General features: G+C 40.1%; 3 protein-coding genes across 5 annotated transcripts; 2 read left to right on the top strand and 1 right to left on the bottom strand.

The window, feature by feature from the left end:
* The first annotated feature begins 8,291 nt into the window (after positions 1 to 8,291).
* LOC122666895 lies at positions 8,292 to 9,431 on the top strand. Its single transcript, XM_043862995.1, has 2 exons — positions 8,292 to 8,593; positions 8,899 to 9,431. Exons 1-2 carry the CDS (start codon positions 8,298 to 8,300, stop codon positions 9,206 to 9,208), a joined length of 606 nt encoding a protein of 201 aa, XP_043718930.1. The 5' UTR covers positions 8,292 to 8,297; the 3' UTR covers positions 9,209 to 9,431.
* Positions 9,432 to 33,299: 23,868 nt separating this feature from the next.
* LOC122669842 (protein HASTY 1) lies at positions 33,300 to 119,259 on the top strand. Its single transcript, XM_043866712.1, has 22 exons — positions 33,300 to 33,569; positions 43,086 to 43,187; positions 44,333 to 44,476; positions 44,558 to 44,638; positions 44,803 to 44,872; positions 45,007 to 45,077; positions 45,153 to 45,316; positions 45,403 to 45,474; positions 45,592 to 45,829; positions 90,580 to 90,642; positions 90,779 to 91,069; positions 91,530 to 91,643; positions 91,798 to 91,924; positions 92,015 to 92,184; positions 92,296 to 92,397; positions 94,503 to 94,606; positions 94,745 to 95,039; positions 95,201 to 95,445; positions 96,060 to 96,563; positions 96,744 to 97,038; positions 97,220 to 97,403; positions 119,050 to 119,259. Exons 1-22 carry the CDS (start codon positions 33,462 to 33,464, stop codon positions 119,127 to 119,129), a joined length of 3,624 nt encoding a protein of 1,207 aa, XP_043722647.1. The 5' UTR covers positions 33,300 to 33,461; the 3' UTR covers positions 119,130 to 119,259.
* A 1,958-nt stretch (positions 119,260 to 121,217) lies between these two features.
* LOC122669843 (protein TRANSPORT INHIBITOR RESPONSE 1-like) lies at positions 121,218 to 124,778 on the bottom strand. Of its 3 annotated transcripts, none has more exons than XR_006334086.1 (4): positions 124,257 to 124,778; positions 122,518 to 123,010; positions 121,550 to 122,399; positions 121,218 to 121,458 (listed from the first exon to the last, which is right to left on the bottom strand). XR_006334086.1 is itself a non-coding variant. In XM_043866713.1 (3 exons), exons 1-3 carry the CDS (start codon positions 124,709 to 124,711, stop codon positions 121,602 to 121,604), a joined length of 1,746 nt encoding a protein of 581 aa, XP_043722648.1. In that variant the 5' UTR covers positions 124,712 to 124,778; the 3' UTR covers positions 121,218 to 121,601. The 3 variants fall into 3 exon arrangements, 1 of the variants encoding a protein (XP_043722648.1); XR_006334087.1 differs by having other exon boundaries at positions 121,218 to 121,447; XM_043866713.1 differs by having other exon boundaries at positions 121,218 to 122,399.
* Positions 124,779 to 136,973: the final 12,195 nt, after the last annotated feature.

Raw genomic sequence — 136,973 nt, 5'->3', positions numbered from 1 at the left:
GCAAAAAAAGGAAAGGGAAGTAGTTCTCTGTCCGGGAGTGTGGCCTACGCCAGCACTCCCATGTGTCTATCTCTCTCCTCCTCAAAACAAGGGGGGTTGAGGTGTCTTTTCATATGGAGAGGAGAGAGATAGACTCATGGAAGTGCTGGCATAGGCCACACTCCCAGACAGAGAACTTTCTCCCAAAAGGAAATAATACCAATTCATGATCCCATCAAGATAAGTTTCCTTCGTAACACACAAGATATTGCTATGTGATAAAATAATATGGTATTTTTAACTCTTCGACAGAGAATTGACAGTTTGGATAGATCACTTGTCAAATTTCAAACTCAAATTCAAATATATATTCCATTGGCAATCATCCAATTTATGTCCATAGTTCATCAACAGTCACGATACTTTAACCACTACAATGCTCTCTTTAATAATTATGGGTTTGTTAATACCGGAAAATAAATAATTATGGTTTGCAAATCTCTATATTATCATTTGGTGCACTCCTTTTGGATTGAAACTTGAATTATGAATACGGGGGCTTAAAGGTTTTACCTGTCCACAAAGTTTGGACCTCATTTGGTATACCACCTAGTAGATTTTTGAGTTGGCCAGATAAACTTATCTAGTCAACCCATTCAAATATAATTTTCCCCCACCCAAAAAAAGAAGAAAAAATATGATGCACATCTTTATTCATTTGAAATTTGATGGTTCATCTCATGGGATGCAAAAGGGCTCTCTAATTCCATCTAGAGGTTTGAGAAAGGGTGACCCTCTCCCCCCCCCCCCAAGCTTGTTTATCTTATGCTCTGAGTGCCTCATGTCCCTGATCTCAATTACAGTCTCCTAGGGAACCATTCGGGGTGGGGTTCGTAAAAGTAGTCCACAGATTACTCACTCCCTCTTTATTGATGATAGCTTGATCTCCATTTGGCCTACATCAAGCTCTCTTTTATCCCTCAAGAGTTTGTTGAGCCTCTACTGTGAGGCATCTGACCAGGCTATAAATTTGCAGAAATCTTCAGCTTCCTTTAGCCCAAACACTCCTATCAGACTTCGAATAATCTTTTCGAGGATAATTGGGGTTGACATTATTTTTGCTCTGGGGAGCTACCAGAGACTCCCATCTATTGTGGACAAGGGAAAGATGGCGACATTCTAGGATATCAAGGACAGAACCCTTGGCAAGATTGCAGGTTGGAAGAGTAAGATGTTGTCCCCCTGCTGGTAGGGAGATCCTCTTGAAAATCGTTGCTACAGCTACCCCTACCTACTTTATGTCTCATTTTAACTTGCTAGATGGGATTCTAGATGAGATCAACAAAGAGGGATACAGATTCTTATGGGGGCAGAAGAACCACGAGAGAAAAATCCACTAGGTGGCTTGGGACTGTCTCTGTTTGTCAAAGTTGGAGTGTGGGCTTGGGATTCGTGACCTTCGTACTCAGAATTTGGCTCTATTGGCAAAGTTGTCATGACAATTGATTCAAAACCAAGACTCCTTATGCGATAGGCTTTTGAGAAGCATTTGCTTCCAAGATGGGGACTTCCTCCAAGCCCAGCTTGGGCCCCGTTCCTCCTGGGCATGGCAGAGCATCTTAAAAGGTCGAGCTCTTATAGCATGAGGCTTGGTCTAGATTGTGAAAAATAGAAGGAGTGTTAGTATTTGGAGGGACCCCTAGATCCCCTCTCTCCCTGAGTCTAGGATTTTATCCACCCAATTGTCACTCTGTCCTTATATTTGAGTTGCTGAGTTGATTGCCCCTGATAAAACCTGGGAAATTGTCAAGCTAAGGTCCCTGTTTTCTCCTCTTGAAGTGTAAGAGATACTGAAGATCCCTATCAACCTTGAAGACTTATAGGATAGGATTTGTTGGGGCCCTCGCACTAAGGGACTCTTCTCTATAAAGTATATTTATTGTTTGGAAACCTCTCCCTCTTTGCCTTCCTCCTCTAGATTCAAGATTTTTGTCATTCCAAAGATTGTATAGAAAGTTATCTGGTCATCTAGCATCCCCCCCCCCAAATCCAAACATTTGTAGGGAAAGCATGTGTAAATGTTATTGGGGTCTTGGTTAACCTCCAACATAGGAACACTGTTGCTTCTGCCCTTTGCTCGGGTTGTGGGGAGGTCTTTAAGACTGTTGTGCACACTCTCCTGCAACGCCCCCAAGCTCTCCATGCATGGTTTTGCATCCTGTGTATCTCTTCGAGCATTGACTCATCCTAATTGGTCTGTTTGAATTGGCTTATCCATTGGGGCTGCCATCTATGTTTATCGAAAACGAAACAAGGGAATGCTTCTCTGCTCACGCAATCATCCTTTGGGAGATATGGAAGCGGCAAAATGCTTATGGCCTTTTAGAAGAGTGTCCCTACCTTTCAATCCTGGGTGACTTTTGTTGACAAGTGTCTAGTTGAATCGTTCTCAACCCTTACTCCCCATGGCTCCTTAATTTGCCACCCCCTCCACCCCAACCCTCTCCTAGCTCAGTCGGTTTTCACATCTTTACTGATGCCTCCCTATCCGATAAGACTAGGGCAATGGGTATGGGGCAGTTATCACCATTGATCTTGGGCGCCTGTACATGGTGGCTACTGAGCATGCCTCCCAAGCTCAACTATTATTGGGGAAGCTACAACAATCCATATTGGGTTGAAGGCGGCAGTGAATGATGGACTTCGTCGAGTTATCCTCCACTTCGACTGTCAAGTCCTGGTGAAGTGTCTATTGGACCCCTTGCTCACCCCCTTATTGAAGCCTCCACCATTATGATGGTTGTAAGGCTTCTTTCTTCACGCTTTGAATCTATCTCTTTCTCTTTTGTTGGTATAGATGACAATGTTTGTGCACACGAATTGGGCGTTGTGCTACCCTTATTTGGGTTTATGGAAATTTTCCTTCTCGGAGGACCTCCTCAATATTGTAATTTCCCTTTTGCCCTCTGGTGCCTAATATATTGCCCCGCTTGCAGGGTTTTTCGTGCAAACAAAAAGTGAAATATATGATATTTAGCTCCATTATACCTCAATATTCTGAAGGGGCTTATGGACTTCTATATTTTACGTTGAAAAATGATAAGTATATTTCAAATGAATAAGACTTGCAACATTAAAAAAAAACTACTTGATGTGTGAGTGAGAAAAGGAGGGAGGGAGGAAAGAGAGTGGGGGCTTACAAATGGCATGAATTTTCACTTGTTGGTTAGGGATGTTCTTGGTGTGCATTCTCTACATAAATTATGGGTCTATAATCCATTATGAAACCTATTTCTTCTATATTAGAATTCGTTGTAGACCCAAAGTCTATTCCAAGAATGCATACCAAATACAATTCCTTAGAAATTAACCACATCATAGAAGGCGTGTCACTTTCCTCGTTTGTTCACTTTTCATGAGGCACTAGTAGTGTCTACTCATACAAAGAATGTCAACAACTATAACTAAACCGAGGCAAATTCCACCAAGGCACCAACAAGGTATTTTCAAATAATGCTAAACCATAAATTGTCTTATGTTGCGGAAACATGCATGGAACTCACTAGTTTTACAATGTAGTCATGGTGGGTATCAATGAGGTGAGGTTGCATGGGGCATGTTTTGATGGTTTTTGGAATATCATAGGTGTGACACAATGGGGCAGGGCACAACACATGTTTAGCCCATCCTCCCTATCAGCAACACATGAACTAGTTATGATGCAATAAGAAATATAATGATTTATTATTATTATTATTTTTTGGGTGCAGTTGTCAAGGGCCAATTGGCCATCAGGGCCCCATAAGGGATCAATATGGTACCCACATGGGCTCCGCTTCTTGGAAAGCAAGTAAATGTGGACTTGGTGTTGCTAAGGAGACTTGAACCACCGATCAAGGTCCTGACGCAGTTCTCCCAAGGGAGTAGCAAACCACCAGGGCAAGCCCTGGATCAACAATGATTTATTATTCAGTTGCTACTTTTGATATCTACAACATTTGCTTACTTATTTAAGGAATTTCTTAATAGCAAATGTTTAATAAAATTGAGTAATTATTATAATAAGGGAAAGAGAATGCTACCTAGGCATGTGCGGTGTGTTGCCCATGCGCCCAGACATAGGGCAAGCAAAATTGCCACCATGCCCCCATAGAAAGGCGGAATTTCTTGGGGCACAGTCATTTCGCCACCCCTGTGTATGGGCGCAAGGGCAGCGTATCACACACGCCCAGATAGCATTCCTTCTCCCTTATAGTAGATTAACATTTTACAGAGATATCTTTATCCTAATTAACTCCAACGACTAATAATCCCTACACAATATTTTTAATATCTATCTAAAGACGTCTAGTATGATATTTGTTCGTGTTTGAAATTAGTTATTTAAATACTATTGTTGTTGAAAATTCTAACAATAATTTAATGCTTTCATGTATTTATGTTATTTTATTATACACTTATATGGTTAATATTATATATTTAACATTTGTTGTATTTTATTTGGACCATCATGCATACACTATATACATCTTGCCCTTTAAAAAAATTTGGTACAATTATTAAATAATATATTAAACAATTTAACTTTGAACTTTTTATTCAGAGTCTAAAAAGAAATATATGAAATTAAAATAATTTATTTTGATTGTAAAATTAATGGAAAATATTGGATTATGTTTCATTTACCTCTTCTTTTTTTTTTTTTTGGGGGGGGGGAGTAATACTAATTCGACATACTTTAAGACTTATTTAAGGTTTGCACTTGGCAATTATCTTTAACTCTTCATGGTTGTACAAGCTCTATGTAACTATTTTGCATCAATTATATTAGGAATAATGATAAAATAAGAAAAGAGAAGCTTTTAAGGACACTATTCACAGTGGATGCTTCTATTCTACAACTTACGACATGGTTTTGTATGATTTGGTCAATGTGATAGAAGAAAAGTATCCCCCTAAAACAAAAGAGTACTGCTACTAACGCAATTGGCTTTAGTCTAGTACAATAGTGCTCAGCGCCCATGAGGTTTCGCTTTTGTGACCTCTTATTCCTCATCTAGTCTAGGACCCCTTCCACCACCTCAACCCCCCCCCCTCCCAAAAAAAAAAAGAGTGATAGAAAATTGCAACCATCTTAGTGGTAGAATTTTAGTTTAGAATGTGAAGAAGAAGCGGTTCAAAGTAAGAAGTATGAAATTACCACAAAAAAGGAGAATATTCTCATTTTTAGGTGAGTTGAAATTTAAGTCAAGGGATGAAGTAGATAGATTCCTCACCACATGAATAAAGTCTCTTAGAAATTTGCTTATTTTTCTCTTCAATCTTTTTTTGAAAACTACATATAAAGTTGAGACTTTCTACACTAAATATAAGTTAAGGTAAAATCTTGTCGTAATCAATCTTGGTGAGAAAAAAAAAATGGTTACCTTACTTTTTTTGCCCTTTTAGTATGATAAGATTTTTTTTTTCAATGAGGGTAAATCGTGTCGTTTCACATAAATACTATACTAAATACTGCACTAAACAACTTTCAACTTGTTTTTATTAAAAACTTAAAATAACTTTCAACTTTTAAAAATCCTTTTTTTTTTCAGCATTAAATAACTTTTGAAAATTGCACAAATTTTTTTTGGGTTTTTTACAATTACCATCCTCAAATCTTTCATATTTATTATTATCCTCTTAAAAACTTTGTAACAACTGTTGCCCTCCCCTGTTGCATACTAATAACGAAATGGCCCCCATCGTTGTAGACCCGTAACGACGGGGGTTAGTCGTGAAAGTGTGCCGTTATCATGAATTTTTTAAGACCAAAATACCCTTTTTGGGATGGTAATTGTAAAAAACTCCCACCCCATCACCACCTTCCCTTCTCCTCATCCTCTTCTTCTCGTTCTTCTTCTCTTTCTTCTTTGAGTTGCAGAGGCACCAAGCTAGCGTCAACGCCATCGCCTGGGCTCCGCACAGTTCGATGCTGCTCCCTTGACCGAATCCTTCACCACTTCCAGGCTATGGAACCACAAAGCATGAACATTGACAGAGGTCTTGGGTTTAATTTAATGATGAATATATTAGCCATTTTTAGAAATTCTGTGAAAAAGACATCTTTCTTGCATTGAATTAGGGTTTAATTATCGAATATATTAGCCATTTTTAGAAGTTCTTTGAAAAAGACATCTTTTTTTAACTCTGTTGACAGCCCTAAATTTTGCAGAATTTCTTGTTAGTATTCTGATTTGGATTGATTTATAGGATTTCAACTATTCTGTAGAGTTCTTCCGATCGCCTTTCCTAGTTCAAGAATGGGAAATGCCAAACACGAATGGATCAAAGAAGGAAACACTTTGTCTCGACATAGTTGAGAGATCTTTAGATAAATACAAGAATGCAGATATCATCGTCTTCAACACGGGACACTGGTGGACTCAAGAGAAGACTTCAAAAGGGTATATCTTTAGAATCCTTTCCTTGTGTTCTTTATAGATTTGGTATTTTGAATTGAAACCTCTGTTTTTTAAACAAATTAAATAAAAAAAGGGAAATAAATACTCACAACTTGCAGAAAGGATTACTATCAAGAAGGTATCTAAGACGAATCGAATGATGTCGAGGCATTTCGAAGAGCTTTAACAACTTGGGCAAGATGGGTTGATGCCAATGTAAGTCCTAAGAAGACCCTGGTTTTCTTCAGGGGCTATTCTGCCTCACATTTAAGGTAAATTTAACACTTTGAGCAAACAATGAAATATAAATTCCATGATCCTCGCCATTAAAAATAAATTAAAAAAGGGTTTTTTTCCCCTCTCTAGTGGTGGACAGTGGAATTCAGGTGGGCAATGTGACCATGAAACTGAACCCATCAAGAACGAAACCTATTTGAAAGCGTATACGCAGAAGATGACAGTGTTAGAGTCGGTATTGAAGGGGATGAGAACGCCAGTCGCCTGGAAGTGGTGAAGGATTCGGTCAAGGGAGCAGGGTGGAACTGTGCGGAGCCCAGGCGATGGCGTTGACGCTGGTTTGGTGCCTCTGCGATTCAAAGAAGAAGGAGAAGAAGAAGGAGAAGACGGAGGATGAGGAGAAGGGACGGTGGTGATGGGGTGGGAGTTTTTTACAATTACCACCTCAAAAAGGGCATTTTTGTCCTAAAAAATCCGTAACAACGGCATATTTTCACGATTAACCCCTGCCGTTACAGGTCTGTAACGGAGGGGGCCATTTCGTTATTAATATGCACCAGGGGAGGGTAACAGTTGTTTCAAAATTTTTGGGAGGTAATAATAAATATGAAAGATTTTGGGGTGGTAATTGTAAAAAATCTTTTTTTTAAAATAAAACAGTGCAATTAAAAGAAATTTACAACTTCTTCACCATTTTTGTCATGCAAGTGCAGGATGGGCATAAATGCCCAGATGAAATGACTAGAAACCCCCTATTGATGAATCGTTGATACCCCTCCCCTCTCGTGCACGAATCCCCTACGCCTATAATACACTATTTCATGTGTCCCTCATCTACGGTTCCTCCCATCTTGCATCCCAATTCTTGATCCATCCATCTTGTTTTTGCTGTCTCCATTGCCAACAAAGCTTCCAGTCTCCTTCCGCATGTTCTTGAGCCATAGAATTTGATCATCCTGAAAAAGCTTCAACTTTGTTAGGTAAGTGAGGTTACATAGAACTCAATGTCCATGGATAGCGTTTGTTTGATTAAAGTTTCTGCCATTTGTTTTCTACATGATTTAAGATGACAAGAAAAGAAAAACACTATTTAAATTTTAGACGATGTCAGGACAATAGTTTTATTTAAACCTTTTTTTTTTTATTAATCAATTTAATTCTTAACAACTCTTGATTTGCATTTCTTATCCTAGTTTTTCTCTTTTAGTTAGAAAAATAGCAGAAAATCAATGAAACTTAACCTTTCAAGATCCTTACATCTATTGGATCAAAAACTCTAAAAAGTTATCACATATGTGAAATCTTTGATTCTTCTTTTTAATTTTATTTCTATAAGGTATCATTTCATTATGGCTGGTTCAAGTAACTCTAATCCAACTGCAATGGAAATCAACCAAACCAATCCGACTGGAAATGGAAATTGGATTCGGATTAGGCCAAACCGATCCCGTACTCTTATACCTTGCTCAGATGTGGATGTAAGCGCCTTGCCCTATCACATCGAAGTTAATATAACAAGAAAATGACCAAAAAAAGTTAATATAACAAGAAAATTACCATAGTGACCTTATTGCTTTTTGCCTTAAAAAAAATAATTGCAAAATAGGAAGAGAAGTGGATGTGTGGCACACAAACAGAATGGCTCCATTGAAGGGTGTAGTGGTGGCAGTGCCAATGCTAGTGCTCTCAGTAGCATCTGCTGCCATCTTCCTCTTCTTCCTTCTTTTTGCCCTCTCCTCATGCTACTGCCCTCCCGCCACCTCCACCACTTCGGCCAACAAGAGATCCACTACGGATCGAATATCTCCAACAACAGAAGACATCGCGTGGGTGAAAGATCAAATCCAGCAGAATAACCTACATATGCAACTCAATGTCCTCCACAAGGGCATTAACCCTCGCACTCGCGCTCAACAGCTTGAACATTTAACCCAGTAAGCTCCTCTCTCTCTCTCTCTTCGTGTTCGATTTTACTGGTTTGTTGCAAGTCGGAATCAAACGTGCAACGTCAAGTTGTAGTGTAATTTCTTCACAGTAAAAAATTACAATCGAACCGTATCTTGTGTCAAATGTAGGGTTTAATCTATTGGATATGCAAATTACAAACACTGCATTTCGAATTCTATTGTATTCTTCTTCTTCTTCTTCTTTTTTCGTGTCAAGTATCAAAATTCAATTTGTTCTCGGTTGCAGTAATTATTTATGTTTGGGTGAATTTCATATAATTTTGAATTTTCAGATTCAAGGGTATCTCGCACTACGAAGGAGATGAAGCGAACAACCACACTTCATTGCCATGCCCTGGAGAATTGCTCGTAGAGGAACACCACAGCAATTATGGGGAACCCTATGCTGGAGGACGCGACGTGTTTGAGTTTCTTGTAGAGTCAGTTCAGCTGAAGCCAGATTCCCATGTCCTCGAGATTGGATGTGGTACCCTTCGAGTTGGACTGCATTTTATCTGTTACTTGATTCCAGAGCACTTCCATTGCTTAGAAAAGGATGAGCTTTCTCTTATGGCGGCATTTAGGTATGAGCTTCCATCTTAGGGTCTCCTATACAAGTGCCCTTTGATCTTGAAAGGTGAGGATATGGATTTCAGTAAATTTGGATCAGGTTTCCAGTATGATTTGATCTATGCAAGTGTTGTTTTCCTTCACATGTCGGATAAGCTCGTTTGGGCAGGACTGGAGAAGTTGGTAGCTAGGTTGAAACCTTATGATGGTCGGATCTTTGTCTCTCACAAAATATAAAGTTCTGCTCCGGATTGGGGGGGGGGGGGGGAGAGGGGTGTACAAAAAGGCTAACAAGTACAGCGCTTGAGTATCTTAGAAAACACACCCATGATAGCTTGCTGTTCAACCACTATGAGATTTGGTTTGAGTTCAGACGATCTAAAGTTTAAGGCTGGTAACCATTCCTTGCTAGATTCAAATTCAAATGATTGTGATTCACACTGAAGGATGCTGAATGTAACTTTATGTGTTGTGTTTCCCTCAGTCCTTCCATGACATTTTTGGGCCATTGAAGCTAGAAAACTAACTATGAAGTTGCTGAATATGCCAATGGATCAGATATTTGCAAATAAGTTGGGACTCAACTATGTAGTTATGGGAATTTTGCACCTGTAACTCTACTTTTGAGTTATTATCTCACAATGAATACAATGGTGATAGATTAGCCACAACAATTATATTTTTGTATCTTTTTTGATCAATAGTTGGGAAGAGACTCCTCCCTATTCTTTGAAGCCTCTTGCCTGCACTTCATTTTTAACTTAAAAGGCAATTACATCCTTCATTGTGCACCTATTTCTTATGGGTTGTTAACAAGCTTTGGTTTTCAAAGGGGCTTGAAGGACTTTCAGGTTGGGAAAGTTTCTATCATTGGATGCTGGATGAAACAGACCATAAGGGTGAATTCTTAACCAAACCATTTTATGAAATTGTGTTACAAATATGCAAAACCCCTTTGAACCCTTTCCCTTAAAACATTGTACCATAACTTGAGAGTGAAAGAGAGAGAAGAAAAAGAAGAAAGAAAGACTCCAACGAGGATGAAAAAAGTGATGCTGTGAACCTTAGGGATGAATCATGAAGATTGAAGGATGAGGAATTGGTTAGCCACCTATTATCTACTAGAAATTTTCTAGAAGTGTGTACTAAGGGCCTCAAGCATCACTTTTGGAGTTGATTCTCTTTGCTTGCACTGTGTATTTCACATGGTTTGTGGTTGTACTTGGATTTGACTACCATTTGACCTTTGTTTTTAATCATCTAACATATTTTCTCTAAAAAGGGGCCAACCCACTACTGCAGGGTCTGGGAGGGGCAAATGTACACAGCCTTACCCCCTGCTTCGCAGGAGAGGCTGTTTTCAAGTCTTTGAACCGCAACCTATTGGTTGAAATAGCCCAACTTAACCATTATCTCGCCCATCTGACATTTTTTCTCTCTAACCACAAATCAGATTCAATGGATGAGATAGTTCAGATTACTTGGTGGGGCTCGGGGCTCTCCCTCACCCCAATGTGCACTATTTTCAATGGACCCTCTCTCTTTCTCATAAAAACCTAGATTACTTTAATCCCTAGCTTTTCTTTTCTGGTGGTAGGATTCTTGAAACCATGGTTTTTGATATTCTTGTGCACAAGATTTGTTAAAATCTTATAATCTCTAGTTGAATGGCTTTTGAGTGGTGTTAATTATTGTTATATGGTGTATGAATAAGAGGACATGGAATCTAACCTGCAATACCTATTGGTTGTAGATGTGATGATCAGTATATTCTATGCCCAACAACGATGTGTTCTTCTCAAATAGATTTTTGTGCCAGAAATTTAGTATCAGCATATATGACTTACGGATCAACTGGTCAATGCCAGTCATTCTCTTCAAAGGCATTAGTTTTTGTTAGTTCACATGCACCAAGATCCAAATTATATAGGGTTTGGATCATACCTGAATGTGTATGGAAGCGCAGCGGAAGAAAGATCAAACACCAAGCTTATGGTTACGAGCACACAAACAAATCTCTACGATCACGACAGGCAGAGATGGAATCCCAAAGAGAACACAAACATTGAAGAGAGGGAGAATTTTGGTTTCACAGATCCCTGGGTCTTAGGGTTACAGGCTTTCTATATAAAGCCAAAACCCCAAGACCCTTGCCCCTTTTGGACTCCCATTGGGAATCTATCTAAGAGGAAAGAATAGACCCAACCACTTAAGTGGCTGGTTCTTCCCATGTGCACCAAGGTCGGGTCGGGTCGGGTCCGACCTGCCCCTTGTGGGCGACTTGGACCGGGCTTGGCCCGATGTTCTATTTACATCTCCCACTTGCCCACATGGGGCGCAATAGTTTAACTATGCATCCAAGTCTCTTCAATTGTATAACTCTTCACACAGGAAATGGGGCGTGCGACCTATCAAGATGAAACAGGGTAGGAGTACTATAGCAAACTTCCATCTAACCAACATAGTACATCACTCACAAACAATCTTGAAATACCCCAAACAATCCACTTACACCAGATCTAACACTCTCGATCCCTCATGATGAGCAGTGTTAATCCTTGGTATGTAATGCACTCATGACTGCATCGATCACAAATACGACACGTCGCCCGGACAATGAGTAACATAACAAAGGTCTAACGTCCGATGGTTTTTCTTGAGCCCCTCGTGTCAATTCAAATATCCCCAACAGCTTTTCCAATCGCTTTCCGCTGGATCGCATCATCCATGTTCCTAAGGAGAACGTCAAAGTAGCATCATTGGGTGTCTTTTTTATGACATCGTCTCAGGTAATAAGGGTACTGTGGGATTAATATAATCCATTTGACTCACACAGTGACGAAGCAAGGATCCATTCGGTCACTCTCACAATCAGTCGACATGAGCACATGCAGTATGATATGCATGCTATGGCGTAACTCCCACTAGGGTGGGCATGTCACTCGCAGTAAATAAACGCCATACCAATCTTAGTCGTCGCTACTTCAAGCACCTACCCTGAGTTTCTAGCATAGTCACCCGTATGGTTTCAGCCTAGAACCTCACATCCGGCTTCTAACAGGCTACTTAGAAGTGTGGTATCTTTCAAGTTGGACCAAGTAAAGGTCTCATATTAGCTCTAACTAAGGCACTATTGATCACACATGCTCCTGAGCTCATCTCGCTCGCTATGCTCAAGCACCAAGGTGAATCACCCGTGTAAGTGATCGATTCAATGCCTGGTGACATATTTACAAACAATAAATGTATACGCACAAGATTACTCAAACAAATATATGCTCATTAATAAATGTAAGAGAAATACAGATAAATATCCATCACAAACAAAATGTTCCCAAAAAAATACATATCAAATCCGCCTGAGTCCCAAGTTCCTAACGTGAACTAGGAAAACATCTCTAGCAATAGGCTTAGTCAATGGATCAGCCAACATATTGCCAGTGGAGATATGCTGTAGAACAACTTCACCTCGCACTACCATGTCTCGAATGTAGTGATACCATATGTCAATGTGCTTGGCTCTACCATAGAATTTGGGGTCCTTCGTAAATGCAAGCGTTGTCGTGCTATCGCAGTGTATAAGCACAACGTCGTCTAAGTGAGTAGAAACACTAAGTCTCTGCAAGAACCTCCTGAGCCAAACGGCCTCTTGTACAGTTGTCGAACATGCGACGTACTCCAACTCTATCATGGATAGAGCTATGCAACTCCGTTTCTTGCTACTCCAAGTGACAGTCCCGCCTCCTAGGAAAATCGCATACGCCGAAGTGGACTTGCGCTTGTCTCTATCACTAGCCCAATTAGCATCACTATAGCCTCGTAGTCTCAAGTTTGAACCACTGAAGGTAAGCGAGAGGTCTGTAGTACCACGTCGGTATCGAAGTATTCTCTTTAATGCCTACCAATGAACTGACCCTGGGTTACTCTGGTAACTTTCACCATGCCAACGGCAAAGCAAATATCTAGACACGTGCATATCATCGCATACATCAGACTGTCTACTGCCGCTGCATAGGGTATTTTTGACATTTGGTCTCTCTCTTCATCACTCTTAGGGCATTGGTCTAGGCTCAAAATGTATGCCTTGTCCATTAGGGTGTCAATGGTTTTTGAGTTGTTCATATGGAATCACTACAGGACTTTCTTTATGTAAGCCTCTTAAGACAAACTAAGAAATCTCCTAGCGTGGTCCCTCGCAACCTTCACACCCAACACAAAGTTGGCCTCACCCATGTCCTTCATCTTAAAAGTAGAGGACAACCACTCTTTAGTGGCGACAATCATTTCAATGTCATTCTCAGCCAATAAGATGTCATCAACATATAAGGATAGGATAAGAAACCCTGCCTTGGACCATTTAACATACACACAGTGGTCCTCTTCAATCATGTCAAAACCCACGGTGGTAATGGCATGGTGAAATCTAATGTACCACTGCCTGAACGATTGGTTAAGGCCATAGATGGAACGTTTGAGACGGCATACTTTGCGCTCATGTTCCTTCTTCTCAAAGCCCACAGGCTGAGCCATAAAGATCTCCTTGTCCAGTTCTCCATTGAGAAAAATAGTTTTAACGTCCATTTGTAGAGTTCCAAATCCAACTTTACGATAATGGCTAGAATGAGGTGTATGGAGGCCATTCTCATAACAGGGGAGAACGTCTCATCATAGTCTATACCCTCCTTTTGGGTATATCCTTTCGCCACAAAACGTGTTTTATACTTGTCAATTGATCCATCTGCCTTTCGCTTGACCTTCAAGACCCACTTATTCCCGATGGCCTTGTGCCCAGGTGGAAGATCAACTAACTCCTAGACTTGATTCTTACTCATAGAACTCAACTCGTCTTCCATAGCAGCTTGCCACATTTCCTTAGCTGGAGAAGAGAGTGTCTCACTCACTGAGGCTGGCTCATCCTCGTCCCTCGGGACACAGACGAGGGCAGCGTCCCCTTCAATTTCAAAACGACGTCGGGCAACGTGTCTACTTGAGCTTTTACGTGCAGAGGGTTCTTGACCCGAGGTTATGCACTTTCATTAGGTAGCGCATCCCACTGGGCTGATGATCACTCTCACCCTCTCTGGCAATCTCTTGATGAGTGTTTAATTCCTCACCATTGCCAAGAGTTGGTGAAACGTTTTCATCAGTCTCTATGTTAAAGAGATCAAGGTCTCTGCTAGCATCACTAATGTTAGGGAAATCGGTCTCAAGAAAATGCACATCGCAGGACTCACTCTCTGTCATTCCTCCATTTTGTTGGTTCACATACACCAAGATCCAAATTATCTAGGGTTTGGATCATACTTGAATGTGTATGGAAGCGCAGTGGAAGAAGGATTAAAAGCCAAGCTTATGGTTACGAGCACACGAACGAATCTCCACGATCACGACAGACTTCTCAACAGAGAACTCCACACCACAAATCCCTAGGAAGAGATGTAATCCCAAAGACAACACAAACACTGGAGAGAGGGAGAATTTTGGTTTCATAGATCTCTGGGTCTTAGGGTTACAGGCTTTCTATATAAAGCCAAAACCTTAAGACCCCTGCCCCTTTTAGACTCCCACTGGGAATCTATCTAAGCGGGAGGAATAGACCCAGCCACTTCCCATGTGCACCAGGGTCGGGTCGGGTTGGGTCCGACCTGCCTTTTGTGGGCGGCTTGGACCAGGCCTGGCCTGTGTTCTATTTATAGTTTCATCTGAAGAAATTTCATTAACAAGGATGATTCTTTGTGTATTAGTTAAGAGATGTGAAAGCCTGTAGATTGCCATTTTCAACTTTGAAAAATTGAAAATACTTTTCTAAATCAAAATTGATGAAAAATAAGTTGTAATCTTACTTTCTTACGCAATTAGTGTGTAACACACCCTTTTTTCAATGAGTGTAAATCATGTCATTGTACATGGACACTGGCATTTCTTGAAAATGACATAATGATAAGTGATTTTTTTATTTAATTTGAAAATATTTTTTGGCTCATGATAAAGGTCTTGCTTGGTGTAAACACAGTTGGTTACACCGAGTTTGGCATCCAGTCAGGTTTTGCTCTGTCGGCTCGAAACCCCCATACAATAGTGGTATTTTGGGTAACTCATTAATGAGTTTTGTATTTATATGGGATGGTTTTTTGGCTCCTATGTGGTGATGATTTATTGTCACTACACATGATTACACCGAGATTTACCTATAAAACAAAGGGTAATTAAAAGAAGGTTTTCTTAGCAAAAAAAAAATTAAAATAAAATAAAAAAAGGATATAAATTCTTACTTCACTACTTTGGTGACAATAAGGTGTACCCTGATCAAACTACCTATTAAATTCCATTGCAATTTTAATTTCTTATTGATTCTTTTTTCTTTTGATGTGTGTATGAAATCGAGGTTCTACACTTTGTTGCATGAATTTGGTTTTTTACCACCAATTTCACATGTTTTTTCACGAGGTTTTGTAGATTCTATGTTTTTGTTTTTTTTTTGGATAAACACAAAATATATTAGTTGAAAATAAAGTCCACTACATTGTTCATTACATCCATATGAAGTCTAGATTTTCTACCCTGCACTGCAAGTTCATGTGTTGTAGGAAATGTATACACGTTATTTTTTATGGACACACCATAGAAAAAGATTTTAACATTGCTTTGATATCTAACAAAATGGAAAAAAGCTCCCAACGCCAAGATGGATTGTTGAGAGAGCCATTTCAGCAACAATTCACAGTCAGTCCAGATGTCGATATGATCGACATTTAAGCAGCATGTTTTGCGCAATCTTTGGAGCATTCCTTGAGCCTATGCTTCTTGAGCATTCTCTATAAAGCCATAATCCATATAAGTAGTAGTGAAGGAATTGTTGCCTATTAAAATAGAAGACCATCCAACTTCATTTGAATGTTCAAGATAACTCCTATCACAGATAAAGGTACATACAGTAGCTGGGTCGTGTGAGAGCTAGGATTTCAGATGGGGAGGGAGACACCACATGTGAACTAGTAGATGGGCCTTCTGCTGGATTATGTTTCAGAATCTGAAGTTGAGAAACCCAATGGTTTTTATTGAAAAGAATTTAATGTGGGTTGAGTTATCCATACTTAAGGACACATATATTTCGTTCCTGCCATAGGAAATAACAAGTAATGGCAAAGATTGCAAGAAAGAGGGCCTTAGCTAATATTGGGTGTAGAGAAAAAAAGAAGTCGGAGAAGCAATGCATGAATAAATGGAGCTTAGAGATGTTCGGTGCGAATACCTAGATGACCTACAACCCAAATTCGCTTCGATAATGGGCACGCTAGGAATAGGTGTCAATCGGTTTCTGTGTGGGTATGACAAATACCAGAAGAATAATCCAAGGATAGGAACTTAATCAGCATAGTTTTTATACTTATGCCATCACAAAGCAATTTCCATGGGAAATGTTGAAATTTAGGATGAATTTTAATTTTCCATAAAAGATGTCATAGGCCATGAGTGGAGGAGGTATGCATTATGGTAAAAAACAGAGCAGCTACTACTGTAGTCAGTTGACCAGACTTGAAGATGTGATAGATAAAGAAGTCATCATGATGAATTTGAGAGAGAGGTAGACGAAAGATCTCGTCAATCTATGATAGGGGACGGAAGGAATTTAAGAGGGGCAGGTTCCAAGACCTATGAGAGATAACATCAAAAGACTCTCAGGATTGAGGAAAAGGGTTTAATCTGGGAATTGATATATAGAGGATCCCTCAAGGTTTCTCCTAGAAATCGATTGGAAGGCCATTACCAACTTTCCAACATACCATCCTTCTAAGAAAAGGAATTATCTCAGAGATATTGCGCCAAACCCATGATCCTCGTTTAGCCTTGAAGTCAGAGTTGAGTAAGGAAGTAGAAACACAATATTTGCTTTGAAGGATCTTTACCCAAAGAGACTCTCTATCAGTCAACAACCGCCACCCTAAGCAGAGAATGAGTGAATTATTATGAATAGAGTTAAGCCGGATACCCATCCCTCCATCTAGCTTTGGTTTACAAACCTGATGCCAAGCAATGAGAGAGGGTTTTCTGTAGTTTTTGAAATCCCCTCTCCAGAAAGATGCATTGATGGATACAAGTTTAAAACTGATGACCTTGGGGATGAGGAAACCAAACATAAGATAGGTCGGGACTGAGGAGAGAATAGATTTAATGAGGAGACATCTACCTACTTGGGAGAGAAGGGGAGCTTTCTAGATAGATAATTTTTGTTGCACCTTGTGAATTAGAGAAGAAAAAATGGAACGCATAGCTAAAGAGACAAAGAGAAAGGCCCCCAAATATGTGGAGTGGGTGGACATTTCTTTTATACCAAACAAATGTCTTATTTCATATCGAAGGGTTTGGGATGTATTTTTTGCTGAAGAAATTTTCACTTTTACAAGGATTGATACAAAGACCCATGGTAAATTCGAAAATATGCAAAATAGCTTGAATGGTATGGATCTCATCCAGGTGAGCATGATAAAAAAATGAAAGTTATCATTTGCAAGAAGGAGATAAGGTTCTGCCCTTGAGACCTTAATCAAAATACCTCGAATTGACTAAAATAAATTTATGAAAACAACAATCATATTGCATATTAACCAATGTGTAACGCATCCATTACCCAAAATATGATAAAATTTTGACCTCCAAAGAATAATGTAGTTGACAGACATGATAGCAAATAAATATAAAATATACTACTTAACCACAATGTATATAAGAGCATTTGAAAACAAATTTAGTCCTTAAAGATTTAAAAAATTAATTTTCATGTCTATCATTATATTTCAAATCATTACGAGGTTAAAATGACACATTAAAGTGGTGAAATATTGTATTGTACTTGAACAAAAAAAAATATATATATTAAGTTTCAAAATTCTCATTTATTCTTTAATGTGATTATCCAAACAATCCCTTAAGAATGTTCTTTAAACAATAAAACAAATATGCTCTGTAAATAGCTTATGAACAATAACTCTTAAAAGTATTTAACAAACAAGTATCGTCTTTAAAAAATGTATAAACATAAACTATTTATATAAATAATTTACGAAAATAAATTTAATTCACACTTGAATCAGATCCAAAAAAATTTGAATCTAACTTAAAAAATCAGTTAAACTAGTGGAAGCCAAAAATCAAAGTCAACGGTTCGATCAATTAGATCAACAAATCAACGGATCGAGTTGTTGGATCACCCAACTCGTTGGTGCACGTTAGAAAATGAGTACAATACAGATTACCATACCCCCTTAAACCGTCAATTATAATTATTATAAACTTTATTTTTTTTTTTATAAAAGATTGTTATAAATTATTTAAATATGGTAGTTTGTGTTACATGTAAAATAATTTATAATACCGGTTATTACTGATTAGTTGGTTTAAAAAGACTTCTTCATATATTACATCGGATTAAAATTCGATCAAGATTATGTCCCAATCTGACTTTATATTGGCTTGTAAGCTCAGTTGAGAAGCTTCGTGTAAAATAAAAACCTTATGTTTATATGAGGTTTAGGTGTTGATCTTCAAATAGATGTACGGGTCTACAATATTCTCCTTAAAACTGAAAGAAGTAACAACTTCATTAAATTATAGGTACCATTATCCGAAGACCCGTTTGAAATCATAAATTGTTTCCTTGGATTTACATATAAGATGCTTTGTGGTTACAAAATTTGTTCTCAGGGTTTTGTATTATTGAAATTATATCTAAGCCGTTAAGGGTGTTATGTGATGATATTGTTATTGTTCGTTCTCTCAAAACATTTTTTTTATTAATTTTGATATCTAAATACAAAAATTAATCATTCCATGAACTTAGCTCTGATACCACTGAAAGAAGTACCACACACACACACACACACACACACACATATATATATATATATATAATAAGACATGGAGATCATACGAATATGTAAAAATCAATACAAAGACAGGTACAAGCATACCTAGATCCATGATCAATAAATAATGTATGCACAAACATCATCACCCCGTTATGATGGCAGTCAGTATTATTTACCTTCTTCTCCCCTCAATTTAAGGTTTATTACACCATACACTTAATGGGTCGGTGTTGACAATACATAGAGTAAGGGTAGAGACCAACCCTGCAAAAGGAAAACAAAATCTCTTTTATCATTAAAGAATATTTTGATTAGGTCCACATTGTATCAATATTTTCATAATAATTAAGATGTATAAAACAAGGTCCAATATCACAATATATGATCAATTACCACTAATGGACTTAGTAAGACCATTCCACCAATAGTCAACACTTACCAATCTAATTTTAATAAAGCAAATTATGATGACTGTACCAACCTACTAAATAGAAAACCTAATCGGTCCATATTGACACCCTCTCTCCTATTCTAACCATTTGGGTCCACATGAATGATACCATTTTTCAGCCTTCAAAACTATAGTGTGCAGATTTCTTCTTACATTCCCCTTGTATGAAACTCACCCCCTTAAAAAGAAGAATTGCCTACTGATGTACTAATGGGACTGAAGTTGGTAGTATTAGACTCTCAATATTTCAGCTCCTAATATCAATTAAAGGGAGAGGGATTATTTGCTGGCTTCAGGCACATGGGGCGGTATTTTCACCATTTAGGGGGTGGGGTGGTCATTTTGCCCATCCCTATGTGTCTTGGCGTAGCCTGTGCTCCTGAGTCCCGACACAAAGAACATTTCCCCTTTAAGATTTCTACCATCATTTGCTTGATACAATTTATGTCATCAAAAACACATAGTGAGTCGTAGGGGTTCACATGGACACTCCCTCTCCTCAAACAAAATGTGATCCCTATCCAAACAAACTGTCTCCTACCCTCTTATTGGTGCGATTTCTCACTTTGACATTATGATCCCGTTCGTTTGGCAGCAAAAAAGGGATGGAAAAGATGATGGGTGGATCCCATGTGTAGTGGAATGAATCAACAAAAAAGGGAAGGATGAAAAAATTAGAAAAAAATAGTACAATAGGTCTCATTGTGCTTGTTTCCCATGAATAGTGCAAGACTCCCATTAAATTTGGTGGGACTTTTGGGAGGGGTGGGGTAGGAGAAATAATGAGCCACGTAGGTAGACATAATTCGTAATTTAAGGATATTTGTTTATTAAAATTCAAGCCCATGTATCCAAAGAACAACCATTTTGAAAATTTTATGGAAAAAGACAACTAACTCACCCCGTTTTTCACACCTTAGTTTTTACTGGCAAACAAACAGCCAAACAGGGCCTATATGAAACCTTTTGCCTTGTATTATATAAACAATCAATACATAGTAGAATAAGTACCCATTTAGTCATCGTAATTGAGGGAAAGAAAAGAAAATACTTTCCAAACAAAGTGATGATTGTATATTGTATCATCAATTACAAATACAAATTGTTACAAAAATAAGGTTGTGTTTGGTATATAATATACGCATAAGAGTGTCAATTTGGGAACGAAGCCGAAAACCGTCTCATTAATAAATGGGACGGTTCCGGGATAGTGGGATCTAATTCTGGTACCGAATAATAAATGGGATGAGACGCTTTTGGATTAGGATTCTCAAATGGTATTACCATCGAAATACCAGTTAGGTACTGATGGGATCGTAACTATCAATACCCTTTCAAGGGGTTTATTTCATATTCTTTTGTTGAAGTTTTATACTTGGAGTTCGGTGCATTTGTGCTATACCCGCACCCTGGGAGTAGAATTAATTATTATTTCTTCCCCATGACGTGTAGTTATCACTGTCACGTATGCTGGTGAGTTGTTCTCACTGGTGGTCAAACCCAGCTACAAAATTATTGACCACAATATGAGTTTGTCTGTGGAGGAAACTATTCGGGATCATGGGGGATAAACCATGACAAGAAAATAGTAAGTGCTAGCCCTTAATTTTATTTATTTATCTTTTTTCTCGATACCCTCGAAGTGCGGGTCAAGGTTTGGATCGCCCGGGCTATTTTAGTTGAGTTGGGAATAATTTACTTATGGGCCCCACTTGCCTTGAAAAAACATGTGAAGACCAATTATACCTATATCATGTGAGCTCATCTTTTAATTAGGTTCTTTCCTAATTATAACTAGTGGGCATGCCCATTAGCTTAAGGGCCCATTGGGCTTAAGTGGCAATTTAACCTAATGGTCTATCTAACTCTATTTGACCCAAGGTTGGGTATTCCTTTCTCTTACCCAAATAAAACTAATGGGTCAATCCATTAAGCCCTCTTGACCCATTTAACTTAAAGTACCCATTTGGCTTAATGACCCATTTAACTTGGATCAACCCATTTAGCTCTTGACCCATTTGACTTAAGGGACCCAAGTCACTTTCTATAAATAAGACAAAAGGGGGGGAGAAGCATTCTTTCTCTTTACTTCTCCCATCTAACCTAAATCGTGGAGGAGAGAAAGGAGAAAGAAGAGAGAAGAAAGAAGGAAAGAAGAAAGAAGGAAGGAGAAAAGGAAGAAGAAGGGTGGAGAAGCTTAGCTAAAGGCGTGGAACCTCACTGTGTGGAGCCCTCTACATGGAATTTTTCTATATTGGGGGTAGGTAAGCCATTAAAACCCACCTCTCTTCATCTATTTTGGGTTTCGAGGTTTATGAAATGGGAGAGATTCGATTTAGGGTTTATCTTGGAACCCAAAGATCGATTGGAACTCTTAGCTTTGGTTATTGTGGAGTTATTTTACTCCATAGCTTGCTCTAAAGCTCTCAATCTCATTCCAATTGAAAGACTTAGGGTTTCTACCCTATTATGCCCTAAATTAGGTTATCTTTGTTTTTCCTCTTGAATCCTTAGGATACATGGACCTAATGAGGTCTTAGGACCCTACTGGACCTAGGAGGAAGCTTTCTTGAAGCCTCCTTACCTTTAAACCCCTTGGGAAAGGAACCCCTAGTGAGAAACCTTTCAATTTTTTATTCTGCAGGTATGTGGTTTTACATACGGTTTCAAGATATACGAGAAACCACCCTGAGACCATCTCTTAAGAAGCCCCTGTTAAAGTCGATTTTAGGTGCGATTTCATATACCCTGACAAACCACCCATAAAACCGCACCCAACAGAACCTTTCCTAAGCCCCTGTTAAGGTTGGTTTTACATGTGGTTTTAGGTTTGGACATGAAACTACCCATAAAACCACCCTACCTTTAAAATCTACACCTTAGGTAATTTGTGGGGGAACCTTTTGGGAACCCTCCCATTTGACATAATTAACCATATTCTCATTATTTCATTAGGGTAAATCTCCCATTCTTGCAAAGTGCTACTTAACCGCGGCGGCAACTCATAACTACGAGACATAACACATAAGGTGAGTGGGTTTGGTTGTTTGGGCTTGATATTATTATTGCATTGTATATTATGTCATCATTATAAATTATTAAGCATGCTTGCGCACATTGCATACTTTTATATATGATTGTTATGATGTTGATTGGAGATGCTTTACTTTGATGGGTCTCGGTGCCGGTGGGTGCAAGTGCCGGAACCCCCGATACTATATACATTTATGAAGTAATTATGTTGAATGTCATGTTGAACTGTATGCGCCGTGCCATGCTGGTAATCGGGCACTAAACCAAATGAAATGTTGATGCACTCGGATTACCTCTCAGGACGATAAGATTTGCATGTAGTAAACCTGCGGCTAGGATTTTACACCCTTATGCTACGACCCTTACCAACAGGGGTTTAGGTGTTGGGTAATTAGTACACCAGATTCTGTGGAGGTGGGAGAGGCCAGTCATGGTAGTATTGGTTATCAGGGGTCTGCCACTGAGTGGTCTTGGAGGCTTCGATCGACGTAAGTCCCAGGTGACAATTGAGATTTCATTGTGGCGATAAGTTAAGTGACCCACAGTGTCTCCCGAGTTATCACAGTAGCATATACCTCTGACTTAGTTGTGATGCTAGGTGAAAATTTTATTTAACATATGCATGCATCATTGGACTATGTGAATTGTGTGTTTGTGCATCCCCATCCCCTGACTGGCTCAGTGGAACTAACCCCCTCGTGTACACATTTTTGTAGATTATGATGCAGGTACGGAGGAGCCGAAAGCTGTGTTCGAGGAATATGGCAACAGGTGTCCTTGTGACGATTGTGCCTACGGGCCTTGAGAATTCTAGGGACTTGTTCCCCTTTTGTTTATTTTAGGGCGTAGGCCCATGTATAAACATTTACTGTTATACCCTTGTTGATAGTTATTAGATGGTAATGAAAAATGGATTAATTACAGTATTTATCATCTAGGCTTTGATCATCTTGTAACTATTTGATTTTATACGCTTCTGCAAAACTTTTGATCTTTTGGAATGTAATATTTCCTTTTTCGCACTCTGATATTATATTATTTTAATATTGATTATAACTGTGCGTTGGGACATTGTGTCAGTGATCCTGACAGATTAGTAGGATGACATGCGTCGTCCTAGTCACCCGTTGTATTATATTTTATTTCTTGTTGGGATGGGGACGTGACAGAGTGGTATCAGAGCAATGATACTCTGCACCGACCACAGTCTTGCAGACTCTTGATTTAATCTCCACAATTAGGTTCTAAACTAAAAATCTTCAAGAACATAAATGATTGTGTGCAGACCTATGGAGAAGACTGATTGTGGTGAAACAAGAACTTAGAAGATAATAGGCAACATGGCACTTAAGACTTGAACCATAGGCTGTTAAGTTACAACTTTGAAATTGCTTGGTTGAGCCTTAAGTAGGTCATAAATGGGTAACTATATGTTATAATTCATAAACAATAATGAACCAACCACAATTATCAACAATGATTTAAATAAGAGAGAATTAAGCGAATACATAGAGATACATATAAGATTAATTACAAATATCCAATTGTTCTAAATCTTATTGGGAGGCAATCATATCCTTCCCATTTCAACATTCATGATTTCATCTATTCCAACAAAGACATATGATTCCATCCTGCTTAATCAAAAGATACTAATCTGAACACCATAATTGTTCCAGATTCTCTGTTTGGGCATAACTGTGCCTTTCCCAACTCAGAATGCAAGATCCCATTTGTTCCCACTCAAAATATTTGATTCTGTTTATCTCAGATTAAATATACAAGTCTACCATTTCTAAAAGTTCCCAGTTGGTCATCTTAAGACAAGAACTAGAAGAACTGATACAGAATAACTTCAATTTGTTGAGAGAAAGCTGGGCTAGACGTTGCACCACCGCCACCACCGCCACCAAGAAAGGTGTTGATGTCATCTACCCTTCTCTCGATACCCTCTAGGCGCCGAGTCTGGTCAGAGAGTTGCTTCGTGACCTCATCGAAGTCATCCACCACTCGTAAGTTCAACCGCCTAATGGCCATCAGAATGTCAATACCTCCCGCTTGATGAAGGTATATGGGTTCCTTTCTGGTGAACGTTAGGTCTTTGCTCTCGCAATAGACACATTAATAATACCGGCTAGTTGTTCTGCTGTGAAGGCTATAGGAACCCCCTTTACATATGAAACAACCTGATAGTTTTGTGTGCCCGGGTTTCCGGTGTTCAGATTTGTATAGAAATGACGAATGAGTTTCAGGTAGTATGGTTCAGGAAGGTTGAGAATGTTGGTCCACCCCAATGCCTCGAATCTCTGCCCCACCATGTAAGCTTTGAGATCATCCAACACTACATCCCGCCCTTCCACTATATTTATAAAGCGGAAGTAGTCTCGGTAAAGCTCTTGGTCATCTATCTTTTGAAACCATAGTAGATCTAGGACAGTTGGTGCAACTTATTCAACGCGTGCACGTCGTGTTCTTGGAGCCATTGATTGTTTTAACCTGCAGCCAAAAGCCAAGATTGATAGCAAATTAGTACCTTGAAGGCTAAGGCCTAAGTAGATGATCAATGTAAGGTTGTGAAGTTCAAAACCTAGCCCTTGATTTTCCCTTTCAAAGCAAATTAAATTACAGCAGGATTCTTAGGCTAGAAAATTCTGATTTTTATCAAATTGTGATCTAAGAAGTTGGGAAAAAAGGAAAGGCATGGCCATTATATGAATGACATGATAAATAATAAAGATTCATGATCATAATATGCCTAGAAAGTAATGCTTAATGCAAAACAGTGAGTTCAAGCAAAATATGGACTTATTTGATCTTGAAACATGCTACAAACTTTAAAGAAAATTTTTAGATTTTGTGGTTGGGAGATTGAATCTTAAGAAACAAGTATATATGGTTTGTGATAACTCAGAGAATGTAAGCTAAGCCCTATCTAGTAAGACCGATTCAAATATGGCAAAAGAGAAGAGGAAAAATTCAATTAGGAGTTGGGTTTTTCTAAAATCTAACCAAAATCCTAGAGTTAGATGCCAAGATCGTGTTCAAACCCTTTACCTAGGCTGTATAGGGTATGGAAATGGTTAAGATTAGGCTGTGAGTAGCCTACTAAGCAAAAAGGAAGCAAAAACCCCAAGTTCTGAACCTGAAATTGTGTTTTGGGTCTTCTCCAAGAGAGATAAATCGATGGGAGAGAGGGAGATCTTACCTGAATGCGATTGCGTGTTATTGTCTCTCTAGGGAAATGAGACATGATAACCATCAAGGAGTGAGCACCAAAATCCATTAAGGAGTGAGGAAAGAGCAAGTACGGTCGCAGTTATTGTCTCTCTAGGGTTTTAGAGTTGTGTTTTGAAAAAGGAAAAAAATGAGCCTTTAAATTGCAGACTTTAAATTTAAAGAAAAAGGCCCCACGATTTTACATACGGTTTCAGCCCAGGTAAAAACCACCTGAAAATCCGCGCTTAGCTAAGGCTGTTTATTCTAGTTTCAGTCTTAGGCGGATTTACCTGCGGTTTCATATTTGAGAAAAACCAGGCATAAAATCGCCCAAGCCAGAAAGGGTTTTCTTGCCCTGTCTTGATGAACCAACCTATGTTAGGCTTTTATTTCCTTCATATGTTGTTTCCCTCGCCCCTTGTGACCTATCTTACCCTGATAATTTAAGCTCTATGCTTGGTAAATAAAATTATAGAAGTGAAATATCTACAGGATATGAAAATTGTGTTGCGATAAGAGCATATAAGGGAAAATGAGACATGATAACCATAGGAAGATGTTTGGAGTAAAGAGAAATGAATAAGATCAATGCACATGTAAAATCCATGTGAGATCCCTAGTGCATGGACGTGAATAATGAGATCAATGTGAACAACATGTGCTTTTGGTTACTTTACATCCCAACCAATATCAAACAAGCAAGTTATTGGATGAAAATACCCCAACAAGAGACAAGAATAATTTATCTGAGGAAAAAGGGAAAGGTTCAAAGATTTTATCAATAATTATGTATACAAGAGAATATGCTTGAAGATAAAACAATGAGATAATGTTCTATGAGATTTTATGGCATGTAAAAGAATTAGATTTGAATTTGGAGAGTTTTCCCAAAATATTGTGAATTAAGGATTTTACCACAATCAAAACCTAGACATAATCCAAGTAAAATTCGATTAGGAATGATAAATATAGCAACAATCTCAAAAATTATTGCAAAGACTTAAAAATTTATAAAAGATGTAGTAATCAAACAAGGATCCAACAACTTAGTGCCATCGATCAAATAGGGCTTGATTACACCCAAAAACCCTAGTCCCAATCGGTTTGGCATGGACTTGGTATACATGACCATGGGATTACAAGCAAAATCAAGACATGATCACAACTTGAGATGATTCATCCCAAATCTAAGAAAAGAGAAAATAGAAATGGGAAGAAAGCCATATCTTGAACAAGTGAGAGTTGAACCTTGAGGCTTAGGATTATAAAAAAAACCACCCAAGGGAAGCTTAAACGAAAGTCCCTGTAGAACTTTTTCTCCCTGCGGTTATGTCCCTTTCTATGGAGCCAAAAATGAGTTTTAAAACTCGTGGCTCTGTTTTGTTAAAATTCTACGAACAAATGAACGAACGGATCCACTTGTCGTGAATCCGCTTCGCACAAAACTTAAAATTATCATTTTAAAACTGTGTGGATCAACAAATGGATCAACACTCATGCGTCCATCCGTAGATCTGTTTGACTTCAACTCTCTCGGCCTTTGAGACTTCTGAGACCGGACAAACGAACCGATTTGCATTCCACATCCGCTCGTTAGTCTGCTCTACCTATTTTCATTGGGGAGCCACGAACGCACCCAAAGTGCTGACGTCGCTCGTGAGTCCACCCGATTTCTTTTAAGATTTTGAGCCTATTTTTGGAGACCTTTTGATCACACCTATATGTGATGATTATGTGCCTAGACCCTAGATCAGACACCCCTGTTGTGTGACCCATTTGTGGGGACCCCTTAAGTCTAGTTAATACCTTGAAATTGAAAGGGATTAGGGCTTATACCTGCCAGCCAATTAGAAATGGCAGGCATTGGTGACCGCTGTGACTCCTCTCTTACATAAAAAGAGAAGAGTTACCTTTGAGGATGAAGACCTTAGACCCTGTGAATTTAAAGACCCGAACCTTATGGATAGGAAAACCTAAACCTATGCAGGTAGAGACCCTTAATGGGGTACGTAGAATCTAAACTTGTAGGTAGGTACTAGAAAAGGAAAGTAATAGGCTGGTTTATTTGAGTAAGCCATAAAGATCACGTGTATTTGGAAGTCATTCATAACACCTCAAGCTAGTGACGACTCTATTTGAACTTTACTTGGTTTATCCAAACCTTGTTTAGACTCATAGAGAAAGTCCTACACCGTGATTTGACTTTTCAAAAAAAGGACTTAGCGAACCGTACCTGAGAACTTCTTGTTCTTGTGGATTGACCTAGATGACAGATATGTCCATAGGGATTTGAATGTAATTATTGAATCTATGCCTACATATTGGTGTGATAAATATATATAGATATCCCTTAGAACCTTAGACTTGTGTGACTAGAGTGATTCTCTGGTACTACAAGTATGACTTACCTCGACCTTGCTGTGAAACTAGTTGGTGCCCTGACCTTGGTTGATCAAACCTTAGGTGAATGAATAATGAATTTAATGACCGGATATATTAAATTATGGAGACCTGCTTGAAGAGTTGACTTGGACAAAAGCTAGTAAAGGTTGTTGGTGCTCGAAAGAGGACTGATGTGGACTCTTTCCTGTGGGATAACTGTATTATAGGTTTAAAGGTTGTGAAAGCTAAAACTGAAAGATGTAACAAGACCTTCTCCAACGACATATATGAATGGGGTAATGGATCACCAAATGCTTTCGTTCCGTATTGGGAGTGAATAATAGGAGATTCTATCAATATTCCAAATCATTCTAAAATTGGGTTAGGTAATGAGACAACCAGATGTGAAAGCCTTCAGAATGTGAACCCTATGTTGGGAAATGGACATGTTAAATCCTAGAACCCAAGAATGACCAGAGTAGTGAAGGCTAGAGTGGTATCACCTGATCTGGAAGATCTAGGCAACCTCTGTTCCTTGAGACTCAACTTAGTAGTTGGAACCCTGTTTTTCTAGGGTTATTGTGAACCACACCCCTGTGGTAATATGACCCTATAAGGAAAAGAGAATTGTGGAACCTGACTTGCTGTGCCATGTAGGCACTGCCTCATCTTGATCCGACCTTTGACTTAGTTCAAGATGTGGGTGACTTGGGATGTTGTTATCCAACAACCCTTATCACTTGAGACCCTAGCTGCCTTAAATTTCAGGGACGAAATTTCTTGTAAGGTGGGGAGGATGTTATACCCGCACCCTGGGAGTATAATTAATTATTATTTATTCCCCGTGACGTGTAGTTATCACTATCACGTATGCTGGTGAGCTATTCTCACTGGTGGTCAAACCTAGCTACAAAATTATTGACCAAAGTACGAGTTTATCTGTGGAGGAAACTATTCGGGGTCATGGGGGATAAACCATGACAAGAAAATAGTAAGTGCTAGTCCTTAATTTTATTTATTTACCCTTTCCCTCGATGCCCTCGAAGTACGGGTCAAGGTTTGGACCGCCCAGGCTATTTTAGTTGAGTTGGGAATAATTCACTTATGGGCCTCACTTACCTTGGGAAAACATATGAAGAGCAATTATACCCATATCATGTGAGCTCATCTTTTAATTAGGTTATTTCCTAATTATAACTAGTGGGCATGCCCATTAGCTTAAGAGGCCCATTGGGCTTAAGTGACAATTTAACTTAAGGGTCCATCTAACTCTATTTGACCCAAGGTTGGGTATTCCTTTCTCTTACCAAAATAAAACTAATGGGTCAACCCATTAAGCCCTCTTGACCCATTTAACTTAAAGTATCCATTTGGCTTAATGACTCATTTAACTTGGATCAACCGATTTAGCTCTTGACCCATTTGACTTAAGGGACCCAAGTCACTTTCTATAAATAAGACAAAGGGGGGGGGAGAAGCATTCTTTCTCTTTACTTCTCCCATCTAACCTAAACCGTGGAGGAGAGAAAGGAGAAAGAAGAAAGAAGAAAGAAGGAAAGAAGGAAAGAAGCAAGAAGGAAGGAGAAAAGGAGGAAGAAGGGTGGAGAAGCTTGGCTGAAGGCTTGGAACCTCACCTTGTGGAGCCCTTTACGTGGAGCTTTTCTATATTGGGGGTAGGTAAACCATTAAAACCCACCTTTCTTCATCTATTTTGGGTTTTGAGGTTTGGGAAATGGGAGAGATTCGATCTAGGGTTTATCTTGGAACCCAAAGATCGATTGGAACTCTTAGCTTTGGTTATTGTGGAGTTATTTTACTCCATAGCTTGCTTTAAAGCTCTCAATCTCATTCTAATTGAAAGACTTAGGGTTTCTAACCTATTATGCCCTAAATTAGGTTCTCTTTGCTTTTCCTCTTGAATCCTTAGGATACATGGACCTAATGAGGTCTTAGGACCCTACTGGACCTAGGAGGAAACTTTCTTGAAGCCTCCTTACCTTTAAACCCCTTGGGAAAGGAACCCCTAGTGAGAAATCTTTTAATTTTTGGTTCTGCAGGTATGTGGTTTTAATGCGGTTTCAAGACCTACGAGAAACCACCCCTGCAACCACCCTGAGACCATCTCTTAAGAAGCCCCTGTTAAAGTCGGTTTTAGGTGCGATTTCATATACCCTGAGAAATCACCCATAAAATCGCACCCAGCAGAACCTTTCCTAAGCCCCTGTTAAGGTTGGTTTTACATGTGGTTTTAGATTTGAGAATGAAACCACCCATAAAACCACCCTACCTTTAAAATCTACACCTTAGGTAATTTGTGGGATGATCTTTTGAGAACCCTCCCATTTGACATAATTAACCATATTCTTATTCTTTCATTAGGGTAAATCTCCCATTCTTGCAAAGTGCTACTTAACCGCAGCGGTAACTCATAACTACGGGACATAACACATAAGGTGAGTGGGTTTGGTTGTTTGGGCTTGATATTATTATTGCATTGTATATTATGTCATCATTATAAATTATTAAGCATGCTTGCGCATATTGCATACTTTTATATATGATTGTTATGATGTTGATTGGAGATGCTTTACTTTGATGGGTCTCGGTGCCGGTGGGTGCAAGTGCCGGAACCCCCGATACTATATACATTTATGAAGTAATTATGTTGATTGTCATGTTGAATTGTATGCGCCGTGCCATGCTGGTAACCAGGCAATAAACCAGATGAAAAATTGATGCGCTCAGATTACCTTTCGGGACGATTGGACTTGCATGTAGTATATCTGCGGCTAGGATTTTACACCTTTATGCTACGACCCTTACCAACAGGGGTTTAGGTGTTGGGTAATCAGTACACCGGATTCTCTGGAGGTGGGAGAGGCCAGTCATGGTAGTATTGGTTATCAGGGGTCTACCACTGAGTGGTCTTGGAGGCTTCGATCGGCGTAGGTCCCAGGTGACAATTGATGTTTCATTGTGGCGATAAGTTAAGTGACCCACAGTGTCTCCCGATTTGTCACAGTAGCATATATCTCTGACTTAGTTGTGATGTTAGGTGGAAAATTTATTTAACATATGCATGCATCATTGGACTATGTGAATTGTGTGTTTGTGCATCCCCATCCCCTGACTGGCTCAGTGGAGCTAACCTCCTCGTGTACACATTTTTTTAGATTATGATGCAGGTACGGAGGAGCCGAAAGCTGTGTTAGAGGAACATGACAATGGGTGTCCTTGTGACGATTGTGCCTGCGGGCCGTGAGAATTATAGGGAGTTGTTCCCCTTTTGTTTATTTTAGGGCGTAGGCCCATGTATAAATATTTACTGTTATACCCTTGTTGATAGTTATTAGATGGTAATGGAAAATGGATTAATTACAGTATTTATCATCTAGGCTTTGATCATCTTGTAACTATTTGATTTTATACGCTTTCGCAAAACTATTGATCTTTTGGAATGTAATATTCCCCTTTTCGCACTCTGATGTTATATTATTTTAATATTGGTTATGACTGTGCGTTGGGACACTGTGTCAGTGATCCTGGCAGATTAGTAGGATGACACACGTTGTCCTCGTCACCCCTTGTATTGTATTTTATTCCTTGTTGGGATGGGGGCGTGACAATTTGGGTGGCATTTTCTCTTATGGATGTTTCAGTTGATAGACCTCAATTTTATTTCTATAAAATTGTTTAGTGATAACACTTAAATTATATATGGACATATTTATTTCATCCTTTTAATTCCTAGTCATCGTTTTGAGAAGCTTATATGGGATCTTAAGGAAATTGAAGAAGTAAAATCATGAAATTTAATTCATCATGGTTTTGTATTCTAAGCTGCTTTAAAAAATAAGGAATGGCTTAGATCTCATAATAGTGAAAAAGATCCAAAATACTCACAATACTACTAATTAAACCATCTCGTTAGAATCCATTAAGTTTTTCTCTCTTTTTATACCAAGCTTAGAACCATTTAGGAATCGGTATCGACCCGTCCCGTTGCGAGAACTAGGTTAGGTCTCGCCAACTAAATGGGACGGTATTGGGATTAGTACCTTTGGTACCGGTATCGGTAGGGACCGGTCCTGAATATCAGGAACCGTCCCAATTGACACCCTTATGTACACAGCCTTAACCTCACTTTTGTGAAAAAAGATGTTTCACATACTTGAACCTATGACGATTACGTCGCAATGGAGCAACCTTACCATCGATATTAGGGGTGTCAAACGGTCGGGCTCGGTCGGGCCTAGTCGGGCCTCATGGTCCTAAAAGCCTGCATCGTGATCGCTTGTTTAAGTATTCGGGTTGGGCTAGGTCGGGCTTCGGCTATAATCAGGCTAGTGTAATCGGGCCTTAAACGGTGCAAAACCGGGCTATGGGCCTGTTTAAATCTAAACAGTGTAATCTTAATAACTATGAGTGAAAAATATCCCTAAGATACAAGAATAGAAATGAGTGGAAAAATGCATTGAGAGGAGTACCATAGAAGATGGAACTTTGTTTGAATGACTACCAAAAAATTTGAGGTAAATAAGAACCAAAATATGGATGGTCCACGAGTTTTTTTTATGTTTGGTTGATATTGATTCATGAATTGTTGGCAAATGGATTAAAACAACAGATGAGTTTTCTTCAATGGCATGGTGAAAATCAGAAATAGGCCATGGGATGAATCATGCTGGAACAAACAATGTTTACCTTTCCAAACTTAATGGTTGGGTTTATTGACCTTTGACAATGAGTGAAAAAAAGCCTAAAGGGTCGGGCTAGGTTGGGCTCGACAGGGTTGGGCCAATCGGGCGCTCGACGGGGTAGGACCCCACTCCGGGACTACCCGATTACGAAATGTGTCAGGCATAATAAACTGGCTGAGCTGGGCCGGGTTTTAGTCGGGCGGGCTCGATCGGTTCTGCCAGCCAGGCCTGGAATTGACACCCCTAATTTGAGATGCATTTTTTGTCATTTTAAAATGCATTATAGACACAAAATCTACTCATATAATATAATGCCAAAGACATGCCTAAATTTCCGTCTTTGGACTCGAGAAGAATTGAGAATACTGAGAGAAAAGAAAAAGAGAGGCGAAGGACAAAGAAAAAGGAGGGGGTTTCATGCGGCAAATGCGGCATAGAGACCATTTAAACCCTTCTATCGTGTCTTGTAGTTTGATTTTTTTGTTTCTTTCATTCGTTTCCGCTTGTGGAGAGTGGGAACTGGGAAGCGAGAACGAAAAAACTAAGAACAGTCGAATCGAAGTAGTAACTGCGGAACGAATAAAACTAAACTAATCTCTGTTTGTTCATCATCAAGCCTTGTTAAAGTCCTGCAAGAGATGGACGATAACAGCACAGCGAGCAATGTCGCTCGAGCTATAGTTGCAGCCCTAGATTGGAGGTCGTCTCCCGATGCAAGGAACGCTGCTGTTTCTTATTTAGAATCTGTGAGTTATTTACTCACTCTCCTATACCCTTTTCCTTCCATTCCTGTAGTTTTGTCTATTTGAATCATTAGGTTAATAAAAAGTTATCATTTGGCAAGTTATCATTTTGGGGAGACCATGAACTCGTTAAGCTTGACATGGAACTCATTTATGCTATATGGTCCTCCTCAGTTTTTGCCTTCGAGTATCGGAGAATCTTCTAAATTAAGAAATGTCATCGAACATTTCTTATTATTGAAGCTGTTAACAAGGACTGGAGTTTGAACTTTCAGCATTCTGCCGGTGATTATGTATTTTATAGTGACACTAACCAGGGAAGTGGAGTTTGGGACATTATCACTATGACGTTAGATCATAGCGATAACCAGTTGTCGTGATGGAATTACTAGATGTTTCGCATATAGATGCTTCCATTCTATTTTAAACTAATGATTTTAGTCTCATTTGCTTCATTTAGTACAAATATTTTGGTTTATAAAGGTGGGTCAGTGAGTATCCCAATGGAGGTATTCGCTTTTGCTGCGTTACCCCATGGTTGTTTTGGAACTTGGTATTATCTCGTGGACATGGGCTACATAGCACACTTTGTCATCTTCTTAACTGTTTTGCAGGTGTATAGCTCCTTGGATTAACTACAAGGAAACCTAATCATTACTAATCAATTAATTGACATGTTTTCCCTTCAACTTTACGTGCTAGACAGAACCACAGCAAAAATCGTTTTTGAATTACCAAAATTTGTATTCTTGAATGCACTCTCCATGAATAGGTCAGTCACCTGTCCATGCCAACCAAAGTATTCCCAATTCAGATGCTCTTGGGTGCCTTCAGAGCCATAGTTCATCACTGTTGGGTTAATTTTCATACTGGAGTTATGTATGTAAGGACTTTGATAAGGCCTTTAATGTGGAAAGGTGGCCCAACCTATTACGTCTACATTACCCACGGGGGAGGATGGGCAATTTAAGAGAGGATTGAGGTAGGAACTTGAAGAGATAGTTGAATTTGTGTTTTTACTGGCCCAATAGTCCAGTAAAGGAAAATAAGAAATAAAAGAGTAAACTAAATGAAGATTTGACAAAGATTAGGATTAGGGTTGTAGTGCAATTAATGGGGAAGGTGTGGGTTTAATATGGTAAAAATATGTGCTTAAGAGCTGATCTATTTAGCGGAGAAGGGGTTTACATGCAGGTTTAATACCACACAGTGGTAGGGGAATCCAATGCTTCACCATTTATTGAAAACTAGAAATGGTCTGACCAGCTTCCTGCTATATCATTTTTTCTGATTCTGAAAAAAGAAAAGCATAAGATATGAAGTTGTTTGTGTTAGCTGGAGCTCTTTTTTGCAAGATTATGCAATGCACATTCCATTATTTGCAGGAAGCCTAAGAGATTAGGTTTAAGGTTATTGTAATAACCTGTAATCAGCACCTACAAAGAGAAAGAAAGAGAAGAGAGAAAAACCTTAGAGCCACGATAGGACGCAGAACTAAGCCTGTTGTGATCTTAGGTCCGTAGTTTACATTATTAGGAGTCCTACTTGTTAGAGTTCATGTAATAAGGGTATTTAGGGTACTTTCATATTATATTGTATTGCATTTTCCCTTCTCCCCTTAGTCTACCTTATGTAGTATGGGGGATATTTCTGTAATTGCTCATATTATAAGCAAGTAAGTGAGTATAGGGGAGAGAAATAGATTCTCTCTCCCAAGGCATCACCGGACATTCTCTTTTCCTACCTCTTATCCTCTCCTCTCCTCTTTTCTTGCTCTCTTCCATTACTTCAAACTTGAACTTGGTATTAGAGCATGGTTTGAGAGTCGACTAGCAACTTCTCTCTCCGTTGTGCTTTTTGTTTAGGAACCCTAGAAGAGTAGAAGGCTCTAACTGAGGCTGCACGATGTAAGAAGATTTGTTCGAGTTGTTCTTTCATCATCTACAAGACATTGATTGATGGGGTCTTATAGCTGTAAAGACAAAAGATTTGCAAAGAAAAAAAGAAAAAAATTAAAACCAGAACTGGAACTACCGCCAGCCCTGTTTTCCAGATCCTTTTTTCTCTCATCAATGATCCATTGGAGGTGAGACTGGGCCCATTGGAGTCACCCAAGGGTCCTCTGATTCCTCTCTCAAATCCCTAAGGTCTCGTTAAAAGGGAGGTATTTCTAGGCCCACAACTCATTCTTCTACCAGCCTACAGTACTGCCAGCTTTGTGCCTTTGGTTGTTTTTTTCTTCTTGAATGTTGAGCTCAAGGTTATCTACTGCTATGTGTTTTAGTAAGTTCTACCATTTGGGGTTTGTGAGTTGTGATAGAATGAACCCACGCCTTGAAATGCACATTTGATGGAAGTATATTCAATTTTTTTTGTGAATTGTTGCTTGCTGAAATTGTTGCGTGAAGGGCTGTGAAGAAGTATTTGAGTAGTGGGTGAACTCCCCATCTGGTTTGGGTATCTAACCAGCTTCCTAAGAAAGTTATAACATAATGTCAAAGGTCAGTGGACCTACGGAAGACTCAGCTGCTGGTTCGAGTAGTGCCAACCCCAATTTGATTGCCTTTGAAAATCCTCACACCCAAATATCCATTGTGAAGTTGGACAACGCCTCCTGTGTTTGGGCTCACTCAGTGAAGCTATTCCTACGGAGTAGGGGGAGTACTGGTACATTACTGGTACCATTAAGGCTCCTCATGCAAGTGATCTGACATATCAGAAATGGGAGACCAAGAACTCAACTGTTATGACCTGGTTGATTTTTTCTATGAAATCTGAGATTGGTAGGAGGTCTATGCAAAAGGAGACTGCCAATGTTTCTTAGACTTTTGACTGAGTGGGTGATTCAATTGAGGTCTACCAACTCCTCCAAAAGGTTATCACAATGAAGCAGAGAAACATGACTATTTCTAAGTATTGTAACATTATTATTGGTCTCTAGGAGGAGTATGATCACTATAGGGATCTCCAGCTGTCCAATTTGGAGGACGAATCAAAGGTCTATAGAACTCTTGTGAAGGAGCATGATTTGTCTCCTTGGTTGAATGAACTTGGAATATGTACCAATCCGGGTACAAATCTTGGGCCGATCACCTCTTCCATCTTTAGATGAAGTTTGTAGCTACTTGCAAAGTGAAGAGACTGGAAGAGTAGCCCTAGAGACTGTACCATCACTTGAGAGATGTGCTTTTTCCTCTAGCTCTCATAGAGATTGGCGTGGTAGAGGAAGAGGCCAAGGGCCAAACCATGGTGATGACAGAGGTAAGCTCAGATTTGACCATTGTGGCAAATCCAGACACACTAGGGAGACTTGCTGGGTACTTCATGGGTATCCTTCTAGACTTGCATTTACTGGTATGCATGGTGGTAGGAGAGGGGAGCTAGAGCACACATTGTGATGGCTGAAACTGAACCAATGGAGTATCCATTTGGACTAAAGGCGGACCTCCTCTTCCACAACCACCATGTCAAATCCTTTGGCTTCATTCTTGCAGGCCTTTACTATAGCCTAGGTTTAAAGTATCAATAGCGCGTATCGTATTGGTCGGGTGATTTTGAGAGACGTATCGTATCATATTGGAGATACGTATTGAACGGTGCAAAAACGCATGAAAATGGTCAAGCAACATATGGAAATACACTTTTGGACACAAAAAACAATATAAACAAGCAATATAGAGTCACTCTATATCTCTATCATGCATAAACACTAGACAAGTGCTATAAATTGAAATTGTTATAAAAGATGAGGTTTCTTACAAGTAGACACGTGCCATAAATTAATGCAAAATTGAACTTCATAGATATGATGTATATGTAGTACATATATTTTCCCCATAAGCATAGGATTTGATTTTTGGAAGAACTAAAAAAAAAAAACTTAATGGAAGACATTTTCGTTTTTGGGTGAAAAATCATGAATTTGAGTTCAAATCTTTGCAAATGTTCATCATGCATGCATCTAATAGATTATTTGAACCTAAATGCATGGATTTATAGCAAAAAACAGAACTAAAAAGCAAGATTTGAAGAAAAAATTTAATTTTTTTTCAAAAAACATACCTTTCCTACGAAATCCCCTTCAATCTTCGATTTCGGCATCCAACTTCTTGGATGGTACAAATGATGGTGTTTTTTCACATATTGAGTTGTACATGAACAAGATTTAGATGGGCCATTGGAGGAAAGGTCGCAAAGTAGTCAACTCCATTAATTTGAGCGTAGCCTTTAGCAACCAAACGAGCTTTCAGCCGCTCAACTGAACCATTGGAAGATACTTGATAGTATACACCCATTGACACAGTTTCCTGGAATTTGTTAGGTACATACACAGTAGATTAAGTCAAAGCAAAGTTGCAAAGTAAAGGAGGAAGATGGGAGTCAATAACAAATTTTGAAATAAGATAAACAATATTTTATTTTTGAGTACAAGTTCGAATACCTTTACAAAGAGCGACTGACAAGTCAGCAGAGGAAGAATCCCCAGGCTCCCTAGACAAAGGTTTTAATGAAGTAGAGGGCGGTAATGGAGGATCAATAGAGACCGTTGTAGTCAACTTGGGATGGTGCTTGTATACCTTAGGAGAAGTAGTAGTAGTAGTGGAGTTGGTAAGTGGGATAAAAGCAGTAATAGGTGGAGTAAGAAGATGAGTATCCAACCTACAATTCTCAACAGAAAAGTATGGTGTAGTTTCAAAAAAGGTGACATCAGCATTGACAAATTGCTGACGTGTGATAGGATCATAACACCTACAACTCTTTTGAGTGCGAGCATACCCGAGAAATACACTTGGTAGCATGCATAAATAATCTGTCAATATCAGGGGGAAGGTTGTGAACAAAACATGTACAACGAAACACCCGTGGTGGTAAATCAAACAAAGGAGATTGGGGAAAGACCATAGAAAAAGGAGATTAGTTTTCAAGGACAGCAGATGGCATGCGATTTATCAAATGGCAAGCAATTAGAACAACACCACTCCAGTGAAATTTGGGATATGCATGTGAAACATTATTGAGCAAGCAACTTCCAACAAATGTTGGTTTTTCCGCTCAGCAACACCATTCTACTGGGGGGGTGTTATAAGTACAAATAGGTTGATGTATCATGCCTTGATTAGAACCAAATGTAGATATCTCACATTAGGTATATCCTAAAGCATTATCCGAACGAAAAATTTTAATCGATACACCAAACTGAGCCTTTATTTCTTGAAAATCTACTTGAAAATAGATAAAAATTCAGATCATCTTTTTAATAAATATAACCATGTCATTTGAGAATGATTGCCAACGAAGGTAACAATAACACCACCAACTCAGCCTTATCCGAACTAAATGGGGTTGGCTACATGGATCCTTGCCCTCCAATCAGTTTTATTCGAGGTCATACTTGATACAAGGCCTAAGCTATGCATGTCTTTCCTCACTACTTATCCTAAGGTCATTTTAGGTCTGCCCCTAAATCTATTACTTCCTTCAATCTGAATCAAATCACTCCTCTACACTGGGGCATCCAAAGGCCTTCGTTGAACATGACCATGCCACCTTAGACGACTTTATTGTAGCTTATCATGTATTGGAGCTACTCCCAAATCAGCTTTAATAGGATCAATCCTTACTTTATCCTTCCTAGTTTTGTCACTCATCCATTTCAACATCATCATCTCTGCTAAACTGAGTTTATCTATATGAAGCTTCTTAATTGCCCAACATTCCACACCATAGATTACAGCCAGTCGTATGACTGTCCTATAAGTTTTTCCTTTTAAGTTTTAAAGGAATATACGCCTATCACACAACACTTCGGACGCACCTCTCTACTTCATTCATCCTATTTTAATTCTTTATGAAACATCATCCTCTATATCACCTTCTTTATTTATGATTGAGCCCTAATACCTAAAATTCTCCCTCTCATCAATTTTTACCACCTCATTAGCCGTCCTAGTGTAACCAAAGTTACACACCACATACTTTGTCTTTGTTGTACTTATCTTAAAACCTATGATTCCAGGATTGATCTTTATAACTCCAATTTGGCATTAATCCTTGCTTTTGTCTCATCCACCAAAACATTATCATCAACAAAAAACATACACCAGGGACCCTCGTCTTGAATGTCTCTGGTTAATCATCCATGATAAGCACAAACAAATAAGGCTTTAAAGCGGATCCTTGATGTAATCCAATTGTAATTGGGAATTCACTACCTTGACCCCCTGGAGTTCTTACACTTGTCACCGCACCATCATACATATCTTTAATTATGTCCACATATTTACTTGAAACACTTCTCTTTTTTAGTACTTACCATATTAACTCTCTAGGGATCCTGTCATAAGCTTTTTCTAGGTCAATAAAGAACCATATGGAGATCCTTTTTGCAATCTCTAAATCTTTCCATAAATCTCCTAAGTATATAGCTTCTGTTGTGGATCTTATTGGCATACAACCAAATTGGTTGTCCGTAATAATAGTTTCTTGTCTCAGGTGGGCTTCAATAACCCTCTCCCATAATTTCATAGTATGAGTTATTAGTTTTATGCCTCTATAGTTACTGGAGCTATAAATATCAACTTTAATTTTGTAAATTGTAACCACGATATTTCTCCTCCATTCATCTTGCATTTTCCTTGTGCTCATAATCTTATTAAACAACTTAATTAGCCAAGATAAAACACAAATTCCTAAGTTTTCCCACACTTCTATTGGGACCTCATCTAGGCCTTGTGCCTTGCCTACTTTCATCCTCCTTAAAAGCTTCTTTTACCTCAGACACCCTAACATACAACAACAACAACAACATCAACATCAAAGCCTTTTCCCAACTAAATGGGGTCGGCTACATGGATCCCAAAAGTAACAGAAATTAATAATATAAAAAAGGGAAGGTGCACACAACAATGATACAAACTCTAGGGCATCGACCCGACTTAACAACGAACCGCATCATAACTTAGTCCCAGGCCTCGAGAAAGGAAAGTATTTACGCCATTGTCACAAACATCATAGCCCAACTAAAATGGGTCGCCCACGTGGATCTTCGCTCTCCACTCAGCTCTATTTGCAGTCATACACGGAGCGAGGCCTAAGCTAAGAAAACAGAGAACTTCCAGAGGCATCACGAGAAGGGACCATTTTTACGATGATGCTTTCCAAGCTCACACGCTTCACACCTAAGTCGAGAGATAGTTTTGCAACTGGGAATCATATGTTGGAGTTTGGAAAGGGAATGATGTCCCAACTGGTAATGCCATTGAAGAGGAGAAGATACACTAGAAGTAGCGGAAGCAACTGTAGGAGCGACATCGTCAGAGTAGTAAAGGCCATCATTCTCATGCCCTCCACTAATCGTCTTCTTTGTCCGGAGATCTTGAAAAAACACAAGAAGTGAGATAGATGGTGACTGAACAATTAAGTCAGTTGAGTAACAGAGAGAAGATTTAAAGTCAAGTTAGGAACATGAAGAACAAAGTGTAACATAGGAAGATATGATAGAGAGACACAACCAGGAGCTGACACCTGAGTAGAAGAGCCATCATCAAGTATGACTCTAGAGGGTGATTAATCATCTGAATAGAGGAAATTACATGAAACTTACTAGTCATATGAGAGGTGGCACCAAAGTTGATGACCCATGGTTGGAGGAAGAATAGGCAAAAAATGAGCCATAACTTGAGTGAGCAATAGTAACAGTAGATGTTTTATCAAAAAAAAGAAAAGAAAAGAAAGTAACAGTTGATGTAGATATCTCAATTTGCTGAGCACGCTTAAGTAACTGACTTAATTCATCTCGTAATGGAGAGTCATGCTGACTAAATCCAAATATAGAAGCAAGGTTGGCATCAAAAGATGACACCGCTATAAAACTTTGTAAGAAGTAACAGTGTTAGCAGATAGTTGCTGATCTCATTCGGGTTTACCATGTTTTGCCGAACATGTATCAACAGTCTGATTCATTTTCCCACAGTAAGTACACTGATGCATGCCTTGATCTGGTGGCTGTTCTTTGCCACGATCACCACCACGGCCTCAGCCTCCCCCTGAACTGTGACCTCTGCCAGAAAAATCAGCACCATGACCATGATCACGACCTTTGCCGTAATAAACTTCATACAATTGATAATTTGATGTAGATGATACACGCAGGGAGGAGGAGAAAACAGCAACATAGATGGAGGAATCCCCTAGTTTGTCTTCACGAGTTACCAACTAGGGCTCCATACGACTGATATGGCAGTATAGGTTGCTGGGGCCATAAAGGAGAAACCACAAGAGAACTTCAAACCAGAATTTGAGAGAGTAGGAGCTGATTAAGAGAACTCTTATACCATGTAATGGTACAAGAACTCGTAATCGGCACCTACTAGAAGAAAGGAGAAGAAGAAGAGAAGAGAAAGAAGGAGAAAAGACAGAACCCTAGAGCCACGATAGGATGCAGAACTAAGCCTAGTTTGGCCTAGGTCCTTAGCTTATTTTATTAAGAGTCCTACTAACAGTCTAATTACAATTAGAGTCAAAGGCAACTATGTAAATAACAAAATAACAATGACTAACACTGTTTTAAACAATCTCTAAGACTAAAGATTAACTCCCATGACTTAACAAGAACACTCCCTCTCCCGATACCCTTTAAGGGTTATATATTGAAAAAAGTTTGTGAATCAATGGCATACTCTTATGATGGATCATGGCTGTGATATGCGCCCTCCCATTTCTTTCAATAAGGAGCATCAAAAGCAGTAGTGTTCTGATTTTATTTTGCCGTAAAAGCATGCATCTTACTTCATAACTCTGACGCAGTGCAAATGGGGAGTATAGTTCACAGTAGTGAATTGCTTTTTATTTAGCAAGGATGAAGCAAATCCAGAAAGTTACAATGTGTAGGCTGATGAATTCCAAATTCTGCAAGAAGAATGCCTAAATCCTGTTAGCTGTGTCAAATTGGAGTAGTTTACTCACAGATACACTATTGAGAAACAAAGCATATGCTGGATGTAAACCATTTCTTAGATATCAGTGAAATACTGTCAACTGGATATAAGCCATTTCTGAGATATCAGTGATCTACTGTCAACTTTTCAATAAAATAGCAGTCCACAAGTGAAACAGTACCTTAGATGGGTTCTACAGGCTCCAATTGTTTCTTTTGATATTTCTTTTTTGTACTTTGATAAATTAGTTACTAATTCTATATTCTTTATTATCTTCTTTAAACTATATAATTATCTTAAAGTTCCCCAACAGATTTCTTTTGCTGAAGGATTCTTGAGGATGATTTTCTGACTAAGATTTATATGTTTAGTGTTTCCCCCCATATGGTGTATATCTTCTTTTTTCATCTGAAAAGACAATTTAACATGTAAGCTTATTGCATTATGAATGAATAAGTTATCATTTACTGTTTCCATTTTCAGTTATTATTTCTCTTTTCCTATAAACAATGATCAATGCGTGATTCCAACGTATTATTTGATTTGCATGTTGCTGATAATAAAATTTTCTGAGTGTTTGCAGATTAAATCGGGAGATATTGGTGTTCTGGCAAACACATCATTCCTATTGGTTAGGAGGGATTGGTCTTCTGAGATTCGGTTGCATGCATTCAAAATGTTGCAGGTTAATGTCCATTTATGATAAAGTTGCGCCTTCATATTTGCAGATATCATGTACCATAGGGTTGGGGTAGACTGCATAACTGGTCTATCAGTGAAAAAATGTACATCTAGTCCATATATCTGAAAGGGGGGGGGATTTCACTTTTTGATGGTCTGAGTAGGCATCCCCTCCAATTGATGCCAACCATCCGTTCTAGTTATCCACTTTGAGACAATGCAGTCAGAATTCAGCTGGCCTTCCAAAAAATGAAATAGGTTGAAGCCTTAGTATCATCCAATTTATCCATTTTAGGCACATCAGCTGCTATTGGTTACCAAGGTTCAAAAACTCGTCTCGACCAGCCGTCTCGAACAGGTCGAGATGGCCGAGATCTCGGTGAGTTTGTGCATTTTTTTTTTTGTTTCGGAATGATGTTTCAGTGGGCCAACTAGGCTCCGAAACTTTTAGGGAAGCTTGTTTTAGGCTTTAATAAACAAATTTAAATCTTCAAATTGAAAAAAAAAACACGAAATTTGGTTTTTTGGATTTGCACCCTTGGTTGGCAATAAATGTCGAACTCTTGATGTAATATTGCCTATTCTACACATTGTTTGAATGATATGAGACATAATTGGCAATTAAAACAAGTAAATTATGCAATAATGGATGAAGACACATAATATTGAATAATTATTTTAGAAATAGTTAAAGACCTAAAGTTTTTACTACAAACTATAGTGGACAAAATATACATGTCATAGACACCATTCTCCCAAGTACAGTGAACAATAATACATAAATCATTGACACCCCACACCCGAAGTCTCCCAAGTCCCAACAAGTGACTGCCTATTGATATGAACTATGACGTTATGGACTCGATCCAGCACATTCCCAAGAGGATGGTTGAGGAATGTTCCATTTGACCTTGCCAACCCGATCAATTTGGATAGATTGGTTCAGTCAAAGTGTTGCCAACTTAGGATAAGTTTCCGTTTCTCCTTTATTGTAGTTTGTTGGTTTGGGGGACCCTTGAACCCATATTACAACATAGTAAAATGGAATTGCATACTGGTAAGAGATTCTAAGCAAGAACTTCTTGTCAAAATTCTCTCTTAATTACCTCTGTGCTTCAGCTACATGATGTTCAAATGTATCTTTTGCAGCATTTGGTTCGCTTGAGATGGGAGGAATTGAGCTCTGCAGAAAGAAGAAACTTTGCCAATGTTGCTGTTGGTTTGATTTCTGAGATAGCAAATCCTTGTGAAGTATGGGCTTTGAAAAGTCAAACAGCTGCCCTTGTTGCTGAGGTTTTGCCTATTTTGCTTTACGTTTTGGTCAACTTTCTGCTCTTGTTTATTGTGGCATTCATTGCTCTTTCTCTGTGACAGATAGTCAGGAGAGAAGGACTAAGCCTATGGCAAGAGCTGCTACCATCACTGGTTTCCCTGTCTAGCAATGGTCCTATACAAGTATGCCTTCTCTTGATCAATTTGCTCTTCTTGTTTATTCTATTTTTTTTTGGGTATCTGACCCCATTTAGTTTGGATAAGCTTAGTTGAGTTAAATTTATTCTACTACTTTGTACCCTACAAATCTAGATGATGTATTAGTTGACCTTTTTAATTCTTTATAGGCTGAATTGGTTTCCATGATGCTGAGGTGGCTTCCTGAAGATATTACAGTTCATAATGAAGATTTAGAAGGTCTGTAAGAGGCCTCACTGACTGTACTTTAGCATTTAAAATAAGTATTTCATATGAATTTCGAACTTGAACTTACAATACCATTCTAGTGTGTTGCTTCCCTTTGCTGCCCTGCTCTGAAATGTATTTTACAGGAGAGCGACGTCGGGTATTATTACGTGGGCTTACTCAATCTTTGCCTGAAATTTTGCCTTTACTATACACTGTAAGTCATGGTTCTTGCTGCTGGAAGCAATAGGATGGTTTGGCTCTATAAGAAATCTCTAATTCATGAACACAGTTACTTGAAAGGCACTTTGGAGCTGTATTAAGTGAAGTGGGCAATCAACATTTAGACATTGCAAAACAGCATGCAGCCACAGTAACAGCTACTCTCAATGCCATTAATGCTTATGCTGAGTGGGTCCCAGTACATGATCTTGCAAAATATGGTCTTATTCATGGGTATGATTTTGCCTTTTCCAAATTTCTTAGTGAACCTTTTTTATCTGTATTTTTGTCATAATAATTTACTTTGCTTCTTAAAATAGGTGTGGGTGTTTACTTTCTTCTCCTGACTTCCGTCTCCATGCTTGTGAATTCTTCAAACTTGTTTCCCCAAGGTATCCAATGTGGAGGCTTTGAAAGTTACATCCGTATGCAACTGAAGATTCTTTGACTCTTCCAGTGGCACATGTTCTCATGGTTTTCTTTTTTCGTTCTTATTTATGAACTTGCAGAAAGAGACCTATTGATGACACGGGTTCAGAGTTTGATTCTGCAATGAATAATATCTTTCAGATCTTGATGAATGTATCACAAGATTTCTTATTCAGGTCTACCTCCAGCAATGGCGGTGTTGATGAAAGTGAATTTGAGTTTGCTGAATATATATGTGAGAGTATGGTGTCGTTGGGTTCTTCTAACTTGCAATGCATTGTCGGTGATAGCACCATATTACCTCTTTATCTTCATCAGGTAACTGACTATTTAGTTAATATTATTTAAAATCTTCACCATCTAATGCATTGTATTGATTCTGGTTTAAATTAGTACAGATATAGAAGTAAAAGAGGATTTGAGATGCTGAGGAGGCCTTAGCTCTTTGGATTTTCGCTTATAATGTTAGTGATCAGTGGAGTAGTGGACCAATCAACCTAGTGAGCTATCATCTTTTGATCCTCTTTTGCTTCTTGGGAAGAGCTTCTTCCCATCATAGTTGTCAAGGCATCGCCTAGGTGACCGCCTTGGCATCCTGGTGCCTTGACAACTAGTAGTGTCACCTTGCGTCCAGGCCCCCTCCAACGCCTTGGGTTGCCTAGACACTGTGACAACTATGCTTCCCATATTATTTAGAAACATAGTCTTTCTATCAATAACATTCTTTAGGGACCAATACAATTAGAAATTGGTGATTTTAACTGCTATAAGATCAAAAGCTTATCTACACAGTGTTGGAATCGAACTATCTAACCTGTAACTGAATTTTCTTTGCTTTGAAGTTCTTTGATATGCAAATTCCTGAAGGGCATAGAAAACCTCATGAAAGAATTTGATTCTGAAAACAAAGAGATCCTAAAGTACCCACCCATTTGCTGATGACTACAGTCTGCCTACAAGGTCGCATACCATAGTCTGTCAATTTTTGCATATAAATGTCCAAGTTACGACAGAGAACTCTGATTCTGATTTTTTCCTGGTCTGTTTCCAGACCATGCTCTAATAAAACTTAAAACATTGAGAGAACCCCCTTGAAACCAGACGTTCCTATGTGCTCTTATTCCCTCCCCCCCCCCCCCCCAAAACAAAGAAAAAAAAAACCAGTGAGGATCTGCTGTTATAGAGAAAACCGGCAACAAAATAGCCCTATTTCAGAGCCTATGGTAGCAGTGAAGAAAAGGCAAAAATAGGCTAGCAGTGAAGAAAAAGCAAAAATAGGCTATCGGTTTGATGAGAAAGGGAGGATAATAGGGAAAAAGAAGAAATATAAGAGAGATAGTAGGAGAGAGAGAGAGAGAGAAGGAAAGCCCAAATCGTTCGGTTGGTGGTGGGAAGGGAGGAGAGAGAAGACACTACAATCTCTTCAATTCAAACTGTTCAGTTTTGTAACACCCGAAAGGGTATTTTGTGTTTTTTCCTCATAGCTAGTAGAGTCGGCTATGTGGGGGTTAATTTGTCATTCTTCCCACTTCTTAAAGTTATAAATAAAGATGCTTGGTGATCACATTGATCATACAAGCCATTCTCTCAAAGCTGTTTTGTTAACATGGCATCAAAGCCAAAAATTCTTTGATCTAGGTTTTCAAAACCCCCTCCTCCCTCCCATCGTTTTTTTCATCCCTCCATCTTCCCTTCGATCTCTTCTCTCCTTGGTTCTCCTTCTTCCCTTAGGGCGGCACTAATGAGGTGATCGTAAGGTCTGGATGCTGCCCTCCATCCCACCTCTACCCTACTTGTTCTAACCACCAATTCAGAATTCAGATCGATAGTTGCTGCCTTCATCCTCTACGATTTTTGGAGTTCTATGATTTTGAAGATCAAGCCTCTCTTATCTTGACGGTTGATTTTCCCTTGTTGGAGATCCATACTAGCAGTCCTGGCCAGCACCTATCACCAAGGTTCGAAAACTCGGTCTCGACCAGGTTGAGTTTTCCGAGATCTTGGCGAAACAGTGTATTTTTTTTTGGGTTTCGGAACAATGTTTCGGTGAGCAAATGGCCATTGTTTGCTCTGAAACTTTATGGGAAACTTGTTTTAGGCTTAATAAACACATTTAAAGGTTTAAATTGCAAAACCCCCCCTCCAATTTGGTGTTTTGAATTTACACCCTTGGTTGGCTGTAAAGGCCGAACCCTTAATGTAATACTGTCTATTCTACACATTGTTTGAAAGTAAAACAAGTAAATTATGCAATAATGGATGAAGATTGAAGACACATAACTTTGAAAAGAAATAGTTAAAGACTTAAACCATAAGTCAGTAATACATAACATTAGTTCCAACTTCCAACTCCTAACTCTCAACTCCCAAGTCCCAACAATAAGTCAATAATACCAACTAGGCAACTACCAAGTACAGTGAACAATAATACATAAGTCTCCCAGTTCCCAAGTCCCAAGTCCCAACAAGTGACTACCTACTGATATGAACTATGACGTGCTGGCTCGAGTCCACTTATGGTCCTATAGAGACGATGCGCATTGTCCTCTGTCTGCATGACATATGAATGCCATGCCATGTTGTTCGAGAAGAAATGACAGTAGTCCTCCACAGCTGCACTATAAATGGTTTCATCTACATACTGAATATAACCTATCCTAGGGTATAGGTTACCGTAATATGAAGAAACAGTCATGGAGCCACTCTCATAAGATCCATACGGATGCATGTATGGCTGGTGGGTTGGGTAGGCAAAGAAATTGTCGACAAAGGCTGATCCAGTGTGTCCTTGTGACTGTGAGGAGGTGTCATAACCATAACTTGGAACGGATGAAGAAGATCCATGATCCCCAACGCCAATGGAATGCCAATATGAACTGTACTCTGAGATGGGGCTTTCTTCGGTAAAAGATAGGGCACGCCAATACCCACTTCCTCTGCTTTCCCCTATACTCATCCAGTCATCCTGCCCATAGTGCTAGACAAGCTATCAATGTCCATACAATCAGCTTGCCTCCGGTTACGATTTTTTCTCTTGTAGGTGTTGGGACGTCCTCCGTGGTTCGTATCCTGTGTAGCATGATCAAACTGGGTCTTACCCGTGAAACGAATCAGCTCCGGCTGGCGTTGCACCTCCTGAGTCTCCTCTCCTTGATCATACTGCTTTCGCATTCTTGCAAATCTATCACCGTCACCATCGTCACCACCGTCACCACCACCATCATCGTCGTCACCGTCACCGTCACCGTCACCATCACTGTCATCTTCTCCATCACCTCTATGAGTAGATGGACGGTATTGAGGCTGAGTCTACTGTCTACCTGAGGAAGTGGACCAATCAGGGTCCTCATCATCATCTACACCGGGTGTGGGCTCGAACGGTCGGGGTATCTTTGAGTGTATTCGACCATCTGTAGCCATGAACGCATCCATATTAACATCCATCTCACTGGCTATATGTGGGTCAGGCCTCCCCCCAGGCTGATCCATCACCAGCTCACCTCTATCTCTAACCCAATCCACAATGGGATCCTCATCATCTGACTCGATCTGGAAAACATCGGCGAGCTCGATCTGGGAAGTGTCATTCTCTATACCAAGGCATATGTGTTGCATGCTCAGCCTCATGTTGTAATGCACATACACCAAGTCAGATAGGCGTTGGGAACCTAATCGATTGCGCCTCTTTGAGTGGATGAGCGAAAACGTACTCCAGTTTTGCTCACAGCCGGAGGCAGAGCATGTCTGAGATAGGACCTTGATTGCTACCTTCCTCAAATTTCTTGCTGAACTCCCATACAACACCCACCATTCAGCTGCATTATAACAAGAACCCATGTTTAAATACATATGTAAATAAGAGAATATACTGGTATACTACTTATTAGTTATTACTTAATTGCTTACTACCATCACCACTATTTCGGCCAGCCTCTGCGGCTGGGGATCCAAAACTCCCCATTGCATCCCCGAAACTTTTCATGTATACCCATGTGGAAAATTGTATATGTTAGTAACCTAATCATATGAGTAATTATTTATTATATTCATAAAGAAGTACACAACTCACCTCATTGTTGCAAATAGCTTGTTGGGTTTTACTTGGTTCCAACTTCGCAACTGTAGGCAATGCTACGGTCCATGGGATCATGGTGGTTCACCTTGGTAAACTAATAAACAATATTTTTCGAGTTCCCAACTCTTGGGATCTCTAGGGTTGTCCTTAGGGAACCCCAGGGTTGCCCTAGGGCACCCCAAACTGGCTTGGGCATCCTATTTTCAATTCTTAGGGTTTTTCATAGTTGCCCATGGTGCCCTACTAGGACCCTATTAGGGTTTGGTATGGCAAACCAATGCCCAGTCCATCTGTTTGATGTCCCATAAAATAATGGGATCCATGTCATAGAGAAAACACATCTTTATTCCATCCCATGGATAGAGGGATCCATCCCATACCCGAATGTGTAGCTTAAAGAATCGGAATCAACATAAATTTGCTAACCTCATGAGTCTCAAGTGTTGCTCCTCCAATAGACAGTGGTTCTTCCTCCAACGAGCACTCCAAGTAAACAGATCTGAACCTCCAATGGTGCAACCAAGGTTCTTTAAGCCAATCCTAGATCCTCTTCAGTTCCTCAGTCATAGATCTGGGTTTCCAAAACCCTAACTCTGAAAAGTCTAGAGAGCTAGAAGAAGGGAAGAGAAGAGATCACAAGAGAGAGAGGGGGAGAGCCAAAATTTGTCCAAGGGGGGGAGCAGCCAAAAACGTGGAGAACTACCCCCCCTCTGTGTTTTTGGAGTTTATATAAACCTAGGGTTTCTGTTGATATATGGGCCAGAATACCGTGGGGGGTATTCTGGACTTTTTTCCCTTTATTTCCCTTTGTTTATTTATTTGTTTTGTATGTGGTTTAGTCCCACATTGCTTATGTACATATTTTTATTCTTTTATTACTCTTATAAATAAAGAGGTGCTTGGGGTGAATTGATTATCCATGCCTTTCCCTAATTTTAAATCTCTCAACATGGTATCAAAGCAGATTTCGAATTAGGGACCAATAACCTTCGATCTCAGTCCTCTTCTCCCTTTCTCTCGGTCTCTTTCCCCTCTCTTTCTTTCTCCCTTTCTCCCTTGTTCTCCATCCCCATATAGGGCAGCACTGATGAGGTGATCATGTGATCCAGTTGCTGCCCCCATTACCTCAGTTATGCAGATTTCGAACTAGGGACCAATAACCTTCGATCTCAGTCCTCTTCTCCCTTTCTCTCGGTCTCTTTCCCGTCTCTTTCTTTCTCTCTTTCTCCCTTGTTCTCCATTCCCATATAGGGCAGCACTGATGAGGTGATCATGCGATTCAGTTGCTGCCCCCATTACCTCAGTTATGCACCATAATTCTGCTGCTCGATAGGAATAAGCCAGAATTGCCTGCGATATTGGTTCTTCAGCCTTCTTTTGGCGATTGCTTCTACAACAGAGGAGTCACCTACTATCTTTGAAGACCACAACCTGCCGCAGGATTTTTTTATTGGTTCAGTTCTTATCCAACAGATTTGAAGACTTCCCTAAGATCGATTTCACCATTACAGGGTTTTTTTCAAAACCCTGACACCTATCGATCTTAGGGTTACTGCTGCCTATTGGACCTGATTTTCTGCAGGTTATTTTCTCCATTATACAGTGTCAATCGACTTCAGTTGCAGCCATTCATCTGCAGTTTTTGTCCCTCTCTTTTCCCTCTATCGATTTTCACAATTTAGTGTTTTTTCCAAAACCCTGACAATATCGATATAGGGCTCTTCCTGTGCTGCTGGTTCTATTTTTTGGAGAGGTGATTCAGCCTTTAATTTGAAGATTATATTGGACTTATTTGCTGCCAGTATGGGTGATTCGATCAATTCTTCAGCTACTTTAGATTAGTCACTTAATGATGGTCACAGCAAGACAGACTACCACAGCTTCCCACCAAATCCTATTAAACTTGATGGCTCGAATTATCTCCTATGGTTCAGATCTGCCTCCTTTGCCATTGCCGGCTGTGGTCTCACCAGCCATATTAATGGCACTTGTGATATGCCCACTGAACAAGGACCTGCTCAGGAAAAGTGGCTTGCCAATAATGGTATTCTCATGTCTTATCTGATAGGATCTATGACTTCAGATTTACAGCATAACTTTCTTCTTCTGGACACTGCCTCCCAGATTTGGGCTGCGTGCAAGGAAACCTATGGGCAGCTTGGCAATGATGCCCAAGTATATGAACTTCGGAAGAAGGTCCTTCACACCACTCAGGGAGACCTTTCAGTTTCGAAATACTATGCTACTCTCTGCAGTCTGTGGCAACAGTTGGACTATTTTCTGACTTCCACCCTACTACAGTGGCTGATATTGCGTCCCATAAGAAGCACATGGACATGATCAGAGTATATGATTGTTTGGCTGGCTTAAATGTGGAGTATGATCAGATCCGTGTTCAGGTGTTGGGCCATAAGCCTTTTCCCACACTTGAACAATCTTATGTGTTGGTGTCATCTGTGGAGAACCGTAGGGCTGCCATGTTGCACCCTCCTATTACTGACAGATCAGCTCTCAAGGTTGCTGCCCCTGCCACTCCTGCACCTAGTGGCACTGCTTCTCTTGGTGATTCTACTACAGGGATTGTTGTTTGTGAGCACTGTCACAAACCCTATCACACCAAAGAGAAGTGCTGGAAACTTAATGGGAAACCGGCTGACTTCGAAGCAAAAAGGGCTTCCAAGATAAAGACAAAGACAAAGACCAAGGCCCATCAGACTGAGACTGTTACTGCAGCCCCTGCTACTGACACTGGTCTATCCCAGGATGATCTACAGGCACTCCTACGTATGCTGAGGTCTGCCGCTGCCGCTACCTCTACTACATCAGCTACTGCCAGTTCTTCTGCTCCTTCAGGTTCACACTGTGCCCGGTCAGGTATTCCATTTGGAGGTCATTGTGCTTCTGTAGCTTTCCATCCTTGGATCATAGATTCTGGAGCTACAGATCATATGACCGGCTCCTCTAGTTTGTTTCACAGATATTCTCCCACTTCTGGGAAAGACAAGGTCAAGGTGGCTGATGGTTCTCTTTCTTCCATATCTTGGAAGGAAATTATCAACTGTACTTCCTCTCTTCCCTTGTCTTCTGTTTTGCACATTCCTAACTTTACTACTAATCTTCTTTCCATTAGTAGTATTACTCGTGATCTTAACTGTAAAGTCACTTTCTTTCCTTCTCATTGTGTTTCAGGATCTGGACTCTGGGAAGACGATTGGATTGGGTAAAGTGCACGGTGGGCTGTACCTGCTTGATGACGGTCGCTTCTCTTCACCAGCATTGCCTTCTCCACCACACCAGAACTCCATGGTCTCTTCTGAACTCTACCAGTGCCACTCTAGGTTAGGTCACCCCCCTTTAGGAATTTTAGCTCATTTATTTCCTAGTTTGGTCACCCTTCGTACTAATGATGACTTTTTTTGTGAGGCTTGTGTTCTGGCCAAACAGACACGTACAAATTATCCCATTTCTAATAAACGGAGTTCTTTTTGTTTTAATTTGGTGCATTCTGATGTTTGGGGCCCTAGTCGTAAACCATCTATTTCTGGCCATCGTTGGTTTGTCTCTTTCATTGATTGTCATTCTAGGCATACTTGGGTGTATCTTTTGCACACAAAAAATCAAGTTTTTTCATGTTTTCAGCATTTTCATAAAATGATCCAAACTCAGTTTCAGGGCACTCTCAAAGTCTTGAGAAGTGATAATGGAACAGAGTATACAGAATCACAATTTCAAAAATATTTGGCTGATCATTGCATTCTTCATCAAACTAGTTGTGTTGATACCCCTGCCCAGAATGGTGTGGCAGAAAGGAAAAATCGCCACTTGTTAGAGATGACCAGGGCTTTAATGTTTGCGAGGAATGGCCTATCTCAATATTGGGGGGATGCGGTTCTCACTGCAGCCTATCTCATCAATAGGCTGCCTTCTAGGGTTCTTAACTCTCGTAGCCCCTCTGATGTTTTAATGGGACATTCCTCCTTTATTGTGCCTCCCAAGGTGTTCGGTTGTATATGTTATGCTAGGGATACTAGATCTCCTGGCAAACTTGAACCTAGGGGACTTCGTTGTATTTTTTTGGGTTATTCTCCTACCCAGAAAGGTTATGAGTGTTACCATCCCCCTTCCCGATGTACCATGGTTAGTATGGATATTATTTTCCAAGAGTCCCTTTCTTGCTATTCTTCGCCACCTCTTCAGGGGGAGAGTTCTAGTGAAGATGTGCCTTTTGAGATTCCTCTACTGGAGGTTCCTCAGGCTGCTGTCCAGCCTTCTTTACCACCCATGGCTGCTGCCCAGCCTACTTTACCTCCAACCCCGGCTGTTGTCCGGCCTTCTTTACTACCCACGGCTGCTGCCCAGCCTACTTTGGACGACCAACATCCTCTGGTTGTTCCTCCCTCACCTAATGGGAATCCTTTACAGGGGGAGACCATAGAAAATAGTGTTGTTAATGTTCCTATCCAGGGGCAGCTGACCCCAGTCTAGAGAACTATTGGTGAATTTCAGAAGAGAATTGACAACTCCAACATCATCACCTATACAAGGGGCAGATCCAACAGAGGGCAGCTGCAACCCACTTTAGCATAAATACCCATCCAATTGCCAGCTCCAGACCCGGATCCTTCATCTCCTGGTAATCCCTCTTCTTCCGACCTACCTATTGCTCATCGCAAAGGTACTAGGACTTGCACTTTACATCCCATATCTCGCTTTGTTTCTTATAGCTCTCTTTCTCCTTCTTTTCGTGCTTTTGTATATTCTCTTTCTTCTGTCTCTATTCCTAAAAATTGGCAGGAAGCATACACAGATGGAAAGTGGAAGGCTGCAATGTTGGAAGAGATGAGAGCACAACACAAAAATAATACGTGGGATCTTGTGGCTCTTCCTCCAGGGAAAAAACCAGTGGGATGTAAATGGGTCTTCGTGGTTAAACAGAAGGCTGATGGTTCAGTGGATCGGTATAAGGTACGTCTGGTTGCAAAGGGGTTCGCTTAGACTTATGGAGTTGACTATCAGGAGACCTTTGCACCTGTGGCAAAACTCAACACTATCAGGGTGTTATTATCTTGTGTTGCAAATCTTGGGTGGGATCTTCAGCAGTTGGATGTAAAGAATGCTTTCCTCCATGAGGAGCTTGAGGAGGAGGTATATATGGACATTCCACCAGGCTTCTCTGATGACAGGACTAGGGGCAGGGTCTGTAAGTTGAAATGTGCTCTCTATGTGCTGAAGCAGTTACCTAGGGCCTGGTTTGGCAGATTTCATAGGGCTATGATTTCAGCAGGTTATAAGCAGAGCAATGCTGATCGCACTTTGTTCATCAGACGAGTTGGTGACAAGGTTACTCTTCTCATACTCTATGTGGATGATATCGTGGTGACTGGTAATGATGGTGCTGCTATCAGGGATTTAAAGCTTCTTCTTGGCCGTGAGTTTGAGGTCAAAGATCTAAGCCCTTTAAAATATTTTCTAGGGATAGAAGTTGCTCGCTCTTCAAAGGGCATCTTTCTTTCTCAAAGAAAATATGTCCTTGATCTATTGACTAAGACAGGACTGCTAGGTTGTCATCCTTCAGATACTCCTATGGATGCTACTACAAAACTTAAGGAGAAAGAGGGTGAACCTGTTGACAAGGGTGGTTATTAGCTGTTGGTGGGCAAACTAATTTACCTTTCGCACACAAGACCTGACATTGCAGTTGCTGTAAGTATGGTGAGCCAGTTCATGCATGATCCCTATTCCTCTCATATGGATGCAGTCCATCGTATTTTGAGGTATTTGAAGTTTGCTCCAGGAAAGGGAATCCTCTTATCTCCCAATGGTCACCTCAAGATTGAAACTTATACTGATGCCGATTGGGCTGGTTCTACTGACAGGAAGTCTATCTCCGGCTATTGTTCCTTTGTGGGTGGGAACCTTGTCATATGGCGTAGCAAAAAGCAGAATGTTGTGGCAAGGTCCAGTGCTGAAGCCGAGTTTCGTGTGATGGCCCAAGGCATTTGTGAACTTCTATGGCTCAAAGGATTATTGCAGGATATTGGTGTTGTTGTCCATCTTCCCATGATGCTTTATTGTGACAATAAAGCTGCCATTAGCATTGCTCATAACCCTGTCCAGCATGATCGCACTAAGCATGTAGAGGTTGACCGACATTTCATCAAAGAAAAGCTTGAAGCCGGCCTCATTTGTGTTTCCTTTGTGAAGACTACTGATCAACTTGCTGATGTGTTCACAAAAGGACTGAGTAGCAAGCTATTTCATCCTATCTTAGTCAAGTTGGGCATGCTGGATGCATGATATATATGCACCAACTTGAGGGGGAGTGTTGATATATGGGCCAGAATACCGTGGGGGTTATTCTGGACTTTTTCCCCTTTATTTTCCTTTCTTTATTTATTTGTTTTGTATGTGGTTTAGCCCCACATTGTTTATGTACATATTTTTATTCTTTTATTGCTCTTATAAATAAAGAGGTGCTTGGGGTGAATTGATTATCCAAGCCTTTCCCTAATTTAAATCTTTCAACAGTTTCTAAAACCCTGGATGGGAAAAATCCCTGTGAGAGTCTAGCTCTCTCTCTCTATGATGGCTTTCTTGTTTAATGTTAAAGTGCTTCTAATTGGTGAAGAAGCAGAATCTAATGGGAATAGTATAATTAATTAATTATTTTAATTTATAGATAATTACAATTAGCACTATATTCATTAATTAAATAAATAACCAATTATTTTAGCAAATTCCAAATAACTCCCTACATGATAATAAATTATCATGTACAACCCCCCACTAATCAATACCATCATTATGGAATCTAGGGCATGTACACCAGTACTGCCAAACCCCATTCCATAGTACATGTCCATATAAGAGTGTCTGTGTAACTGATCGGGTCCCGCAAAACTCGATAAAACATTTTAATTAAATAACTATATATAATCTATTATTTTATGTAAAATAGGTTTTGCAAAAACCATTTCCAAAACGGCATTGGATCCAGATTCAAATCCGGCCATTCACAGACAACCTCAATCTCGGTGTTCCCCAATCGGGCAATGGTGACCATGTTGAGTAACTCCTTCACTCACAAAGTGTTCGTGCATTCCCGGAACACCGGCTTTGACTCGCTTGAGTCTCAGTCATTGATGAACCAAAGAATGCGGTTACACTGTGCAGTGACAGGGTCCTCTCAGGTACTGGGTTACGGTGACTCATGTCTATCCCATCCTACATCTGGCAGTAACACATGAGGGAATCGACAAAGTAGATTCTTCGCCAATACACACATCAAACATGTGAGTACTCGCATTCGTACCCTGACATCACATGTCTAGGCATACCCAATGCGATGACCATATGATAAGGGTGCTCAACCCAAACCCTAGTTGTGACTGCCATTTTAAGTAATACTTACGGACACATAATGCTCAAAAAGTTTATAGCGCATGTGATAATATTAAACCAAAATGTATAACGGTTCAATACAAAATAAAACTGGACTGAACCGGACCGAACCGGGTTTGATGGACACATAAATCCAACAACAACCATTGCCTTCACTGTTTTTATAAGGTCCGTATTCATCCCAAGTCTATGGTTATATTGATACTTGGGGTTTAGGTAATATGCTGAAAATTGACATATAGAATTGTAGATATTATCAATGTATTATATATACTATGAAGGTATATAACAAAATCTAATGTGAATGGAAGACATAAAAATTAAATACTCACCAGCCTTATGTAGTGCATGCATAAGTTGAAGCTCCTATCGGTCTTTGATAATCTTTATGTACTTCGCACTGCCACGTGGCATAGTATTGTAGACTCTGTCTTTCAACATGTCTACAACAGTATATAACTGTGGCATGGTGGGCTTGAAAAGCACAATCCACCATCCTCAAGACCGAGACAACTGGGCCTAACACTTTGACCACCTTACCCAACTGGGTCCAAAACTCCTCAGATGCAATGGTTGTCTGTGCTGCCCTACCACCAGGGGAACTCGACTCCCTCCACCCAAACCATTCTTCAGATGCAAACATAGCTCTGAGTCTAGTCTTCTTTGTCTCAAAACTCTTTAGTGCAATGTAGTTTGTTGCGAATCAAATGATTCCGGGCCTGACCAAGTTCCTACCACACTTCTCCCTAAGCAGATTCAGTGAAAACCCGTGGTTGTAAACAAAGGTGCTCACTTGTCTAGCTCTCTCAACAACAGTTTGCACCAATTTCAGCTTTCCCATGTCCTTTAACATCAAATCAATGCAATGGGCTGCACAAGGGGTCCAGAAGAGCCGGTACTTTTTGTTGTTCATCATCTTCTTGCCAGCCTTCTTAAAGTTACCTCCATTGTTCGTCACAATCTGGACAACATTCTGCACTCCCACATCCTTAACAACATCCTTTAACAACTTATAGATGTATTTTGCATCTTTTACCTCCTTAGATGCATCCACAGATTTTAGGAATACTGTCCTCCCATCACTGTAAACCATAAAGTTGATGATTGACTTTCTTGTGGGCCCAGTCCATCCATCATACATGATCGTGACCCCATAGCTCTCCCACATCAGCCTCAGCTCATCTATATATGCTTTCAGCTTGTCTTTCTCTTTTGGTAAATAAACATTCATCACCTCATATGCATTGGGCCCCGTGACCCCTGGGCCAGCCCCAACAACCGCATCTAGCATCGGCTGGTAATAGGGCCTCGTGGTGATGTTTGCTGGGATGCTATGGAATAGCAACCACTTAGACACAGCTTCTCCAACCATTCCCTTCACATTACCCCATGCCCCTTAATTCTGGGCTGCTTGTAGCCTTTTCTTCTATATCCGGGATCCTACAGTAATACGGGGTCCTCCACTCATGGTGGGACCACTGGAATTGGAGGCAGAGGTGGAGCTGCCCTAGTACTCTGAGATCTCCTGAAGGGAAATAAAGGATGCCTACCACCTCCACTACCACTACTACCTGCCGTAGACGGACCAGCTCCTCCTCTATGTCTATCCTGCTCCTCACGTAAGCTGGCCATGCTCCTTGTGCCCGCCTAAAATCTCTAGCCTCCGCCTCTTTCTCCACATCATCAGGCACATATGTAGGGTCTCCACTGTCATAATCACTATCACAATCCCCCTCAACACCACCTCGGCGGGTCGCACAAACTGCCTCCTGAAATGCTGCCTTTTGCTTTTCCTTTTCTGCTCCTCCTCTTCCTTGCCCTCATGGTCTCACCTATAGCCCTAGCAACCTCAACAGGTACCTGTGTGCATGCCACCACATCTGTGGCAGTCCATGCCAAATGTTGTTTCAGTCTCGTGGCCCCACCTGAATTCATCACTTTATGACAATAGTTACATCGTGTTTTTCTTGTCACCATCAATAGGAACACCATGCTGCCATGCTGTATCTCTCCTCTCACCTCCACCTCCCTTGCCTCCTCCTCTACCTCCTCTCCTACGTATTCCTCCATCGTCTTAACTATAAGCCATTATCACACCTTCTTACTGTTGGCTGTTGCATAAAAAAAAGAAGCCATTATAAACATGAAAACATCAAACATTCAAACTATGGTACAACATTTGCGCCCTCATATGTGCTTCAATTGTTGTACCATAAAGGCATAAACATCTCTTGCTTTTCTAATTAAAACAGATTTTTTTTTCTTCTTATTTCTCCCTATTTATTCAATTAAATGTTGGGCCTAATACTCAAAAAACAAGTATGGTACAGCATTTGAAGCCTCATATGTGCTTCAATTGTTGTACCATAAAGGCATAAGCATCCCTTATTTTTCTAATTAAAACAGAATTTTTTTCTTATTTCTCCCTATTTATTCAATTAAATATTGGGCCTAATACTAAAAAAACAAGTATGGTACAGCATTTGAAGCCTCATATGTGCTTCAATTGCTGTATCATAAACTTCCCTTATTTTTCTAATCAAAACAGAAATTTTTTCTTATTTTTCCTTATTTTTTGAATATTTTATATATTTTTCATAATTTTTGAAATTAAAAAAATTATTTACTTGCTGAAAAATAAATTCGAAATTGTGAGGTCATAGATTGGCCTCTGGTGTTTAACATATATATAATTGAGCTCCATCCAACAAGTATTAACCTTATTTTTTTTTTCTGATTTTTGTTGTAGGAAAATCATTTTTTTAACCAGAAAAATTAAAATAAAAAATAGAAACAAAAAATATATTTCGGCACCTTGAGGTCGTAGATCGGCCTCCGGTGTGTAACATATATCTAATCCACACCCATACAACAACTATTACTCATATTTTTTCCAAAAAAAAGGTTTTGTGAATGGTAAATTTACCTAAAATGGAAGAATGTAGCCAAATGTGGAGGAATATGGTCCCTAGTCTCTTTGTAATGAATCCAAGTAGCAACTGGTGAGGTTTGGCCGAAAAAAATGAAGAAAGTAACTCAACCTTAGTGTTTTTCTCCTTCTCCAGCCCAAAGAGCTCTGTTTCGACTGAGACGGTTCGAAATTTCAAACTAAAGGTGGAGACAGGGTTTTTTTATAAAGCAAATTTGAGTTAAAAGCCGATATCTCATGAGATATTCAAAACTCACGAGATATCGGCGGAGATTCCGATCGAGTTTATCGAGATATGACATTTTTAACATTTCGCATTATAACTCGTCTGGGCCCACTCGAGATTACCGAGATTTACGAAATCTTGCCAAGATTTCGGCGAGATTTTGAACTATGCCTATCACCACTCTACATCAAGTTTTTGAAGCCCCCTATCCTCAATCGATTCAACTTTCAGGGTTTTATAAAGCCCTAACACCTATCGATTTTTGGGTTAGGGCTGTCCATTGTTGCTGATATTTTCAGGGTAGTTCTATCCTTCATAGGGGACCACTCGACCTTGCTCTTCAACAGTTATTTTGAGTTTTTTTTTTGAAAATTTCTGGTTCTCTTCACTTTGGCTCGATTTCTCCCATTATCAAATTTTTTCTGGTTGGCTGCATTGGTTTGATTACAAGTATATCAGGCTCAGATGTTACTTCTTCTCTGGAATTGATGGACAGACCAGGACTGACTTTCTCCCTCTTCCTGCTCCTATCAATCTCAATGGCTCCAATTACCTCATGTGGTCTCGGTCTACCTATTTGACCATTGCTGGTCGAGGCCTTACTGGCCATATGGTTGGGAGTACTATGGGTGTCCAATGATGCTATGGTGATGTCCTATTTGCTCCACTCTATGCAACCTGACCTCTCCAACAACTATTTATTACTGGATACAGCCCATCACATATGGAGTGCTGCCAAGGAGACTTACGGGCAAGTTGGGAATGATGCTCAGGTGTATGAGATTCGCAAGAAGGTTTATGACCACTCAGAAGGAGTTATCTGTTTCTAAATACTATGCTGCCCTCAAGAGTCTATGGCAACAATTGGATCATTACTCATTACTGGGACTTCCAGCCTTCTACTGCTGTGGATATTGCTTCCTATCGCAAGCATGTCGACAAAATCCGGTTGTATAACTTCTTGGCAGTTCTGAATATTGAGTATGACCCTATTCGAGTGCAGGTGCTTAGCTGATCTCCATTTCCTACATTGGAGCAGTCCTTTGCTTTGGTTCATATAGAGGAGACCCGTCGGGTTGCTATGTTGCATCCTTCTACTGTTGAGAGATCTATATGCCTTGCAAGCTGGTTCCAGCACTACTTCTATTACCATTACTGATGGTGGTAATGCAGCCTCCAAAGAGTTTGTCAAGTGTGAACACTGCAACAAACCCTATCACACTTAGGCTCAATGCTGGAAATTACATGGGAAGCCTGCTGACTTTGAGGCTAATCGTGGTCGTGGGAAGCCCAAATCCAAGGCTAATCATACTGAAACTACTGTTGCTGCTACTGCTGCCTCTTCTACAGACATTGGTCTCACTCCGAATGAACTTCTAGCTTTCCGTCGCATGCTACAGGCCTCTTCCGCTGACCTACTACGACATCTGCACCTATTGCCCATTCTGGTTCTCACTTTGCTTCAGGTATTCCAGTCAGTAATGCATCGGTTGTCTTCAGTCCCTGGATTATTGACTCTAGTGCTACTGACCACATGACTGGTTCCTCCCATATTTTTCTCCAATATTCTCCCTCTTCTGAGCAAGACACTGTTCGAGTAGCTATTGGCTTCCTTTCTCCTATATCTGGAAAGGGTTCCATTCGTTGCTCTCCTACCCTTACATTAAATTCAGATTGATTTTATACAGCATTCACGCAGAACAAATTAAGTTTGACCAGAACATAACACCTTCAATATAAATCAGATTTAAGCACTCTTGGATTTGTTTGAAAGCTTTTGGTTTTTAACAATGTTTTACCATATTAAGATTTATGAAGTTTTTAGATTTGAAAAAAACCCCAGCATTAAAAAGTTGAAAATTTCACCTACCGTCGAAAATCCAGTTTTTGTTCTTGAACTGGGGGGTTGACTTTTTATCCTTTTGGAATTTGATTTTTTAACTATTTTTATTGGATTCAAATAGAGGGGTATTTGCTTATGTATGAATAATATCTTAAGTAAATGCAATACCAATATAAAAACATGTATATCATTTACTTGAATGATATTAGGCATAAATAAGTATCTAGCCTGGTCTCTGGCATAAATGAGTGTCTGTTCTAGTTTCCAGTCAGGTTTCCTCAAGTTTCAATGGAGATAAGTGACATTTTTATAGGTATTCAGGTCGAAAGTACCGAAATATGGGGTCGATACCAACCGAAACCTGGAACTTTTTAAATTCCCACTAAGTTTGGTCTCGGTTTCTTGCGAAACTGAGATATGTCGGTGGTTTCGATCAGTTTCGACCAAGTTCTTTTTCCATGGTTCCAAGCATATGTGGCTGAAAATGGGATACTTCATCAGACCAGCTGTGTTGACACTCTTGCCCAGAATGGAGTGGCTGAAAGAAAGAATCGTCTTCTTTTGGAGGTTGCTCGGGCCATTATGTTTGCCCGGCAGGTCCCTTCTCAATACTGGGGTGATGCTGACCTTACCTTTGCCTACCTCATAAACCGCGTGCCTACCCGTGTTCTTGCTGGCTGTACTCCTATTGACATTCTCCAAGGTCCTTCTTCCTTTGTGGTGTCACAAAAAATATTTGGCTGTGTTTGTTATGCTCGCAACCATCATCCTCATGGTAAGTTTGACCCTCGTAGCATTAGATGTATTTTTTGGGCTAATCCACTACCCAAAAAGGATATAAGTGCTATCATCGTCCTACTCGGCGCACTCTGGTTACTATGGACATTGTCTTCCATGAATCCCTGGCTTATTATTCTCGGCCACCTCTTCAGGGGGAGCATGATCCACTGTTTGAAGATGTGCCTGCTATACTACCGGTTCCTATTCAGGGAGAGCCATCTCCTCCAACCCCTACTCCAACATCTAGTTTGGTTCCTGTTCAGGGGAAGCTTAGACTTGTAATTCAGATCCCTGTTGATAAAGTCTATACCTGGAAACACAATGAGCAAGTTAAGACTACCACCACTACTATACCCCTTCTCCAATCGTCACAACTTGATCTAGAGCCCGCTCCACCATCTGGTAAGGATCCTTCTCTTGAATTACCTATTGCTGTTCGTAAAGGTATTAGGTCTTGTACCCAACATCCCATCTCCAATGTTGTTTCCTATGATTCTTTATCTTCTTCCTATCGTGCGTTTGTATCTTCTCTTTCCTTTATTTCTATTCTACAAAAGTGGCAGGAGGCAATTGCAGATCCAGAGTGGAAAGCAGCCATGATGGAAGAGATGAAAGCCTTATCCAAAAATGTGACGTGGGAGCTAGTGGTTCTTCCTCCGGGTAAGAAACCAGTAGGCTGTAAATGGGTATTTGTTGTCAAGCAGAAGGTGGATGGGTCAGTCGATAGATACAAGGCCAGACTTGTGGCTTAGGGGTTTACTCAAACCTAGGGGATTGACTACTAGGAGACTTTTGCCCCAGTTGCAAAGTTGAATATTGTTCGGGTCTTATTATCATATGTTGTCAATCTGGGCTGGGATTTGCAACAATTGGATGTAAAAAAATGCCTTCCTTCATGGAGAGTTGGAAGAGGAAGTTATATGGAGATTCCTCCAGGTTTTTCTTCTGACAAGACTCATGAGAAGGTTTGCAGACTGAAGCGGGCATTATATGGGCTGAAGCAGTCCTCTCGGGCTTGGTTTGGTAGGTTTCATAAAGCCATGATCTCTGTAGGGTACAAACAAAGTAATGCTGATCACACATTGTTCATCAAGCGTCATGAAAATAAGATCACTCTTCTTATAGTCTATGTTGATGACATAGTTGTGACTGGTAATGATGCTGATGAAATTTCTCACCTAAAGCTTTTCTTGGGACGATAATTTGAAATAAAGGATTTAGGACAGCTAAGGTATTTCCTTGGGATTGAAGTTGCCCGTTCTTCCAAATGCATTTTTCTCTCTCAAAGGAAGTATGTTCTGGACCTACTCTTAGAGACTGGATTGTTAGGGTGTCATCCTTGTGATACTCCTCTGGAAGCTAATACTCGTCTGAAAGAGAAACATGGTGATCCTGTTGATAAGGGGTGTTATCAACGATTGGTGGGGAAATTGATTTATCTTGCCCACACTAGACCAGAGATTGCATTTGCAGTAAGTTTGTGTTAGAAGCCACGAAATATAATGCTTGAGTGATCATAATCGATCACACAGGCCCTGTATTTGTATTAAGCTGAATAATAAAGAATCCAAGTATAAATAGGAATCTACCTCAGTCCTAATCCTATTAGGGATTCCTAGTACAACTAGGAATACCAAACTAGGACCCGGCTGAGGGAGAAAAACATTAAAAAAAGAGAAAAATAAAAGAGGGAATAAAGAGGGAAAATCCCAATATGACTAGGAGTACTTCCCTAATCGGGTAGGGGACAGTCCTAATAGAATTAGGACTGCTTACCCCAATCGGGTAAGTGATAAGTAGCCTATTTCAACACTCCCCCTCAAGTTGGAGCAAAGATGTTGATCATGCCCAACTTGACTGGATTAAGATGAAACAATTTTTCAGATAATCCCTTGATGAAGATATCAGCAAGTTGATCAGCAGATGTCACAAAGGGAATACAAATCAGCCCATCTTCTAACTTCTCTTTGATGAAATGCCTATCCACCTCAACATGCTTGGTACGATCATGCTGTACTGGGTTGTGTGCTATGCTGATTGCAGCCTTGTTGTTACAGTACGACATCATAGGAAGACGAATAGGAACACCAAGATCTTGTAGCAAACCTTTAAGCCAGAGTAACTCACAAATACCTTGTGCCATAGCTCGAAACTCAGCTTCAGCACTAGAATGAGCAACTACATTTTGCTTTTTGCTATGCCAAGTGACAAGATTTCCACCTACAAAGGAGCAATACCCAGAGATATACTTACGATCCGCAGAACCAGCCCAATCAGCATCAGTATATGCCTCAATCCGTAGGTGACCATGTGCAGACAGAAGAATTCCTTTTCCAGGAGCTGACTTCAGATAGTGCAGAATACGAAGAACATGCATAAACTGACTCACAGTACTCACAGCGACGGTAATGTCAGGACGAGTATGTGAGAGATAAATCAGCTTCCCTACAAGCCTTTGATACCGGCTTTTATCAACAAGCTTACCCTCTTTTTCTTTGAGACGAACAGTAGGATCCATAGGAGTATCTGAAGGGTGACAGCCTAACAACCCGGTTTCAGCCAATAAGTCTAGGATATACTTTCTTTGGGAGAGAAAGATGCCCTTAGAAGATCTGGCAACCTCAATCCCGAGAAAGTATTGTAGTTTCCCTAGATCTTTAATCTCAAATTCTTGTCCAAGGAAGGTCTTCAACCGTCTGATCTCATCACCATCATTGCCAGTAACCACTATGTCATCCACGTAGACTATAAGAACAGTGAGTTTTTCACCAACCCGCTTTAGAAAGAGTGTGTGATCAGCATTACTTTGCTTATAGCCCACAGAAATCATCGCCTTGTGGAACCGGCCAAACCATGCTCGAGGTGATTGTTTCAGCCCATATAGTGCACGCTTCAATTTGCACACTTTACCTTGGTTTTTTTCATAAGAAAAACCCGGTGGAATATCCATGCACACCTCCTCATCCAATTCCCCATTCAGGAAAGCATTTTTTACATCCAGCTGTTGTAAATCCCATCCAAGGTTGATTGCAAAAGATAACAACACACGAACAGTATTCAGCTTTGCAACAGGTGCAAAGGTTTCCTGATAATCAATGCCGTATGTCTGAGTAAACCCCTTGGCCACTAGTCGTGCCTTATACCTATCCACGGTGCCATCCATCTTCTGTTTCACTACAAACACCCACTTACATCCAACTGTTCTCTTCCCAGGTGGAAGAACCACAAGCTCCCACGTGTTATTTTTCTTCAAGGCCTCCATTTCTTCCATCATTGCTGCCTTCCACTTTCCATCTGATAGAGCTTCCTGCCAATGGTTAGGAATACAAACAGAAGAAAGAAGAAACAAAAGCACGAAAGGATGGAGAAAGGGAGTCATAAGATACAACATGGGATATGGGATGTTGAGTGCAAGGCCTGACACCTTTGCGAAGAGCAATAGGTAAATCAGGAGAAGGAACATTACCAGGTGGAGAGGCAGGTTCTGGATCCAGGCTCGGCAATTGGATGGGTACTGGAGCAACAGTTGATTGAACCTGCTTATGTTTCCTTGCATAGGTTTGTACACCACTATCATCAATCCTCCTCTGAAATTCACTAATAGTTCTCTGGATAGGAGTCTGGACAGGGGTAGTTCTCTGGACAGGAGTCTGGACTAGGGTAGATTGCTCCCCCTGAATAGGGATGGTCTCCCCCTGTATAGGTACCTCTCCCCCTGACTCAGAGGGAGGACTAGGGGAGAAAGAACTAGGAGCAGGCCGATCAGGCTCATTGTAAACAGACTGAAGTGGAGGTGGAGAGTCTATAGTCGGCACATCTTCACTAACACTCTCCCCCTTAAGAGGAGGGGACACATAATAGGATACATTCTCATGAAAGACGACATCCATGCTGACGAAGGTCCTGCGGGATGGAGGGTAATAACATTTGTACCCCTTCTGAGTAGCAGAGTAACCTAAGAAAATGTAGCGGAGACTACGTGGTTCAAGTTTACCAGGGGACCGTGTATCCCTGGCATAACAGATGCATCCAAACACCCTAGGGGGGACAACAAAGGATGAAGAGCCAAGTAGGAGCTCAATGGGGGGTCGGGATTGAAGAACCCGACTAGGCAGCCTATTAATTAAATAGGCTGCAGTAAGGACAACATCCACCCAATAAAAGGAAGGCACATTGCGAGCAAACATAAGTGCTCTAGCGACCTCCAAGAGGTGGCGATTTTTCCTCTCAGCCACACCATTTTGGGCTGGAGTGTCAACACAGCTGGTCTGGTGGAGGATCTCATGGGCAGCAAGGTAATTTTGGAACTGACCGTCCATGTACTCTGTCCCATTGTCACTCCGCAAAATGCGAAGAGTGGCACTGAACTGGGTTTTAACCATCTGGTGAAAACGTTGAAAACATGAAAAGACCTCACTCTTTGTGTGCATGAGGTAGACCCAAGTAAATCTAGAAAAACAATCAATAAATGTGACATACCACCGATGACCCGAAAGTGAAACTTTTCTACTAGGACCCCACACATCAGTATGAACAACATGAAATAAGGAAGAAGACCTATTATTAAAAATGGGATAATTTGAACATGTCTGTTTGGCCAAGACATAAGGCTCACAAAAAAAATCTTCCTTATTACATTCTTTAACTAATGCAGGAAATAAAGTGGATAAGATTCCTAGAGGTGGATGACCTAGTCTAGAGTGCCATTTATGTAATTCAGAAGAAAAAGATGCCGGGTGATAAAGCCTAGAAGGTAATGCATGGGTAGGAGCAGGGTCGCCATCAAGCAGGTACAATCCGCCATGCACTTTACCCGATCCAATCGTCTTCTCCGAGTCCAGTTCCTGAAAAACACAATGAGTAGGAAAAAAAGTCACTTTGCAATTTAGAGATTTGGTAATACTGCTAATGGAAAGAAGGTTAGTGGTAAACTTGGGAATATGCAGCACAGAAGACAAAGTAAGGGAAGGGGAACATCCGATGGATCCTTTCCCTGAGATAGAGGAGAGGGACCCATTAGCGATTTTAACCTTATCTTTCCCAGAAGTAGGAAAATATGAATGGAAGAGGTTAAAAGAACCTGTCATATGATCAGTGGCACCGGAGTCTATAATCCATGGAGTGGAGACAACCGATGCACAATGACCAGCAAAGGAAATACCTGTACGGGCAAAGAAGGAACCTGTATTGGCAGCAGATGTAGTAGAGGTAGCGGAAGTGTGTAACAGACGCCGGAGAGCTTAGAGTTCTTCCTGGGAGAAACCAATATCAGTAATAGGGCCTGGAGCTACACTTTCAGTATGATTGGCTTTGTTTTTAGGCTTAGCACGACCCCGTTTGGCCTCAAAATCAGCAGGCCTCCCATGTAGTTTCCAACACTGTGCCTTAGTGTGATACGGTTTGTGGCAATGATCACACTTCACAGGCTCTTTGGCTGTAGCAGCGGTAGCAATACTCTCAGAAGAAGGAGTTGAGGTGGAGTCAGAAGCCTGGAAGGCTGATCTCTCAACTTTAGGAGCAACCATCATAGCAGCCCGTCGAGTCTCTTCACCGTGAACATATGAAAAAGTTTCCTCTAAAGAGGGGAAAGGAACCCTACCAAGGACCTGCACCCGAATAGGATCATAATCATCATTAAGGCCAGCCAAAAAATCTTACACCTGAAACTGGTCCATATAGGAGTGATAGGCAGTAATGTCGGCAGTAGTAGTAGGCTGAAATCGAGCATAATGATCCAGTTGCTGCCATAAGCATTTGAGGGGAGCATAGTACTTAGTGACAGATAACTCCTTCTGAGTAGTGTTCTGAAGGTCTTCCTGTTCTCATAAACCTGTGCACCACTTCCTGATTGGCCATAGGTTCCCTTGACAGCAGTCCATATCTGAGTAGCATTGTCAAGGAGGAGATATTGGCTAGAGAGGTCAGTGTGCATAGAATTCAAAACAAAGGACATGACCATACCTGATTATTTCCGTAATAGTTGTTTTGAGAGTCATTTAGGGTTTTTTGGTGTGAAGAAAGAAACCTTAGTTCATAGAAGAAGAAGAACTAGGGTTTTATATACTGAGTTGCTGATTCGATTTGCTACAAGTGCATCCTGTATTGAAGATCGATTCTTCCCTTTTGAGGAGATTAAAAGCCTGCATCGATTCTTTCTTTTTTTCCAGATTCAATCTGGGTTTTTTCATTGACGACACAGGATCTGTTTAGTGCAGATCTGTTTCTTATTTGCAGACTTATTTATCTGCTGGCCAGCCAATATGAAGATCGATGAATGCAAGTTTTTTGAAGATTATTCTGCCTTATTAAGAATCGATTCTTCCCTCTAGAAGTTCGACTTCTGCAGATCATCTCAAGTTGCTGATCATGGTTGTTCAGATTTAAAGTTTTTTTTCAGTTTGTGGAGATCGATTCTGGTCATCATTCTACAGATCAGATTTTTTATCTTCGATTGCAGAAATCGATGGTGCATCTCTTTATTTTTGAAGCCCTTCCTTGGCCTACAATACTGCATGTTTATAGATATTCAGTTTTTTGTTTGATTTTTGTTGCTATGGCTGTCGATTAAAAGTTCGAAGCTAGTTTTGTTTGGCTATGTGATTGGTTTTATGGCTTTTATCAAGCCTTGTTTATGTGTCGGTTGCTTGCCGCTGTTCCTTTTTGAGGACTGGTTCAAAGGTGGAAGAAGAAGGACATCCACCTGCAATTTTCTGCTGGCTGTGTTCTTTGTCTGGGGAACCTTATTGTTGTTTCTCGGCTCTGTCGAAGGTTCCCGCTGGTTTGGGATGTTGAAAATTTTCTTCTGACTGGTTCGATTGCTTCGATTGATGGAGTTGAAGGTGTCTTCTTGGAATATGCCTCAGTTTCTTTTAGATCTATCACATCAGCAACCTTCTTGCGATTTAGGTTTTCTCCCAAAAAAAAAAAAAAAAACTGACCTCTATCGATCTCATCATTGGCTCATCTTCTTGAGCTGCCTTTTGGAGGATATTTTGGACTACTAGAGAGAGTAACTCGATTATAGTTTGGGGCCATTCTGCCAGCTGGTTTGTGAGATTGGATTAAATCTCTATCTGCTATTTTTTCTGCTGATCGAACTAAGTTTTTTCTGGTTGGTCGATTCATGTTCTCCTTCACTCGATTTTTTTCTACGAGATGGTATTTGCTTTTGTGGTCTGGTGTTTGTTGAGTCCAGAGGTTGATGACAATACTTCCGCCTCTGATTCAGGCTGGAGGTTGGAGATGGTGCTGCAAGTTCTTGGTAGAAGTGCTGCTGGTTCTTGGTTTATCGATTTTCTGTTCTTGATGAGGTATTCTTGTTGAGATCATACAACATGGCGAGTTGCCGTTGCCGCTGCCGCTGGTTCCTCTTCTTCCCTGGTTTCCGCTGCCCAGCATTCCCTGGATTCTTTGTCGTAAGGTTGAAGACAACCTCCATAAATTGGTTTCTTAAAACCTTATTTTTTGAGTTCCAATAATACCCTTCTCTTCATCTCTTATTCTCTTTAATCCATTTTTTACATTCCTTTCCTAGTTTACCCTTTCTACTAGGGAATTAAATTCGTTTCCAAATCTGTCCCCTTGCTTCATTATTTTCCAATAACCTCATGAAAATTCTAGTTATTTACCAAATTGCCACTCTCCATAGCCATTGTTTTACCAATTGCATCCCTTGCTTTTTTGTTTACCAAAACCCCTTGCAAAATTCTGGTTATTTACGGAACTGCCATTACTTTTTAATACATTCCCCTATTTGACTACCCAGTTGACCTTTGAAAATTCTGGTTTATTACCAGTTTGCCCTTTGGCTTGGATTGTATTTAAAAGTGGATTTCCACCAAATTACAGCCATGCCATCCTTTTTTTTCCAACACCGTTCCCTTTCAATAATTCTAATTCCCTTCATATCCCATACCTTTGGTATTTACCCATAACATCTTTGGAAACTTCTGGTAAATTACAATTTTGCCATTCCTTCCTTTTTAATTACCCGTAGCATCTCTTGGAAAATTCTGGTATATTATGTTTTTGCCCTATCTCTTACATCATCTCTGTTATGTCCACGTGTACTACACGTGAGGGGGGGATTATGTACAATACACCTGCAGACATTGCAGAACGCAGAACGTAGAACGCAGAACTTGCAGGAACATTGGTGCAAAACATAGAAGATCAGTTTTCTCCACTATTGCCATTGGGTATCCTTCGTTATTGGGTTGAGTTTGCCGTAAGGGGGAGATTGAAGTATTGAAATATTGAAGATATTTGGTTGTTGCCTATTTGAGGACTTTCAATTGGGTTGATACAGGTTTTTTTCACTACCTGATGCAGTTTGTTTTCGCTACTTGTTGCTTTAGTTAGTTCACTTCCAGATTCTATGTCACAATGGCAATTTGAGATTCATCACTGGATAGCTATTGAAGATCGTTGAAAGCTACCTTTTTTGGAAGACATTCCAGTACCGGTTTGCTGATCATGTATGTCCAAGTTTTGAAGATCTATTTATTCAAGTTCTTGAAGGTTTATTTGGGAGCTGCATTCATATGTCAAGCTGGATTCTGCTGCACCTTAGTTTTTTCCCATTTTGTTCAAGTTGGGCATTAGTACCTTGTATGCGCCAACTTGAGGGGGAGTGTTAGCATTATTATGGAGTTCTTTTTTTCCTTTTAGTTCAAGCTGGATCTTCTTTCTTTACTTATTTGTATAATCCAACTTGAGGGGGAGTGTTGAAGTACTGTTCATGTGACACTGTTCACGTAATCACGTGAACAGTGATTTGGTTGATATGTGTATCTTCTATTTTCCTAGTCCTAGTAGGAGTCCTAGTTTCTAATTATGTCAAGTCTTAATTCTACTGTGAGTTGTTAGTCTTAGTTTCAGTTTGAGTTTAGTTCTAGTTCTTTTCCTATTGTAACTTGGAATCCTATCATGATTAGGAATTCCTAATCTGATTAGGAGTTCCCCTTTCTATTGTAATTTGAGATTTTGGAAAAATTTAGGAATAGCTTAAAAAAGTTGCAGGTCTGAATCTGATTTAGTTTGGATTCAAAAAACTGCAATCTGAAAGTATGTAGGTGTAGATCAACAAGTGCAGGAACCAATCTCCAAGAAAAATACAGAAATCCAGCTTGAAAAAGGTAGTAGCTCAATCTCCAAGGCTTGGAGGAAACCTGAGGCAGATTCTGATCACACCCAAGTTTATATAATCTTCAGTGAGGTGGCATTGAGGGCAGCAGCTAAACCTTCATTGGATCTCCTCAAAGGTGCTGCCCTGAATGAGAGAGAGAGTCCGAGAGTAGTGGAGAAGAAGGAGACCTGTAGCCGAGAGAGTTGGAGAAGAAGAAGAACCAGAAAATTTGAGGGGAGGAGCTGCTCTTCAGATCAGATCAGAGGTGGCTTTGATACCATGTTAGAAGCCACGAAATATAATGCTTGAGTGATCATAATCGATCACACAGGCCCTGTATTTATATTAAGTTGAATAATAAAGAATCCAAGTACAAATAGGAATCTACCTCAGTCCTAATCCTATTAGGGATTCCTAGTACAACTAGGAATACCAAACTGGGACTCGGCTGAGGGAGAAAAACAATAGAAAAAGAGAAAAATAAAAGAGGGAATAAAGAGGGAAAATCCTAATATGACTAGGAGTACTTCCCCAATCGGGTAGGGGACACTCTTAATAGAATTAGGACTGCTTACCCCAATCGGGTAAGTGATAAGTAGCCTATTTCAACAGTTTGGTCAGTCAGTTCTTGCATGATCCCTACTCCACTCTTATGACTGCTGTTCTTCGTATTCTCCATTACTTGAAGTCAGCCCCAGGAAAAGGGATTCTCTTGTCTCCGCATGATCATCTTCGTATTGAGGCCTACACAGATGCTGACTGAGGTGGCAATCTGGATAGGATATCTACTTTGGGTTATTGTACGTTTGTTGGAGGAAATCTTGTTACATGTCGTAGTAAAAAATAAAATGTGGTGGCAAGGTCTAGTGCTGAAGTAGAGTTCCATGCCATGGCTCAAGGAATCTGTAAGGTATTGTGGCTTTAGAGTTTACTCCAAGATCTTAGTGGTCCCGTTCATCGTCCGATGGTGTTGTACTATGACAACAAAGCAACAATTAGCATTGCCCAAAATCCAATGCAGCATGACTGTACCAAGCACGTGGAGATTGACAGACAATTCATCAAGGAGAAATTAGAAAGTGGATAGATTTGTATACTTTTGTGAAGTCAGGTGATCAGCTAGCTGATGTCTTTACTAAAGGGCTGAGTGGAAAGATGTTTCATCCTAGTTTGGTCTAGTTGGGCATCTGTGATATCTGTGCACCAACTTAAGGGTGAGTGTTGAGTTATGTAATACCCGAAAGGGTATTTTGGGTATTTTTCCCATAGCTAGTAGAGTCGGCTATGTGGGGGTTACTTTGTAATTCTGCCCACTTCTTAAAGTTATAAATAAAGATGCTTGGTGATCACATTGATCATACAAGCCATTCTTTCAAAGCTGTTTTGTTAACACAAACAAACTAATTCAAATCCATTTCAGTAATCGTGGGGCTTGTTAAGCCTTATGTATATTTATCTACAAGGAAATAAATAAAATAAGAAAAGACAAATTATGAATCTCCAACTGTAAGGGCTGTTGGGAGAATCGTTGATTGACTCATACTTCTTATGAACAAGGTATATTAAGGGAAGAAATTATTAAAAAAACTGACTTAAAATAAGTAGCACATGACTTTTGGTAGAGAGGAGTCCCGAAATTCAGGACCTCAATAACCGCAAGCTATAAAACTACCAAAAATGGGTCCCACGAGATACTAAATAATAGAATATCTTCCCACTACTATCACTATTGACATAAACTACTATTACTGGGACACTTAAAACAAAAATACTAAAAACAACTTAAAAATTATCCTATGTATCTAGCCTACATTATTACAATGCATCCAAGTTACAAAGTCCAAATCAAAGGCCCAAAATAAAAGATTAAACCACATCCAATGGTGGTGATCATGCTCCTACATTATTCTCTTCTGGTTTAAATAAAACAAGTCCTTGAGTTTTTAGGAATATGATGATCTTCAACGCACGACTAAAAACCTCTGGAGGCGCACGTTAGCTAGGGTTTTCGTGGGTCCTGTTGATGGCGATTCCTCCACCTCGGGAAGATCGCCCCCCTGATCCACATCTTGGTTCTGCTGCTGCTGGGGTCGGTCGTGCCTCCTTTACTTCGGTGGTCTCTCGCTCTCTTGCCTTGCCACCTGTTGAAGTGGATTTAAAGAAACCTTCTTCGTTTTTCGGGGATCCTGCAGTTTTTTCTCCAGGGAGGAGGTGGAGCTCTCGGAACTTTCTTTTGCTTCTTCCTTGATTGCAAAGTGCAGTTATGGAAGACCACCTCTGTTTTTTATTAAGGATTGCTTGCAGAAGTCTCTTTTCCTTCAAGGTGATGTCGTCATCTCGACTTTGGATCAGAGGCATGTGTTACTCAAGTTTGCTGTCTAGGCGTACTTTGTTAAGGTGTGGTTGAAGGAAGTTCTTCACGTCCAGGGGTCTCTTCTACGATTCATGAAATGGACATCTGATTTTGTGTCGGGTTGGGAATCACCCATTGCCTCAGTTTGGGTTTCCCTACCTGGCCTGCCAGTTAATTTCTGCCAAGGCAATTTTCTGGTTTCTATTGCTAGTGCGATTGGCAGTGTTTTGAAGATTGATGGTGCTACGTCCAATTGTATGCGCACCGTGGTGGCTCATGTCAGTATTGAAGTTGATCTTTGTTCTTCGCTTCCTTCGAAGGTTTGGATTGGTTGTGGGGTTGATGGTTTCTACCAGAAAGTTGTCTATGAACGACTTCCCTTTTATTGCGTTCTTTGCTCGAAGCTTGGGCATTCCAGAGAGAGTTGGAGAAAATCTGGTTTGAACAAAGGTCGAGGGGGTTTTTCTGCGCAAGGCGAGAAGGAGGGTGCTCTCGGGTCAGAGAAGGCCATTGCTTTGGCTGTGGGTGGGGTGGAGCCTGGCCGTAACAAGGCTGGGGTTTTTATTCCATCGGGGGAGGGGTCTTCGCATGGTGCTGCTATTGTGGCAGGGCTGGGGAGCTCATCCTCTGGACTGGTTGCGAAGACACGAGGTGGTCATTGGCGACCTTCTGCGCACATGCCGTCTGCGCTTGGAGTCCCTGCAGTTGCTGGCTTTGATGGTGCTGTTGTATCTGGCGTTCCTAGTTGTGGAGTTGTGGGTGCACTCGAGGGTTGTGCTTCGATTGGGCAGGCTGTGGAAGGGCTTGTGGTGGTTGAGGCTGTGGTGGATGAGGGTGTTGCTGTGGTCTCTTTGGTGGAGAAGGCGTTGGCTGATCCTGTGGAGATTGTGGCGGTGGCTCATGTAGTCGAGGATGAAGGTGGGGTACCTTGCGAAGGTACTGTTGTGGCCTCTCTGGTGGAGACAACATCTTTTAATTGCCAGGTGGTGAGGAACTCTCTTGTAGCCGAGGGGGTTGGTGATGTTGGGGTTTCATGTGAGGGGGAATTTTCTGCTGAGATCGGTAGTGCTTTGATGGCAGCAGGGTCGCTTTCAGTGGGTGGTTCTTCGAGCCGTATCTCGATGACAAGGTGGGGCGCCCTTGTATTCATGACGACTCGAGGACTGCGGATTTGGATCTTGTTGGGTTGCATTGTGGTGCTCTACTAGATAGTTTCAAGGCTTTTAATGCCTCTCTTGATGAGAGTCTTCGAAGAACTTTTGCACGGTTGGGTGAAGAGGGTAGGGGAGCTAGGCCAGTGGCTGTTCCCTTGCCCAAGCGGGTGTCCGTCAAATCTGCTTCCTTCATTGCTGCCCATGTTTACAAAAGAAAGAAATTGAAGCGGAAGCGCCATTCTAAGGGAGGGATCGAGAGGCGTATCACAAGGTCAATGGGGCTTGTGGATGTAAACTTTATTGGTTCCAAATGAAGTGTTTATTTTGGAATGCACGGGGAATTGGAAATAAGCCTACTTCTAGGCAGTTGAAAGCGATGATAAAGTTGCATAAACTGGACATTGTGGCGATTGCGGAGCCTAAAGCGCAACCTTCTAAGGCGGTTGTGGTTATGAGAAGGGTTGGCTTGGATGTAGTTTTTACTTTGGGGAGGTTAAGGAATTTTTGGAGGGATTCTTTGCAAGTAAAGGTGGTGGAGGAGCATTGCCAGTATGTCACTTTGGAATGCTTGGCAGCCAATGGGGTTATGTGTCATTTTTCTTTTGTCCATGGGCTTTGCTCGGTGGTTGAGAGGAAGGAGTTGTGGGGGGCCTTAATTCGATTCTCTGGGTCGTCCTCTCTTCCCTGGGCTGTAGGGGGTGACTTTAATGTTGTTTTGTCCCCATTAGAGAAGATAGGTGGCAGGCCGGCTTGCACTTTTCCTTTGGATGAGTTTGGCAACTTTGTGAACTTTGCTGGCCTTATTGATGCGGGGTATGTAGGCAATATGTTTACCTGGTCAAATAACCAGCTTGGGGCGGGGAAGGTCATGGCCAGGTTGGATTGGTTTATGGTGAATCCAGCTTGGGTCGTTGCTTTCCCCAGTTTTGAGGCATCACATTTAAATAGATCTTGCTCGGATCATGCTCCAATCTTGTTTGCTGTTTCTGACACTGGCAACAGATTTGTCTCAGCCTTTAAATTCCAGCAGATGTGGTTGTTGCATGGTAATTTCCAAGATTTTATTATAAGTCAGTGGGAGATGCCTATCGTCGGTTCGCCTCTATTTGTTTTATTTATGAAGTTGAAACGTCTACAGGGTGCGCTCCGAACGTGGAATAGAGAGGTTTTCGGCAATATTCACCAGAAGGTCAGAGATGCAGAGGATGCAGTTAGTGGGGCGGAGGCGGATTATGACCAACTTGCCAGCGCTGAGTCTTTGAGGAATCTAGTGGAGGCCAAGGATATGCTTCAAGGGGTGCGTTTGCAAGAGGAAATTTTTTGGAGGCAAAAATCCAGAGTTACAAGGCTCAAGGAGGGGGATCGGAACACAAAATTTTGTAACTCCATGGTTAAAGTTAGGCGTAAGCAAAGTGGTATCTATAGAATATGGTCTAAGGAGGGAGAGTGGATCTTTGACTAGGAAGGAGTGCAGGCTGCGGCGGTGAAGCATTTCTCGGATATTTTCACCTCCCAAGGGTGTCTGGTTGATGAGGATCTGCTGGCTCATATACCACAGGTGCTGACGGAAGAAGTCAATGTTTCTCTCTTGGTTTTCCCTTCTTTGGAGGAAGTTAAGGAGGTGGTTTTCTCTTTGTCTTGTGACAGCGCTCTGGGGGCTGATGGCTTCTCTGGATATTTTTTCACTGCTTGCTGGGAGATTGTGAAGGATGATGTTTGGGCTGCTGTTAAAGATTTCTTTGGAGGAGGCTTTCTCCTTAGGAGCTTCACCTCAGCCAATCTGGTGCTTATTCCTAAAAAGGATGACCCCGAGGTAATGTCTGACTTTTGTCCCATTAGCCTCTGTAACTTTGCCTATAAAATTATTGCCAAAATTATTGTTTCTAGGCTGGCTGGGTTGCCACCTTCCTTGATAGCAGAAGAGCAAGGTGGTTTTGTTCAGGACAGGTGTATCCATGACAATATTTCTATTGTTTAAGAGGTCACTCAGGATTTAAACAGGAAGGCTAGGGGTGGTAATGTGATCCTAAAGCTGGACATAGCAAAGGCATATGATCGCTTGGAATGGAAGTTTCTCTACTTGGTCCTTTCAAGGTTTGGCTTTGCTGATGCATGGATCAACATAATCAGGAAAACTACTGAGAATTGCTGGTTCTCTATTGTTTTGGGAGGCAACTCTTCAGGGTTCTTCAAATCAACTAGGGGCTTGAGACAAGGGGATCCCTTATCTCTTGCCCTGTTTATTTTGGCAGAAGAAGTCCTGAGCAGGGGTATTAAAAATCTTTTTGCGGAAGGCCGTGTTGCTTACTTTCAGCTTCCCAGAGGGTGTCCTGGTGTTTCACATTGTTTGTTTGCAGATGACACCATTATTTTTACCAAGGGGTTGAAGCGATCTCTGAAACAGATTTTGGGCTTCCTAAGCAGATACGAAGGCTTCTCGGGCCAATTGGTTAATAAACAAAAAAGTTGCTTTTTGTTGGGGGACAAGGTCTCTGCAGCTAGAGCTCGGATGGTGGGGTCTGTTACAGGGTTCACTAAAAAGGCACTCCCAATTTCTTATCTGGGGGCCCCTCTCCATTCTGGAAGACTAAAAATTTGTTTCTTTGATGACTTAGTTGGCAAAATAAGGAACAAGGTGGCGGGTTGGCAAGGTAAGCTTTTGTCGTTTGGTGGACTTGTTACGCTCTTGAAACATGTGCTATCATCTATCCCCATCCATTTGCTTGCTACCTTAGATCCGCCCAAGGCAGTCCTAGGACGGATATATGGAATTTTTGCTGATTTCTTGTGGGGAAGCGTAGACATTGGGTGAGTTGGCAGAAGGTTTGCAGGCTTTGAATGAGAGGGGGGGGGGGGGTTGGGAATTAGGCTTCTGGAGGATTTCGGCCTTTCCTTAAGGCTTAAAGGTTTATGGAGGGTCCTGGCTGATCATTCTCTGTGGAGTGGGTTCTTCGGAGCTAAATTCTTTAAAAACAATCATATAGTGTTGGCTGATCTGAGAAGGATGGGCTCGAAGTCTTGGAGAAACGCTCTGGTGCATAAGGACATTAACCTTGCCAAGTGAAGATGGTTGATTAGTGTTGGCAAATTTTTTTTCTGGCTGGATAATTGGGTAGGGGTTGGCGCATTGATCAACCATGTGGACAATGCACTACAGGTTGACACAGCTTTGCAAGTTAAGGATGCTCTGGAGGAGGATGGCTCGTGGAAACAGTCCGTCCTGGACTTGATTTACTCGGATGTGGTTAGGCTTAGCATCACAGGTGGCAATTTCCCCTTAGGTGAAAGGGATGATGTGCTGGTTTGGACTTCTTCTAGTGACGGTCTGTTCTCAACCAAATCAGCCTGGAATGAAGTATGGAGTAGATCAACTGAGGTTTCCTATTCTAAATGGGTCTGGAACCAGTCTTTACCCACGAAGATTGCCTTTTTTACTTGGCAGCTCCTTAATGGAAAAATTCCCACTGATGAATCTTTGATGGCTGTTGGGTTTCTCCTAGCGTCCAAGTGTAATTGTTGCAGAAATCCCAGGAGAGATACAACAGATCATTGCCTGATAGCTGGAAGCACTGCGAAGAAGGTTTGGGGTTTCTTTTCTCAAGTCTTTGATATTGGTGTAGTCCCTTCGCAAGATGCCAGGAGTCGGATCCTTCTGTGGCAAGGGATGGCGAGTGGTAAAAGTCTTTGTGCCAACATTACAGGACTGCTTCCCTCTCTGGTTGTGTGGGAGCTCTGGAAAGAAAGGAATAACAGAAGGCATGGAGAAAAAAGGCGGGCTGCAGGTTCTATTATAGAGAGCATTAAAGCTTGGGTGAAGGACATTCCGTATCCTTCCAAGCTTAGGAGCTTGGCCTCGCATAGAGAAGAGTTAATTCTTCAATGCTTGGGCCTTTCGGATTCGCCTATCTGGTTGAAACGTCCCATCCCTGTTTATTGGTGTCACCCCATTGCCACGGTTAAGCTCAATGTGGATGGTGCTTGTAAGGGCAATCCGGGCATAGGAGGGGGTGGAGGGGTTATGAGAGATAAGGAGGGTTGTGTCGTGGCTGCCTTCTCCAGCTTTTATGGTGATTGTACTAATTCGGTTGCTGAGTTGGGAGCTTTAAGAGATGGCTTGAAGCTGTGCCAAGATTTGGGACTCTCAGATTTTGTGGTCAACTCAGATTCGACTACCACTGTAAGAATGATTAATCAAAAGAGGTGTAATATTTGGGGGGGTTGGTACTGGTTCCATGAGATGATGGTTTTGTTGCGTTCAACTCGGCCTCTCTTATCCTTTGCATTTAGGGAAAGCAACAGGGCAGCAGATTGGCTTGCCAGCTTAGTTTGTGATACCAGGGCTTCTATTGTTTTCCATTCCACTATGGCAGCCAGCCACCGGGGGACCTGCAGCGTATTCTGCGGGAAGACAGTGCTGGTTTGCCTGTTCTCAGAAATTAGAGTCTTTCATTTAGTTCTTTTTTGTATGGGTTTGGGCCCAGTGGTTGTTGAGAGACATGTTTTTCGGGTTGGGGTAAGGCGGCACTTCCCCCCCTTGTACTCTTTTTCCAATTGATTTGATTTTAATAAAATTTTAAGGGCTGGCCAAGGTCCCAGGTAATTTTCGGGTTTTGAAAAAAAAAAAGCGCACACTAAAAACCATTCTCCTTGACCTAATGAAACGAACTATCAGACCACAATCCAACGGTACCAAATCAGCGACATAGAATCCGTTGTTGAAGTTTGGAACGTGGAAGCACAAATTTGACTAGTTCAATCAAAAGATCAACATTATGCTCTTCCATGGTGGTTCTTCAATGATAATTGGAGTCACTCGGTCTTTCATTGCTGGTGGTTTCTCTTCTTGCTCTTACACCCATTGCTCAACGACTGAGATTAGTTTGTCGAAGGAAGATTCCATGTGATCGGATGTGACCAAGGTTCGAGAACTCGGGTCTCGGTGGCATCTCGGCTAGGCCAGAAACCGAGTCGAGCCGAGATCTCGCGAGATCTCGGCGAGTTGGTGCAATTTTTTTTTTTGGACTCGGACCCCCAACTCGGTGGGTTGTACACATATTTTGGGTCGAAACTTGGTATCCAGCCTATTTCAGGCCATTTAAACACAATGGCATGCCCAGATTTGCCAAAAACAAGTCCAAATATGAGTTTCACTTTGGACCATAGGTTGGTGTTTACGAGTCGTACTAAAAGTCTAAAACAACATAATCTATATATAATTTAGTAAAACATAGCAAATTAGCAATCAAAACATTCTAATGTAGAGCATGGGGCTGTAGAGCATTGGACCTTAATATTATATATATTTTTTTAATTTTTATAATATATTTATTAAATCTGAAAAATAAAATAATTTTTTTAATGGGTGAAAATAAAAAATTAATCCATGGGGCTGTAGAGCATCCCAAGTAGTTTAACATATATCAAAATCATTTTCAAACAATCACTATTCATCCTATTTTTTCATTTTCTTTTTTCAAATAAATCATTTATTTTTTCAGAAATTATAATAAATAATTTATTAACTGAAAAAAAAATCCGACTCCATGAAGTGATAGATCGGGCAAAGATGTTCAACATATATTAAAACCACATGAATCTAACAAGGATTACAAAATTTTTTTTTGGAAAAAATAGATTTGGGGAAGAAATAGAAAACACCTTTGAAATCTTGCAAATAGGTGATGATGCTCCAAATTGGCACTTGAATCTTCACTTTGGCACTTCAATCTAACTCCAAACAAGGCATTCCATCCAACAATCGAAAGAAAGAAGAAGAAATTTGAAGGAGAGGTTTTTTCCCCTTGGTTTAGAGCCTAAGAACTTCTGTTCCTGCTCTCTCTTATGTTGGAAATGGTTTTTGGGTGAAAATTGGGCTAAATACAACTAACTAGCATCTTTGGGCCCAACCGAGATCTCGCCGAGATCTCTGCGAGATATTGGTTTTTTTGTACTAAAAAAACCATGATTTTCACCTTCGAGATATCACCGAGATCTCGGCGAGATCTCGGTCGAGAAATTGTAGTTTTTTGTACCGACTAGGAACTCGACTCGGTTTTGCCCAAAACCGAGAAACTCGGCGAGATCTCGGCGAGATCTCGCGAGTTCTCGAACCTTGGATGTGACAACTATTGGTTCTTAAATTCTTTGCATTGTTGCCAAGTCTCTTTGAGATTCGCTTCTTCAACCTTTCCCAAGTTCTCTTGCCCGACTTGAATTTATTAGCGGATTGCAAACAAGAGAGTGGGATACAGGGTATCTATGGTCAGGTTTGGCTTTGATACCAAGTTGATGCAGATCAATTAGAGATGGATCTGCTGTTACAGAGAAAAGTTACAATAAAATAGCTCTATTTGGAACCTGTGGGCCACAAAGAAAGGTGAAAAATAGGCTATCGGTTGGAGGAGAAAGAGAGGATAATTGGGAGAAAGAAGTATGAAATAGATTGTCGGAGAGAGAAACAGAGAGAAGGAAAGCCCAAATTGTTGGGGGAGGGAGGAGAGAGAAGAGACTATAGTCTCTTCAATTCAAACAAAACTAATTCAAATCCATTACTGAAATTGTGGGGGCTGTTAAGCCTTTCATTAATAAGAATCAAACTAACTTTATCTAAAAAGAAATAAATAAAACAAGAAAAGACAAACACGGAATCAACTGTAGGGGATATTGGGAGAATCCTTGATTGATTCAAACTTCTTAAAACCAAGATCTATTAAGGAAAGAAATAATAATAAAATAAACTGACTTAAAATAACTAGCATTCGACTTTTGGTAGAAAGAAATCCTGAAATTGAGGACCTCTATTACTGCAAGCTATAAAAACTACAAAAAAATGGGTCCCACAAGACACTAACTAATAAAATATCTTCCCACTTCTTGCCTCTTCTTCTCAGTTTGTTCACCTGAAAATTTCTTACCCCCATGGAAACAATCCTTTCCTCTTCACAACTATATATGACTCCAATTCCTCTCAAGAAAGAACCTCCCTCTGGACTGATCTCCGTCGTATTGCCTCTGATGTGGGATCCCTTCCCTGGGCCTTAAGAAGGGACTTCAATGTTATCTGTTATGGTCACGATAAAATGGGGGGTGACCATACTTTGGATTCCTCAATTGATGCCTTCAACAATTGCCTTGAAGATATTGGGGTAGACGACCTAAGATGGTCTGGTTTGAATCACTTGGCATAACAGGAGATCTGGTCTCGCCAGGATCGCCTGCAAACTTGACCGAGTCCTGGTGAATGAAGCCTGGCTTAGTGCCTTCCTCTCATCTCCTGCATCCTTTAACTCCCAAGGTATATCTGACCACAACCCTATTACTGTTTTCATTCAGCCTTGTATTTCTTTTGGTCCTAAAGCCTTTAAATTCTTTGACATGTGGTCCTCTCACCCCTTTCCACAACCTTGTCACTGAAGCTTGGGCTAAACCTGTGCCTGACCACCTCTCTTGTAACATCCCGAACCCAGACATGGTTCTAGGCACTGCTCTTGCAAGCGCCAACCCAGAAGGTCACAAATAAACATGTAAAAGTAGTAGCAAAAGTCCCAGTATCACATATAACACAGTAGAAGCATAAAGGTTAAGTTACATTTCAAGAGTTAATTTATGCAATGGTGGCAAATAGGGACATTTATGCATATACAAAATTCTGAATCAAACATTCCAAATTTTTATTTACAATTCCAAAAGTCAACTGTTCTTAACATCACAAAATATCTATTGGGCCCTAACCTTGGGTTCTCAACTCACATACACTAGAGTTGTACAAGCCTCCTCATCTGAAAAATATCTAAATATATGGGGTGAGCTTACGCCCATTGAGGTACACATGTTTATATACACACAAGCATTCAAAGATACAATAATGGATACAAAGACAAATGATACACAATAGTAATTCATTCCTTTATTAGTTAGGCCAGGACTTGGCCATTTAGTGAACTACCGTTGTGCACAATCTGTTGAGGGTAGTAGTTGACCTTGTATCATTATTCTACTTGTATTCCCAGGCACTGTAGCCCTGGGGTGGATGATACGGTGAGCATTACAGATGAGCTCTACTCCCATTTATCCAGGCACCGGAGTCCTAGGGGAGGTACCCTCATCTAATGGTGATCTTCAAGAGGAGGTTTATATGGAGCAACTTCAGGGAGAAGGGTATAATCTCGATTAGAATATTCCATTATTCTGATCGAGATTCCCCCCTTATGTGTCTCTTCTATTTTGGTTTTAGTTAGAAGTCGTTAGTCCTGGTTCTAATTTCTATTTTGTTTCTATTTTCCTATTGTAACTAGGATTCCTAACATGATTAGGAATCCCACTTTTTAGCTGTAATCTATTCATATAAATACAAGCAGTTTTATAGTGGTGCTTTCTGTTACATGGTATCAGAGCACAACCATTAGTTGGTCACTTGGTTGCATAGTTGTCACGGTGTCACGGCGATCCAAGTCGGTGGAGGGGTGTCACGTCGATATATCGACATGTCGCTCGCCATGGCGAGCATGTCGACCATGTTTTATTTTTTATTTTTCTCTATTTTTAATGTTTTAATAGATGTATACTCAAGCCATGTTTTATTTTTTCTCTATTGTTTCTCAAGTTTTAAGGATGGCAATCTTGTAATTAAGCAGAATCTAAGAAAGGGCATAAAAGGGTTTTGATTTAATGACTAAGGGTAAACTTGGAGGGATGTGTAAAGTATGGACAAAGGGGAATAAAAGAAGAGAAGGGTACTTTAGGAAAAAGGCAAAAATAAGGGTTTGTAATAACCCACGATCGGATTATGGATTTATGGTTGTCTTCAACCTTGCGACTTCAACCTGGGACGGAAAACAGCGCAGTACGAAGGAGATAACTCCTTCAACTCTTCTCGGTCCAGTCTAAACCTTTAGGCGAAGCATCGCCACATCATGTTCTATCAATTCCAGCAAGAACTCATCACAGAAATCAACTAAACAAGGAGTATTTAATTCCTGGAATCAGATCTGGCAACTTCTTAGTTGCAAAACAGAGACAGAGAGACAGGAAGAAGAAATCGAAGAGGGAAAGAAGAAATAAAGAAGAAATCGAAGAGGGAAAGAAGAAATCGAAGAGGGAAAGAGAGACAGGAAGAAGAAATCGAAGAGGGACGCCATGGCGTAGGTCGCCATGCATGCTTCTCCAGTGCCAGGACTGCCATGGCACTGCCATGGCAACGCCATGACAACTATGCTTGGTTGTTACTCTGCGATTGTGGTTTGAAAGTCTTTTCAAGTTCTTCTTAAAGGGGTGCAACACCCTATGATGCATATATATATTTTTTTTGGGGTGAATACCTATGATGCATTTTACTACAAGTTAAACCCTAGATGAAGTTTTCAATTGAAAACTAGGGTTCTACTACTTACCTGAGATGCAAGATCGATTGGAGATCATTCCTTCAAGCTGCAATTTCTTCTTGAAGACTATTTGATATACCTATTTTTGATCCAGTCAGTGGATCATTGTTGAGGACTGAAGGCCTGTTTGCAAGGTATTTCTGTTCTTATTCCTACAGAACCTTCGTCAGGGTTTTATTTCTTGAATTGATCCAATTTTCTGGTGAGAAATTTTGGGTTCTGTTTTCCCTCTCCCAGAACAACACTCGGCCATCTATCTTTGCTGATTTTTGGTTGGTAAACCCTTGGAATTGATATTCCCCACTGCCGATTGTGTTATTACTACTAATTTAGGGTTCTTAAACCCTAGTACTGCTACTGCTGTTCTTGTCATTACTGCTGCTATTTTAGGGTTCTTAAACCCTAACATTGCCACTGCCAAATAGTGCTACTGCTGGATTTAGGTTATTAAAACCTAATATTGGTGCTGCCGAGTATACTGCTGCTGTTTTTGGGTTATTTCAAACCCTAATCTGGTTCTGTCTAAGAGCCGATTGACATATTACTGTTTCTACTAGCTATGGCTGATCCTAAACCACCAACAGACAATGTCCAAGTTTAGATTACTACTATTAAACTCTCCGGAGTTTCAAACTATCTATTATGGGCTCAGGCAGTGCAAGCTTACATTCATGCCAAGGGAAAACTAAAATACATTACCGATGATCGTCTAGATCGTGATCCTAAGGATCCTGCCTTAGTCACAGGTCATGATGAGTGGATGCGTGAAAATTCAATTATCAAGATATGGTTAGGGAACAATGTGGAACCTGCTATTACATCTAATGTGATGTTTCACTCACTTGCTAAGGATGTCTGGAATGATTTGCGTGAAAGTTTCTCTCAAAAAAGGAATATCTCCCGCATGTATGATCTTTATTAGGAACTTTTTACTTTTCAACAGGGAGATAAATCCTTGAGTGAATGTTTTGCTAGTTATAAGGGCATAGTTGAAGAACTACAGATACATCAACCTCTAACTACCAATCTGGATCAGTTGAAACAACAAAGAGCTGAGTTCCATGTTGTAATTTCTAGTTGGACTGCATCCTGACTATCAGTCTGTAAAAAATTAGTTACTCACAGGGTAGAAGGTTCCTTCTCTCAATGAAGTTTTTTCTCGTATTAATCATCTGGCTGCTTCATCCAAACCTGATAAGTGATAATACACTTAAGGACAGCACAACCTTTGGTGCCAATCGTGGGTGAGGATGTGGTTGTGGCCAATCTTAAGGCCGTGGCCGTGGCAGTAGTGGACGAGGTATAGCTTCTCAAACCGTTGACAAATCTTCCCTCCAATGTTCTTATTGTGGCAAACCGAATCATACCGTGGATACCTGTTGGGCTAAGCATGGTAAACCTGAGTGGGTGAATGAACTAGCCAATACAACCATGACTGACACTACTACTGAGAAATCTACTGGTGATATTAATCAGAGTTCTAGTACTTCATTATCTGTATCTTGGGATGATTACAACCAGCTAGTCAAACGCCTTCAACACCTTGAAGCTGCATCTGCCTCCACCTCTACAACAACCTTAGCCTATACCATGGCTTATTGATTTGAGTGCTTCGTGTCACATGACTGGTAAGTCAAGTTTGTTTTCTTCAATAAATCACGTTCAAACCTCTTCCAATGTTATTCTTGCTGATGGGTCCTCTACTCAGGTAGCTATTCATGGAACTGTTTCTCCAACATCCTCCATGACATTCTCTCTAGTTCTTCATAATCCCATATTACCTTTAAGTCTTTTATCTGTTAGTCAACTTACTAAGTCTCTTAACTGTTTGGTAACTTTCAGGACCTTCAAGACAAGGATGATGATTGGTGGAGTGCTTGAGCGCGATGGGCTATATTACCTGGATGGATCAAGACCTTCTACTACTGCTACATCTACTACAATATCATGTACTATGCAATGACATCTACGTCTTGGTCACCCGTCTCTACCTAAATTTCAATTAATGGTTCCTAGTTGCAGGTCTAAATCTCGTCTTGAATGTGAAGCATGTGAACTGGGTAAACATCAGCATGCCTCCTTTCCTGCCCGTACTATACCTAGAAGTTCTTCATTGTTTTCTTTAGTACAGTTTGACATTTGGGGTCCGTGTCAAGTTCGTATTAGTTTAAGACTTTCTTATTTTGTTAGTTTCGTGGATGATTATTCTCGTTCCACTTGGGTTTATCTGTTGAAAGACCGGACTCAATTTCTTATTGTATTCAAAAATTTTATCAGGAAATAAAAACTCAGTTTGGCATATTTGAAAATTTTTTGTGTGCTGATAATGCTCTTGAGTACACTCAAAATGAGATTTCTGATTTTTCCCTCATTCATGGTTTTATTCACCAAACTAGTTGTTTGTACACTCCACAACAAAATGGAGTGGCCGAACACAAAAATAGGCACTTATTGGAAATGGCCCGGTCCATCATGCTCCACATGAATGTTCACAATTGTTTTTGGTGTGATGCCGTCCTTACAGCTTGTTACCTTATTAATCGTATGCCGTCCTCTGTTTTAAATAATAAAATTCCTTTTTCTATTCTTTATTCGGATAGTTCCTTATTTACCTCTCCATCACATGTTTTTGGTTGCGTGTATTTCGTTCACATTCTTCAACTTGCCATTAATAAACTATCTCCTCGTTCTATTAAATGTATTTTTCTTGGTTACTCTCGGACTCAGAAAGGGTAGAAATGTTTTGATCCGGTTTGTAATAAATAGTTTATTTAGTCTTGACGTCACGTTTTTTGAAAATACTCCTTTTTTTTTCTCGTTTTTCTATACCGTCCATAGTGAACAATGTAGATCTTCTAGGTCCTCCATTATCTATGACCATTCCCATCCCCTCAGCCGGTTCAAGTCTATCACCTCAACTGGTTCAGGCCTATCATCGTCGCTGACGTCGACCACCGACCTTACCATCCACCACTACTATTATACCAGCCCCTACTGTCCCAACCATTGTACCTGATCCATTACACTCTGCTCCCAGTGTTTCGGATCTGCCATCTACTACATCAGACGCTGTTCCTCTCGACACTCAATCTGATTCTGATGCTGAGGGCTCCATTGACTTACCAGTTGCTGTTCGTAAAGGTACTCGTTCTTGTACTCACAAGTCCCACAAATCCTTAATTATTTATCATATTGAGCAGTATGTTTCCATTTCTCATCTTCTGTCCCACTATTACCCACTTGCTTATGCTTTATCTACTAACTTTGTGCCCAAAACCCACCATGGTGCATTTTCTCACCCTGACTGGAAGGCTGCCATGGATACCGAGATGGATGCTTTATTATCTAGATATACTTGGACTCTGGTTTCATTACCTACTGGGAAGGATCTTGTCAAGTGTCAGTGAGTTTGTACGATCAAATACAATCCAGCTGGTTCTATTGAGCGTCTAAAGGCCCGCTTGGTTGCTAAAAGCTATACTCAAACTTATGTTGATTACTTTGAGACTTTCTCGCCTGTTGCCCGCCTGAATTCAGTTTGTATTCTTATTTATCTGGTTGTTGATTTCTACAAGCCCTTATGTCAGATGGATATAAAAAATGTTTTTCTCTATGGTGATCTTCAAGAGGAAGTTTATACGAAGCAACTTCAGGGTATGTTGCTCAGAGGGAGAATTCTACCAAGGTTTGTAAGCTTCGTAAGGCAATTTATGGGTTGAAACAATCTCCAAGAGCATGGTTTGATAAGTTCAGCTCCATTGTCACTCAGGTTGGGTTCTCACAGTGTTATTCTAATCATTTCCTTTTTGTTTGTCGTCAGAATTCAAAGGTGGTGTGATGGTAGTCTATGTGGATGATAGTGATGCTTCTGTTATTGCTCAAGTTAAATCATATCTTCATCAGCATTTTCGGAAAGACTTGGGTGTTCTCAAGTATTTTCTTAGTATTGAAGTTCTATGAATTAAGAAAGGTGTTAGTATTTTTCAAAGGAAATATGTCCTTTACCTTCTGACTGACACTGGAATGCTTGGTTCCAAACCAATAGATATTCCCATGGATCCCCATCAAAAGCTTGGGTCTATTGACAGTGAGGATTTTCAGATGTTCATCGGTATAGAAGATTGGTTGGGAAACTCATTTATCTTACTGTCGCTTGCACTGATATATCCTTTGCCGTTGATTTTATGCAACATCTAAAGAAAATTCACTGGGATGCTGCTTGCTTTGTGTTGTGATGTCTAAAAGGTGCTCCTTGTAAGGATCTTATTTATCGGCCTAATCGAATGTTAATCTGGCTGGGTTTTCTGATGTTGATTGGGTTGGTGCTGATGATGATATTCATTCTAGTACTGGTTATTGTACCTTTGTGGTGGTAATTTAGTCACTTGGAAAAGCAAGAAACAAACTACTATTGCTCGATCGAGTGTTGAGGCTGAATATCAGGCAATGGCACATACTACAGCTGAGTTGATGTGGGTAAAATCATTGCTCCAGGAGTTGGGATTTTCTATCACTAAACCTTTGAAGATGTTTTGATAACCAAGCTGCTATTTATATTGCAAGTGGTCCAGTGTTTCATGAGAGGAATAAGCACATTGAGGTTGATTGTCACTTTGTTCGGGATGCTGTTATGAAGAAGTTGATTTCTACTCCATTTGTTTCAACTACCAATCAGCTTGGTGATATGTTTACTAAGCCGCTGTTTTTACTTGCTTTTCGTAGGAGTTGTTCCAAGCTGGGTCTAGGTGATTTGTACGCTCCAGCTTGAGGGGGAGTGTTAAAGTGTATCGAGCTCATAGGGAGAAGAGTAATCTCGACTAGAATATTCAATTATTCTGATCGAGATTCCCCCTTATGTGTCTCTTTTATTTTGGTTGTAGTTAGAAGTTCTTAGTCCTAGTTCGCGTTGGTCACCTAGTCTTAGCTCTAATTTCTGTTTTGTTTCTATTTTCCTATTGTAACCAGGATTCCTACCATGATTAGGAATCCCCCCCTTTTTGGCTGTAATTTATTCATATAAATACAAACAGTTTGAGGGAGGCTGTCAAGTTTGGTCCTCGTTGACAACTCTCCTCTCTTCTCCTACTTCTTCTCTTGGTTCTGGTTTTCTAGTGGCGCTTTCTGTTACACAACCAAAACAATTTCAATTTCTTGATCAAAAATCTATTTGTTGACTATTTCATGAAATCAATCCGACATTGAAATCGAAATCATACAAAATCTGTCCTAAGTTTCATCTCAAGCTTGTACAATCTGGTGGCCAAGTTGATAGCTTGTTTACTGATTACTGTTTCAAGGGTTCTTTCAGCTCTGGTGCTTTGGTTTTGCCTTCCATGTGATTTGCATTAATGTACATGAAATGCATTTTGGTGCATTATACCCATTAGACCCTTATCTCTGAAATATATTTTATTACAATGTTATCTGTACTTCCAAGTTCAGATCCTTCATTTAGGATTTGGATGCTTGTAATTGCACCTCTGCATATTATCTTTTGTGCACCTTCGAGTTCTTCATGGCATGGATTCTTTTGTGGCTTTTGGAAACATGGATTGCATTAGGGTGCCATCCCTCACTCCTATTTCTTGTAACTTGGTCCCAAGTGAGGTTGTTATAAGTTTCTGTTGCTAACTACTTTGTGGGTATTCCATATGAATATGAAATTAGGAATTATTTTGATTTGTCCCGATCTTATTTCCTTTATTTGTCACTTTTTTTGCTCCTTTTAACCGTATAATTTCTCTTTTCCTCATGTCCTCTCGTTTTAAGTTGAACCATGTACTTCTCTTTTTTTTTTCAGATGCTGGGATATTTCCAACACTGCAAACTTGCACTTCACTTCCAATCATTGCTTTTTTGGCTGGTATGTGTAAACATCCCACTTGCATTTACTGATGAGGTGGCAAATTATAAAAAAGCTGCAGGATACCTCAGATCTTCCACTAACAGTCTATCGTTCTCTCTCTTTCTCTGTCTCTAATTTTTTGTTTCTTTGGCAGGCACTAATGAGGGACTTGTTAACCAAGCCAAAGTTTGCTGTGCAATCAACTGGGGAAATTTCTGCTGCTAATAATCCAGGCCCAGGCTCTCTACATGTTGATAAAGAAAAGAAAGGGATTTTGGTTTTCACCAATGATGATATTTGTGGCGTGATTCTGGATGTATCTTTCCAGCGTATGCTCAAGAAAGAAAAAGTTTCATCTGGAACAACTCTTTCTCTAGGAGCATTGGAGCTGTGGAATGATGAATTTGATAGCAAGGGGGACTTCAGCCAGTATCGTTCTAAACTGGTAATTTTGAAATGCTTAGTTGCTCTTTCAAATCTTTAATTTGTAGTTGTCCTAAGTCCTAACTAAATGTTGACCTGTGTTTAGGAACTTCTGTTTAGATGCACTAGGTTGTGCTAGTTCGTCAATTTGCAAAATGAGCTACTTCAGACTATGCTGCAAGTATCCTCAAGCTTTATGTGGCATTATGCGAACTTCGCATTGTTAGCGATTTTCTGATTAAAATCTAGAGATACTCTATCTAGGCCTTCTTTTTCCCTTCTTCCTTCGTAATAGACTAGTTGTTTTGCAAGTTGGTGGGAATAGATTTTTTTTCACCCTTATTAAGGCCAAGTTTGTGTGAATATAGAACTGTTCAGAGGATAATAATATTTGAATCGCTCTTACTTTACGTGCTTAAATCTATTAATGTGCTCTTTCCATCATCACTGGATGCTGACTGATACTGGTGCTCTTAATGCAGTTGGAGCTGATCCGATTTGTTGCTTCTTACAAACCCTTAATTGCTGCAGCTAGGGTTTCTGAAAGAATTGATACCATCATTAAGGGGCTATTGCATGCTTCAACACCTGCCAAGGTTTGATTATAGATACTTGATGATAGATTTGGCCATGGTGGCATCAGCTGTTAAGTTTTTGATAATTTCCTGCAAAATCCTGCCTCATGGTCGTGTTAATGTTAAAATCTTTTCTTGTCCATGTATTCATATATTATTATTGAATATTCTTTAGGACTTAGCTGTTATGGAGAGCATGCAACTGGCACTCGAGGCTAGTGCGAGTGCGATTTTTGATGGATCAACTGAATTTGGTAGTGGTAGTTCTGAAATTCAACTATCACTGTGCAGAATATTTGAAGGTTGTCCAGTGAGTTTTCCATACATTTTCTGATATTCTAGATGCTTGTATCTGAGGAATTACTGAGAAACTGTGGTTTCTTTTACTGAAGGTTTACTTCAACAACTTCTTTCATTGAAATGGACTGAACCGGCGCATGTGGTAGTACTGGGGCACTATTTACATTCATTGGGTCCCTTTCTTAAATACTTTCCGGATGCAGTTGGTGGCGTCATCAATAAACTTTTTGAACTTCTGACATCACTTCCTTCTGCTCTTAAGGTTTTTTTTTTGACTCATTTTTCTTCACTAAGATTTCCATTACATGTAAATAACTAAATATAATCTAGCTGGTATGCTTATGATCACTTAAACCACCTAATTACTTGACAGGATCCTTCAACAAATGGTGCTCGTCATGCGAGGTTGCAGATTTGCTCATCATTTATTCGGATAGCTAAAGCTGCTGACAAAGCCCTCTTGCCTCATATGAAGGTTTTGTGTTGTTCTCTGCCAATTAGATAGCAAATAGTCATGTGAAGCAATTATTCCAGATCCAAGCCAATCAGTGAACCAAAAACAAGAGCATTGTACATACTTGGATTAATGCTTCAACTATCTGGATTGAGTTGTCAACCCATGATGTCGTTATCCTTTTTTTTTTTTTTTTGTTCTGGGGTGTTGGGGAGGGGGAGTGGAAGGGAAGAGAGAAACAAGTTAAATTGCCAAGCACAAATAGATGGATTCTTTGTATGGTTTTTCTGAAAACATTGCATTTCACCACCCATCAAGGCTTCCAAAAAATAACAAACTAATGCGTTATTATGTTGGCATTTTCGATTTAGTATCATCGACATTGGATATCTTAATGCACATTTTGTGTCAGAACGAGGGTACATGAGATGGAAAAGTGGATTGCTAAGATATGTCTAGAAGTTCATGACATTTTTGGCTGTCTTTGGTTGCCAAGATGACATTTTGTGAGAGGGAAAAAATTCAGATAAGGTAAAGAAGCAAGAAAGAAATCTCATTTAATTGCAATTGTTTGATTGATTCCACTAAGCCGAGTGTTGGGGGAGGGAGGGAGAGGGAGGGATGTGCCTTGTTTATTTTTATTTTTTAATTTCTCTGCCTCTCTCGTGTATTTTTCCTCATGTTTCATTTGTTGTTCATATATCCATTGTTTTTGCTTTTGGGGCATTTAAAGCAGCTTGGGCGCAGGACTGAACGTCTGAACCATTTAATGTTATAATGAACATTCTAATGATGATGAAGAGTATCTGTTCATGTTAGATTTTTATTTATTTATTTGAGTATATTTATTCTTTTGGGTGTGGGTGTGATTCTTTGATCGTCTTTTTTTCTGGTTTTCAAAGGACATCCTATCTGAAATTTCTGCACACTGCTATTGGTAATGTAGATAATCATCATTGTTGCATCCCAAAATAAGGGAGTGCAGTTTGTTGGTGATTCACTTTTGTATCAATGTGTGGCTAAAATGTTGGAGTGGTACTTGGTTGTAACATGTGGTTACCAAGGATTGGACAGAAATTGGGGAAAAGGAGGGTGGAGTTGGTGGGGGAGGAAACTTGGAAACCTACAACTATTAATGGGACACTACTGCAATGGAAGGGGCAGTGTGAGAAAAGAGTAGCATTTTCCAGGAAAAAGTCTTCTTTTGGGTTAATTAAAGATTCATTACCAAAGAGAGAAATACCGGGACTCCCAAGAAAAAGGGAGAGAAAGAAAACAACAATACAAAGCTAAATCCAGCCCTCGGCTAGAGGAGGCATGGGGAGGGAGCAATGAAATGGGGAGAAGACCCCAGAATCCACAATGAGCCTATTCCGAGGGGAGTCGATGCACTGCAAGGAGGCCAAAGATAACTTGCTTCTAATGTGTCAAAAGTGATGATGGCCAAAATCTGATGGAAGGATCTTGATTTGGAGGTCCATCATCTGGGATTACGCATCAACCAAATATCGTTGATAATGGCATCAAAGGCAAGCTTACTCACTATGTCACAACTGGAGCCATCGGCAAAGGTCATGTGCACCCAATTCCATTCTCTATCAAAGGGCAAGATCCTTCTCCTCCGAGGCCAGCATTTGGCGAGAAGCCAATTCCGAATCAAAAAGGAAAAGTGACAAGCAAAGAAGAGATGGTGACATCTTCCGGGGTGCTCCAGCAAAAGCAGCAATTGGGGGCCGCTGGAATTTGCCTCTGAATAAGGAAGGACTGCATTGGGAGGCAGTGGGAAGGGCCCCGCTAGACAGTGAAACTGTGATGAGGAATGTGTCCTGCTAAACAAACACTTGGAAAATTGAAAAAACAAGCCGGACCTTCATTTTTTTATCTGAAGTTTTCTCTTGGCAACCAAACCTATTCTCAGGAGAAATGTTCAGAGTGTGTGACCTCTGGAGATACAAATACCCATTTGATTAGTATGAACTTTTAGATTTAGTGCATACAATGATAGAATTCAAATAAAAAATTTTGATGGTGCATGCACATGCTACATGTCTTCCTGTTGAACTATGCATGATAGATAAAGGGGACAGTGTTTGGCTCATTTACTCCCTGTTATATATATTTTATAGGGGATTGCTGACACCATGGCTTATCTGCAAAGAGATGGGCGTCTTCTTCGTGGGGAGCATAATCTTTTGGGTGAAGCATTTCTTGTCATGGCTTCTGCTGCTGGGTAATTCTTTGTTTACGTAGAACTGGTCCTGTATTTTAATGCCGGCATTCTATCTGCTCAATTATAGTCTCTATTCTATGTGTCTTTCAATGTTTTAGTTGAAGGAAAACTTTCTCAACTTTCTAGTCTCTGATGCAGGATTCAACAGCAGCAAGACGTTTTAGCCTGGTTACTTGAACCTTTAAGCAAACAATGGACTCCGATAGAATGGCAAAATACTTATTTGTCTGAACCTATGGGTCTGGTCCGTTTGTGCTCTGAGACTTCAGTTATGTGGTCAATTTTCCACACTGTAACGTTCTTTGAGAAGGCCCTTAAAAGGAGTGGCGCTAGAAAAAGCATTTTGAATTCACAAGGTGGCTCAGTAGTTAGCTCTGCTTCTCAACATCCAATAGCGTCTCATTTGTCATGGATGCTGCCTCCTCTCTTAAGGGTTGGTAAAATACTTGTTAGATGAGAAATTATGTATGCCATCATTTTAAAAGCAGTAAATGAGGGTACAAGTTTATTATTTCATCTAATGAAAATTTACATATATTCTTTTTGACAACCACAACATAGTAATGGCTTGCAGATATTCTTTTTAATCTGCAGCTGCTTCGTGTAATACATTCACTTTGGTCTCCACCAGTAAGTCAAGCATTGCCGGGAGAGTTAAAGGCTGCTATGAGTATGAGTGATGTTGAGCGAGCTAGTTTTGTTGGGGAAGGGAACCTAAAATCATCAAAAAGTGCTTCGATTTTCAAAGATGGATCCCAGGTTGATGTGAATAAGGATGGATATGCAGAGACAAATGAAAACGATATACGGAATTGGTTAAAGGGTATCAGAGACAGTGGGTATGTATGGATGGTTTTGAGATCAATTTGTCCAATGCTATTCCAACTGTTTTTGTTAATGTTTCTCTGTTCAACTTGCTATAGTTTAGTAATTTTTTTCCTAATGTTGCTACTTCAGGCCATAATCCATGTTAAAGCATCTTGGCAACGCCCATAAGTTTTTCTTTAATTCCAAAAAAAAAAAAAAAAAAACCATTAGTTTTTGTACAAATCATGTTGGAGATCTGGAGTAAGATGTATGAAAATATTGAAAGCAAAAGGAAGAAACCTTGGTGGGCAGTTTTCCCAGAATCTCTCTCCCCTTACTTTCTCCGTCTGTTTGTCAGTTGCATTATGAATTAAGATCTTTTAATGTAATAATCCATGTGGGTATCCTTTCATGTGGATATTTGGCCTCTTCTTTCAGAATTGTATGGCATAGTAACTTAGTAAGGCTCTTTTGCCGTGTCTTCTCACCCATGCAGTGTAATTCCTTTATTCATCTATAGGAAACGAGACATGGATCCAATAACCTTTTCCTTAATCAATAATGCAAACACTTATTTTTTAATTCTAATGTACATGCCTTTCTCATTTGATAGCTCAACTTGCTGACATATCTTCCTTGGTTGTAGATATAATGTCTTGGGTCTATCAGCAACCATTGGGGATTCCTTTTTCAAATCCATGGAGAGTCATTCTGTTGCACTATCTCTTATGGAGAACATACAATCTATGGAATTCAGGCATATGAGGCAGCTTATTCATTCAGTTCTGATTCCTTTGGTCAAATTCTGCCCTTCGGATTTGTGGGAGGAGTGGCTAGAAAAGCTTCTGCATCCATTATTTCTTCACTGTCAACAGGCTCTGAGCTTTTCATGGTCTTGTCTTCTCCACGAAGGTAGCGCGAAGGTTCCAGATAACCATGGCATCCTTGCTGGATCGGACCTGAAAGTGGAAGTAATGGAGGAAAAGTTGCTTCGAGATTTAACCCGTGAGATATGTCATCTCCTCTCAGTTTTTGCTTTACCATCACTAAATATTGGACTCCCTTCCTTGGAACAAGTAGGACATATCAGCCGGGTGGAGGGGTCTTCCCTCAAAGATTTGGATGTCTTTGCCTCAAAATCACTGGTTGGGTAAGTCTAAAGCAAAAAGTTTTTCATTGTAAAGTCTAATTCTACATCCAGTTGATCTACGAAGCATGAAGAAACTGGACCTCCACAGCCAGGAAAAAAAAGAAGAAAGTTGAAGTATTGTTGTTAGGTTAATGCTTTCAAGTCGCTTCATTCTTGTGTTAAATAGTGGTCTCCTTGCAGTTTTATCTTGAAGCATAAGGGTCCATTCCTTCCGGCACTGCAAATATGCATAGAAGCATTTAGATGGACTGATGGTGAAGCTGTGACTAAAGTTTCTTCTTTCTGTGGAGCTGTGATACTTCTAGCAGTTTCAACAAATAATGTGGAACTCCAGGAATTTGTTGCCAAAGATTTGTTTTGTGCAATTATTCAAGGTTTGGCACTTGAGTCAAATGCTATTATCAGTGCAGACCTTGTAGGTCACTGTCGTGAAATCTTCGTTTATCTCTCTGATAGGGACCCCACTCCTAGACAGGTTTGTAAACTTACCTTTGTTTTTTTGTCTTACTTAGAGAATTTATAAGGGATATCAATTATCAGAACTTCCTCTTGCTGTGAATTTGTTTCAAGTGAAGCAGAAATACAATAAGAATCCCAAATAGGATCCTTTATAAAGTTTTCAATAGTGGTATGTGATTTCTATATGTGAATTGCAGGTTCTGCTTTCTCTTCCTTGTGCATCCCAGGATTTACTTGCTTTTGAGGAGGCTTTGACAAAGACTTCTAGTCCTAAGGAACAAAAGCTGCATATGAAGAGCTTGCTTTTGTTAGCTACAGGAAACAAGTTGAAAGCACTTGTTGCGGCTCAGAAAAGCACAAATGCAATTACAAATGTTTCAAGTAAGTATGACACTTTTTCTCCTGTTCATTTTTTTTCTCAATATTTTTGGCAGTTTCAGAAAATTCACATCCTCGCATTCGTCATACTTGTTATCCTCTTTGAGGCAAATTTGATTTCTGAATCTTTCTCAATCTGCATTAGTTTCCTGTACAATCTTTGCTTTTTATGGTTATTTTTAATTAGATGAAACTAAGAATTTAGGGTTGCAAGAGGAGAGGTAAGGGTTTGCTTTCCATCGTTGCAATTTGTTTCAAGGTTCACAATTAAATAGTCGTAGTTGCTTGCATAGTTGTCATGGCGTCTAGGCGACCCAATGTGTTTCACAAAACTGCGAAGTTATGGTTGAAACCTGAATGGTTTCAGTGGATGGTTTCGATGTTAATTTGGCCAAAGTAGGTCCCATAACTTTTAGGAAGCCCTATTTTAGACCCTCTAAACATAGTGGAACTCTTAGATTGTAAAAAAGCATACACAAAATGGTAGCTTGACTTCGGACCTAGGTTGGTAGTGTATGTTGTACACTCGTACGTTGTTGTATACATTCTCTAATACGACCTATTCCACACAAAATTTAGTACTGGAACACACATAAACCAATTAAAACAACTAAAATATGCATTAGAAATGAATAAATATAAAATTATAAACCATTCCATAATTATCAAATGTTATACGTGGTTCATTACAAAGAGTCAAAGATATGGGAGTAAAGAATACAAGCAAGTCACACTCATCCTAGATTCCTAGTACCACATCCTAGTTTTTGGAAAAAGTGAAATGCCCAAGGTTTAAAGTATTGTTATTGGGTATCACATCGGAAAGGTGATTTTAAGAGACATATCGTATCGGAGAGACACAAGATACACATGGAAATGTATAGGATACATGAGCAATACAATTATGAATCATAAAATACTATAAATTAGTAGTATATAAAATATATCATGTACCAAGAGAACAAAGTATGACGAGACAAGTGCATTCAATTGATTATGTATAAATGATGGAGTTTCTTACATGTACTAATCCCAAAAAAATGTTATTTTCAGTTCGCGGAAGATGCACACCATTAAAAAAAATAATTTGATGCAATCATTTAGATTGTTTTCCACTAACCAAGTGATCTATTGTAAAAATCACACTAAATTGACCAAAAAATTCAAAGTTTTTATAGAAAATTGTTCATGCATAAATCTGGTTTCAATCCTTGGTTGTAGGCTGTTTAATCCATAGTTTGAAAACTCGCTGAAATTTTGCCAATATTTTGGTTGTTTTGACGGTAAGGTTGCTCCATTGTTCAATCCTAGATTTTACGGTAGCTTATGATTTCCCTATTGTAAACTCCTTCTTTGAGAAAATAAAAGAACACTTAGTTACCTATAAAAGTGGGAACCATACCAGCCAAATAGACTTCTTTCTTACAAGAAAAGCAAACAGAACAGTGTGTAAGGACTGGAAGGTTATCCTTGGGGAGAGCTTAGCCACCCCAACATAGACTGGTGGTCCTGGATATGTACCTCAGTGCTCAGAAGCATAGGAGGAGGGAACCTATGTACCCTAAGATAAGGTGGTGGAGATTAAAAGGGGAGTCTCTAAGGACATTTACTGATATTGTGGTCAAACAAGGAAAGTGCAACTTTGAGAGAGACACCAATGCGATGTGGAATGAGATGATGACCTGTATTAAGAGGGCTGCCAAAGATGTACTAGGGGAAGCAAAGGGTAATCGTCAGGCCCCTAGGGAGACTTGGTGGTGGAACGATGAAACCCTAATAGCCATTAAGACCAAGAAAGATTGTTTTAAGATATGACAAAGGACTAAAGAAATAGAATATAAAAAGATATATATTGATGCCGGAAATGAAGCAAGGAAGATTGTGGGGTTGGCTAGGGCGAAGAAGTATGAGGATCTTTACACCAACCTAAACACTAAAGAAGGGAAAAAAGCTATATACAAGATAGCTAAGATGAGAGAAAGGAAGAGTAGAGATTTCGATAAGGTGAGGTGCATCATGAGTGTTGATGGAAGAGTGTTGGTGAGGGATGAGGATATTGTGAAGAGATGGGATGAGTATATTTGTGACCTAATAAATGGAGATAGGTCGAGTAGAAATGATCCGGACTATTGCATTCTCCAGCAAGACACCACACGTCATAGGTATATAAGAAAGGTGAGTGTGGCGAAAGTTAAAGAAGCCTTAAGAAAGATGAAAGTAGACAAGACTGCAGGCCCAGATGAGACTCCTATAGAAGTGTGGAAACCCCTTGGAGGTTGTGGGGTTTATTGGTTAAACAATCTGTTTAATAGGATTATGAACACAAGGAAGATGCCAGATGAATGGAGGAGAAGCATTGTAGTTTCGATCTACAAAAATAAAGGTGATATCCAAAGCAGCAATAACTATAGAAGCATTAAGCTTACGAGTCACACTATGAAATTTTGGGAAAAGGTTATTGAAGCCCGTCTGAGAAGAGAGACTCATATCTCAGTGAACCAATTTGGCTTTATGGTAGGTAGATCCACTACATAAGCTATATACTTATTGAGAAGGCTCATGGAAAGATATAGAGAGAGTACGAAGGATCTCCATATGGTCTTTATTGACTTGGAAAAAGCCTATGACCAAGTCCCTAGAGATTTAAACAGGCATTTTCTAAAGAGGTGAGGAGTATCAAGTAAATATGTGGATGTAATTAAAAATATGTATGAGGGCGTGGTGACTAGTGTGAGATCTGTGGGAGGTCAGGGCAAAGAATTCCCAATTACGATTGGGTTACACCAGGGATCAGCCTTAAGCCCTTATCTATTTGCGCTTATCATGGATGATCTAACCAAGAACATCCAAGACGAGGTCCCGTGCTGTATGCTCTTCGCCGATGATATCGTTTTGGTGGATGAAACAAGAGAAGAGATTAACTCTAAGTTGGAGCTTTGACGTAGATCGAAGCATGAAGAAGAACAAAGAAAAAAAAAGTTATTGTTCACGTGAATAGTACCTCGTGACTGTTCACATGAACAGTGATTTGGGGCTGATATGGACTGCTGGCTTATAGGAGTTGATTTAGGTGGTATTTTTATTATTAGACACTTGTTTAGTTTCCTATTTGAGTTGTAATCCTAATTGAGAATCCTAGTTCTGTTAGGAATCCTAGTTAGAGTCTAGTTTTTATTTATAGGTTTAATTAATTAGTCTTTTACTTATATTAGGATTGGGTTGCTTTATCATAAATACATGTATGTAGCTGAGCAGAAAAGGGACAGAGATTGAAGAAAAGGAGCTATTGATGAAGCTGTGAGATGCGGCAACAGTGAGATACCGCGGGTGAGAGAATGATGGGCTGATATAGCTGATCCTATCCCCTCCCCCTTCTATAACCCTTTCTTCTTCTTTCCTGTACTTTGATGTTCTTCTTTCATATGTAAACAGAAACTAGCAATAAAAAAATTCAGTTTCAGTTATTTAGCTTTTTCTTTTATTTTATTGATCCTGCTGTAATCAATCTCCGGCTGGTTTCCCTGGTTCGAGGTCAATTTTTGCATTAAGCTTTAGAGGTCAACCTTGGAAACAAGAGGCTTTCTGATTTGTAGAATGAAGACGGAATATATGATGTGTAATTTTAGTCACACTATGATGGATACCGATGCGGTGCCAATTGAGGAAAGAGAGATACCGCCAAGTGATTATTTTAGATATCTGGGGTCAATCATAAGTAAAGAAGGTGAGATAGAGGATGATGTTTCATATAGAATTAAAGTGGGATGGATGAAGTGGAGAGGTGCATCCAGAGTGCTGTGTGACCGATGTATTCCTTTAAAGCTTAAAGGAAAGTTCTATAGGACCGCTGTACGACCGGCTATGATGTATGGGGCAGAATCTTGGGTAGTTAAGAAGTGTCATATTGATAAGCTATGTGTAGCAGAGATGAGGATGTTAAGATGGATGTATGGAAAAACAAGGAAGGATAAAGTACGGAATGACCGTATTAGAGCGGACTTGGGAGTCGCCCCGATCAATGACAAGCGCCGAGAGAGTCGTTTAAGGTGGTATGGTCATATTCAACGGAGGCCTAGGGACACCCCAGTAAGGAGTGATATTACTCCGATTGAAGGAGCTAAAAGACCTAGGGGCATGCCTAAATTGACATGGGAGAAGTGGTGAGGAAGGACATGCATAGTCTAGGTCTTGTACCAAGTATGACCTCGGATAGAGCCTATTGGAGGGCAAGCATCCATATAACAGACCCCATTTAGCTGAGTTTCTCTTGTCGTGCTAGGTTGTGCCTCTTTTCTCTTACTGTCTTTCATCTTTCTTTTTTCTATTTGTATTCATCTTTCATTTGGCATTTTCTATTTTACATTTCTCTTCTCTGTCCCCATCTCTCTTTTCCCTTTGGGCTAGAACTCAGTTTTCCTTAATTTGTTTTGTTTGGATCCATGTAGCCGACCCCATTAAGTTGAGATAAGGCTGAGTTTGTTGTTGTTGGTCACGGGTTCGAGTCTCTGGAAACAACCTCTTCGCGAAGCGGGGGTAAGGCTGCGTACATTATAAACTTCCCCAGACCCCGCAGTGGTGGGAGCCTCGTGCACTGGGTACACCCTTTTTTTTTTCATTGAAATTTCGGTCATTTCGTTTCGATATTTCGCTCAGTTTGGCTGTTTGCCACCGAAATGGTCAAGCACAACTAATGGGAAAAAATACACTGTTTTGGCCAAAATTTCGATATTTCACTCGTCTCGGTCTTACCGAAATGGAGAAATGAAACTGAGTTTTCGAATTTTGGTTTAACCGCCAAATGATGATGAAATCAAAACTAGTAGACTCACTTTTTTCCGGTAGAAACAAGGACTCAAGTTGATTTTTCCAAAACAAAATTGATTAGAATGCTTTACAGGAGCTCCTGGTAAGTATTTTGCAGTCATTGATTGTGTAACAGTTTATAAAATATGTATCAAGTGTATCGATAAGTATCAACCATATCGGGTAACATCGACCTGGGATACAGTCGATACTTTTTTAATGTATCTTATCTTTGTCGTATTGTATTGGTACCTAAAGATATGATACATATCAGTTAGTATCAGCGGATATGTTATGACACTTAAAACCTTGGTTATACCTTGAACTTTGAATCTTGCACAAAACTTCCACAAATGCAGCAAATTGTTGCTTTTGATGCATTCCACTACTGCCCAACAACTTGTGCCACACTTGTATTGGAGTGATTAGACAAAAAATTACAAAAAACTAGTTTCCGCAATCCTTCGTGTTGAAACCCGTGAAACAAATGAAACCGGCTAAATTTCAACCAAATCCGTGTACTTTTTATATATCGCATTGGGTTAGCCAAAATTTTCAATGAATTTCGACGAAACCTTGAACCTTGGCTTTGACAACTATGGTTGCTTTTTCGTTTATACTCCTACAAGGGAATGAGATGCTTTCCGATGGTTTGTTTGAATTGCACTCAAGATTCAGCGGGGAATTTTTGTTGCTTCTATGGTGTTCAACTCAATGAAGCCTTATCCTATTAACTTGGTTCAGATACGGGAATCTGGTTCAACCATTTCATTCTAACTGGGCATATGCCTTCATTCAATAACAAGCTCGTATGATTTTTCACAATATTTCCATGCATAACTCTCTCTCTTTTTGTGTTTTTTAGAGCTTCAACTAGCACAATTTTGCTACTCATACCTGATGCAATTATTGGTCTTAATAGGACATGACCAGACCATCTCATTCAATGGCCTCATGTTGCTACCTAGTGGTTAAACTCATCCATCTCAAACTACTCTTTATTCTGTATATATGTTTGCTCGACTTCCCAATCTCTTGCTCCATAAAACATGGCCGGTCCAATAGCTGTCCTATTAAACTTCTTTGTAAGATTATAATGGTATAAACCAATCATATAGCACTCCCAAATCTTCTGGAGGCTCTAATTTTCTGAGGCGGAGCTGAGGTTTCCCATGTCCGACCATCCTGGGGTGGTGCCGCCACCACCTAGGGTCTCCCCCTCCCCCCGGAAACTTGCCCTGGTTTGCCCTTTTTACCCAGCCACACCCTTCCCTTCGTGAAGGTTTCCCCTTCCATTTTGTCCCCCTCTCCCCCCCCCCACAATTATCATTGGTTCCAAAGCTGCCCACTATGAAGTTGACCTTCGGGTTCACGAAGCAAAAAAAAGGGACAATTGTCTGGTTCGTCACTTCATGGGTACTCGGCCCCCCTTCCCCTTAGTCAAAGCTTCCCTAACCAAGCAATGGAAAATTTGTGGTCGATTCGAATCATACCGGATAATGGTTTCTTCATCTTTAAGTTTAGACAATGGCGACAAACGCTGAGTGCTCGAAGGCGGTCCTTGAAATGTTGGTAGAAAGCTGATTTTTCTCAGGCAATGGAAATCGGTATCTCTAGTTGAATCGCCTAGACCCCAGCTCTAAGGGTGTCAAAACCTGACCCGAACCATTAAGATCGACCGAAACCGACCGAAAAAATCCGGACCAAACTGAACCGATCCTTATTGGATTGGTTTTGGGCTGGGTTATTGCAAGACCGGCTACAAACCGGACCGCACCGGACCGACCAATAATAAACCGAAAACCGAACTGAATGAAACCGATAAAAAAACATAGAGTATAAGGTTATGAATAGGTGGATTGATTACCCATTGATTTCAATATTAGTGAGCATTTTTTTGATTGTAAGGGGAATTGTTACAAATCAATGAGCATGAGGTTGCAAAAAAAGGAAATTGATTTGTAACCATGCTTCTTCCAATGATCTCCTTGTTTACCATACAAAATTAGTTGGTTATCCAAAATGATTTGATAGTAGGGTTCTTTTTGTGATTTCAATATTAATTATCTTCTCAGTGATTATTCATTGATTTCAATTTTAATTACCTTCTCCTTACAATTAATGATAAATAACTATATGATTTGTAACAATGATTTCGCTACAAACTCTATTTATACATTGATTTGAATATTAATTATCTTCTATTCTTCCTCATATAATTTATTCTTCTTTGTTTGAATTACAACATGAACTTATGAACATATCAAATCATTTTCCTTATTTTTGGTTGTATACTTTTTTTTTTACTTGGGAAGGTGAATTGAAATGTTTTTATTGAATCTTTCTGCACTACAAATTATGAATTTAAGATTTCATTTTGGCTCAAACCTGAAAGCAAATCGATCTAAACCGGTATTAACCCGATATTGAAAACCCGAAATAAACCGAGACCGCACCGGACCAAAACAGACCGAAAATCGAAGTTTCCTAACGGTATGGTTTTGGTCTCACCATTCCGAGACCGAAACCCGATTCAGCCCGACCGAAACCGAGCCGAACCGACCGTTTGACACCCCTGCCCAGCTCCCTTCCCCTTTAGGTCTCAGTCCCTGGTCTCCCTTTGCATTTCTGGTTTAAAGAGGGTCCGAGTGTGGTGGGCTCGGTCCTTGGCCAACCGCTCTACTTCGACGGAAAGACAAAAACGCAAGATCGGCTTGCTTTTGCCCGAATCGATGTGGATGTTTCGGCTGATTCTCTGCTGCCGACGTCCATCTTGATCGTCAACGATGAAGGCTTCTCCTTCTCCCAACCTGTCCACTTCGATTGGATGGCTCCCTAATGCAACTCTTGCAAGGTCTTCGGCCACTACACGGACAAATGCCCAGCCCATCCCCTCGCTATTCCCTCACACCACTCCTCCTCTGTTCCGTCTTCAGCTTCTGACCCCAACCTTGCCTCTAACCCCTCTACCGCTACCATTTCCCCTCATCCTGAATCTTCTGCAACTGTCTTGGACCAATCGCCTCCTCCCACTGTTGTAGGACCTTCCTTTTTTGGCCTACAAACCAACATATCCTCTCTTTACCCCTCCTTCCTCTAACCTGGTTTCGAACCTCCATTTCCCTTCATGTGGTAGCCGTAGAAGCTGAGTTCGAAAGAATATCCGCCCTCGTACCTCTACCTCCACCTCTCCTCGCGGCCATGAGCATCCATCTTCGCCGGCCCTTACCTCTCCTGGGACTGGTCCAAACCATTTCTCGCCGCTTCAATCCATTGGCAAAGGACCGCCTGCTCCCTTGGCCAAGGCTCTACCTGCTCTAGACCTTGAGAACCCCCATGGTCCCACCCTTCTACTCTCCCGACATGTCGCCATCACCAGGGCTTTGCACCGATTGTGTCTCGCCTTTCCTCCTTACCCCCCCCTCTTACCCCTTCCAGCTGCTTCTGGAAATTCTCGATACACTAACCCCACTCACTTGCCTCTTGCCATTGATACCCCTCGGGTGGGACCCTCCTCCCCTATGTCTTTGGTTTCTTCTAACCTTAATGAGTCAGCTCCTTTGACCGGCCCATTAAACCCCTCCTTTAACACTTTCGGCCCATTGTCCTCTTCCTCTGACCCTTCTAACTTGGCCTACCCTTCTATGACCCACCCCACTGATGTAGGGTTAACCCCTACTGTGCCCCAGCCCTTGGCCCTTCCCGATCACCTTCATCCGACTATTGTCCCCCATCCTCCCCTTTGTGTTTACCATCGGCGCGGTTCTAGCTCCCCTCCTTATCTAAAGAAACTGCCCTACATAGCCTATTCCCTGTTCAGCACCGAGAAGATTATGCCTCTAAGCATGGATATCAGAGGCCATGCTCTCTATCATGGCACTTTGGATCCTTTTACTTATGGATTACCGCACTTTGTCGAGGCTGGGTTCGATTTCTTTGTTGTGGCCCAGGTTTTTCCTTTTTAGTGTGATGTAATTGTTTGGGGCTGTCCCCCTTGTATTTTGCAGGCCCTTGCCTTCTCTTTTGTTGGCAGGGCCTTGTATTTGGTTTGCGTTTGTATGCTCTCTCACCCCCCCCTTTTTTTTTTTTTGTCTCCTTTGGTAATGAATTTTTTTTTTCATCCAAAGAAAACCATCTCCTCTTCAAAAAGTCTATTAAGAACAATCTCCGTAGTTTGTGGTGCTATTTGTATTCTCTTATTTTGGTCAATTTATATCATTTGCTGCTATGTTTTTGCTAAGATATCATCTTAAATTTGGTTCTCCAATAATATTTTTAAGGCCTAGGCAATTGACACCAAAAAAATAATTCTTAGTTTCTATAGAAATCGTAGTCTCAGTGGGAATCCTATTCCTAGTCTACCACGGAGTTCTATTTAAGTAGAGTTCAGTTTCATTTTCTTTCCAATTTTGACTACGTTTACTTGTCCTAGTTCAGGCTGGATTAGGTCTCTATAAATCCAGTCCTGTTATGATTTGGTTTTCTTTATCTTGTTAGAGTCCTTAGTTGAGTTAGGACCTCCAAGTACAGCTGGTCAATTGGGGGAATTGGGGGGGGGGGGGGAGTTGAGGCAGTTTTACAGTTATTTTAAGTATTTTATTGGTCAATTTTTGCTAGTTTGATTATTTATTGGTTTAGGCTATTTCTAGTCATGTTAGAAGTCATATTTTGAGAGCCTATGTATATTATTGTAGCCAGCTATTCAGGCACACGAATTTAAGAAATAAGGCCTTTGTTGCTTGCTGGTTCTGTGGATTTCAGACCCTACTCTTGTGGGATTCAAGAGTAAGTTTTTGCTCGTGGATTCTGAGTGTCACTTCTGTTGATTCAGAAATGGGTCTTTGGTGGATTCCAACCCTGCAATCAGGTTGATTCCTGATTGGTTCTCTCTCTCTCTCTCTCTCTCTCTCAAAACAGGTGAGTTCTGAACTTTCTAGATCTGCAATTACCTGTTTCTTGTCTTCTTTTGTTCTGTTCTGCCATACTTGATGACTATTTGTTGGTTAGAATTCTGCTTTACTCAATTCAGTTTACTGTTTTAAGGATTCAGACTAATGTTAATCGCTATGTCAATTTATTATTTGATTACTGATTTGAACCCTTTAATTTCCTTCTATCGATTCTGTTAATTTTTCTGAGTACTCAGTTTCCTATTTCAAGAAGGAAACCAGTGTAATAAACTTATAATATCAAAACTCAAAGTATCAGCAAAGAAAGAGAAGAGTAAACGAAGAGTGGAGAGAAGAAGAGAAAACGGGAGAGTCTAACCAAGACTGAATTTAGTGCAATTACAATGAGGGGCATAGCTTATGTAAACTAATTACAACTCTACCCATAAATAACTATGTACTACCAAATATACCCTTAGAATAGTGGTAACACTTAATAACACTAAACGCAACGCTTAACACTCCCCCTCAAGCTGGAGCATAAAGATCCCATGCCCAGCTTGGGCAACCACTAATGAAAGCAGGCTTGAACAATGCCTTAGTTAATATATCACCGAGTTGATTGCTGGAAGTAACAAATGGAGTGGAAATCTGTTTCTGCATAACAGTATTCCGCACAATGTAACAATTGTCTTTTGTAGGCTTTGTCCGTTCATGGAACACTGGATTACTAGCAATATAAATAGCAGCCTGATTGTCACAATTCATTTCCATGGGTTTAGTGACATGGGTTAAGTGACCGAAAACCCAATTCTTGAATAAGAGATTTCAAACACATCAGCTCCGCTGTGGTATGTGCCATAGCTCTATACTCGGCCTCTGTACTCGACCAAGCCACAATAGTCTGCTTATTACTCCAATTCAGAAGATTACCACCAACAAATGTGCAATATCTAGTAGTTGACTTGTGATCGTCAACAGTTCCTGGGAGCACCTTTAAGATATCACAAAATGCTATAGCATTCCAGTGAGCCTATTTAGGATTCTCTATAAATTGACTAATAACTCCAACAACAAAGGAAATATCGGGACGAGTATCAATAAGATAAATAAATTTTCCTACCAATCTTCTGTACTGATATTAATGTACAAAATCTTTGTCATTACCCTACCCAAGCTTTAGATTAGGATCAATCGGGTTATCAACAGGCTTACAACCCACTATGATCAAGAACTTGGTTCTGACAATGGTTTCGACCAGCCATAAATCGAGATTTCCCAGGTTTTGACCATATTGGTCAAAACCTGGTACTTTCTGCAGGCCAACTTGAAACCTTGGTTTCGAGTCCCAGAAGTTTTTTTTTTTTTTTTTTTTTTTTTTTGCCATGATTCTTGTTGTGCTCCCCATTTTTGACATTTTGAACCCAATCCATGCATTAGTTTCACATAGAGAACACTCAAAATAATGCTTGTGGTTTTGACCCAAGTTTGATAGTGTATATTCTTCTTGGACATGGTATCGAATAAGTTTTGATCGGAACATAACTCTTTCAATATAAATCAGATTAAGCAATCTTGGATTTGTTTGAAAGCTTTGTTGGAAAGCTTTACAGCAAATCTAAGGTTACTTAAATCTGATTTATATTGAAGGAGTTATGTTCAGGTCAAACCTTATTTGGTGTGCGCAAATTCTGTCAAAATCGCTCTGAATGAAAAAAAAATTTAGATATCAAAACTCTTTTGATTTTTAGCAATGTTTTATCATATTAAGATTTATGGAATTTTTATATTTGAGAAAAACCCCAGCAGTAGAAAGTTGAAAATTTCATTTATCACCGAAAATCCAGTTTTTGTTATTGAACTGGGGATTGACTTTTTATCCTTGTAGAATTTGATTTCTTAAACTATTTCATTGGATTCAAATAGGGGGGTATTTTCTTATTTATTAATAATATCTTACTTAAATCACATTTGGCATAAATAAGTTTCTGTCCTTGATTTTTAGCAATGTTTTTACATATTAAGATTTGTGGAATTTTTATATTTGAGAAAACCCCAGCAGTAGAAAGTTGAAAATTTCATTTATCACCGAAAATCCATATTATCAGCAAATAACATGTGGCTCTTGGTTCCCTCATATGATTTTTGTTTCCATTGCTCTCTTTCTTGTTCTTTGGAGATATTCTTTTGATCCTGCCTGGGATTAGAACTATTCTGGTCTAGTCTTACATTAATATGCCACCCCTCGATATGGAGAAAATGATTGAGTTATCTTCTCCAGCTCCGGCCAAACCTGCTGTCCTGACCTCCTAACCTCCCTCTCACATGCCGTCCTCTTCTTCCATGCCTTCCTCCCCTCCTGCTATTCCCTTATCCCCTCAGCCTGCTTCTTGGAGTTCTCTGGTTGCTTCGGTGGCTGGTTCTTTGCTTGAGGGCCTCCCTTTGCATTTCGTTACTCCTACATCTGATGGCTCCTCCAAAGTTGCCCTCTGCTCGCCTGATCTTCTTGCCACAGAAGCAAAGCTGTGGGAGAACTGCCTAGTTGGTCACTTCCTTGGTTCCAGACCTCCTTTCCACACTGTGAAGTTGTCCCTCTCTAAGCAATGGAGGCCGCATGGCTCCATGGATTCCTTTCTTCTGGATAACGGTTTCTTTATCTTCAAATTCTCTGCTAAATCTGATAAGACCCGTGCTCTTGAGGGTGGACCCTGGCTTGTTGGTAAGAAACCTCTCTTCTTGCGCCAATGGCACAGTCATCTCCTTCTCCGGCGAGTCGATCCTACCTCCATCCCCCTCTGGGTTACTCTCCCGAGGCTCCCCCTGCACTATTGGTGCACTGATGGCATCAGTTTGGTTGGCTCAGTCTTGGGCACCCCTCTCTTCTCTGATGTGAGAACTAGACAAAAAGACAGACTAGCTTACGCTCGTATTTGCGTCGAGGTCTCGGCCGCTGAACCCCTTCCTTCCTTTATCACGGCCAAGGAGGGTGAAGATTTCTCTTTTGAACAAGAGCTCCACTATGAATGGAAGCCTCCTCATTGTGAAGTTTGCAAGACCTTTGGCCACGGCTCTCACCTCTGCAATCCAACTCCTGTTGCTGTCGAAGGCGAGAAGAATGCCCCTGCTACTGTCGTAGGAGCGACAAATGCCCTGCTGTTGCTGTCGAAGGACTGATGTCTGGATCTCTTCCCTCTGCCATTGTTGGAAGGCCTCCGACGTCTGAACCTCTTCACTCTGCCGTCGGAGTGGTGCAAAGTTCTCAACTGGCTGTTAGCATCTTACGATCGCCTTCTCGGGGAAGAACAAGGAGCAGACTCCGTCATCGGAATTCTCGCCGGAAAGGGAAAGGCCAGTTGCTTCAACCGAGCCAGCAGGCTTTCTCCTCTGACCTAAACAGATTCAGTGTCCTTGCTGCTGACGACGATGGTGCAAATGATTCTGGCCCTTTCTTGTGCCCCGAAAAAATCCATTTCGATGTTATGTCCAGAAGCAGATCGAGGATGTCGCAGGAATCTGCCCTTGAACCTTCCTTTCTTGGCTCTCTTGGCTCTCCAGGCTCTGCAGCTGCTCCATTGTCGTCAGGTATGGCGAATCGCTCTGCTCCTGCGACTGGCTCTTTGCCTGCGCCTTCGACTCAAGGTACCGTTGAGGCTCCTTTGCCTCTGTCAACAAAGAATACTTTATGCCCTCCCTTTGTGGGCCCCTCACCTTTTGGCTCCTTTGACCCTCTTGTGGTCCCCCCTGGTCATAATCTATCTTTGGGCTTGAACCACTCTGACTCTCGGCTTCGCCCCTTTAACTTAAGTGAACCTCCCCCTTCTCCCTTGGGTTCGCGGGTCTCTTTACAACCCGCAAATCTCAACCCACCTGATGCTCCGTCTTCTACGCCCGACATTTCCACCCTTTCTCCTTGTCCTCTTGTGCCGTTAAACACTCCTGCTTCCCCCCTCCACCGCTCCTACCGGCGTCGCCTTCGAAGTGAAACCCATTCGAGATCAGTTCTGTCCAGGCTCTATGAGCCATTGTTGCCTCTTCCCTCCCTTTCCAAATGATCCAAGATTTCATTTGGAACACTAGGGGCTTGAACTCCCCTTCTAAGCAAGCTACTGTTCGCTCTAAGTTGCGCCAGTCTCAGGCCAACTTCTGCTGTCTCCTAGAAACTCATATCAAAGAACCCAACCATGCCAAAATTCTGCATTCTCTAGCTCCTGGCTGGTCTTTCCTCTCTAACTACACTCATCACCCAAATGGTAGAATCTGGATTCTTTGGGACCCTTCAAAAATCTCATTATCTCTCCTGTCTTCTTCCTCCCAATTTGTTCATCTTTCTTTCTCTGACTGCCTGGGTCACTTTTCCTTCTTCTTCACTATGGTTTATGCTCACAATAGTCATGCTTCGAGACTTCCCCTGTGGTCCGATCTTGTTTGCCTTGCTAGGCAGATTGGCCACCTTCCCTGGGGCTTGGGTGGTGATTTTAATGTGATTAGATTCAGTCATGAAAAGATGGGAGGTGATCACTTGGATTTGGAAGCAATCAACTCCTTCAATGAGTGTATTGAAGATATTGGGGTAAATGATCTAAGATGGACTGGGTTCCCTCTAACTTGGTGCAACAAAAGAACAGGTTCAAATAGAATCTCTTGTAAACTTGACAGGGTTTTGGTCAATGAGGAATGGCTTTCAGCCTTCCCTTCTTCTCATGCCAATTTTGACAGTCCAGACATTTCAGACCACTCCCCCATCTCTCTAGCCATTCAGCCCTTTCCTTCCTTTGGCCCAAAACCTTTTAAATACTTTGACATGTGGGCTTCTCACCCTTCTTTTTTATCCACAGTTCTTCAAGCTTGGGAAAAACCTGTTAATGCTTTCTCCTCCCCTCTCATTACTTTTTCCAAAAAGCTAAAAAATGTCAAGGCAGCCCTCAAGGACTGGAATTCCACCACTTTTGGCAACATATCTCAGCAGGTTTTGGATTGCAAGGACAGACTTGGCTCTATTCAGATTCGGCTGCAATCGGATCATTGTAATGGTGCTTTAGCAAATGAAGAAAAAGCTACTTCTCTTGAGCTGTCTTCCTTATTAGCTCGAGAAGAGAGCTTTTGGAAGCAGAAATCTAGAATCAAGTGGCTTGATCTGGGGGACTCTAATTCTGCTTATTTTCACAGATCTCTGAAGGCCAAAGTTAATGCAAACTCCATTGTTCATCTTACAGCCCAGGATGGTTCTATTGTCTCCACTGTTAAAGATATCAAAGACTTGGCTGTTCAGCACTTCAAGGGTCTCTTCACCACCTCTTAGTTGGCTTCTCCTCCCATCCCGAATGGCCTGCTCAACAAATTCATCCCCTCGGCTCTCCTTGACTCTTTGAGCTCCATTCCTAATGAGGATGAGATTGTGGCTGCTATACACTCTCTCAAGGTGCCGGGTGCTCCTAGCCCGGATGGATTCAGTATGGGGTTCTTTTTAGCAGCCTGGGACATCATCAAGCTAGATCTTATTGTTGTTATTGTTAGCTTCTTCTACAACCCCTATCAGGTCAAAGGTATCAATCACACTTTTCTATGCCTCATCCCCAAAAAGGATGGTGCATCTGCTATGAATGATTTCAGGCCCATTGCTCTCTGCAACCTTCTGTACAAATTTATTGCCAAGATCCTTGCTCGGCGGCTCAAAAGCATGGTAGATATTCTTGTCAGTGACAATCAATCTGCTTTCATCCCTGGAAGACACATCTCAGACAACACCCTTATTTGCCATGACATTGTCAGAGGCTTTGAGAGGAAAAACCATTCCCCTGCTATTCTCTTGAAGATTGACATCCACAAAGCCTTTGATTCTTTAAGGTGGGACTTCATAAGTCAGGTGATGACCAAGATGGGGTTTCCTTGTATCTTTGTCAACTGGATTCAGGCTTGCATCTCTTCCCCAAAGTTTTCTATGCTTGTTAATGGCAGCCCGGCAGGTTACTTCGATGCCTCTGTGGGAATTAGGCAAGGCTGCCCTCTGTCTCGCTATCTGTTCACTTTGGCTTTGGAAGCTCTCTCCAGGGATATCCAGATTTGCACTAATCAACTGCTGATTGCGCCGATGCCTAAGTGTAAAGCTCTCAATCTATCTCACTTGGCCTTCGCGGATGACCTAATGATCTTCTCAAAGGCTTCCATTGCTTCTCTGGAGACTATTATGATATGCTTGCAGCGCTTCCATGTGATTTCGGGCCTTCGCATTAACCCTTCAAAGTCTCTCATATTCTTTGCAGGGGTTTTTGAGACGGATAAAGCTTCTTTACTTGGCAGATTTGGATTCCAAGAAGGTCACTTGCTTGTTAAGTATTTGGGGCTTCCTTTGATCCCTGCTAGGCTTTCAGCTCATCACTGCACCCCTATGCTTGATCTCATTCGTAAAAGGCTTCAGTTATGGAAAGGCAAGCTTCTCTCTTATGCAGGCAGGTTGGTTCTTATCAGATCAGTCCTGGAGTCTTCTTATATCTACTGGTCTAGAATCTACGGGTTGCCTCAAGCTACTATAAAGTCCTTGGAATCTCTTTTGGCTTCTTTTCTTTGGAAGGGTAATGATACTTCCAGATTCCTTCACCTTCTTCCCTGGGCTGCAATGTGTCTGCCGAAGAATGAAGGAGGCTTGGGCATCAGAAGAATTAAAGAAGTGAACTTGGCTGGTATTTGCAAGTTAATCTAGAAGATTGCTTCACAGCAAAAGAGCATCTGGGTGGACTGGATATACTCGGGGTACCTTCGACATGATTCCATTTGGACAGCATCCCTGTCGGCTGACTCTTATTGGATTTGGCACAAAATCTTAGATTCTCGTCACTTGGTTAGCCATGTCATCAAATCTCAGATTGGGGATGGTCTCTCTTCCTATCTTTGGCTGGATCACTAGCTACCTCTGATTACTCCTCAGACCATTTATGCTTCTGGCCTCCACAGACTCTCTTTGGTGGCTGACATTCTAGATCAGTCCGGCTGGCCCCCCCTCCTACTTCCTCTCCAGACCTAGCCACCATCTGGAATGACCTCTCCTCCATCATTAGAAGGCCTTTAGGCAGCCAGGACTGTGTAAACTAGTTGGCAAACAATCCTTCTCTCTTCTCCTCCAAATCTGCCTGGGACATCATTCGGCACAAGGGTCCTCTAGCCACTTGGAGAAAACTGCTTTGGTTCAAGCACCACATCCCTAGACACTGCTTTACAGTTTGGAGGATCTTCAACAATTGTCTCCCAACTCAAGCCTTTCTCCGACATCGCCACATCCCGGTCTCCCCCTCTTGTTGCCTCTGCTAGAACAATACGGAAGACACGGATCACCTCTTCTTTGAGTGCCCCACTGCAGCAGTGATCTGGAAAGGCATCTTACTTAAATGTTGGCCAACCCCTAGAAGAATTCTGCCTTTCTCCAGGGAATGGATTTGGATCGACATGACCTTTGTTGGCCGCTCTTTATGTGATACTGTTGGGAAGTTTGCTTTTTGTGCTACTTTGAACCACATTTGGATGGAGCGCAATATTAGGAAATGGACCTCCAATTCTAGATCTTACCAGCATATTTGGGATTCCATTTCCTTTGATATTACGACGAAGTTATCGTCAGCCCCTCCTTTTTGTCCTGACACCCCCAGGAACAGGCTTATTGTTGTCTCCTGGGGCCTCTCCTCTGTCTCCCTTGTTTCCCCTGGCCCGCCAAGCTGAGGCTAAGGGCCTTTCTTATTTTTTGTTTTGCTGCTCCCCTTTAAGGGCACTGTAATTCTTTTTTCCTGCTTGGTAATGAATTTCTTATTCACCCCAAAAAAAGTTTTTGTCCTTGTTTCTAGCCAGGTGTCCTCAAATTTCGTTGGGGATAAGTAAATTTATATAGGTTTTCAGGTCAAAACTTATGAAATTACCGAAATATGGTCGAAACAGTGTCTAAACCATGTGAAACTGAGCGATTCCAGGTCGAATTTAAAGTCTACCCATATCTCGTCTCTGTAGGCTGCGAAATCGAGTTCTTCTTCCATGACATCCTAACATGCTAGTCTCAGACAGAAGTTCAAGCACATACTTCCGTTGAGACAAACTGACACCCTTCTTGCAACGAACAACTTCAATTCCCAATAAATATTTGAGCATCCCTAATTCCTTCATTTGAAAGGCCGGTGTAGATATGCCTTAACACTTCAATGCCAAAAGAGTCATTACTAGAAATGATAATATCATCAACTTACTCAACAAGAATGATGACCTTGTCCCCATGACGACAAACAAATATAGAGTGATCAGAGAAGCACTAAGTGAACTGACACCAATAACTTTACACTAAATCAAACCAGGTACAAAGAGACTTTTCAGCCTATAAATAGCATTGTGATTACATTTTTTGGATGCATTCTCCCCTTGAGCAACATACCCAAGAGGTTGCTCCATACACACCTTCTCCTCAAGATCATTATAAAGAAAAACATTTTTTTATATCTAGCTCAAACAAGGCCAATCAAGATTAACAACCAAGGAGATAAGAAAACGAACAAAATTAAGGTGAGCCACTGGGGGAGAGAGAGTCAAAATAGTCGACGCCACTAGAGAGTCTCAAAATAGTTGATGCCACATGTCTAAGTATATCCTTTGGTAACCAAACGAGCTTTCAGCCGCTCAACTAAACCATCTGGTGGGTATTTAACTGTGTACACCCAACGACACCTCCCAAGCTCCTTTCCTGGGGGTAAGCCATTAATAGATCATTTCTAACAATCCAACAAAGCATCCATTTCTACATCCATAACATTTTTCCGACCAGGATGGGACAATGCTTCCTGGTACTTAGTAGGCACAGACACTAGATAAAGACAAAACAAAGTTGTGAAGTAAAGGTGGAAGATTTGAGACACAATATCAAATTTAGAAACAGGATAAGTAGAGGGCAGTAATGAAGGATTAGTTAGGGCTGTTGAAATCAACTTGGGCGGCGCTTGTAAACCTGCAATTGCTTAGGTGGAGAACTAGTGAGAGAGTCAGTAAGAGAAATAAGTGGAGGAACAGATAAAGGGATAAGAAGATCTATATCAATCTGATGACTCTCAGTGGAGAAATATGGTGTAGTTTCAACAAAGGTAACAGAGGATAAAATGAAGAATTATGATGCTAGAAAAGAAGCTAGGAAGATTGTGGGGATGGCTAGGGCGAAGAAATATGAGGATTTCAATATCAACTTAAACACAAAAGAAGGGGAAAAGGCTATTTATAAGATAGCTAAGATGAGAGAAAGGAAGAGTAGAGATTTCGACCAGGTGCGGTGTATCAAGGATGATGAAGGGAGAGTGTTAGTAAGGGATGAGGACATTGTAAAGAGATGGGACGAATATATTTATGACCTACTAAATGGAGATAGGTCGAGTAGAATTGACCTAGACGAGTACTCTATTCGTTATGATACCACACATCATATATATGTAAGAAAGATTAGTGTGGCAGACGTTAAAGAAGCCCTAAGAAAGATGAAAGTAGGTAAGACAACAGGCCCAGATGAGATCCCAATAGAAGTGTGGAAAACCTTAGGAGGTTGCGCGGTTTATTGGCTAACCAAACTGTTTAACAGGGTTATGACCACAAGGAAGATGCCAGATGAATGGGGAGAAGTATTGTAGTCCTGGTCTATAAAAATAAAGATGATATCCAAAGCTGCAATAACTACAGAAGCATAAAACTACTGAGTCACACAACGAAATTTTGGGAGAAGGTTATTGAAGCCCGGTTGAGAAGAGAGACTCTCATCTCGATGAACCATTTTGGCTTTATGCTAGGTAGATCTACGACTGAAGCTATCTACTTATTGAGGAGGCTTATGGAAAGATATAGAGATGGTAAGAAGGATCTCCATATGGTCTTCATCGACCAAGAAAAAGCCTATGACTGAGTCCCTAGAGATCTAATCCAACATGTTCTAGTGAAGAGGGGGGTGTCAAGTAAATATGTGGATGTCATTAAAGATATGTATGACGGCGTGGTGACTAGAGTGAGATCTGTGGGAGGTCAGGGCAAGGGAATTACGATTGGATTACATCAGGGCTCAGCCTTAAGCCCTTACCTTTTTGCACTTATCATGGATGATATAACTAAGAGCATTCAAGACGTGGTTCCATGGTGTATGCTCTTTGCTGATGATATCATTTTGGTGGATGAGACAAAAGAAGGGATTAACACTAAGAGCTCTGGAGGTCAACTTTGGAAACAAGAGGATTTAAGATTAGTCGAACGAAAACGGAGTATATGATGTGTAATTTTAGTCACACCTTGAGAGATACTAATATGGTACGAATTGAGGAAAGAGAGATACCGTAAAGTGACTATTTTATATATCTGGGATCAATAAAAAGTAAAGAAGGTAACATAGAGAATGATGTTACACAGAGAATTAAAGTGGGTTGGATGAAGTAGAGAGGTGCGTCGGGAGTGCTGTGTGACCGACGTATTCCTTCAAAACTTAAAGGAAAGTTCTATAGGACTGTTGTTCGCCCGACTATGATGTATGGGTAGAATGTTGGGCAGTTAAGAAGTGTCATATTGATAAGTTTTGTGTAGCTGAGATGATGATGTTACGTTGGATGTATGGAAAAACAAGTAAGGATAAAGTACGTAATGAACATATAAGAGCGGACTTGGGAGTTGCCCCGATCAATGGCAAGCTCCGAGAGAGTCGTTTAAGGTGGTATGGTCATATTCAACGGAAACCAAGGGACGCCCCAGTAAGGAGGAGTGATATGATTCCGATTGAAGGGGCTAAAAGAGCTAAGGGCAGATCTAAAATGACCATAGGAGAAGTGGTGAGGAAGAACATGCATAATCTAGGTTTGGTCCCAAATATGGCCTCGGACAGAGCCTATTAGAGGGCAAGGATCCATGTCGCTGACCCCATTTAGCTGAGATTATCCTGACGTATTGAGTTGTTCCTTTTTCTTCCTACTATCTTTCATCTTCCTTTTTATTCCTCATTTTTCATTTGTCCTTTTTAGTATATCTTTGTTTTCTCTATTTTGTTTTGTTTGGATCCATGTAGCCGACCCCATTAAGTTGGGATAAGGCTCAGTTGTTTGTTGTTGTTGTTTTCAACAAAGGTAACATCAGCACCGACAAGATGCTGACGCGTAATAGGATCATAGCACTAATAACCCTTCTAAGTGCGAGCATATCCAAGAAATGCACACTTGGTAGCATGTGGGGATATTTTATCGAGACTAGGGCAAAGGTTGTGAACAAAACATATACAACCAAACACTCGTGGGAGTAAACCAAATAGAGAAGAGTTGGGAAAAACAATTAAGGTTCTAAAACTCGGTTTCAACAAGCCAAAAACTGAGATATGATCGAAACCAGGGATTTTCCCAGCCAACTCAAGGTGGTGGTTCGAGGCCCATAAATGGTTTTTTATCTGATTTTTTGTATACAATCTTTTATTTATATTATTTAAGTATATGTTTCCATTTATTTAAGATATTACTCATAAATAAGCAAATACCTCCTATTTGAATCCAATAAAAGTAGTTAAAAAAATGAAATTCCAAAAAGATAAAAAGTCAACTTCCCAGTTCAAGAACAAAAACTGGATTTTCGGCAGTAAGTGCAATTTTCAACTTTTAAATGCTAGGGTTTTCTCAAATTTATAAATTCCATATATCTTTATATGGTAAAACATTGCTAAAAACAAAAAGTGCGGTAATATATTCATTTATTTTGATATGTAAAAAATCCAAGATTGCTTGAATAGTAAGTGATGTAGAGTGCATCTGTCATCCACAACTTAAAATTTGGTAAAACCTGTTTTTTTTTTAAAAAAAAGGTAAAACCACAGGCTTGCATAGCAAGTAATGTAGAGTGCATTTCCATTGAAGATGTTGCTATTATTTGTAGGCTTGAGTTTTTTGTGTAAAGCTTTGAATCACAATTGACTTGATCTTCGTGCTTTCCAGCAAGGACTCGTGGTTCAGTTGCCGGTCCTGAAGTCAGCACAGAGGAAGATGATGTTGTGGGATTGGCAGCGATTACGTAACCAGCTTTCCAGTGTTTATGTTCGCATGATGAGTGTACAGTGATGGAATTTTACTACGAAGGGAAGATCTTGGCTTTCCTTAAGAATAGCAAAATTGTGTAAATCATTTCACTTCCGCAAGGACCCCATACCAAACACCACTGTTCCCTCCCTCCCCCCCCCCCCCCCCCTAACAAAAAAAAAAAGAACCCCCAAAATGAGAAGATAGCATAGTGTTGGGAAAATTTGTATAATTAACTGTACAAAACTGCGGCCGGGGTCCAATGTTGTGGCTGGTAGCAACCAATAGTTTCAATGTAGTAGTTGCTTGCAGCCTATGATTTAAAATAGTTGAACAGGAATTCCACGAGTAGAAAATGAAGGCTTCCAGCCTACCCCCACCCAAACTTTTTTTTACTCCACGTAACCAAGGTTTAAGAATCTCAAAAATGGGCAGAGATTTTGGGTTTTTTTTTTTTGGGGGGGGGGGGGGGGGAGGGGACAGAAAAAGAACAACTTTCAACATCCTTTGTTTATTGAGAGGAATTATAAGAAATGGGAGAAAGAATGCAATCCGGTTGCATTATATACCCTGCTCCTGCTCCTTGATACAGGGGTGCACAGAATGACTGTTGCATCCCTTGTCATTTTCGGGGTTCCATGAGGTACAACAGTCATTTTGTGCAACCGTGTCACAGAGCAGGGGCAGACATGGCAACATGTCTGGTGCGACCTCTTTCCCGTAAAAAAAATATTCATATTTCTTTTGAACGCAGAAGTGCAATACAGATGAACCACTAGGCTACAAGTCAGCCATGCATAAAACTTGCCCATCAAGAGTCCACTATTTGGATGAGAAGGATTTGCCACGTTATATTCCAATGTAGGTAGAAAACACTCAAAGCCCACATTGGTAGCAAGAAGATCCATTCCTTTGTATCTGGTAATTATTCTTTTGAACAATCAAAATAACACATTTATAACATCATCAAATTGGACCCTACTTTCGGATGATCTCTACAATAATCCAACAACTCGATCATGACTGTATTCTCTGTATCTTTCTACCAGACTCGTCAGTTTTTGAAGGCTATAATGAACTTTCCAATCTTAAACAAAATATAATAAAAAATCCCATGGATAGAAAGCCCCTAATCAAAACCGTTGCCACCTAATCTTCTTCTTATATCTAAAGGAATATCTTTTTAAGAAAGATTTCTGCCTAACCTAAACAGTAAACACAACGTACATTCACTGAAACCCCCTTCTATCATATATCAAGTTTCTGGGCTGGAAGCTCCCCAACTGGGTTCAGCCAGACTATTTGAATCTTTCCGAGGCTTGCCTGATCCATCTTTACACAGCCTCCTGAAATTAACTATAGAAGCTGACTCGAGTCTTGAGGACAGATTATAAAAGGGAACTCATCAATTAGATCTGAAGCTGAATCTATGACCGGTCACAGAGACATTTGCTGGTCCAAACTCCAAAGGGGGGAAAATAATTCTCATATATATCTCATGGTTGCCGAACATCATAAACAGTCAAACCAAATATTCCCATAGACGTCTGTCAAGATATGCCAATTTACGAGATCAATGTCCATGGAGAATCTGTACCAACCCCATCTGCTACCCACTTGCAAAAAACATGCACATTAACACGCACACGCAACACTGAAAACAAAAATTTGAGTTCCAAAAAGACCTTCCAACGATACAAAAGTCAAGAAAGAAGTCAGAGAACTAATTATCTAACACCAAACAAACCCAACCACCAACAACCCCCCTCCCCCCCAACCACCAAAAAAAAAAGAGAAGCACAGGGAGAGAAACGAACATCTAAATCAATGCTAAAAGTTTTAATTGGGGGGGGGGGGGGGGGGGGGGTTGTAGAGGATGGGGTGGTAAAAAAGCCCCAACGATGATTATATGATCATCTAAAAGTTTTGAGTGATAACTTTGGTATCATCCACGGATTGAGTCCAGAATAAGCAATAATTGAACATTATAAGTAACAAAAAAAAAACTTTTGGTAGGAAAGTATCCATCGTTATTTTCTACAACTTGACCTTATTCTCTCAGCAATTAGAACAGGCCAAGCTGTGTATAGAGTGAAATCCATCTAATAATAAATAAAAGGTACAATATTTTTGCTGCAAATGCCATCATGTGTACATTTATGCTGAGAATCAGCTTACTCTCTTTCACATAGATGTTATAACAAGTGCTTGATCTCTTTATTACCCACCAATTTGAGCCCCCTCCCCTAATTTCTTACTTTCTGTACCAGCCAGCTAATAAAACAAATGGCTCCCAGCTCCTGACATCTTATGTACCCTTCAATGATTCTGTTCCAATGTTAACATTCAGTACCAATGCAGTCGTATTAAGCTGCAGAAGACAAAATACAAAACAAGAAAAAGTAAGTAATGCTCTTACCTCAAACTCTCCTAGTCCCAGATGCACAATCCTCCCTAGAATGATGAATCAACTAAGAAAGCCTCATGGCAGAGTTCTCATCCACTGTCCAAACAAAGGTTGGCCTGTCGAATCTAGGCCCTGCAACTGATCGATAAGCATAAAGCCTTTCGACAGGACAGTCATCTGGGCTTGAATCCGGTGGTCCGCTCTCATCAATAACCTCTACATTGAGCCTTTGCATCTTTTGACCCAACAGCTTACAAGCTCCAAAACTAACAGAGCATGAAGACATCCAAAGGGATCGCATTGTCTCCAGCTTTGATGCATTGGCCAAGAGAGCCTTGTCACCAAAGGGGCAGTCCCGAATCTCCAGCTTCCGGAGGCTCTTACACCCGGACAGCACATGATGGAGTCCCAAGTCACTATCCCCAGCAAAGGCCACTGACAGCATCCGAAGCTTCTTAGCATGAGTGCCAATGTACTCAAATACTCGATCTGTGAGGAGACCAGAGAGTGAAAGGCGCCGGAGATTCTTGCAGTGCTCCACAATAGCACCAAAGCCCACATCAAGGGGCTGTAGAGTAAGGTAATCGGGGGTATGAGGCTCAAGAATGCATAGACGGAAACGAGTCATGTTGGGACGGTTTCTAGCAATGGTAAATAGGGCAGCATTGGACATTTGGCGGCAGAAGTAGAGCACCGAATGAAGCTTGGGACAACCCTCAGAAACGGAGACAAGGCCCTGTTCCGTTAGTGAGACATTCTGCTCTGCACCATACGGGTCTGAAGGAAATACTCTCAGTTCCCGCAGATCCTTGCAAGATGCTGCAAGAGCATCAAGGCCACTGTCTTCAATGTAATCCAGTACCTGTAGTTTTGTCCTAATTTACGTCAACAACCAAAAAAGGTACACAAACCTCACATGTTGAATGTGAAATAAAAAAAAAGAATGACAATTAGCTTACACAGAATCACTCAGGACATACCCACAACTGCTGCAGATTCTGACACTGGCTAACAAGCTTGATGAGATCCACGCTTTGGATGGTAGCATAGCTCAAGTTCAATGATGTGAGTCCAGGACAAACAGGGTAGATAGCTGGAAGATAAGCAGGGACCACTTCCCATAGCCCAGAGAGGTTTTTAAGCTCCTTGCAGCCTGCAAAGGCACTCACGAGCTTTGAGTAGAGTTCAGGGCGGACCTCACCTGAGTAGATCCCTGTACCAAGATCAACCAGCTGAGGTGCCCGGCAGAGGAGGTTGGCAAGCTTGTCAAGGGGCACAGCTTGGTTTAGCCGAAGGGTCCTCAAGTTGGTGCACCTTCCTACTAGACGCTCCAGTGCAGAGAAGCTGACCTCCCCCTCCAGGCGTGTAAAGTTAAGGGAAACCAGTGACGTACATGACTCAGGGAAATGGCTGAGCCAATTTCCACTCGGATCATCCACTTCAGTCTCCTGCAAGTCTAACTCTCTCAGATTCCTGCATTCACAAAACGGATAACAGAGAACAGATTTAAGACCATTATATGGAAGAATTAACAACTTAACAGCAGCAAAAATAAAAAGAAACGCAGTGGAACAATTTTTTGGCCAAATCCAACTTATGAAATTTGAATGATAAAGAAATGTAAAATCAACACCATTCAAAAAATTATAATTTACAGAGCTAGATTTTATGGGTAAGTGATGTCAAGTAATGGAATTTTTAACTTCACGTGTCTAGGCCTTTCATTTGACCATTCGAATAGGGGATAGTTATAGAACCCAATCTACCTATTTAAGAAAGGGAAGGGCATCGGAAGAAGATCAAAAAGAGCAGATGGAGTACTAAAAGGAATAACAAACAAAGAAAAGAAAAGAGGAATTGAACTATTTTGCTACCAAATCCAACCTACCACAAAACGTGAACAATAGTAACTAGGAAATGAGATGGAAGTCAATGGAACTGCAACACCGTATTGTGAATTTTGAGTACAACCATTGTAGTGAAACTTATGGTTTATAAAATGAAACTTATTATTCTCCAGTCTAAGATTTTGGCATTCGCTATAGAAGTACCAAATACGGTTGCACCACAGGAAAACCTAAATAGTGAAAAACTTACTACATAATCAGAGTAATAAAGAAGAGAAAGGAATCCAGGAATCGGAAAGAACCCACATTGGCGAAAGCAACCATTCAAAATCCGGGAAAAAAAAAACCCCTCCACATAAAAGCCATAACAAAAGTATAAAGCAACCGAATGATCCTCGCTAGATTACCCACATGGGTCATGCAGACGCTCGACTACTCTCCAGATCTCTGAGAAATAAAGAGGGAAAACCGAAAACGCTATCTGTAACTTCAGAACAATAGATTCCCATTCTACATGCCAAAAAGAAGAATCAGAATTCGCAAAAGCAAATAAAGTTCAAATCTTTCACGAATTAAAACCGTAAGCACTAAGCAAGCTAAAATCACAATCACAACTGGGATCCACTTCAACCTATGTTAACAAAAAAAAAAAAAAAAAAGTGCACAAAATCACCACCAGTATCACACAATAAGAACAAGAACTATCAAGATGGAAAATTCAAATCTTTCACGCATTGACCGTTAATAAGAACAAGAACTAACAAACAGCTAAGGCTTCAATTTAGCCTATTCTGAAAGAAGAAAAAAAATGTCCTTAGAGAAATTCCCCAAAGATACAAGATACTGCGAGAATAAAAAGAAAGGAAAAAAACCTGCAATTGGCAGCAATGGCGGCGAGTCCGTGAGTAGTGAAACCTTCACAGGACGAGAGGACCAAAACCTTAAAGTTCTTAAACGAATGAGAAATCATTTCCAAAGTATCATCCGTTACCACCATACGCTTCAGCCTCAGCTCTTCTAACCAAGGATAGGCTTGAGCCATGGCTGCCACCCAAGGGTACAAATTAGCTCCCCATTTGTGTGGCACAAGATTGTAATCAGCAAAATGAGGTTTTCCTTTCAATGACACAGATCGGAGCTCAGGAAACCGTCTTATTGTAATCCTCGGAGTCACAGCATAACAGTTTCCGATGAAGATCCGACGCCTGCACCACCGTTCAATATCATACCAGGACTTGCAGACAAGAGAAATGGCATTTCGGTCCTTATAGGAATGAATAAAAGAGAAAACATGCTCTAGAACCTCTTCAGGAAATGAATACGCCATTGATACTTGGTTTACCAGACCTTCGACTGCTTCTAAAACTCACTATCAGATAATTAGCTCTGAGAACAGCTTTTTGATTTCACTGGCCAAGAGAGAAGTAGATCTGAGAAACCAGAGCAAATGTCTCACAGCAGACTTGAAGATTCCCTAAAAGTACGATTACAGATCATCAGCTCAGCTCAAAACTTGGATTCCTGGTTTCGCCAGAGAACGAAAACTTAGATCAGAGACTCCATTAACGAGCTCAACCTCAGATCGCTCAGCTGAGTTACACGAGAGAGAGAGAGAGAGAGAGAGAGACAGAGGGGTAGACTAATAAGGATATAGTTCCGGGCGACGACGTTTTATTCTGTGTTTGGTTGGGTTAAATCTTAACCAGGGTTAACTTATTTGAGGTGGTATCATCGACGGCTCAGAACCTCAGATGCTTCTTAAAGTGTATTTTAGCCGTTGGATTTACGGTAAGGTCTACGGGAAAGAATGTCCTTATCCGTTTGCGTCGAAGCGCAGCCGCAAAAATAAAAAAGAAAATAGATGTATTTACTATACAGATTGTAGAGAACCGTATCGTTATACCGATACGATAATTTGATAATATCGATATTCCATATCGGGAATCTTTTAATTTCTCGTCCGGAAAACGACAATCTAAGGTGTAAAGCGCTCGAAACAGAAAGGTATGAAGTGAATATTCCCCATCACGTGGTCGATCTTAGCTTTTAAGTGGGACCACTGCTCCTGTCTAAACGTGAACCTTTCTTTTTGATTCGCATCATGCGATCAATCTTGTTTAAGGTGGGCCACCAGTTGTAGAACCTATAGAATCAGTTTATAGATGCTCATATGTACAGTGGAATACTCCATGAGCTGAGAAGGACTTCTTGGCATTAAACACGTGGCAGAATTCTTGGGCAGGGCCCGAGCGTTGTCTTTTCTCTAAAGTGGACCGTAGATTCAAAACAAAAAACAAAAAAAAAATATAATAGGTATACACTCTTCAAGTGAAATTAAAGGATCCGGATCGTCCACTACCCTACTGAGCACAGGGGTAAGGTGGTCATTGTGCATCTTACTGTATTTGTGTAACAAGGCAGTTGGGAAAATCGCGCGCAGCAGGAGACCCCAATCCGGAATTAAATAATAAAAGGTGTCAATTGGTTTTGGTTCGATTTCAATTGAACCGAATCAATTTTGATCTGGTATTGGACCAATCCAAAGCCAAATCATTAAGAAAGTTTTCGAATTTTTGTCATTAGGATAAAATTGGCCTTGATCCGATCCGAAGAGTTTCCATGTTTTTCGTTTTTTGTTGGGTTATTTCAGTCTCGTCTTGATTTTTGTCACGTCTCGATTTTTGTCAATTCGATTCGACTTTCTATTTCATTCGATGCATTTGGTAGGTCTGGTTTGATATCAGTTTATATTGATTTTATAAAGGATCTTTATCCTCCTAAGTGCAGTGCATTGCCCAATGCACCTCACTTGTGCATCCGACAGCGCACTCGGCAATGCACCTTTAATGTTCATCATCTCAGTCTCATGTCTACCGTAGGATGCTCAAATATGGTGCACTGGGCAATGTACCACACTTGAGAGAATAAAAAAATCTTTTATAAATCCCAATCCAAAACCAAATAATTATGGGTACATTTGGTTTTTTCCGGTTGAACCAATGTTTTCCTACTTGTTTTGTCTGAACATTGACACCCTTGAAATGGGTTAAAGAGTTAAGACACTATTTAATGCATGGTTCGTAATCTCAAGATTAGATTAGTATCGGCCATGATTGATCCCAAGATCCGAACGATTCTTGAACGAGTCATTGGATCAGTCACAGAATTAGGAGAATCGGTAGGATCCGATACGTGTGGAAGGGTTGAATTTTTAATGTTTTTTTACCAATTTCTTTTTGAATTTTTTCCATTTATAATTCATGATTTGGCTTCCAATATGTCTAACACTTCTAATAATCTTTTTGACTTTTTAAATTTTTATTATTTTTTTGATCGATATTGGCCGATTCCAAGACCGATCGGGGGACCGAGTCCAAGATTACGAACCATGCTCGTATGTCTCAGAAGTCAGAAGACCGAAACAGTTGGATTGACCGATTATTGATTTAATTACGAAAAGACCCCACAGGTTAATTTCGTATTGAGTAGGAATGAAAGGGGTATTTTTGTACAATCGGTAAAAGGAGGACAAGGTGTGGGATGAGTTGACAGTATGGATGGATGGATAGGAAAGGTGTCAGTTTTATGTCCGAAGACGGAGGCGTTAGGAGTACGGACGGTCGAGATAGAAGTGATGCAAGAAGGAGGATCTTGACCGTTGGTAGATGCAATGCCTCATAAGGTCGTAGCCCCTATTTCTATAGAAGTATGTAGTTAATTTTGTAGTCTTCTTAAAAAAAGGCCACGTAGGGCCAATAGCTGAGCACGCCTGGGTATATCTACCCAAGGGGAGACGTGAGGGGGGTGTTGTACTTTGGCCATTGGTGGTGTGGTGTACAACTACTGACCACTGGTAAATTAGAGGCAAAGTAGAGAGAACAAGTACTTGAAGTGATGCCTCAGCTTCCCACACTGGATAGTGGGTAGGTAGAGGTAGGTAGGTAGGTAGATTACTGTATATCTTCTGTTTGATAAAATGCCGAAGAAGAAGGAATGATGCTGTGTCGTTGGATGCTGTACTACTCTGGATTTACTTTGTTGGGTTTGGTTAATCGAGAGAGAGAGAGAGAGAGAGAGAGAGAGAGAGAGAGAGATGAATAGATAGATGAAGGATAGTCCCATCATGCATGCACTGAAAGCTCAGACTTCAAGTTATTGTTTTTCTCAGTTTCTCTCATACACATCAGTCATTATTTTTGTTTATTAAGGAAGAGTTACATCAAACACTTCCTTCTAATCATCATTACTTACCTTTGCTCAGGTTTTATTATTAATCACTGACACTGTACTTCAAACAATCTCTCTCTCTCTCTCAAAAGTTATACTTGGGAAGTTAATTACTCCTTCAGCTCCTGTGCGAATGTCTCAATGTCTTAAATCGTATCCTCTTCCATGGTTTTAATACACGTGTTGGATAGGGTATCGGTGATTTTCAAAATCAATTCGATATCGATACAGATTGACTAATATCAAACAAGTTTACCCTTAGTTTTCCAAAAACACTGGATTTTTAATTGTTTTACTCAAGATCCATATTGTTTGTAATACAATATTGATATCGGAATTAGTGGCTAGCGATAAGTATACCAATATAGATCACTCAATACAGGCAATTCGATATTGATACCTCAAATCATGCCGCTAACATGGTATCATATCAAGCTAGGTTCAGGTTCCTTTATTATTTTTTTCTTATTCTGTTTATTTAAGGTTTTGGGATAGACCCTCCAACACCTCTAAAAGATATTTTTTTAAAATTTTTTTGCATTGAGAACCTATCATATTGAAATGTCATGAGTCATAGAGTTATAATTTCACATCGGTTTACTTAGGTTATTGATACCTTCATATACTTAAAGAATTATCTCTACTTTATAACTTGAGGGTTTTGAATTGGACCTTTCAAAACCTCCTAAAAACAAGAAATAAATTACATTGAGAGAACTTGTCTTGTTTCAATTAATAATCAACTTTTAGAGTGTAGTGATTAGATTATCCCTCACAAGTCACAAACTAAACCTTCATAGCCCTTGAACAACATAGAATATAGGTAGTGGAGGTGGTCCATTAAATGGAAAAATCTAAATGCTATATATTATTCCACCACTTGTTTTGTGGAATACATGGATTTATATGGGTAAGTGAGTTCATATGGTAGAAGTTTTTTTTTTTTTTTTTTTTCCTAATTTTTTGGTGGGGATAGTTACTCATGTTTAGCTGATTGGCTAGATTTTATTTCAAAAACAAATAAATTAAATTAACCAAGTAAGAAAAAGTCTTTATATTTTAATGTTACTCTGAACCCACTATTAAGACATTTCTCCCACTTATTTGGATTGAAACTTAAACCATTAATATTGGTAAGGGGGCTATCATGATAGACTCACTAATGTTATGTAATGTGTCCAATGGTGACAAGTCTATACACATGGTATCAATATGTACCATAGAGGCACAACTATCGATCAATTGAATATGTATGGGGTCCCCATCCCCATGAAAGAGGTCCCTCCCTACATGATATCAACCATCTAAGCTTAAAAATTTAGAGAAAAAGTTCTCCAAACTGTCAGTATACCATTGCTTTTTTACATGTGATTATTATTATTATTTTTTGCACAACTATTGGTGTGACGTGAGAGATTGCCCCACATTGGCGACGTGAGAAACCCCCTTCTAGAAATTGAATCAAGTTTAAAGAAAAAAAATACACGTTGTCAATGTATAATTCCCTAATAGAGTCTCTTTTCTCTTCCCTTTCTTTACTCATTATATATGTGAGCCTCCCTTCCTTCTCCTTATTAAATATACACCACTTTACTTTCTACTATTGGTTTGGCATGTTAGATGTAAAAATACGTTGACAACATGTAGATCCCTCTCCCCAACTTTAATTAAAGTTAAATATTATCATATAATGGAAAGCAACAATGTTATTTTATGTAAGGAGAGAGATAGACATAGAGATGTTGTACCTTACTAACCATGGTTCGAACTATTGGTTTTGTATCAATGTATCAGTATCACTAAAGTGTGTATCAACTAAAAAATGAATATTTTTTTTTGTTACACCTTATATTAGTCCAATTCAAATCGATTCATAACAATATTAACCGAGACCGATACCGATGCCTACAAACTTGCCCCCTCCACGACGGCTCAAAGATTGATTACCTTTTAAGTGTTACCATGGAGAGATGCCATTTTAAAGGCTATTGTTGTTGAGATCTTCCTTTCGAGAACTAGTTTGAGCATGCACACAATAGAACCAGAAGATAGAACGGGTTAGAGCACCGAAGTGGGTTTTGGGGAAGGACTCTCTGATGCCTAAGTCAGATCTCAGAGCAATACAACGGTTAACGGGACCGAAAACAAAAAGTTTGGTTCTAGAGCCCTTGGATCTCAACCAATGGAACAATCATAATGATCTTACTTTCATTCCTCTCTCGACCCCTCTTTGTATGACGTTGTCTCAATTGTCCTTCCTCTCTCCTTGGGGTTGCGTATTCTTCAAGTTAGGCAGGAGATCTGAGCAGAAACCAATAACTATATTAGTTAGTGTTATCAACGATTATGCCTTTGATAGACAACATGTAAAGTTCCTTGTGCAAACTTCAAGCATGAGGCTATGATTAGGGGGTCGATCGGGTTATGGATCCTTATTCTCTGGATTGTTCCTGGTTCGACCCTGTTATACATGTTCTCACGGCATTGGAGGTCAGATTCCATATATATATCAAAGGCTTTAAGATAAAAAAGATTTTTTTTTTTTTTGTGATGAGAAGAAAAAGGATACATTAACCTAACGAAAAGAGTACAATTGGGTACCTAATATTGTGGTAACTTTGGGTCCATTTGGGGAGAGGACCAGACAACTTGGACCAGCGGGGGTTAAGGATTAGCCAATTGAAGAGCGGAAATGTCGGGTCAAACCCAAAATGGGATTCCCACCACCATACCTTTTTTTTATATGTCGTATGAAGCCTACTGTTATGGTTACTTTTACCCAGTACATATGTGACCTACCTCTATAAATAGGCATATACACGTGTCAGATCATAAAGTTTCGCTGTGTGGTCCACAGTCTACACCCCACTTGGTCCTTCAAGAAAGTTGACTGAGAGTCCGCGAGTGACGCGTAGATTCCACAATTATATATATTGGAGTATTGGACCGCTTATCGAAGCTACTCCCACGTTTCGGGTATGGACATTTTAAGCCCTGTTAATTACAAAATTTACTTCTCATACCCTTATGTGATTGGAATTGAATTGACTTCGGTTCTTAAACTAGAGGGCCCACAAGATCTAACGGCTGAACAGTTGCAGATTTAGAGTCAGTCTATGAGCGTATATATTCATGTGATAAAAGCCTTTTTCTCTTTTACTGTCTTCTCCTTTATTATCCGTAGAAACAGTAGTTGGCAACCACCAGCGATTCAGTTTTGATTCCTTTCTCTGCGACATGATAGGCTGACGTCATTAACCTCACATTATCATCTGATAAGAGGTGTCAATGTTTTGTTCGATTGTCAAATCTCAATTGAACCATACAGAAGCCAATCATTGGTTGGTTTTGGGTTTATATCGAGTTAGGTATGACCGCCCCATCCCATGAAAGACGGTAATGACCACTTTGTTGATACCACCAAATGCACTACCATTGGTCTTAGCATGCACCTAAGGCCATGCTTCTCCATAGAGAAATCTTGCCCTTTGAAAAAAAAACCCTGAAGCCAAACCGAACCAACCCGATAACAACCTATATTTGAACGTACGGTAACATATGCTAGCCCCTTGCTATGTCAATCTATGTGCCTCCACAAGAGAGGCATATATGCTATTTCATAGGAGGGAGGAGAGAGATAGTACAAAGAGACACCAGTGTCGACTATGCAGCTTGGCAATGTTCATTTTCCTATACAGAAAATAAATATATGTTTAGGAAATTTACGAAACATCCTTTAAAAATGGGCCGATACTCAGATCACCCCCTCATATTTGAAAATATTCAGATCACCCCCTCTGCATTAACGGTGTTAGTTTGCTATTAGTTATTGGTGTAAAAAGACTATTTTACCCTTGTACTAAATCATTAGAATTAAATTTACAATACTACCCTTTCCATCATCTTCAACCTAAAATATCCCACTGCCTCTGCTTCGCCCTGACAGCACCGCCGCTGCCGCCTCTGCTTCCCTGAGGAAGTCCAAAAATGACGACCCTCGACGGAGGAGGACCAAAATCAGAGTGAACATGGCCATGGTGTCACCGTCTGAACTTCGTATGAAAGCAAAGCCCAGCGCCAACCAACCACCCAGGGTCTTATAGAGAGGAATAAAACCCCCAAAACTTGACTCGATCAGGTGGATAGATCACAGGTAGTTCCAGCAGCAAGTAGTCAAAGAAAAGCTCAAAAAACAGAGCATCCGCTTGCAGCTAGGACAATGTAAATTAAATTGAATCAAACCAGTAGATGGACCCAAGCTTTGGATCGAGTGTACCTCTTATATGTAGGAGTCTGTCCTTAAAAAATATGTCACATCAAATGGGAGAGTAAAAAGTAATTTCAAATCTCAGGTTAGAGAAGAATTTTCCCATAAATTGAAACCACAGGAATATTTGAGATCAATGCTAATTGTTGTGCTCCAATCAATGAAATAGAGGCAGCATAGGTGCTACGATTAAAGAAGACTTGAACCACCGCCACCGCCGTTGTCGCCTCTGAGAGTTACGAGAGAGAGAGAGAGAGAGATGGAGAGCAGGTGGCCACTCCGGTAAACCGCAAGGGTTTTTGAAACCCCTGTAAACCGCAAGGGTTTTTTTCTAGTATCTTTCGCCGACATACTAGTCGCCGTATGAGTTTATCCCTTCATCGGGAGTTGTAGAGCAGGTGGCCACTCCGTTTAACTGCAATTTGTAGGTTTCTACCTGCAATTTTGAAACCCTGTACGTTGCAGAGATTAAGTTGCAGGTCATGTGAGGAAGAAGATGGATATTGGGGGTTTTAGATTCAAGGGTAAAATAGTAACTCTACATTTGGGGAAGAAAGAGAGGGAATATTTCCTCTCCGATTCCTTATTTTAATTAAGAAAAAAAAAGAGAGTACATGTTGGGTTTTTAGATCTAAGGGTAAAATAATAATTATACTCTTCTCAAGGGTAGTTTAGGGTTTTCAAAAAATTTAACTAGCTGACTTCATCAGTTAACTAATGGTAGGGTCTAGTTTGAGTATAGGGCTCTAATGCAGGGGGTGATTTGAGTATTTTTAAATATGAGGGGGTGATCTAAGTATTGACACATTTTCAGGGGGTGTTTCATAAATTTCCCTATATGTTTTTAGGGAGAAGAATGCTAATTGAGAGTGTGCGGTACACTGCCCCTACTCCTAGACACAGGGGTGAGCGATATGACTGCCACACACTCATGGAAAAGCGGAAAATCCTAGGGGAGTGGCGGTCAATTCACACTCCCCTATGTCTGGGCGCAGGGGCAGCAACGCACCGCACACGCTCATGTAGCATTCTCTTTCCCATGTTTTTATTATTATTTTTTTAATAAAAAAATAATATTGGGTTATGTTCGGGCTTTTATCGGTTTCGGTTTCTATTGGTTTTGTAAAAGCCCAGACCGAAGCAAACTCAATAAGAGTTTGATTCAGTCCTCTAATCGATTTGGGCATAAATTTGACGCCCCCACTGATATATAGTTCTTATATGAAATTTGAGTTTGAATCATCTACCTATGCTACTGTGCATGTACGCTTCACGTATAATCAAGTGATGACATCTGTCCCACCAACTGCCATTAAGAGAGCATGAATAAACATTTATGAAAACAAAAAGAACAGATGCATGGGTGGATGATCTATACCCTCTCTTAATTAATATATAATATTTAGGATCTCTACATCAAATTGTTATAGAAGCTTGTTGCAATCATAGTTTTATAAGATAAAAAAAAAAGATTGATCCCATAATTAATAATATTTTGTAAGAATTATCTATGTATCTTAAATATCTCATAGGTAAATACATTGGTGCATATACGTATATGCACCAATATGCAAGAAATTTCCCATGCATGGAAATGTTTGTTGCAAGAAAGATGCATCATTGCATAGGCATCCAAAAAATAATATTTCTATGAGTAAATTTGCAAAGGCAATAGATTCAGTGTCCTCAATAAGCATTATACACACTATAATATTAATGAGCTAGGGTTTTATGGTTGTTCAGACCACATAACCTTACATTGTACATTCAAAATATTTGTCACACGGCAGTTTGGATGAAACATAAAGTTTGTAGTCAAATAGACCACAAAAAATCTCTTCTTCTGTTAAAATATAATAAAATGGGCTGAAAGTATACGACTAGAAATATAATATAATAAACAGTATGTACAAAACTTATCTGGTCAGTATGGCAAGTAATGTAGCACCAAAATATCCTAACAGAAAGAAATACACCGATACACATCCTCTTGTGACACTCGAACAGTAAACGGTAGACCCAATTCTGCAATATTAATCTAAGTTGATGTTACACTTATACTTCCAAGATAAAACAATTCTCAAATCACATAGGTTGCAGTTCCAAATGTAATTACAGAAGGAGTCCAAAGGCTATATTCACTGACATTGAGACACTATGGTGGAGAAGAAAACTTAAACTAAAATTGCTTCCAAATATGATGTTTCCAAAATAATGTTAGAGAAATAGGCAAGATCTCCTCCCTTTATATAGAAGAGAAAGAAACACTAACAATAGATGTCTCCAAAAGTTATGTCCCAAAAAATGTTTTTTCTCATAAAGTTTGTTTGTTAGCCATTCAAACAAGTCTTCCAATAGATATATTCATTGGCTATTTAGGTGTCTATTAGGAAAGGACTCAAACATCTTCACATATTATATTTTAGTATAGAATTCTTTTGGCCAAATGGCAAAACAAATCAATAAAAAATCCAAGTATGCTATTTGGTTATAGGGAAATTAAAAGAATTGGAAGTAAATTTCTATTTCTATAAAGGAAACTTTGGTAATCATTATCCAACATGATTCTATAAACTATTTAAATTTACTACTGTATGTAATTGTATTAAATTTTTTTTATTACTTTTCAAATCAAAGGAATTCGGATCTAATGTAAAGTGAAATTTAATAACCATATATCGAATGATTTGGAGTTAATGAAATAATCATGTGGGTAATGATTGCATAAATTTTATATATATATAATTTTTAAAGTTTTCGCTTCCCCTCCTTTAATTTCTCTTGCAATTTGCAACTAAATGGACATTGAAGATTGCATAGATATGCATAGACAAATAGTTGAACTTGGGGTTGAAAGTTGAAACTTAAGACGTACAATATCACCATTCACTATATATCCAATAGTTGGAATTGCCACAATAGTTTTCGACATGGTAAAACTAAATAGTTTTCGACATGGTAAAACTAAATAGTTTTCGACATGGTAAAACTAAGTGTAGGCACATGTAAAGTTACATGGTCTACACTGACCACATTAACGTTCTACTTGGGATTGGCCTCCCAACAGTAAGTAGGTGAGCCGTATGAGTCGCCCTGACTAGAGTCGATTCCTGAGCTACCAAGGGCAACCATTGCTTTCATAAGGCCACCTTGTATTCCATGCAAGATCAGGGGATAGATTCCCCCAAGCCTCTCATTTCACTATAATTTTAACCGTGCTTTATACTAATAATTGACTAAATTAACTTTGATTTTCAATAGTTTTCACTAGGGTATTGATTGCATAATGGATGAAAAGGTTTCCAAAATAGAAATTAATGCTTCATTATAATTTATATGAGGTGAACTAACCTAAAATCATTGTTTTTCTTTTTGTTCAAAGTTGCTATTGAACTAACTAGAGTAGTTTTCACTATTTATCCTTCCAACATTTTCCATGTTGTGGAAGCATAATTCTTTTACCTTAACTATCATCATTGATCATAATACCAAGAAGATAGTGGAGAGAGATAATTCAATTCACCATGCTTTTTCTTCTACATTTTAAAACCAAGGAAGATAAAAAAATTGATAAGCACAAGTAAATATTTAGGTTTGGTCAATTTTAAATAGGTTTATGGGAAAAGTATCTTTGAGCCACCAACATATCTTATGGCCCCTCATAAGGAATTTTTAATTTATTTTTACTCTTTCCTAAAAAAATTAAATAAATAATTTCTTTGTGAGGGACCATAGGGTTTCCTAGTGGGTTAGAGAACCCTTGCACTACGTTTATTTTCCAAACATGGGCTTCCTTCATTTGCCCTTTTGAAATTTTATAACACCTCAACCACATTCCAACTTTGACCAGTTTTTTTGGTACTCTCCTAGTAAACATATTGGTTGTTGGTGATAGAAATGACTCCAAATCGGCACACTTAAAAAGCCAATTTCCACCATGCCTTATTTTCAGGTTTAAGGGGCATGACTGATTTGATGATGACAAATTCAGATAATAGCTCTAGAAAATAATAAGTTTTTGAAATGAAAAAGGTGACTTATACTCTTTTCGAATTATATTCATCAGAATTTTCAAATAAAGAAATTGTATGGAAAATAAAATAAAAAGCCTTGTACTAAGGGTGTCAAAATCAATCCAAAACTCAAGACAAAAAAAAGGAAAAAAAACAGAAAAGAAAGAATCAATCGAAAACCATTAATCGAAACCGAAGCAAGCTATTTACACTGAACTGCAAAACCATTAATTGAAACCGTTTATATAAAATTTTGATATATATATATATATATATATATATATATAAGTAACATCTTCCTAAATTTTCAACATCTACATGGCCATATTTTCACATTGATGAAATTGTTTTTACTTATTTTTTTTTTAAGTAATCATCAAAATTCGAAGATTGAGTATATTTATATTAAATCATTGTTTATGTTTTTTTCTATGAGAAAGTAGGTTTATATTAAATAATTACTTATGCTTTTTTTTTTCTTCTATGAGAATAAGTTTTTTGGTGTGATATTTTCTATGAAACCGTTTAAGAACGTTATAATCGTATGATAAACAATTTGGTTTTGATTTTATTACATAGAACCATTTATTAAATGGTTCGATTTTGGCTTCTACCTATAATATCGTGAACCGAATTGAACCGTACCATTTAATTGAAATCACATTGTTTAACACCCTTACCTTGTATTAGAGCCTTGTTATCAAAAGTAGTGATGTGAGAAGATACAACATTCTTTTGATTGTCCTTTGTCTTATTACCAAAAGTTATTAAATATAGGGATAAAAATGATATTCATAATAATTTGAAAGCGACTTGGCATTATTAAAAGTTGCATACCAGAAATCTACTAGTTTGAATACCAGAAACCAACCGAGCCTATTCAACATTAATCAAGTAACATAATAATTCTTGACAAAACATAAAAAGATAAGGTCTAAGAGGTAACTCTTGCCTAAGGCCTTGTTGGGGTTGAGCAGTTCTAACCACACCACCATTGAACTTAATATGAAATTTCACAGTAGACATGCATTGTATCACCCAATTGACCCAAGAGTCTGCAAACCCCATTTTGATTAAGAGTT

Source organism: Telopea speciosissima, chromosome 7, assembly GCF_018873765.1.
Source record: "Telopea speciosissima isolate NSW1024214 ecotype Mountain lineage chromosome 7, Tspe_v1, whole genome shotgun sequence".
Lineage (NCBI taxonomy): Eukaryota > Viridiplantae > Streptophyta > Magnoliopsida > Proteales > Proteaceae > Telopea > Telopea speciosissima.
The sequence above is the reverse complement of the archived record's forward strand: the minus strand, read 5'-3'. Positions and strand labels throughout refer to the sequence as shown.

Coding starts and splice junctions, on each gene's coding strand:
- LOC122666895 (XM_043862995.1), top strand. CDS start 8,298: ATGGCTCCATTGAAGGGTGTAGTGGTGGCAGTGCCAATGCTAGTGCTC. Junction 8,594..8,898: donor CAGCTTGAACATTTAACCCA/GTAAGCTCCTCT, acceptor TTGAATTTTCAG/ATTCAAGGGTATCTCGCACT.
- LOC122669842 (XM_043866712.1), top strand. CDS start 33,462: ATGGACGATAACAGCACAGCGAGCAATGTCGCTCGAGCTATAGTTGCA. Junction 45,078..45,152: donor TTTTGCCTTTACTATACACT/GTAAGTCATGGT, acceptor TCATGAACACAG/TTACTTGAAAGGCACTTTGG. Junction 95,446..96,059: donor AAGGGTATCAGAGACAGTGG/GTATGTATGGAT, acceptor CCTTGGTTGTAG/ATATAATGTCTTGGGTCTAT.
- LOC122669843 (XM_043866713.1), bottom strand. CDS start 124,711: ATGGCGTATTCATTTCCTGAAGAGGTTCTAGAGCATGTTTTCTCTTTT. Junction 123,011..124,256: donor GCCATTGCTGCCAATTGCAG/GTTTTTTTCCTT, acceptor TTGTGAATGCAG/GAATCTGAGAGAGTTAGACT. Junction 122,400..122,517: donor AGAATCTGCAGCAGTTGTGG/GTATGTCCTGAG, acceptor ACAAAACTACAG/GTACTGGATTACATTGAAGA.